This window comes from Gopherus flavomarginatus, chromosome 2 (genome assembly GCF_025201925.1).
Source record: "Gopherus flavomarginatus isolate rGopFla2 chromosome 2, rGopFla2.mat.asm, whole genome shotgun sequence".
Taxonomy (NCBI): Eukaryota; Metazoa; Chordata; order Testudines; family Testudinidae; genus Gopherus; species Gopherus flavomarginatus.
In genome coordinates, this window is record NC_066618.1 from 268606360 (window position 1) to 268750538 (window position 144179).

Sequence of the window (144179 nt, forward strand, 5' to 3'; positions counted from 1 at the left end):
ATACAGAGTAAAATTGATTTATTTGGGGTTTGGATCCCATTGGGAACTGGGTGTCTGAATGCTATAGACAGGAGCACTTCTTAAGCTGTTTTCAGTTAAGTCTGCAGCTTGTGGGGGATGTGGTTCAGACCTGGGTCTGTGTTTGCAGCAGGCTAGCGTGTCTGACTCAACAAGGCAGGGTTCTGAAATTCTAAGCTGGCAAGGAAAACAGGCTCAGAGGTAGTTTCAGCACATGAGGTGACAGTCCCAAGGGGGTCTCTGTGACCCAACCCATCACAGTTCTCCTGGCTAAAGTAATCGCTATCAGGAAGACCATTTTCATTCAGAGGTAAGTGACCAAACAGATGGCCATGGGTTGAAAGGGAGGCCTAGCCAGGCCCTTCCGTACGAGGTCTAAGTCCCATGTGAGAGGAGATAGCCAAGGTTGTGGGAAGAGGGTTACAATACCCTTAAGAACATAACAACAGTGATACTGGGTCAGACCAAAGGTCCATCCAGCCCAGTATCCTGTCTTCCAACAGTGGCCAATGCCAGGTGCCCCAGAGGGAATGAACAGAACAGGTAATCATCAAGTGATCCATCCCATCACCGATTCCCAGCTTCTGGCAAAAAGAGACTAGGACACCATCTCAGTACATCCTGGCTAATAGCTATGATGGACCTATCCTCCATGAACTTTAGTTCTTTTTTGAAGCCTGTTATAGTCTTGACCTTCACAACATGCTCTGGCAAGGAGTTCCACAGGTTGACTGTGCATTGTGTGAAAAATTTCCTTTTGTTTGTTTTAAACCTGCTGCCTATTAATTTCATAAGGTGGGCCCTAGTTCTTGTGTTATGAGAAGGTGTAAATAACACTTCCTTATTTACTTTGTCCACACCAGTCATGATTTTATAGACCTCAATCATATCCCTCCTTAGTTGTCTCTTTTCCAAGCTGAAGAGTCCTAGTCTTATTAATCTTTCTTCATACGGAAGCTGTTCCACATCTCTAATAATTTTTTTGCCCTTTTCTGAACCTTTTCCAATTCCAATATATCTTTTTTCATAGAATCATAGAATATCAGGGCTGGAAGGGACCTCAGGAGGTCATCTAGTCCAACCCCCTGCTCAAAGCAGGACCAATTCCCAACTAAATCATTCCAGCCAGGGCTTTGTCAAGCCTGACCTTAAAAACCTCTAAGGAAGGAGATCCCACCACCTCTCTAGGTAACCCATTCCAGTGCTTCACCACACTCTGAGTGAAGAAGTTTTTCCTAATATCCAACCTAAACCTCCCTCACTGCAACTTGAGACCATTACTCCTTGTTCTCTCATCTGCCACCACTGAGAACAGTCTAAATCAATCCTCTTTGGAACCCGCTTTCAGGTAGTTGAAAGCAGCTATCAAATCCCCCCTCATTCTTCTCTTCTGCAGACTAAACAATCCCAGTTCCCTCAGACTCTCCTCATAAGTCATGTGGTCCAGCCCCCTAATCATTTTTGTTGCCCTCGCTGGACTCTTTCCAATTTTTCCACATCCTTCTTGTAGTGTGAGGCCCAAAACTAGACACACTACTCCAGATGAGGCCTCACCAATGTCGAATAGAGGGGAATGATCACGTCCCTCGATCTGCTGGCAATGCCCCTACTTATACAGCCCAAAATGCCATTAGCCTTCTTGGCAACAAGGGCACGCTGTTGACTCATATCCAGCTTCTCATCCACTGTAACCCCAGGTTCTTTTCTGCAGAATTGTTTCCTAGCCATTCAGTTACTAGTCTGTAACAGTGAATGGGATTCTTCCATCCTAAGTGCAGGACTCTGCACTTGTCCTTTGAACCTCATCAGGTTTCTTTTGACTCAGTCCTCTAATTTGTCTAGGTCCCTCTGTATCCTATCCCTACCCTCCAGCGTATCTACCACTCCTCTCAGTTTAGTGTCATCTGCAAACTTGCTGAGAGTGCAGTCCACGCAATCCTCCAATTCACTGAGATGGGGCAACCACATCTGCACACAGTATTCCAGATATGGGCGTAACATGGATTTATATAAGGGCTATATGATATTTTTTGTCTTATATATCCCTTTCTTAATGATTCTCAACATTCTGTTCGCTTTTTTGACTGCTGCTGCACATTGAGTCAATTTTTTCAGAGAACTATCCATAGTGACTCCAAGATCTCTTTGTTGAGTGGTATCAGCTAATTCAGACCCCATCATTTTATATGTATAGTTGGGATTATGTTTTCCAATATGCATTACTTTGCATTTATCAACACTGAATTTCATCTGCTGTTTTGTTGCCCAGTCACCTAGTTTTGAGAGATCCTTTTGTAGCTCTTTGTAGTCTGCCTGGGACTTAATTATCTTGAGTAGTTTTGTATCATCTAAAAATGTTACCACCTGTTTACTCCCTTTTCCAAATCATTTATGAATATGTTGAACAGGACTGGTCCCAGTACAGACCCCTGGGGGACAATATTTACATCTCTCCATTCTGAAAACTGACCATTTATTCCTACTCTTTGTTTCCTATCTTTTAAACAGTTACCAATCCATGAGAAGACCCTTCCTCTATCCCATGACAGCTTACTTTGATTAAGAGCCTTTGGTGAGGGACCTTGTCAAAGGCTTTCTGAAAATTTAAGTACCCTATATTAACTGGATGCGTCTTGCCCATATGCTTGTTGAGCCCCTCAAAGAATTCTAGTAGATTGGTGAGGCATGATTTCCCTTTACAAAAACCATTTTGACTCTTCCCCAACAAATTATTTTCATCTATGTGTCTCATAATTTTGGTTCCATGAGGAACTTTTTGCTGATGGGGTGTGACAGCACTAAGTACCATTCCATTGGATGGTGAAAGGCTGTTATAGCCACTAGGTGGACTCTAGGAGAACTTATGGACAACCCTGATCATTTTAGTGTCAATGTATAGTGTAGGATGTGTGGAAGAGTCACAGATGTTGGGGAGATTTGTTAGGACTTACACCAAATCCAAAATCTGGACCATTTTTGCAGGTAAGTATGCCAGGTTGAGGAATTTCTGCTGTAGAATAATACCTCTTGCACCTCCGTTGAACAGGAGCTCTCTAGATGTTGGAACCAAGAAGGTACCATGCCTTAAGGCAGAGAATCACCAGACTGGGATGTAAGGTATGTCCTCTGTTCTGTGAGAGAAGATGAGGAGTGACCAGGAGAGAGCTCGGTGGGCACATGGTAAGTTGCGATAGGTAAGGGTACCAGGTCTGTCTTGGCCATGTTGGAGCGATCAGAATGATGTGTGCCATCTCTTTTTGTCTTCAGTAGGACCTTCAATAGGAGGGGGAAAGGAGAGGTATAAAAGAGGTCCCCATCCCCGCGGGGGAGGAGAGCATTTCTTAGGGAGTGATGTCCTATCTCCACTCCAGAGCAGCAGTGTGGATATTTCTTGTTCAGGTATGTGGCCAACAAGTCTGTGGTTGGTGTTCCCCACTGCCTGAATAGATTGTGAAGTACTACTGGATCTAGCTCCCATTCATGGTCATGCAGGAATTTGCAACTGAGACTGTCTGTGATCTAGTTGTGTATTCAGGAAGTAGGCTGCTGAGAGTCTGATATTGTGGGAGATACACCAGTTCCACAGTCTCATCGCTTTCACAGAGGCGGGAAGGCTGTTTATTTATGTAGCAGATACAGGCAACATTTTCTGTTAGGATTTTCATGTGTCCCCCTCTGATCAGTGGGAGGAAATAGGCACAGGCATTCTTGACCACCCTTAGCTCATTTTTACATAAACATTTTTGTAGTTTTCCAAAACTTTTTTCCTTTAAACTTGACGCATGAAAGAAAACTTTAAGGTCTCAAAGTAGTTCACACAGCTGATGTCGCACTCAATACTAGAGACAACGGATAAAGAATTTGACAAGCAGCATTGCAGCCTCAGTTCTTGTGCTGATATGCACCTCGTTAAAGATCATGGGATAAAGAAAGGGAACTATTTACAGGAGAATGACTGCATCACACTTTTAAGTGGGGAGGGAGAGGGAGCACTGTTCAGCTTAATGGGGAAGACTGAACAGTGTAGGGGAGTAAGAAGTCAGAAGCTGTTGCAAAAGGGGAAATGTAAAAGCAGCAAAGAATCCTGTGGTATCTTATAGACTAACAGAAGTTTTGGAGCATGAGCTTTCGTGGGTGAATACCCACTTCGTCAGATGCATGTAGTGGAAATTTCCAGGGGCAGGTATATATATGCAGGCAAGCTTGTTCCAGCAGTTGAGGTGTGAAAACCAAGGGAAGAGAAACTGGTTCTGTAGTTGGCAAGCCATTCACAGTCTTTGTTTAATCCTGAGCTGATGGTGTCAAATTTGCAGATGAATTGAAGCTCAGCAGTTTCTCTTTAAAGTCTGGTCCTGAAGTTTTTTTTGCTGCAGGAGGGCCACCTTAAGGTCTGCTATAGTGTGGCCAGGGAGGTTGAAGTGTTCTCCTACAGGTTTTTTGTATATTGCCATTCCTAATATCTGATTTGTGTCCATTTATCCTTTTCCATAGAGACTGTCCAGTTTGGCCGATGTACATAGAGGGGCATTGCTGGCATATATTACATTGGTGGACGTGCAGGTGAATGAACCGGTGATGGTGTGGCTGATCTGGTTAGGGCCTGTGATGGTGTCGCTGGTGTAGATATGTGGGCAGAGTTGCCATCGAGGTTTGGTTCCTGAGCTAGAGTTTCTATGGTGCAGTGTGCAGTTACTGGTGAGAATATGTTTCAGGTTGGCAGGTTGTCTGTGAGCAAGGACTGGCCTGCCACCCAAGGCCTGTGAAAGTGTGGGGTCATTGTCCAGGATGGGTTGTAGATCCCTGATGATGCGTTGGAGGGGTTTTTAGCTGGGGACTGTATGTGATGGCCAGTGGAGTCCTGTTGGTTTCTTTCTTGGGTTTGTCTTGCAGTAGGAGGCTTCTGGGTACACATCTGGCTCTGTTGATCTGTTTCCTTATTTCCTCGTGCGGGTATTGTAGTTTTGAGAATGCTTGGTGGAGATTTTGTAGGTGTTGGTCTCTGTCTGAGGGGTTAGAGCAGATGCGGTTGTACCTCAATGCTTGGCTGTAGACAATGGATCATGTGATGTACCCGGGATGGAAGCTGGAGGCATGAAGGTAGGTATAGCAGTTGGTAGGTTTTCGGTATAGGGTGGTGTTAATGTGACCATCACTTATTTGCACCTTGGTGTCTAGGAAGTGGACCTCCCGTGTAGATTGGTCCAGGCTGAGGTTGATGGTGGGGTGGAAGCTGTTGAAATCGTGGTGGAATTTTTCCAGTCTCCTTCCCATGGGTCCAGATGATGAAGATGTCATCAATGTAGCGTAGGTAGAGCAGGGGCGTGAGTGGACGAGAGCTGAGGAAGCTTTGTTCCAGGTTGGCCATAAAAATATTGGCATATTGTGGGGCCATGTGGGTGCCCATAGCGGTGCCACTGATTTGGAGATATATATTGTCATCAAATTTGAAATAGTTGTGTGTGAGGATAACGGCACAGAGCTCAGCAGCCAGTTGTGCTGTGGAATCATCAGGGATACTGTTCCTGACCGCTTGTATTCCATCTGTGTGTGGGATGTTTGTGTAAAGAGCCTCTACATCCATGGTGGCTAGGATGGTGTTTTCTGGAAGGTCACCAATGCATTGTAGTTTCCTCAGGAAATCAGTGGTGTCACGGAGATAGCTGGGAATGCTAGTGGCATACGGTCTGAGTAGAGAAAAATTCCACCACGATTTCAACAGCTTTCACCCCACCATCAAACTCAGCCTGGACTAATCTACACAGGAGGTCCACTTCCTAGACACCACGGTGCAATAAGTGATGGTCACATTAACACCACCCTATACTGAAGACCTACCGACCGCTGTGCCTACCTTCATGCCTCCAGCTTCCATCCCAGGTAGATCACACAATCCATTGTCTATAGCGAAGCATTGAGGTACAACCGCATCTGCTCTAACCCCTCAGACAGAGACCAACACCTACAAAATCTCCACTAAGCATTCTCAAAACAACAATACCCGCATGAGGAAATAAGGAAACAGATCAACGGAGCCAGACGTGTACCCAGAAGCCTCCTACTGCAAGAAAAACCCAAGAAAGAAACCAACAGGTCTCCACTGGCCATCACATACAGTCCCCAGCTAAAAACCCCTCCAACGCATCATCAGGGATCTACAACCTATCCTGGACAATGACCCCACACTTTCACAGGCCTTGGGTGGCAGGCCAGTCCTCTCCCACAGACAACCTGCCAACCTGAAACATATTCTCACCAGTAACTGCACACTGCACCATAGCAACTCTAGCTCAGGAACCAAACCTCAATGGCAACTCTGCCCACATATCTACACCAGCGACACCATCACAGGACCTAACCAGATCAGCCACACCATCACCGGTTCATTCACCTGCACATCCACCAATGTAATATATGTCATCATATGCCAGCAATGCCCCTCTGCTATGTACATCGGCCAAACTGGACAGTCTCTATGGAAAAGGATAAATGGACACAAATCAGATATTAGGAATGGCAATATACAAAAACCTGTAGGAGAACACATCAACCTCCCTGGCCACACTATAGCAGACCTTAAGGTGGCCATCCTGCAGCAAAAAACTTCAGGACCAGACTTCAAAGAGAAACTGCTGAGCTTCAATTCATCTGCAAATTTGACACCATCAGCTCAGGATTGAACAAAGACTGCGAATGGCTTGCCAGCTACAGAACCAGTTTCTCCTTCCTTGGGTTTCACACCTCAACTGCTAGAACAGGGCCTCATCCTCCCTGATTGAACTAACCTCATTATCTCTAGCTTGCTTGCATATATATATACCTGCCCCTGGAAATTTCCACTACATGCATCTGATGAAGTGGGTATTTACCCACGGAAGCTCATGCTCCAAAACTTCTGTTAGTCTATAAGGTGCCACAGGATTATCTGCTGCTTTTACAGATCCAGACTAACATGGCTAACCCCTCTGATACTTGACACCAAAAGGGGAAATGATTCAGTTGGGCAATGCTGACTCATCCCCTGGGACAGGAAGATTGAAAAGTGGCAAGCTTGGGCAGCAGAAGCCCTTTTTCCATGAAGCGGGGGAGGCAGCACCGACCCCCTGAGCTTTAGATAGCAAAATACCAAGTTTGGTCAAGGCCAGCTGTGGGCATTGCACTAGCCACCCCCTTTTAGGGGAGCTGGGAAGGAATATTTCCCTCACCATCAGATTGGCCTTGGGGGCGTGTGTGTGTGTGAGAAATTTTTTTTCACCTTCCCCACAGTGGCGGGGGGAGGCTTTGTTAGCATGAGACGTGAAGGGAAGTAGATTCTACCTCGCAAATCATTACATAAACATGGAGCGGATGTCCACTGCAGGTACTCCATAAGGAAGGGATACAGTGACCAGATAAATGGCTTGGTAAGGGTCTTAAAAAGAAGGTACTGGTTAAAGGAACAAAAAAGGGGCTGCGGGTTTCAGAGCTCTTATGAATAGTACAGCAGGGAGCCCACGCCACTCTCTTATAACCCACTGTAACCCTTGTATGAGGGGGGTGGAGGGATGGTAAGGTCCCAGCAATGGGTTGGCAGGAGGTCCTGGATGGAAAAAAGAGGAGCTGGTGGAAGCCCCCCAAGTAGCTATTGAAGGAACATAGGGTTATCTGCACTGTACTCTTATCAGGCGAGTAGTCCCAGACATCTAATAATAATGTTGTGGCCTGATTAAAACCACATCGTCTCCTGTCCTCTAAATATAGCCAGACAATATCTCCAACACAAGATTTTTTTTATGAGATGGAACAACAAAACTGTTCACAAAGGTCATCATAATAGGGAGAATATTTTTAGAGATGAGCAGTTTTCTTCTGCTAGGAAGAAAAATGTTGGCCATTTCCCTGATGCTTACAAAAAAATCCAAATTAATCTCTAGTTTAAAAATGCATTAATTATACAATCACGAATGAAGCAGTGGCTTAGTTTTAATTTTTCGAGGGAAAACTTAAAACCACAAGAAACAATGGGATACAGGAAAAAATAAGAATGGAGAACCCAATCCTGCAAAGCCTTACTCCACTCATAAGCCCTGGTCTACACTACGGGGTTAGGTTGAATTTAGCTGCATTAGGTCAATTTAAAAATGAATGCGTCCACTCAACCAACCCCATTCTGTTGACCTAAAGGGCTCTTAAAATCGACTTCTGTACTCCTCCCCGGTGAAGGGAGTGGCGCTAAAATCAACTTTGCTGGGTCAAATTTGGGGTAGTGCATACGCAAATCAATGGTATTGGCCTCCAGGAGCTATCCTATACTGACCGCTCTAGACAGCACTGTGAACACCGATGCATTAGCCAGGTACACAGTAAAAGCCCCAGGAACTTTTGAATTTCATTTCCTGTTTGGTCAGAGTGGCGAACTCAGCAGCACAGGTGACAATGCAGTCCCCCAACTCTCCCGCTACCATCTCCGTCCCTGAGGTTATTAGATTAGAAGGTGAAAAAAAACCACACTTGTGATAACATGTTTTCTGAGATCATGCAGTCCTCCCACACTGATAGGGCACAACTGAATGCATGGAGGCACTCAGTGGCAGAGGTCAAGAAAGAATTGAGTGCAAAGAGCGGAGGCAGGATGCAATGCTGAGGCTAATGGGGGAGCAAACGGACATGATGAAGCGTCTGTTGGAGCTGCAGAAAAGCCAGCAAGAGCACAGCCCCTTGCTGCATCCACTGTATAACCGCCTACCCTTCTCCCCATGTTCCATAGCCTCCTCCCGAGGCACCCAAGAACGCGTGTGTGTGTGTATGTGGGGAGGGGGGGCAGCGGTCCGGGCACCCAGCCACTCCACTCCAGAGGATGGCTCAAGTAATAGAAGGCTGTCATTCAAAGAGTTTGATATTTAGTGTGGCTACAATAAGCAATGTGACCTTGTTCTTCCCTCCTCCCCCACCCAGACTGCTCTGTCATCTCATTTTTTTAATTAATAAAGAATGAATGCATGGTTTCAAAACAATAGTTACTTTATTTCAAAGGTTGGTTTACAGGGAATTAAAATCAACAAGGGGGCGGGTTTGCATCAAGGAGAAACAGACACAACTGTCACACCATAGCCTGGCCAGTCATGAAACTGGTTTTCAAAGCCTCTCTGATGTGCAGTGTGCCTTTCTGTGCTCTTCTAATCACCCTGGCGTCTGGCACAAAATGATTGTCTGCCACTGCTTTCACGGAGGGAGGGACAACTGACCACATGTACCCAAAACCACCCACGACAATGTTTTTGCCCTATCAGGCATTGGGAGCTTAACCCAGAATTCCAATGGGCAGCGAAGACAGTGAGAACTGCGGAATAGCTACCCACAATGCACCGCTCCATATGTCAATGCTAGCCACAGTAGTGAGGATGCACTCTGCCGAATTAATGCACTTAGAGTTGACATACGCAATTGACTGTATAAAATCGTTTTCTAAAAATCAATTTCTATAAAATCAACTTAATTTTGGAGTGTAGACATACCCTAAGACGTGTGGGATCAGGCTCTGATTTTATCATAGGCCTGAATTTTATAAGCAGTTCTGCATAGGTGAACTTTTGTGCCTGTGAGAAACTGCTTGCATGATTAGGTGCCCTATTGAATAGTCTTTGTCAGCAATTGGCAACCTTTCAGAAGTGGTGTGCAGAGTCTTCCTTTATCCACTCCAATTTAAGGTTTCGTGTGCTGGTAATACATTTTAATGTTTTTAGAAGGTCTCTTTCTATAAGTCTATAATATATAACTAAACTATTGTTGTATGTAAAGTAAATAATGTTTTAAAAATGTTTAAGAAACTTAATTTAAAATTAAATTAAAATGCAGAACCCCCCAGACCGATGGTCAGGACCCAGGCAGTGTGAGTGCCACTGAAAATCAGCTTGCGTGCTGCCTTTGGCACTCGTGCCATAGGCTGCCTACCCCTGGTCTTTGTTCTGTACCAAGGTCATTGACACAAGCTTATTACTAGTAGGAGTAACAAGGCCTGAAGAAATCACCTCTCCTCCCACTCATACATGCTCACTCACACAAATTCCAAACTACACACACCACAGCTTTAAAATTGTCATATGTAAATTGAGAACTTTTCTTACAAAAACCACCTACTAGATATTGATTTATTTCTTTTTTTATCTACTAAGATCGGAATGATTTTTCCCTCTGCATCTTTGGTATCGTCTGTGAGCACCAGATACAAGTTTGCCAATTTTCTCTCTAGGCGCAGGTGTACTAGCAGTTCAGTGGAGGTTTGTATCCCAGCCCTATCAACTTAGCAACTACGGACGTGCTCTAAACAAGAGCAAGAATTACTCAAGAATCAGCATCTCTAGTATGGTATTGATATCATGTGACCAGAACAACTTTTCTAGCTCAGCATGTGAATATACTTAGGTTGGCATAAATTCACCCTTTCCTGTTACATGGGCTGCTTCTGTAAGGCCACATCAGTAATCAGTTTAATAAGGTGTCTATTCACCTATACAGTTATTTTAATACTGTATTACTGCAATAAAAGTATGTATACATATATTGTCTCCTCTTCTGCAGAACAATATGATCTGACAAGAATATGACTAGCAACATGTGCTTTGAGATTCTTATATATAAGGTGTTTTCATAGTGAAATACTATATGGGACTTCAAGACCCTGTCTTTATCCCACTCCTCCAGGGTCCATGGCTTCTAAAACTCTGCGATAGACTCTGTAGAAGATACCTCTCCCAGATCACATTCTTATTCCTCTATCTTCCTGTTTTCACTCGTGCCTCCTCTTGTGTCTCAGTAAAGCAGATTACTTTGGTTCATCAAGAAGATATTTTTAAATGTTCCAAATGATGTGATCACAAAGGCAGGGGAGAAGGCTGTATACTAATATAACCCAGGTAGTATGGCTCTCTATCCCTTCTTTTAGTTGACAGTCCACCTAAAGCGACTTGTGTCTGTGGTAACCCTGAGCTACTGAACCTATTTTTTTAGCTCAGGAACTATAAGCTCATACTTTTACTTCCAGAAGTCCTGATTAAATGTCTGCTGCAGCCAACCCTCCCAGGGCATATAGGTCCCACTTGTAACCATCATTCCTGGATCACATAGTGGCAGCAGGGATTGAAACCATGCATGACATCTAGATTGAAAAGCAGGTGACTCTGCTGCCTGAGCTAAAGCTCAACAGTTGCAGCAGACAAGCTTCTTTATGTGATCTAGTCACCAGAAGGTGACAGAACCACACTATTTGCTTGGATTACATTAAGCACATTTTAGTTAAATTTGTAGAGATCTCCATGTCTTTCACTTCCTCAGGCATCATCAGAAAAGGGACAACCCCGTGTCCATTACTGAAGAAAAAATCAGGAATAGGCCCCAGAGAAAAATGTTTACATCTCATCAAAAAACAATAAAGAACAGAAATTATGCACACAAACACTGGTTTCAACTACCAATATTTGATTCCTAATGAAGACAGGATGTTCAACTGTTTACTCTTCAGCCATCTGAAATTTCCACTAAGCTTACAGGTAGAATACGGCAGCAATGGATTTGGGTAGAAGAGGTGTCTCCTGAAAAGGTCTGCTTTAGGCAGATGTACATATGACTAGCAAGAAAGGGATCAGAAGCAAAGAACAGCCTTATTATACAAGCAGGAGGTAAGACTGGCAATTGGGGAAAGAGCAGGAACTAAGTAGATCAGTGGTGGGCAACCTGCAGACAGTGGGCCACATGCAGCTGATCAGGGTAATCTGATTGCAAGCTGCGAGACATTTTACTGATGTTGACCGTCCGCAGGCACGGCCCCCCCGCAGCTCCCAGTGGCCACGGTTCACCGTTCCCAGCCAACACGGGCTGTGAGAAGCAGCAGCCAGCATGTCCTTGCAGCCCACAGCTTCCATTGGCCGGGAATGGCAAACCGCAGCCACTGGGAGCTATGGAGGAAGCGTGCCTGCAGTCAATATCAGCAAAATGTCTCGCAGTCTGCAATCAGATTACCCTGATGAGCTGCAGGTTGCCCACCACTGAAGTAGAGGGTCCATGCAGCAAGCATAGGCTAATGAGATGGCTCAAAGTCTTTCACAGAGGTCACAGATTCCGTGACCTCTGGTGCAGCTGACCACACTGTCGCTTGAGCAGCACCAATAGGGACCCAGGTGGCGACCCTTGCCCCTCACCGCCGAGGAACTAAGATTTAGTCAGGGATATTTATAGTACAAGTCATGGACAGGTCACAGGCCATTAATTTTTGTTTATTACCCGTGACTTTTAATAAAAATACCCATGACTAAATTGCAGCCTTACTAATGAGTATATCACTTTGCTTTGCTCACTAGCTACTCTCTGAATGAGTCAATTTATGATTTTGATATTTGATGCTCTCAATGGGCAGGTCCCAGACTTTCCCTTCTATGGTCATGACCTCCAGAGACAATTCCAAGGGATAAATGAGTTCAAAAACATGGATGAGATTAGCAACACATCAAAAATTCTGGAAATTGAGGTAGAGGAGCGTAAAAACATATCTGGCAATACTAAAATGTTTTATGAATATAAGTTTTGCCAAATTGTTTTGCCCCAAAACTAGAAATTTTCAGAAAACATCCAAATACTTTGGCATATTTGAAATGAAATATATTTATTTCAAAACAAATTGTTTGAGAAATTGCCTTCAGTTTTAACAATTCAAAAATATTTGAAAAAATGCTTGAAACCAAAATGAAATGTTTTGTTTTGAAATTTCTGTTCAATCTGAAATAATTTTTTTAATTCATCAAAATTAAAAAAAATTCAATTTGACCCAAAACATTTTTTTTCATTTTTTTAGAATGGCCAATGAACTTATCTATATTTGCACAGCTCTAACATAGATCATTTTGCATTTACATGATCTAAGACTGATACTATTCACAAGCATATAAAGAAATCTAGATAGTCAAGCCATGCATATGGAAAGCTGAAAGTATGAAAATCATATCCAACGCAGAGAAGAAGGGTAGAGCAGAAGAAAACAGAAGATGACTCTAAGCTGAGGCAGCTATAAAAGCATTCCAAGAGATAATAGCTCCCTTCCCCTCACACACACCAAGAGGCCAAACTGGTATTGCTATGAAGAGGGACAATAGGTGAGGAGACAGAAAACGTATTATTTGCTTCAAGTGGTGCTTACTCTCCCTCTTCAGAGCTGAAAGATTCTGTTCTTTCTTCATAGTAGAAGCTACAGCAAATGTACAGGATTCAGCACATCACATACTCAGGAAGTAAGACGACAGAGCAAAGTGGGTAGAGTTTTATGTTTACATTGGGAAGTATGATAGTAGTCTTCCCTCCTCCTTCCAGGTAGGTAGAATTATAGAACAATGCTGCTTTTATTCTAGAAGGCAGAAGAGGGCTGATATTCTAGCTTTTAATTACTCTTAGAAGTATTACTAAATTTAACTCAAATCCAGTTCCATAATCCTCCGTAAGTTTCACTGTACCTTCCTATATAATACTAAACCTCAGTTGACATTCTACCGAAAGGTGTCATGGCAGGTATGGAATATAGGCAACATACTCTAGAGTTGTCCAACAGTTTGTACCATTCAGGAACGTGCTTTTAACATTCTCTTGTCTTGGACTCATAATCCATAGTTCTATCTGCTGATGTGACCATTTGCAATATACAAAGAAATAAATAACTAGAAATAGAATTCCCATGTTTCCAAACAAAGATGGATGCAAAAATATATTTGATCTTATACCAAGTGGAACTTGAAGCCTAAGGTAGTCAACATTTAAATTTTAATTTAAAAATCTAGAGAACTGAACTATATTGTAGCAAATTTGATCTTGCAGCAATTTTTTTAAATATGTAACTACTCAAATTATAAAGCTACAAAGACAGTCAAAAGTACTCAATTTTATTCAACTCATTATGTATTGCAAATTCCCAGAATTAGCTCTTTGAGAAAAGGTACATAATATATTTATCTTCTCCACTCAAATGAAAATTTCATATCCCCCCTCAGAACTGTTTCAGTAGAAGCCAGAGTCTTGAGTAGCCCAGTTAGGTGCCTAAAAATATATAAAAAAAAAATTAAGAATCAGCAGGGAAAGAGAAAGCCGTTTGTTTACATGAGCCACTGAAATGTGAACAACATATACTATGTTGTTATTTGTAATAACTTTTAAAAATAACCTATTCATAAAGTTAGATGGCTGCTTCTGTAAATACCACCGAACAGGAATCAGTTTAATAATTAGTCGTCAAGTCATAATACATGGATAAATGAACTGCTTAAACATTTATCAGCATCACAGTATTTAATAGTGATTCACTTCTCCATACAATATTTTAAGAGTTGAAGTAAACCTGTTGTGACATTCTTGTTCTATTAACAAAGTTACATTGCCAAAGATTTTTCCTTGGCTCAGAAAGGCAGGAAATGGAAAGTGTTTTTGAACAGTCCTGAAGTGTCTTAAAATACCAAATAATTTGGCACTATTTACAAAATTGTGTTACTTTACCTTTACACGATTTTCTACATTATTAAACAAATGTACCTTAGTTTGTCAGAATGGTCCCTTCAGTATACTTTCAGCCTTAGTGACAAATGCCAATTAAAATTTAAATATTTTGTATTTTTTTTAGTTTTAGTAGGAATTTTACAAAAATCTGTTTATCTATGGGTTTTCTCCAGAACATAACCATATCATGTAGGAACATCCTAAGTAAACTAAAATCAATATAGCATGATCCCTGGTGGACCTCATCGAGTCTTCTGCTTTTCTCTCTTCCATCAACATAAGAGGCTTGGGAGCACAGACACTGGCTTCCTCCTTTCCCCAGGGATGCTCAAGGAAGTTTTTGGAAAACGTAGGGGACAATTTCCTGGTGCAAGTGCTGGAGGAACCAACTAGGGGCAGAACTCTTCTTGACCTGCTGCTTACAAACCGGGAAGAATTAGTAGTGGAAGCAAAAGTGGATGGGAACCTGGTGGGCAGTGACCATGAGATGGTCAAGGATCCTGACACAAGGAAGATAGGAGAGCAGCAGAATATGGACCCTGGACTTCAGAAAAGCAGACTGACTCCCTCAGGAAATTGATGGGCAGGATCCTTTGGTAGAATAACATGAGGGGAAAGGTAGCAGATGAAAGAACAAGGAGTATTGGTCTCAAGCTGCAGTGGGGAGAAGGAGGGATAGGTTGGATATTAGGAAAAACTTTTTCACTAGGAGAGTGGTGAAGCACTGGAATGGGTTACCTAGGGAGGTAGTAAAATCTCCTTCCTTAGAGGCTTTTGAAGTCAGGCTTGACAAAGCCTTGGCTAGGATGATTTGGTTGGGGATTGGTCCTGCTTTGAGCAGAGCACTGGACTAGATGACCTGTTGAGGTCCTTTCCAACCCTGATATTCTATGATTGTAACCCCCCACTCAGTCCCAGGCCTCACCTTTACACCACCCCTTCCTCCAAGGCCTCACACCTGCCAACTGACTGCAGTGGCTGGGAGGTGCTGGAAGGGAGGAGGAGTTGATCGGCGGAGCCACTGGCAGGAGGCAGGGAGGGGAGAATGGGAAGAAAGCTGGCTGCCGGTGGATGTTAGGCACCCGCTACAATTTCCACGTTTTAACGTCAGTCTCATTTTTTCTTCAGGTGCATGGTTGCCCACAGATTAAGCGAGATTTGTATTCCAACCATATCAATTTAGGGTATGTCTATAAACTGCAGTCTGACACCTGTGGCTGGCCTTCAACAGCTGACTTTCCCTCCCACCTTGTAAGATCCTAGAGCACAGGCTCCAACCCGAGTCTGGACTTCTATACCGCAAATAAGCAGATCCCTAGCCTGAGCCCGAGTCAGCTAGCATGGGCCAGCCGTGGATTTTTAATTGTAGTGTAGACATACCTTGAGTGACTAAAGTGTCCACCAAGCAAAAGCAGGAGTTACTAAAGAATTGGCATCTCCAGTATGGTAGCAAATAGTATCACACAACCAGGATGACCTTGCTATTTAAGTTAGCATAAATGCACCCATGTTAGATAGATGCTTCTGTAATGCCACTTCAGGAATCAATTTAATGAATTGCCTATTCCCCTATAAAGTACAAGAGGGCGCTGTTAAATGAGGACGAGAACCAAAACAGAGAATGGAAAGAGGGATATGGAATTATGTGAGGGGTGAAAGGAAGAGCTAGAAGAATAAAGTAGGGATAGAAGAGATGAAAGAAAGCAGGAACTATTGCCCACTTGTAAACTCATGGCAACAAAATAAATTCTTTTGAATTTAATTCCAGTGCCACAGAGCAGTTAAAAATGTCCCGGAGGGAGTGAGAAGCAAAGATTATACAGTGTGTGTTTAGTAGCAATAACAAAAGTCTGTAGTCTTCTCTCCAAGTTAAATGAGGGTATGGAAATACAGACACATGCAACTGATACTTACCTCAGCCCTACTGCTTTGGTTCAATTTTTTCTCAGTGTTCATAGCCAGCATCTGACTCCGGAAAGACAGGCTTTTGGTCTTTTCTATCACTTGTTGGTAGGGTGAGACCGCATTGTTACCCATAACTACATGGCCCTAGAAATTAAATGGAAAAAAACAGCTCATGAGGGATCATACTTTAATTTACCAAATATGCAAAAACATTTAACCACTCCAAAGTGATAAGAAATGCCAAAATTAAGGTTGTACACAACTAACTCTGCCCCAACGCATAAATGTTCAAGTGGAAAGTATTCCTCAGATCCAAAGCAGTCTTCATACAATTGTCTAAATCATTTTTTTGTTCTCGTATACTTACACTAGAGAGTTGTACAATTCACTGCTTATGTAGGCCAAGTTCATTGCACACATCAGATACTACTTACACCATTCCATTCTACCCACAAGCTCTTTTGTCCCACTCTCACCCATCCCCCTCTATTTCAGAGCTGCTGGCATGGGAGTAGATGTATGTAGGGAGGGAGAAATGGAGAGTGCGTCCCTTCCATGGAGAGAAGGGTTTGCAAGGAGTCGCCAAAATAGAAGGAAATAAGGAGGTAGACAAAAAGAGCTCTGGGCCAGCTTTTCAAATCCTCAGCACCCATCATAATTGTGACCGGATTATCAAAAGACCTCAGCTCCCACTTAGGCACCCAAAGAATGGCCAGATTTTCAAAATCACTCAGCATCCAGAAGCTTCTTAGTGGGATTGTGACATCAAAGACAAATGAGTCTATCAGACTGACTTGAGCGGAAATCAGCTTTTCCTGTTTTTACCAAAAAATCAAAAGGGCTTGATACCCATTGATATCAAATTCTGGAACTGATCAGATATGTTTTACACAAATTATCACATTACAACAGATAAACAGAGAAACATCATTAAGTGCAGGACCTCACTTCACTTAATAACTATTTTAAAATTTCACTCATAGTCCAATTAACTGTAAAGGATTAAACAATATTATACCCACAGAGGCTTGTATCTAAGATTACCAAAAAAAGTATGATTTACAACTGAAACTATGTAACTTTAACCATACCATGACAGACAGGCTTAACTTCTGCTGTCAAAATAGTATTAATGACCTTTATACCTATTACAACAACAGCTATCTGTGCAGTGCCAAAATGGGGTAAAGGAAGAACACTATACTTCAGAATCAACAGAATAAAAAATATGTGAAGATATATTAGTATTACAAATACTGCTAGTAACTAGTAAGGAAGAAAATTAGGATTAAACAAACCAAGCTGGACTCTTCTACACAATGAAGTACAAAACTTACCAATTTTGAATCTAACTTGGCATCCAGTCTTGCATTTCGAATTAGATTGACAATCCATCGTTCAGCTTCTTCAGGGGTCATATTTAGTTTATCTGCCAGCATACTGATGAAAGGGAAAAAAAAAACTGCTCTCAAAAGACAGAAAAAATTATCACCTCTCATGTTACAGTGTAATACTTGTCATGTCAAGCACCGTGAGTCACTTAATAGTGATCAGGTAAGCTGATAATTTCAGTAACAACAAGAAGGTGCAAATTAGCTAAAACGTTTATCATGTGCTAAAGTGTGTGTTTTGGGAAGCACGTTTTCATTTGACTTTGAAATAATTTCATATACCACAGGTTTTGAAATAGGATTGTAGTCATAACTTTCTACAGCATGCACAAGAAATTACACAAAATCTAAGCAGGCATATACTCAACCAGACGCAAGCACAGTCCTATGGATTAAACTATACTATTTTACATGTCTGTCTCTAGATAATTAATTTTCAGCATACTGGCATGCTATCTAAGATTTTTTATTTTTACGCGGACACCAACTGGATCCAATTTATGAAATAGTGTGGAATATATTATTGTGTAGAACTAAGAAATGCTAGAACAGATTTTTTTTTTAAAAAACTTTTAGCCATGCATCTTCTTCTCAATGGCACAAAAGTTAGAACAGATCAAAGGCTGAATTTGCACCAGCTGCCTATGGCCCCAAAGAGCCTTCTTAGCAGCTGGGGACTGCTATAGACTAGGGATGTTCTGGCCTTATTGTTATGCCAGTTGCAGGGGAGGGGTAGTGTAGGAGCTACAGCAAGTCTATGGCATATAAGCAACCTGCTACCAGTTAAATCAGTTTTGCGGCAACTCTGTCCCATAGAATGATCCAAACACACCTAAGAAGATGGTTCATAGTATGTAAAACTAATCACCAAATTATAGCCATGTTCTTAATGAAAAGAGCCTCTTCTTCAGGAGCCGATCAGCACACAGTAGCCAAGAGTGTGAACCTGAACAATCTGAAAACCTTGATTGGCTTGTGAGGTTTCTGGTTGACAGCAATCAAATACTGCATATGACAGAGTGTGCACGATGCAAAAATAATCTAAACAGTAAGTTCAATAAAAATACAGAAATGCCTACCACCAACCCTGCCTTCTCAAAGACATAAAATAATGATTTTTAACCGATTAAGATATATGCAAGGCTAAGCCTTCTTGTTTTATGGTTCCCTCACTCATACCATTCAGGACACAGTCAGTTGCACTCAGTTGCAGGACTAGAAATAGATACACAGGAAAAATTTATAGCAGACTGCCCCATACAACCAACTCAACACTTACTGAAATGCTACAATTACTGCTATCACATTCACTGTAAGTTGAAAGCCCCTAAGTTTGATGCTTTAGAACCCGAGAATGATACGTGCTATATTAAATAATTTAATATACTATTCAAAATCTAATTTTACATTTCACACGCTTAGTCATCCAAATGTCATTTCATAAATGGAAAAGGTTCAATGTTGATGAACAGTTACAAAATTTTATTATATCATGACTATATATTCCAGAAACCAAAGGTATTAAATAAGATTAGGCGCCTAAGCAATCTCACCACAACATAAAACGGCAACTAACACTATAAAGAGACCATCTGAGCTGCTTTTCCTTTTCTTGAAGGCTGCCTGGATTTAAATACAGTTTAGATAATTGGTTCAGGGAAGTGTTTCACATTAACTCAATTAGCAATAAAGCACCACACAGCTGGCAGTTCACTTTGATGTGCTGTGTCATGACACTTGTTCCTGAACTTCAGAGGGTTTCTGATATAGAAGATTTGTGACAATTACATCACCCTCATGAGGATGATACACTTTATGCCCAGATTTCTTGCAATTTCTCATTCTTCAAGGAAAAACACCAGTGGGGATGTGTGTCATTTTATTTAATGGAACAGGCGCTGTTTTGACCAGCCATAATTCCTACAGCTGGTGTTTCCTGTGGCTTTCCAATAAACCCCCTGCATTTCCTGCTGGAGCTTGACTCATTTTGAAGGTTTATAAATCTCATGCTTCTATCAGTTTCCAGACTTGGCTAATGTCTGTTGCTTTTACCTGATGCTTCTGACCTAAAAGCGAATGGTAACAAAGTTATGGAACAGGGACCCTCCTTGTTGTTTTATCACTTCCTGTTGCAAGCAATTCATCTTTTAATTGCCAAAAGAGTAATCAGTAACTTTTTATGCAAGACAGTTAATAGAACTCACACTAAACATATTAATTTAAGCACAAAAGAAAGACAAACATGATGGCATTCACTTTTGACATGCAGTGTTTACAAAACTTAAGAGAGTAAAATATGCAGTGTATTAAGTAACTTACTTTGGGCCTCTGTAATATAATCCATTATTTAAAAAAAAGCTTCTGCTGTGGAACAGATCATCAATTCACACTGACTAGGTATCTGCAATGCAGATTACCAAATAGTTCAAGTCAGCAAATAACTAAAATAAAATGTCACGGATAATGCATCACAAATAACTTTTTCTTTTTTGTAAGTACTTGGATGGACATACTGTAGCATAGTTTAACAGTTAGTGACATTTAGCAATGAAACCTCACTATAGCTCCTATTCTGCAGACTGGAAATAACTATTAAAAATGGTACCACCACTCTAACCGCTTTTTAGCAAAGATCTAATAACAAATAGAATTTAAAAGATTGTACTGCATAAGGCCCTGATTCAGGAAAGCACTTAACTTTAAGCACATGCTGAAGTCTTTTCCTGAATCATGATTTATATGGCAAGCAAACTGTGTGTACTTATTGTAATACAAGTTTCCTTATAAGGTCTCTTCTAGTCTTGGAATGACTATTTCTTTGGAATCTCAGTTACTGTCCTAATAGAGCAAGCAAACAACCACACTTCAATGAAATCAGGATATCTGTGCTTAAAAATAAAAAACAAAACACACTTCAGACCTTATCTACTACAATTTGACACTGTTCTTTTAAGGGACCAGTGCTCTTAACATGTGCTAGCTATCTCAGGTTTTTCTATAGCTCCCATATGCATAGTATTTAAGCTATAATTTGCATTTTGCAATTCATACAATAGGTGGATTTTGCAAAAATACTGAAACAAAAACCTTTTTAAATTTGTCACTATCCAGCCTTACCCTGCTCTTAAGTGCTGGTGTCAATAGTAGTCAAAGGAAGTGGTTTAAGGCACATAATATTGTACATTTTCCAATTTTTAAACATAACACACCAAATAGTCAAAAAATATTTTAAGACAAGCTCTGAGAGATTTTCCAGTATCTTAATGACACCTTAATATTTACATTCTTCAGGTAAGGTCCAGGCTTTTCAATGGAGTCTCCTGATTGATGATACATTCTGTCTGTAGATGGTTTTACTCAGAGCAGGTGTTGTCTATCTAAAGTAGGCTTACCTGCCAAAGGTCCAAAACAAGATTTTTTTTTGACTTAATGGCTCAATGCTGTTCTTACACTTTTTATTTGAGACATTTACAAAATATATCTGATATTGTCTTTTTGTTGTTTAAATATATTTGAAGGTCACATTTGAAAATTAAAGGTCAAAATGATATGTTCTTTTGAAGCCTGCTCCTAAATGCAAAAAGTTCTCTTTAAAACACTAGCTTCAAAGTGTGCGTTAATGAGGAACATGCAGAAAAAGTTTCCTTCAAAAAATGAAATGTATATGATTACAAATCAACATTTATATTTGATTTTCCATTAACTGCGTTATGATAATAGAAAATGCATCTGACTGCAGAACGGCTGCCAAAAACATCTAATTAGTCCAAGTCATTTTTAAGCTTTATATCACATTGCACTTCTAACCTTGTCCACAGGCATTTTACATTGAGTATTTTCAAATGTGATGTAAATTTGTAGTTAATATTCTAGTTTACAGCTTTGCTGGCATCTGGCTCAGCAGCCTCTAAGAGAAAACGATTTACAAGTTGCTCCTAAATAAATGTCTCAAGAAATCATAGTAAGTTAAACTCAGTGTTCTTAAAACATGCATACAATTCAAGCAAACAAGAAAATTTGCTAACAAAACCATAAGTTCAAACTGAATTTTTATTTAATAATTTCTTAAGCCAAAAGCACAGAATTCCTGCACAGTGGGCACACCTCAGCAGCAGTTGCAAATGCTCATTGTAAAAGGAGTGATTACTGTGAAAGATTAAGCATATTTTTAAACGTAAACTTGAAAATTAAGATTAGCAAAAGAGGTCGGTTTTATGGCTTTCCTGAATGCATGGCAAGAGCAAATAATTTAAATGGTAACTGCAGAGAATAAAGGTGAAATGAAACTAAACTATGACAGCAATACACCTTGCTCAATAGAAGTGCCTAGAGATTCAAAGGGGGTATTTTTCCTGATGTGATCAACTGAATTAATTCACGATTATACAGCTCTCTCTGCTCTAATAAAGAGCAGAACTGGACTGAAGGTGGGTTCTAGGTTACCATTTTTACAAGTGCCCACTAGTTGAAAGTGCTAATAAAGTTATTATAGTAAGTAACCTAATATTTAGGAAACAAATTTATATTCTCTGTATCTTTTGCATTTCACACAAAAAAAATTTTAAACTTGTGCATCTCTCTAGCTAAAACAGCTTCAAGATCATTTTGGCTAATTCAAGCATCTTACAACCTCACCTCCATTTTGTTCATTTTACACTGAAGGCTTTCCCCCTATTTAAACAGTTTACAGAATTCCAGATATAGAATGAAGGATTCAAGATATTTAAAATACACAGATCAATTGAAACAGGTTTCTTTGCATGAAGTTTATAGTGGGGAGTGGGGCCTGAAGAGAAAATGGGGGACTAAATCACTAGTATTCAGCTCCTCTGCTAAATAAAGACAGACGTTTTAAACTAACTCACTCACATTCTGAATTAATTTAATCCATTGTTCACCATTAGGCACCATGACTGCAGGATGATTTAGGAAGTAAAATTTAAGTTACAACTAACAAAGTAATTGCATCCTTTGGAATTATCAGCTGCCCAACAGATGTAAATAATAGTTAATTTTTTAAGCAAGGCATCTATTTGTGTCTAACATATGGAAAAAACAGATTTTCCACTAATTGTTTTCAAATTTGTTCTGTATAATTAAGCAATACTATCAGCAATGTGGTGCGGGTAAGCAGTTCTCATGTCCAGGAACAGCACTGGGATTCACTTGGAGTCATCGTCCTTGGACTATAAAATAAAGCAGTCAGCCTTTCAATAAAATAACTCTTAGCTGACCAATCTACGGAACTAGAGTGTCTGCCATACATGAAACACTTACATATTTCTGTAAGAAGCCCACATCCAGTTTTATTATGCTGTATGCAGAGTTGAGATTTGGGCTTCAACTAACAAATGATCACCTACCGAACAAAGTAGTGACTACCTGGGTTAATGCGTGACAAGGACAGCCATGTCCAGACTCCAAAATAAAAAAATGAGTAGACCCAATTAGTCCATCTCCACCAGCCAATAAAGGCTGCCTGCCACCATAACAAAAATGATCTTTCCTAGTTGAATTCTGGAAGTTTCTCACTCTTAAAAATATACTTGAAGACTAGTATTTTGCTATCTTAAGAATGAGAAACTTTCATATATATATTTATTACAGATATACATCACAACCAATATAAAAAACTTAAGACTCATCTACTCACATCAAGCAGAGTCAACCACTAGCTTGTTAACTACAAGCTCAGTTTTGGTAGTATTCTACTCAATATAGGTTTTTATACAAAGCTCATCACAGTATTTGAACAACTTCCAATAGTGCATTAACAACGTGACAACATGTCACGTTTGTTCCTTCATCCCCTTCTTGAGGGGGAGAAGTATGCGCAGTGGAGCATCATGTTTTGGTAGAGATTTAGGAAGTTATTTTTTAAATACATCTATTGCTGTGTATTTGTTAGAGAAGACAGTCAAAGAAACGTGTCTTGCACTTGGAGTGGAAAGTGGTGAGGTTTGTGATGGTCCTCAGTTTTCGGGTGAGTTCATTTTACAGTCTCAAAGCAGCCAAAGAAAGTTCTGTCTCCTGCAAAGATGAGCTTTACTCTTCTAGAGCGCTCCACTGTGTTACAGAAACCATGGCTTTCATCCCAGAGTTTATGGTGACCTTTTGGATATCCTGGGCCTGAGCCATGAGGCATTTTTAAGACCTTGAACTTGATTTCCTAAATGCTGAAGACTTCGTGCCCAGGAAATCCAGCCAAGAGATGACATAGGCATGAATGATTAAAGACAGGTCTGCCAGGATAGGAAGGAGTCTCTTGGCCAACTGAGAATGACTGAAAGCATTACTCATGGATGCTGCCATGTAAGAGCTTAATGTCAGCAAGAGATCCAAGAGTACATCTGAACTACAAACCAAACTGACTAATGTATGTGTACCTTTAACCAAAGGAGACCAATTATCCATCTAAATTCTTCTGCCCACCATAACCTCTATCTTGCCTGGATTCAGCTTCAACCAGCTGTTCTTCACCAATGAGCTGATCTTGTCCAAGCTCTGATCCATCTTGGTGGCAGAGGCATGGTCATATATGTAGGCTTGGAAGGATTAGATTTTTATCGATACAGGTCAGTAAACTTCAATTTCATTGCCATACACAAAGCGATGAAAAAAATATTTCCATCCATAATTGAAATTTAGACAGGCAAAGAAAGTAAAGTGCTACTTGAGAACTTACTAGTTTGATTTAAGGATGTTTACACTCTGATACGTGATGCTGACGATGATTATTGCTTTATTGTTATAAAGCTTTAACTTTCTAAATCTCAAAAATCCAGTTCTGTCAAGTTCATTACTATGTGGAAAAGGACTGGTAAAGCTGTTCTCAGCTGTATGTTGTGGCACTTGAGTCTATGTCAGTAGTTGTCAAACTTTTGTACTGGTGGCCCCTTTCACAGAAAACCTCTGAGAGAGACCCCTCCTTATCAATTAAAAACACTTTTTAATTTATTTGAACACCATTATAAATGCTGGATGCAAAGCAGGGTTTAGGGAGGAGGCTGACAACTTGCAAACCCCAATGTAATAACCTCGCAACCCCCTGAGGGGTCCCAACCCCCAGTCTGAGAACCCCTGGTCTATGTCATCTGCCAAGTTCATCTAGTGGCTACATGTAGATACTGAAGAGAGAATTGACCCTTGAAAGGTCCAGAGGTAGAGGTGCAATTTCCAGTCACTAGCCATTGGGTACGCCTTCCAGCACTTAAAACACTTTAGCACACTTCCCTGGATCCCTGCCACCTCTCAGGTGAGAAAACAATAGCTCATGATCAGTGTCAAATGCCGCAGAAGGTCCAAGAGGATGAGAACGGATGTTTGCCCTCTTATCTGCTGACAAGAGGCGATCATTCATCAGTGCCTCTAAAACAGTTTCAGTTCCATATCTTGGTCAGAATTCAGATTGTATCAGGTCTAAACTGTTATCTTCAATCAGTTGAACTTGTAGTTAAGACTGGCTATCTTTTCAATACGCTTGCTCAGGTTTGACACTGGGCGGCAATTGGCTAGAATAAACGTATTCAGAGTGGGTTTCTTCAATGTTGGTTGGACTATAGTGTGTTTGAAGGGGAAAGGGAAGATTCCTTAACTCACTGATGCACTGGGTATTTTGGTCAGGAGTGGCACTAGCGTGGTACTACACTTTACAGAAGACATTTCTTTTGCTTTTCCAAATTAAAAAAGTGGCATATGAAGAATGAACCCTTTAAAATGTGAATATATAAGAGAACATAAATGTCAGATTAAATATGACCAGCATATATCGTAAACCGTAAGAACATAGCCTAAGAATGGCCATACTGGGTCAGACCAAAGGTCCATCCAGCCCAGTATCCTGTCTACTGACAGTGGCCAATGCTAGATGCCCCAGAGGGAATGAAGCTAACATTATCTCCATATGACTCATGATCATTATCCCCACATGACTCATGATTTCACAAACCTCTATCATATCCCCCCTTAGTCTCTTTTCCAAGCTGAAAAGTCCTGGCCTCTTTAATCTCTCCTCACATGGGACCCATTCCAAACCTCTAATCATTTTAGTTGTCCTTCTCTGAACTTTTTCTAACATCAGTATACCTGTTTTGAGATGAGGAGAACACATCTGTACGCAGTATTCAAGATGGGGGTGTACTATGGATTTATATAAGAGCAATAAGATATTCTCCATCTTATTCTCTATCGCTTTTTTAATTACTCCTAACATCCTGTTTGCTTTTTTGACTGCTGCTGCACACTGTGTGGATGTCTTCAGAGAACTATCCACAATGACTCCAAGATCTCTTTCCTGATTAGTTGTAGCTAAATTAGCCCCCATCATATTGTATGTATAGTTGGGGTTATTTTTTCCAGCGTGCATTACTTTACATTTATCCACATTAAATTTCATTTGCCATTTTGTTGCCTAACCACTTAGTTCTGCGCGATCTTTTTGAAGTTCTTCACAGTCTGATTTGGTCTTAACTACCTTGAGCAGTTTGGTATCATCTGCAAACTTTGCCACCTCACTGTTTACCCCTTTCTCCAGATCATTTATGAATAAATTGAATAGGATTGGTCCTAGGACTGACTCTTGGGGAACACCCCTAGTTAACCCTCTCCATTCTGAAAATTTACCATTATTCTTATCCTTTGGTTCCCTGTCTTTTAATCAGTCCTCAATCCATGAAAGGATCTCCCCTCTTATTCCATGACAACTTAATTTACATAAGAGCCTTTGGTGAGAGACCTTTTCAAAGGCTTTCTGGAAATCTAAGTACACTATGTCCACTGGATCCCCCTTATCCACGTTTGTTGACACCTTCAAAGAACTCTAACAGATTAGTAAGACACAATTTCCCTTTAGAGAAACCATGTTGACTTTTGCTCAACAATTTATGTTCCTCTATGTGCTTGCATTTCGTCCTGAGGTGACATGTACCCAGTCAATATGAGTTCTTTATTTTGATAGCCTTTAGCATTTCCCTTAGCATTTCATCGTCACTATCTCTGTCCTGGTCAGGTGGTTGATAATAGATCCCTACTGTTATACTCTTATTAAAGCATGGAATTACTATCTATAGAGATTCTATGGAACATGTGGATTCATTTAAGATTTTTACCTCATTTGATTCTACATTTTCTCCTCTCTCGGTTTTCACACCTCAACTGCTAGAACAGGGCCCCATCCTCCCTGATTAAACTAACCTTGTTATCTCTAGCTTGCTTGCATATATATACCTGCCCCTGGAAATTTCCACTACTCGCATCTGACAAAGTGGGTATTCACCCACGAAAGCTCATGCTCCAAAACGTCTGTTAGTCTGTAAGGTGCCACAGGATTCTTTGCTGCTTTTACATTTTCTTTCATATACAGTGCCACTTCCCGCTCACCCCCTACACACACAACCTGTTCTGTCCTTCCAATATATTTTGTACCACCGAATGATTGTGTCCCATTGATTGTTCCCACTCCACCCGGTTTCTGTGATGCCTATTATATCAATATTCTCCTTTAACAGGAGGCACTCTAGTTCACTCATCTTATTATTTAGACTTCTAGCATTTGTGTACAAACACTTTAAAAACTTGTCACTGTTTATTTGTCTGCCCTTTTCTGATGTGTCAGATTCTTTTTTATGTGACTGTTTCTCGTCTGATCTGGCCCACACTTTATCCTCTTCCATCCTCTCCTCCTGACTAAAACCTAGAGAATCTCTATCAATAGACTCTCCTCTAAGAGAAGTCTCTGTCCAATCCACATGCTCCTCTGCAGCAATCGGCTTTCCCTCCATCTCTTAGTTTAAAAACTGCTCTGCAACCTTTTTAATGTTAAGTGCCAGCAGTCTACATCCACTTTGGTTTAGGTGGAGCCCATCCTTCTTGTATAGGCTCCCTCTATCCCAAAAGTTTCCCCAGTTCCTAATAAATCTAATCCTCTCCTCTCTACACCATCGTCTCATCCATGCCTTGAGACTCTGAAGCTCTGCCTGCCTCCCTGGCCCTGCACGTGGAGCTGGAAGCATTTCTGAGAATGCTACCATAGAGGTCCTGGATTTCAGTCTCTTTCCTAGCAGCCTAAATTTGGCTTCCAGGATGTCTCTCCTACCCTTCTCTATGTCGTTGGTACCTACATGTACCATGGCCACCTGCTCTTCCCCAGCATTACACATAAGTCTATCTAGATGCCTCGAGAGATCTGCAACCTTCGCACCAGGCAGGCAAGTCACCATACAGTTCTCCCGGTCATCATAAACCCAGCTATCTATGTTTCTAATGATCGCATCTCCCATTACTAACATTTGCCTTTTCCTAATGACTGGAGTTCCCTCCCCCGGAGAGGTAACGTCAGTACGAGAAGATACCTCAGCATCATCTGGAAGGAGGGTCCAAAGTAATGGAAGGTTTCCCTCTGCTCCCATTGACTGCTCTGTTTCCCTGAGTCCTTCATCCTCCTTAACAGTGCAAGGGCTGTTTGACTGGAGGTGGGACAAATCTACAGTGTCCCGGAAAGCCTCATCAACACACCTCTCTGCCTCCGTTAGCTCCTCCAGTTCCGCCACCCTGGCCTCCAAAGCCCGTACGTGGTCTCTGAGGGCCAGGAGCTCCTTGCACCGAATGCACATATACGCCACCTGCCCACAGGGCAGATAATCATTCATGTTACACTGAGAGCAATAAACAGGATAGCCCCCACTCTGCTGCTGGGCTTCTGCCTGCATTCTCTCCTACAGCTAACTGATTCATCAAGTGAAATCTTCAGCTTCTTTTACACACGATTGACCAACAGTTAAATCCTTTTTATAAACATAAATATTAAAATATTATGCTAAATAAAATGTCCAAAAGAGTATCTTTAATAAGAAGAGACTCTTTAGTCCCTGAACTTTGAGCTAACTTGATCCTACTAATAATCATTAATATTTAGATATAACTAGCCTCTCTAAAGTCATCAAGAGAACTCAACCTCTCTTGATGACTTTGTATTTCTTAAAATCCGGAACTTTTACACTACTGAAAATTTGTAGGAAGTAGCAGAGCCCCATAAATTATCCTGTATTTCCTAGGAGCTAACCCTGTACTTTACAAGCAGCTATTTTATTTATTTTTTCACGAGGGAATTTTGAGCACTCATTAAAAACTTTTATACTACTACATTATCCATTACTGATGTAAAAACACTGAAACAAGTAAAACAAAAATCGTAACTTGATACATAGCATCTAGTGCTGTTTGACAGCATTACAACTTTGCAATTAATATGCAACATTAAGTAGGGCTGAATAATGTGTGTTTTATATGGATACCTTAGTCAGATTGAATAAAGTCTTTAACAGAGTGTGATGAAAGTTTAAAATTAAGAATGACAAGATTAGTGAGGATGCTATTATTTTCATTTGTCGATAAATTAGGCATAAGAATTTTAAAGGCAACAATTATTTGGTAAATATGAATTCCAGACATTTAAAAACACTTTCAAAATCAGTTTATGAAGACAAATTATGTTGAATAATGAATAATAGGTCATGAAAAGCATTTAGGGAGAGACTGCTGGAATAAAAGTTACTTTTTGTCTGGGTATCTACTATAACTACAAGAACAGGAAAATCAACTTTTTGCTGACTTCATAACATACTAAAGAGTCTTTTGCCAATTCTATCTCTGTTGAAGTTAAACATCTTAATTGTTTCTTTAACAAAGTGACGCAAAGGGATGCAGAAGCATATTTTCAGATAAGTGCTTAAATACCACTTTCATATTCTGACTTATCTACAGTTGAGAATTCTTCCAAGTTTCATTTTAGAGCTGCTTTTACATTTCAGAAACACATGATAGATCTCAAAGTAGTCAGCTTCACTAGCATTGTACCACTACATTAATAGTTTCTGGCAAATATTTCTCTAATAAACTGATTTTTAATTTAATCCTGAAAATATGCTACATAAAAAATACTTGCTAGAATATATTTTGATGAAAATCTGAATCTTATCTAAACTCCATCAGTCTATGGATGTTTGTCCACTAGTATATATAGTTCCAATTTCCATCACTGGTGATGGGAATTACATGATATTCAAAGATAGAGACTACTGGTAACATCAAACAGAACTCAATGTTTCTTTTTAAATCTCCGCCCACCACCCCTTCCCCAAAACACCACCACTACCACAACTGTTCAAAAGCCTTAGACTACAGAGGATTTTAAAATGGTTATGAGGTACATGGTTAAGTTCCAACTACACAACAACTTAACCATACTGGCCATGACCTGGTTACAACTATGTCTAACCGCAGCCTTCTACCTCAACAGTAGTTGGATAGTAAACCAGGACCTGAAATTAGACTCAAACCAGCAAGTGTGTGCTAGAGATACTAGTATCACTTGAGACCCTCAAGGGAGGTTATACAATTGATATATGTAATGCTGCTGATAGTGGCAAGAGGATTTAGTGATTGTGTTCATAAACTCCAGCAGCTCAGTGCTACAATCTACTTGGCAATATACTACTCAAAACAGAACTGTGCTGGAATAAACAGAAGTTACCTTGGTTATAACAGAGTATAGGAAATATAGTTCTCAGGTATTACTGCCTCAAAGCCAATTACTACTCAAAACAGAACTGTGCTGGAATAAACAGAAGTTACCTTGGTTATAACAGAGTATAGGAAATATAGTTCTCAGGTATTACTACCTCAAAGCCAAAAACAGCGATTCCATTAGATGAACTAATAAAAAGCTAGGCACAGTGTGTATGTAGATAGGGAAGTGAAGACAGTCATCAGTAGGTCAAATAGTGTGTGTATTTCTCCAAGACTTCTATGGCGATGCTAAGAAGCAAAGCTTCATTAGGATCTGGCAAATTAGAAGTTGCCTACTGGGCATGCTCAGCAGTTCCCCTCACCCTCCAACATCAATCCCTGCCCCTCCCAGAATAAACTGAGTAAAAAGGCTACTCCACATGTAGCTAGAACTCTAAGTTTTAAAAACTTTATCTAAAAAAAAATACAAAGAACGTGCAGCTTTCATATAGTGACTTTCATATCAAATTTGTTCCAGTAACGAGTAAAAGTTGGTTTCAGCTGCCAGCCCTACCAGTTCAACATGGGCTCTGAAAGCTTCAATACTTCCCCAAAAAATTATTTACCTTTAGGTAGAGACCAGCTTTATAGAAGAGTTTTTCAAAAAAAGATAAATGCATGTAAAAACAGGGAATTATAAATATTTAAACAAACGCAAAACCTATTACAAACTACAAGTGAATCTTTCCATTTGTATTTATGTTAGACAATGCTTTTCCTTTTCTCTGACAATGGTGGACTCTTATTGGAGCACAAACAACCCTCAATTGCCTAAAACATAAATTAAAGGGTTAAATTTTAAAAAAGTTCATTATTGCATGTGTTTATGGTTTTCTTACCTAATGCTGATACATTGATGAATACGACAGAAAGTCTCAAATATAAAAAGACGAGCATTCTCAATGAAGTCTTCAAGACACGCCACCAAGAAAAAGTCATTCACAAGCACCTGTAAAAACAGGTGAAAGAGAATAATGATAGAAACAATATCTAAAGTAAACATACTCATGCAGACAATAAGTAAAACCAGTGATTAGTGTCTTCTGAAGTAGTTTCTGGAATATCTTCAAACATACCCAGAGCTTTACAGATTAACACAAATTTTCAGAACATAATCTGCTAAAACCCAATTATCCTATCTGTTGTATATATGCAATTTTTATCCAAGTTTCATCCAATAAGAGGATGATTAGTCCTCCAATTCTCAATATTTTATTAAAAGCTCTCTACAGCACTAAAACCAATACATTTATTTTCTCTTCCTCACTCCAAGATTTCCCACTTCCACTTTTGCAATTCTGGGAAAGTATTAAGTGGACAGTGACCTCAACAATTCTGCTAATGTGCATGCCAAAACAGACTATAGCTCATTCTACCACAGCTATATTGACTCTAGTGCCATCAAGAGGAAGTTCACAATTGCATGAATACAATATTCCCTTCTCTACTAACCCACAACCCCAGTAATTACATGAGCCTTAGATTTTTCATCAGATAATTATGGTAATGGGTTAAATTTGTAACCAAAGGAATTTTCATCCCACCCATGTAGCAACACTGAAATTAAAGTACATTGTTTCAGGAGTTATAACCTCTACTCACAAATCAGATTACTCTGTAGAGCAAATGAAGTTATTCTGTAGCTAAATATTAAAATTACTAATACCAACTTTGGAGGAAACAAGGTAAAATAAGAACATATCGTTACAGAATCTGTATCCATTTCTCTTAACTTAAAATATTTAGAACTATGCTGTTCTACAGCAGCCAAGGTTTCAGAACTGTGGACTCAATCACAGATGATTCATTACAATGATCTCTCTAATCTATGAATCATCTGCTTCATTTATTTCTACAGACAAAATATAAAATTTATGTTTGTGCAATAACCTTAGCAGATACATATGTGAAAATATGCCACATACTACGTAGCACAAAAATTACACACACATAACGTGCTAAATACTAATATCTACACATTAAACAAGTGGAAAAGCAAAGCAAATCACCTATCAATAGTGAAGATCTATTTCACAGTTCAATTTTAGCAAATAGCTACAAATCCCAAAAGAATACAAAATTTAATTACCATGCGTGACAGGGTGCTGAGCAGCAAGGCTGCAGAATCAGCCCGCTGCCACACTAGTGAGATTTTTTTGGCTCCTGAGGACCGCGTTATATCAGGGTAGAGGTGTAAAAAACATCAATGGTTTCAGAACCCAAGGTCTCTGGCTGACTTTATCTGAGCCTAGAAGACACAGGAGCCAGGAGGGCCAGCTGTTGTCTGTTACATCTGGTATACTTGAGTCATATGACTCAGAGCTTTACAGCATGGACATTGCAAATTTATGAACTTTGCTTATCCCTTAGGTAAAAATGACAGTCTTTACCGGTGAAAAAAGCCCACAACCTCCTCTCTCTGCAGTCACCACAGATTTCTGATCATGCTCAGTAATACACTTCTTCCTGAAAATCCCACCTGAGAATGCATTACTTGTGTGGTTGACATCATCTAAGACCTTTCTCCTATCAGAGATGCTGTTTATAAATTGCAAAATGCACTGGGCTAGAAAATGCATTATCAATATTTTAACGAGCATTACACATGAGTCTTCCTTTATTGTTTGCAAGGTCAGCTGTATTTAAAAATGTTAGTTAGCTGTAGTTAATTACACAATTATCTCTGTCCAAACTCAAGGTTAAAAAAAAAAAAATCACATTTTCTAATACAAAGCATGTTCCATATATAGACAAGGCTTGAGTGGAATCTTTGTTCTATTCGTATGTTCTCTTCCCTTCACATGTCAAGGTCAGTGCTGTTTTGCTCCTGTCATAAACAGATAGCTAAGGGTTAATGTCTCTTTCACCTGAAGCACCTGACCAGAGGACCAATCAGGAAACCGGATTTTTTCAACTTTGGGTGGAGGGAATTTTGTGTCTGAGTCTTTGTTGTCTGTCTGCCTGCTTTCTCTGAGCTTTGGAGAAGTAGTTTCTAAGTGTATGGACAAAGAGATCAGATAGTAAGTTATATGGTTTCTTTTCTTTGGTATTTGCATGAATATAAGTGCTGGAGTGTTTTGATTTGTATTCTTTTTGAATAAGGCTGTTTATTCAATATTCTTTTAAGCAATCGACCCTGTATTTTGTCACCTTAATACAGAGAGACCATTTGTATGTATTTTTTCTTTCTTTTTATATAAAGCTTTCTTTTTAAAACCTGTTGGAGGTTTTCTTTACTTCAGGGAAATTGAGTCTGTACTCACCAGGGAATTGGTGGGAGGAAGAAATCAGGGGGAGATCTGTGTGTGTTGGATTTGCTAGCCTGATTTTGCATTCCCTCTGGGTGAAGAGGAAAGTGCTTTTGTTTCCAGGACTGGGAACGGAGAGGGGGAGTCACTCTGTTTGGATTCACAGAGCTTGTGTCTGTGTATCTCTCCAGGAGTACCTGGAGGGGGGAAGGGAAAAAGGATTATTTCCCTTTGTTGTGAGACTCAAGGGATTTGGGTCTTGGGGTCCCCAGGGAAGGTTTTTCAGGGGGACCAGAGTGCCCCAAAACACTCTAATTTTTTGGGTGGTGGCAGCAAGTACCAGGTCCAAGCTGGTAACTAAGCTTGGAGGTTTTCATGCTAACCCCCATATTTTGGATGCTAAGGTTCAAATCTGGGATAAGGTTTATGATAGCTCCATCAACTGCTCTCAGCCTCCTCTGATGTCCGTGATGGTGGTCAGGAAATTTGTCAATAATTCGATCAGATTGTACTTCATGTTCTGAGCAAAAGGATTTTTTCCCAGCCTGATCAATTTGGCAAAACTTACTACCTTTCAGTATTTTTCTTCTTTCCTATTAATTTTGGAAGGTTTTATATGATCTACAGAGAGTGAGAAGCTAAGAGACATTTTTGCTGCTGATAACCAGCTTTAAAACACCTGCATAGTGCAAAACACAAAAGCAGAGACATTGATGTAGAAGTATATATTTTGCATAATTTAAATATTTTAAATACTTCAGAAAGAAAATCATTCCACAATTATGGAAAGCAGACATTCACATCAGAGTGCCAAAAACTGCATGAGGTAGTGGCTCTATGGGGAGGGGGACAGGCCCATGTTTCTCTCAACCTGTACTATCTAGCAGACCTGGATGGACTGTCACCCCATGACAAAATAGCTATATCTGCAATAGCTGCTTCAAAAAGTGTCGAAAAATGGGTCCAAATCAGTCACAGGACTTTTCATTTAAGAAAGGTGAAAGATTATTTAGCGCCAGATTCACTGAAAGAATTTTTATACGACAATGTTTAGTATATTTATGTTGTCAACATCTGAAACTTACAAAATTGCCAAGTTTACATAAGCTAAAAGTCTTACCGCTTCACACTCTCTCAGTTTTTTCTGGGCACCATCGAAGTCAAAATTAACATACAAACATTCTACAAATTCTGTAATGGGGTCCTTGTATGTGTAGGATTCCTGTCAAAGTCATTCAAGAATATTAGTTATTTCAAGATTTTTCAAGAAACAACACTTCATAATATTCACAAAATCAATTAAGAGTATATTTTACATTTCTTAAATGAACCAGCACTGAAAATTTCCAATTTATTTCCAATTAAGATAAATATTTAAATATCTTATTTAAAAGAATACTTGTCAATTTAAAATCATTGTTTAAAATTTAAACACTTATTTAACTTAGTAACTAATTCCACCTAAGATTATTAGAAATGGAAGAAGTGTTACTACTGAGGCTTTGTTTATTTTTTTGCAACTATCACACCTTGGACAATGAAAACGAATCAATTTTACTACCAGTGCTGCAATATTTGGGTTAGTAATATTTCAGTTGAAATGTTCATTTAAAAAACACATTGTATTTTGTTTCATTTCAAAATACCTTGCTTCTTCAAAATCTACGTTTGGGGACAAATCTGAATTTGCTTTATTTTCATTTCATACCATAGTTTGACACAGGATATTTTATTAGGAATGATCTCCCATTTTACAAATGAGATGCGGTGTGTAAATGTTGATCAAAATAATTTTGTATTTTTAATAAACTAAATATTTAGCATTACTTTTCATATTGAAACATTACAAAAATAATTTCCCTAATTACAAGGAAACAACCTGACACTAGATCTGAAATTAAATCCATGATGTTCATAATTCAATTATGAAACACTTTCAAATCCTTCTCAAATAAGAAGTGTAACTTTTAACACAGAAAGGCACCATGCAACTTGTTTACTTGAAAAATGATACTTCAAGTATTACAGACAACTGGCAGTTTAAGTGAGCAGTAATCAAGACGTACAACCTGTAATACTATATTAACTTTTTCCTTCTTTGAAAGCAAGCTCCTTACATCATCAATACTGGATGTAACAAAGTATAAATCTGCTCATTTATAATCCAGTTTTGCAACTATTACATTTTGTGAAGTACTACATTTGTTAATCAATTTATTGAGGTCCATCATGTAATTTGCAAAGCCTAGAGTCCTGCGGTATTGCAATCTAAGGAAGTATAACAGTTGGAGGTCAATATATCAGTTTCTGATAATTCTATAATCTTCAAGTGTAGTCCACCAGTTAGAGTTCTTCCTCACCTGTCAAAGCAGGATAACTGCTTTGAAATCTACATATGAAAAGTATTACTTCAGAGCTAATATTATAAATACAGAAGTGACTTAACAGCATAAAAAGTGTTGGGTATTGGGAAGTTTCATTATGTATCCTACATGTTTTGGTTTGGTAACATCAAAATATGTTCTACTAACGTATTTTGCTTCAATCAATCTTTATTTGGTTTGAATAAGAAATATGGATACAAAATTTCTATGTATAACAAATTGTTTCAAACAATGGCAGAATTCTTAATGTTTTTAAAATTCAATGCTGATCCTATTCCTTAATTTCTTTATGTTACCTTACATTACTACATCAAGATTTCAAATGTACTGGAACCCAAGGTAGAAGTTGGTTATTAATTAATATCAATTTGAAACGTTAATACTATACATTAAGTTCTGTACACACTAATATCAAATGTTTTGAAAACCTGTAATATTTAAATTTTTACATTTTGCATAGTTAACTAAACTTGTTTTAGATTTAGAAAAATCAGTTATATGCCTCTATTGATTTCATTAGCATGTGTAGCACAACTATCAGACATATTAACGTTACTTTCAAACTTGTCTAAAAGACAAAGATTTGTTTAACAATTAGTCATGTGGATGTGAGGTGGCATGTTTCCTATGAAAGACACAAAGGACTCCAACAATGGATCAAAACATTCCTTCAGCATCCTGATTCTTTCATTAGAAAGATAGACTAAAAATATATTGAAATGGCCACTCTGGTGCAAGTGTTGTCAGGGAAGAAGCTTGAAATAAGGGATATAATGCTTTTTAGGTCAGTGTATATTGGCTCAGGGCTTGTCTACTCTTGAAAAGCTATAGTTGTACTGCTTTAGCGTAGATACTTCTTATGCCAAGAGAGGTTCGCCCATCAGCATAGGTAATTCACCTCCCTGAGAGGCAGTGGCTAGGTCGACAGAAGAATACGTCTAACACCAGAGATTAATTTAGCTCAACCACGTTGGCTATGGGTGAGGGTTTTTTATTTTTTTACACCCCTAACTGACATAGCTGGGTTGATCTAACTTCTTAGTGTAGACCAGGTCTCAATGGTTTACAAATTCCCTAAACTTGTTGGGCAAGCAAGGTTTCCTGTTCACTTTAATGGAAGTTGTAGTACAGGATATGTGGGACGGAGCAACAGAGTTAGGTCCAAAATGTTTTCATGTTTATTTTTTGTCCCCTAATCTCTCAGTAAAGCTTTTCATCTTTATTTGGGAAATGGGAGAATGAGAGAAAATATAATTCTTTCTTCTTAAAATTCATTCCACTTGATTTTTAAAGAGAAAATAAAACCCAAAAGAGAAGAGGTGCACTGGAAGGAGAAAAAGTAAAAGCACAGCATTCAAGTTTATTTTAAGAAAAATTCACACACCACAAAAAACTTGAAATGGAAAAATATTTTCTAGTAAGATCAAATATATAAAAAGGTGTTTTATTTCTTACCTGCTGGATAACCTTGACTAAATCTTTCAGCACTTGCCTACGTTTTCGAACATCCTTGTTTGTTATGACTGCTGTAGTCAGATATCGAAGGATATGGGGGCACATAGTCTGTATTGCGTTAAGATACCTGAAGAAAATATTCCACTTTAATTTTTATATATTTAATGGTGCAGTTTTGCATCTAAGTGACATCAGAAGGTAAAAACAGTTGACAACTTTATATAATGTTGTATTATTTTCCAAGTGTCTATAAATATACCAATAATGTAGACTTATTTAGATTAACCAAAGTTGTCAGTTATAAAATATTTTCAGAGAATTATGCTAAATTGGACTTCATTTCATATTATGATCACACAAGGTTGCAATTTTTCTCAAGTCAAACACTCAGTGACTAAAGCCATAGAAGGGATTCATAAAATGGAAAGCATCCAACATACCATGTGATAGTCTTACAAAAACTTAATTTATTCCAAAAACAACTGTAAGTAAAACAAACACACACACACATCTGACAAGAGAAATCCCAGTCTACTAATCCATTAAGCCTACTGCTCAGCTACTCTTTCACACCAATACACCTTTACCAGTTTATTTTTTCTGAACCTTATTACGAAGTTTTGGCCAAGCCAATCTTAATAAAGGCAGAATATGCTCTGTTGATACTGAACGGGACGGACTGAAAAGCAGGTGTTAACAATCCAAAAATCCAACCACTTTGTCTTCTGATTCTTCCTCTATTTTTCACCATTAGGATGCATCAAACTGACACAACCTTCTTCACATATAGGTTTGCACTTGAAATGCAGCTCTTCAATTTTAAATGACAGGAAAGAGTAAAAAACCTAACTTTATGATCCATCAGGCATTTTCCAGCCTCATATTCCTTTTCTAGGCTCAACCTATTCTGTTAGATAACTGAGATAATTTATGTGGGCCAGTATCTGAAAACATCCATAGCTTCTTGATTTTCAACGTTCTTGTGTAGTTCCAGTTTTATTATCAGATCAAGCTAGAGTTCCAATAAGACAAGAGTAGCATCATCACACCTCTAATCTGTAGCTCCTCCAAAGCTTTCTTTATATTATTTTGGTAAATTTAGAGCCCATCTGCAGAGTTCCTTGTACAAACAGCACACTATTTTTTCATCAAAAGTACTCCTTGTGTTTAGTGCAAACTTCAACATATAGCTGGTAGTCGCATGTAAATGTAGAGAACATCTTCCTCTCAGTGCTACTGAGTCTTCAGGAAGCTGGAACATCAATCCTTTTTCAAAGGAGGAACTCTTAAGGATGATTGCAAAAGTTGCTGGGTTTTTTTGTTTTTTTAAACTTTAGCAGTCCTACAATACACTGTGGTGTTTACTGCTAGTGTTTACTACCACTTCAAAAAGCTTTAGCATGTTGAAAACCTATATAACAGACATTTAGGGTGACTGCACCTAGCAGCATTTTCATTTTATGTTGGTTGTCTGATCAAATAGCAACGATGATCAAATTCCATGAGACACAAAAACCTAAAAGGAATACTTTCTCTGAACTCTTGGAATGCACTTTCAGCAACCTGGACATAATATTCTGAAATCTTCTTTTCAGATTTAGAATGGAAGGCACTAAATTAAGATCACACTTTTCCCTGCATAAATACTAAATTAAGATCACACACTTCCCTGCATAAATGTCTGTAGCCATTATTGGGTCATTTTGCATCACCGTTAACAGTGACTTTCAGTTTCTCCTTTAATGTTTCCTGTATTTCTTTATTTGCAGTACCTAGAGGTAGAGCTTAAATCTTTCAGGACAAATACATCCAGGCCAAAGTACTTCTGCAATTTCTTTAAATTGCTTATTTTGTACTACAATGAAGGTAAAGATGTAAACAAAGTTGAATGCTGATCAAGTTCAAGCCTGTGCTATTTTCACAATACCATTATCAGTTATCTGATTCTTTGGGGTTGACAAATGCATACTTGAATCAAGTGACTTAAGAGCTGTAAGAGACCTGGAATAGCAAATCATTATCATGGCTACACTTTTTACACATGTAGTGAAAACGTCTCACTTGCAGGATTAATCCAGATGCTCTGCTCTTCCATTCCAATAAAGTTTCATTCAATGGTACATTTGATTTTGAAGCTGAACAAGCTTTCCGCACTTTTAGAGATGGCTATGTATCTATGCTACCTTTCTATTTTTCACCTCTTGACAACATTATAAACAATTCTGAAGTGTGTAAATGTCAGTCAATTCAACTGCTGGTTTCCTACCACTTTTTTCAATTGTAGGCATGCTAAGACAGACACATGCTCACCAAACATTAGCCTATGAATTTAACACCCATTCATCAGTAGCTTTTACATTTACAACGGTCAGAATAAGAGCCTGTCTACACTTAAAATGCTATAGTGGCTCAGCTGTAGCACTTCAGAGCAGATATTACCTATGGCGACAGGAGGAATTTTCCCATTGACATAACCAGCTCACCACTCCAAGAAATGGTAGCTGTGCTGATGGCAGGATTCTTCTGTCAACCCAGCACTGTCTTCACAGGGACTTAGGTCGGCTTAACTATGCAGCTTAGGGCCCTCAACAACGTTGTTGTACTGAACTAATTTTCTAGTGCAGACCAGGCCTAAGAAACTACCTGAAGAAAATTCAGCCCTTAGAACAGAGGTAGGCAACCTATGGCACGGGTGCCAAAGGCGGCACGCAAGCTGATGTTCAGTGGCACTCACATTGCCTGGGTCCTGGCCACTGGTCGGGGGGGGGGAGGGGGGGCTCTGCATTTTAATTTAATTTTAAATGAAGCTTCTTAAACATTTTAAAAATATCTACTTTACATACAACAACAGTTTAGTTATATATTATAGACTTAGAGAAAGAGACCTTCTAAAAACATTAACATTTATTACTGGCACGCAAAACCTTAAATTAGAGTGAATAAATGAAAACTCGGCACACCACTTCTGAAAGGTTGCTGACCCCTGTCGTAGAAGAACAAAATACAGGGTGATAGTTACATAGCTTTACACAGAATCACTTTATAAATGATCTGCGTGCCTTCCAGAAGTTTCTAAAATTCAGCAAACCAAGACCCCTGAACAGTTACAACTCTTCCTCCCTTAGGGAGGGAGGCATAGCTCAGGGGTTTGAGCATTGGCCTACTAAACCCAGGGTTGTGAGTTCAATCCCTGAGGGGGCCATTAAAGGAACGGGGGTAAAAATCTGGGGATTGGTCCTGCTTGGAGCAGGGGGTTGGACTAGATGACCTCCTGAGGTCCCTTCCAACCCTAATAGTCTATGATTCTATGATTCCAATTTTCCTTCAATTTCAGGGTTCAAGACTGTTCTGTAACTTTTGTTTCCTAATAGGAATAAAACGAGCTCTGATACTTTCATTTACCTTTTAAGAATTGGTAATATTTTTCTTTCAGACTAACTTTTTGAGCCTCAAAAAGCCTTTCAAATGTATTTTAATATTTATATTTCAGTTACAAGCTCAAAATATGTAAATCCATTAAGCTCTCGCTCCAAAAACTGTCCTTCCCCCCCCTCCCCGCTTCCCCCCCAACCCTCACATATTGACTAGTTCTGCCAGGAAGATGTACTCGTGTATGCAGTCAAGTAGTACATTCATTGCTGGAACTCAAACAAGTAAAACTTCTCTATAACTAAAACCAAAACATTTAATGCAATTTAAAACAATCCAGTCAGATCTGAACATCCAGGGAAAACCATGAAGTGATTACGCTCCACGCTCTACCAAATAAAAAAATTGAAAAAAATATTAAATTTCTCTAGTTTTTCAGTTATAGTAATCTTAGATATTACTTGTAATAATAGAGCAAATGAGTTTTTAAGAAACTGATGAATGCATCACATCAGACAGGGAGGCTGGTCAATCAAAATGTTTAAGGTTGTGACTAGATTCCCCAAAACAGAAGTTTTTAAATGATGTTCTGAAATGCCCAGTTTCATTTTGTTATTAAAGAAAATGAATAAACATTAGCAAAGACATAGTAATTTCTTGTTTTAACTTTTTCAGGTCGCCTATGTGTCAATAAAATTAGATAAATAAGATCAAAACTCCTCTAAATATTTAAAGCTTTGAAAATGACATCATTCTCATTAACCACTGATGTGTAAGACACCCACCCAAAGTCAGGCGAATTAACATAATGTGTTTAATGTTTTCAGTGTGAGAATTTGAGAGTGTCTTGTTATTTTTTGTTTGAGATGAAAATGTGGCTTGCAAACAGATGTTCAGAAACTGGAGGCTCCAAGACAGAAACTATTTATTATAAAAAAAAGCTTTTGATGTGCAGCTGTCATTTCTAAGCAGCATTTTAATTATACTTTATTGGTCCTTCATCAGGTAGAAGAAAATTAAAGATTTAAAACATTAATTAATTCAAGACTACCTTCTTTTACTATTTAACAAACTAAAAAGCTTTAAATTCTCCGGTAACCCAAAGAACTCCATGTGAAAAGAGTTAATGTAAAACTTTCTAGAAAACTAAGTTCGTTTCTTATAATGCTGTTACAAGGAAAGAGGATTAAAAATCCAATTGCTAAATAAAAAAATGTGATTGCATTGCTATGACTCAGAAAAGTAATATACAAAGTATTATGTTACAAATGCATTCTTTCAATAGCACCTGTATCTTAAGTCACTGAGACAAAGTTTCATCTCTAATTGCATCTATTTACTTGATATCCTACATATTGTTTTACATCTTAATGAGATTCAAAAGCACAAGCTCTCTCAATTTTTAAATTCAGAGTGAAATCGGGCAATGTTATCAGCACATATGATGTAACCAGTTTAAAAATGCACTGTCATTCTACATTTATATTACAGGATCAAATATGATACTGATTAGTTGTATTTGTTATCTACAGAAAAGGAATTCTTCCTAAATTAACTATCCCTTTGTTGCTTAATGCTCATTTACAGTAATATTAGATTAATAAGTAACTAAGTGCGTGAAACTAGTAAACTTCAAATTGTGGAAATCTTGCGTGTTTCCTTACATTCTTCTCATCTCTTTACATTATTTCCTTTCATGGTTGTACAACACAATGAAACATTTTTACTAATTTACACATTTTAGCCAAACATTGAGTACTATGGTAATACAAATATTAAAATAGAAACAGAAGATAAAAACCACAAAACTACTCTAACATCAACAATTACACCAATGATAAAATAATGTAATTGTATCTGAAAGCATCAATTCAAGTCCTCCTGATTGGTAGTGATTGAAAAATGTTACCATATGATGGCTATTTCATGGCTATACGAGAAGCTAGTTGGAGGTCTGCAGTTCATAGTGGACAGCTGTCAACATCATAAAGCCCGAACACAATTAACACAGGACACAAATCTCTTTTCATGGTATATTTTCTACAATTTTAATTTCTTGTTGTAATTGTTTGAGATGGAAACCAACACACTTATATTGGGAGTGAAACAGTTAATTTAATAGTCACTGATTAGATTAGGGAAAAAGGGGTTTTGGATGAGTCACCTGGAGTTAAATTAGTTGACAACACCATCTTTAATTATCCCAGCCGGATTACTCCAAGACATTAAATCTGCAGTCTACATGCAAGAATGAAAACTAATAAAAGACATCTCTAAAGCCTCCTCCACAGAGCTGGTGGCAGTAGGTCTATACTTGTCCTCCCACCATTGCTACCACTGCTGGTACACCAGTGATGGGAAATTTTAAGAAAAATGCTAATTGGATGTAGCCAAAGAGCAACAGTTTGGAGGGCCTCCTGGATAATCAATACTCCCAGTACTTGGAGAGCCAGATATTTAAGTTAATAGATGAAAGATTTTTCACCAACCTATTAGACTGGCTGACAAAATGCAGCCTCGTTTTTTTCTCAGGTCTGGTCTACATTACGCATTTAAACCAAATTTAGCAGCATTAAACCGATTTCACCCTGCACTCGTCCTCACAAGGCCCTTTATATTGATATAAAGGGCTCTTTAAACCGATTTCTGTACTTCTCCTCAACGAGAGTAGCAGCGCTGAAATTGGTATTGCCATGTCGGATTAAGGTTATTGTGGCCACAAATCGACCGTATTGGCTTCCAGGCGGTATCCCACAGTGCACCATTGTGACCGCTCTGGAAAGCAATCTGAACTTGGATGGACTGGCCAGGTAGACAGAAAAAGCCCCGCGAACTTTTGAATTTCATTTCCTGTTTGCCCAGTGTGGAGCTCTGATCAGTACGGGTGGCCATGCAGTCCCAAATCCAAAAAGAGCTCCAGCATGGACTGTAGGGGAGATACTGGATCTGATCGCTGTATGGGGAGACAAATCTGTTCTATCAGAGTTCCGTTACAGAAGACTAAATGATGAAGCATTTGAAAAAATCTCCAGGCTATGATAGACAGAGGCCACAGCAGGAACTCAGCACAGTGCTGTGTGACAAGCGTAATGGAAAGCCAAAGAATCAAATGGACGCTCATGGAGGGAGGGAGGGGGGACTGAGGACTCCAGCTATCCCACAGTCCTCGCAGTCTCCGAAAAGTATTTGCATTCTTGGCTGAGCTCCCAATGCCTGTAGAGTCAAAAACATTGTCCGGGGTGGTTCAGGGTCTCTCTCATCAATTTACGCCTCCCCCTCACCCCTCGTGAAAGAAAAGGGGAAAAAATCGTTTCTTCCCATTTTTCAATTTCACCATAGGTCTACTGCATGCTGCTGGTAGACGCGGTGCTGTGGCGCTGAACAGCAGCATCCCCTCCCCTTCCTTTCCTGATGGCAGAAGGTACAAAATGTTGGAAAACCGTCATCCCGTGAGTGCTCCTGGCTGGCCTCGGTGAAGTCGGCTGGAGGCGCCTGGGTAAAAATGAGAATGACTCCCTGTCATTCCTGGCAGATGGTGGAAAATGCTTGGTAACCATCCTCATCACAGCAGCTGAATCCTGAGCTCCATCAGCCCCCCAACCCCCCTTTCATTTCTAAAGAAAAGATTCCGTACTCCCTGGACTATCATAGCAGCAGGAGGCTGCACTCCTCTCCCTCCCACCCTTTAATGTCCTGCCTGGACTATCATAGCAGCTGGAGGCTGCCTCCCTCTCATTTTATCTCGCTAAAAAGTCAATGTTTCTTATTCCTGCATTCTTTATTACTTCATCACACAAATGGGAGGACATTGCAACGGTAGCCCAGGAGGGTTGGGGGAGGAGGGAAGCAACGGGTGAGGTTGTTGCAGAGGCACCCTCTAGAATGGCATGCAGCTCATCATTTCTGCGGGATCTCTGGGGCTTTGACCCAGAGCGGCTGTGCTCTCTGGCTCTATAGTAGACTTGCCCCATATTCTAGGCAGGACTGACTGTTTTTAGACAAAAACACAAAGAAGGGAATGACCCGGGGAGTCATTCCCATTTTTGTCTATGCGCTCCCGGCCGACCTCAAGGAGGCCAGCCAGGAGCACCCATGACAGCAGCAGATGGTACAAAATGATTGATAACTGTCATCTCATCGCCAGTTTACAATGGCAGACGGTGCAATAGGGATGGTAACCATCTCTGCCACTTTGCAAAGGCAAATGAATGCTGCTCTGTAGCACTGCAGTACCGCCTCTGTCAGCAGCATCCAGTACACATACGGTGACAGTGACAAAAGGCAAAACAGGCTCCTTGGTTGCCATGTTATGGTGTCTGCCAGGGCAATCCAGAGGGACAAGGGCGTGAAATGATTGTCTGCCGTTGCTTTCAAGGAGGAAGGAACGAGTGACGACATTTACTCAGAATCACCCGCGACACTGTTTTTGCACCATCATGCATTGGGATCTCAACCCAGAATTCCAATGGGCGGGGGAGACTGTGGTAACTATGGGATAGCTACGGGATAGCTACCCACAGTGTAACACTCCAGACATTGACGCTAGCCTCAGTACATGGACGCACACCACCGAATTAATGTGCTTAGTGTGGCCGCATGCACTCGACTTTATATAATCTGTTTTACAAAACCGGTTTATGTAAAATCGGAATAATCCCGTAGTGCAGACATACCCTCAGAGAGGAATAAGAGTTCTACATAAGGGACAGCAGAATCCATTGGTCCATGTGCTTAGAAAAGCAGGCCCGTGTGAGCTCATTATGCCTGTGCTCAATTCACTTCAATGGGATCCCATCAGTTCCTGAGTGCAATTAAAGATCCTGGATTTAATCTGTAAGTGATACACACTTTGAAAATTGGCTATACCTACCTTGCTCTACTAGACATTCATGACATCCAAGATTACCAGAGCCCTTTCCCAGAAATATACCAAAATAAGTCCACACCTAAAACCAGCAATCCTAGCAGTTTTTGCTTGTACTGGTAACAGTTGTATCAGTTTCATTATATAACCAAGATTTCATTTTATTATTTTTTAAATTGTTTTTATTGTACCAAATATGGTTACAATCTGGCAGACGGTACTAATGCTAACAGCAAAATAAAACAGCATTTATTGATTCACACTGCCGCTTAGGGGACCAAAGTCCAGTGGTCCCCAACCTTTTTGTGGCCAGTAGCACATTCATGTTTTCAGAAGAGTGTGGCGGGCACCAACAATTTTTCAAGGCTTATTTTGTATTTGTACATTAAATAATACGAAAATCATATTTAATATAACATAACATATGAATCCAGAGAGAAGAGAGAAGCTGGAGAGAAACTGCGAGGACAGAGAACACCGGCACCTGCAGCTCTGTCCCCAGCAGGCACAGGGCCACAGCTTTTCTCCGGCTTAAGCCGTGGCTTCGCGCCTGCCTGTGACCGAGAACACCAGCACCCTCAGCATGCACCCCTGGAGTTCTCTGTCCCCAGCAGGCGCTGCGCTACGGCTTCTCTCCGGCTGAAGCCACGGCCCTGCGCTTGCCAGGGACTGAGAACGCTGGTGCCCATAGCCTGCAGCCCTGGAGTTCTCTGTCCCCGTCAGGCATAGGGCAGCAGCTTGTCTCCCCTGCTGGGCACTAGGTGGGGGCACATAAATTCCCCAGTGGGCGCCATGGTGCCCATGGGCACCACGTTGGGGACCATTGGACCAAACCAATTCTCTCCAATATTTTATGAGCCATTAATACTATTGACCATGAAAGTGATGTCGACTCTCACGTTCTCTCAGAGATCCCAGATGGTTTTAGACAACTGATTTACCAAGAGAGCTTTCATTTGGACTTCCTTGGGTAAGTCTACATTGCAATAAAAGACCCATGGGTTGGGTGGGTCAGCTGACACGGGCTCATGGGGCTTGGACTGCACAGCTATAAGATTGCAGTGCACATGTCCAGACACAGACTGAAGTCCGGGCTCTGAGACCCCGCAAGCAAGCAGGGAAGGTTCCAGTCCAAACATCTACACTGCAATTTTATAGTCCCACAGCCCAAGACCTGAGAGCCTCAGACAGATAACCCAAGCCAGCTATGGGTCTTTTACTGCAGTGCTGACCACAGATCTAAGGGCTATATGTTCTTTTCACCGATTTTTTTTTTTAAACCTATACAGAGCTGCAGAGGGACTTAGTGAGACTACTTGGTTTGTGATGCTTTTTACTGTGCAGAAGAGAGTTATCCAACCCAGGGAGTTGGGGTGGGAGGGCGGGTATAGATTCTGCCTTCCCTGTGCCTAGCTGAAGAAATAATGTGTCGGAGGATCAGCTGGCCTGCCACAGCAATTCCCTACATCCCCCCGTCTATAGTCTTCCCTGCTATGGGCTCTCCCAGCTCATTTGAAGCTCTCGGGCAACAAGTCTCAGAAGAGGTGCAGAGTGGCTACAGTGGCTAACTACCCCCCAAACTGACCAGCGAGCTTTACAGGAACTGTTGGAGTGATATGAAGGCATTCTCCAAATCCACAATTAGCCTTCCAGCTCTACCACAATGATGTGGAATGTGCACCAAGACTCAGCAGCACTCAGTGCTACCTATTACCCCTTTCCCCTGTGGCTCAGAGCAAATGGAAGGACATCACATTGGTCATATGCCTCTCCGACGGCAAACCAGAGAAAGCTTGCCAGGAGGAGAAGCTGCCCCACATCAGAGGCCTGTAACTTTAAAATAAATAACTAAACTCATTCAGGAGGCTTTACATCCAAGTTAAAACTAATATTCCTCTACAAAACTAAGCACACAAGTACATGTTTAAAAATTACATCTAGTAACAATAGTGTATATATTAAATATTGCATTCTTCGGCTCATACACACATTGTAATTCTAAAGCAACTGTATCCATCTTGTGGCTCAGAGGCAACTGCGGCCCTTGAAAAAGACCAACAAGAAAATGTGTACATAATTATGAACTGAAAGTGAGCCATATCATGAAATTGTTAATCAGGCCTATAGTTACAACGGGGAGGGAAGGAAGCAGATGATACTACCTCTTCAGCAGCCCCAGCAGAAGGTTCGGAGTAAAATGGCAGTGCTATGAATGGCTGCTGTCCCTTCCCTACTGGCAACCTGTGCACCTAAGGAGAGGGAAAAGGGAAGGAAGCAGCATAGTTTTCTTGCTACTCCATTACTAACTTCCCTGTTGGGCTGCCAGAGTTAAGGAAAAGAAGTGAGGCATTCAAAAAGCTCTGATGGAACGTAGGCAAATAAAGTGTTTAACGCAGCCTCTGAATCTTTTTGAAATATATTCAGCCCATAGACTGAAAAGACTGGACATATCATTGTTAAATATTTTTGTCCTACACCCACTTTCTGCCTCATTACAAGGTTAATGTCTACACTACAAGCAACTTACTGTGGTTGATAGAGAAAGAGATCAATGATGTTATCTCTGCCTTTTGGGTGGTTGAAGAACACAAACAAAGACCAGTGGATGAGCCATGTTCTCTGCTGAAGAGACTGGAGTGGGGAGCTGACTGACTGAAAACAAGACAAAATAAAATTTTAAACTGGTGCAGATAATATGCAATGAAAACATGACTATACTATGGAAGTTCTCCTTGGATCATCATAGTAATGTCTATAACGCTCCATCTCTCCTCTAACATTCTGAATTTGGTTCATGGCTCTCATGAATTTATAGGAGGTGACAGTGCAGAACAAGTTGTTTCCCACACAGCGTTAGCCTTTCTCCCCCCTACGCCCAGCGATAAGCTGCCAGAATGTTAATAACTGGTTCCCTACTGGGTCTTCGGCGGCACTTTGGCAGCACGTCCTTCTCTCGCCCCAGGTTTTCAGTGGAACTTCGGCGGCGGGTCATTCAGTGCTGCTGAAGACCCAGAGTGAGTGAATGACCTGCTGCTGAAGTGCCGGCAACAACCCGGCAGGGAACCAGTTATTAAGTGCCATCTGGTGAGTACAAGCCCAAGACCCCTCGACCCTAACTGCACCCTAGGGCCCCCCCCACCAATCCCCTCCCATTCCCTGTCCCCTGACCGCCCTCCCAGAACCTCTGCTGCCTCCAGCTGCTCCCTGCCCCTTATCCAACCCCTCCTCCCAGCCCCGGTCCAGCCCCCTTACCATACTGCTCGGGGCAGCATGTATGGATGCCACGCAGCCCGCTGGAGCTTGCGGCCCCACCCCCTTATGTCGCTCAAAGCGGCAGGAGCTGCAGAACTGCTCAGGAGCAGTCCAGAGTGCTGGCGCTGGACTCTGCGAGGGGGGGGAAGGTGGGGGAGGGGCCAGGGGAGCCTCCCCAGCCAGGAGCTCAGGCGGGCCAGATCGGACGGTCTCGCAGGCTGGAGTTTGTCCACTCCTTTTACAACCAGTTCTAAACTTGCTTCTAAATATAACAACCGGTTCACGTGAACAGGTGCAAACCAGCTCCAGCTCATCACTGCCTACACCCTTACATACTGCTTTCAGCACTGCAATACTCTTAGAGGGTGATAATACATTATCATCACCCCACCCCAGGATTAAAATAAAGATTGTAAAACTTAAGTAACAGAAGTGCTAAAGGAAGGGATTCAACTCCCCCACCTGCAAAAAAAAAAAATTAGTTTCAGCTCCCACCATCAGCACCAACCACTTCATTGGCAGGTTAACTCAGCAACCTCCACAGACTGGCAAACAATGAAAGCTGCAAGGTAATGACCGTGCACAGTAGATCAGTGATCCTAGCATTAAAAACTGCGATCATAGTACTAGCACAGATATTCTTCCTTATGAAATTTCCCCTAGCCACCAAAGTCTGGCACAATCTGCTGTAACCATATAGATTCAGAAACTTTAAAAAGGGGAGTTAGAAGATGAAGAGGAACTTGTCTGGCATCACGGACCACTCAGCCAGACAATGCAAAACACATTTGAAAATGTACTAAAATCTTCAAGATTTCCATTTAGAGAGACAACCACTTAAAAATAGACCGCTCTGAAATAGTTTCTCTCTCGAAATCACACAAAGGACACCATAAATCAACCCACTCTTCTCAGGTCATTTTTTGGCAATCAGTGCCACTGTCAGAAATTTAAGTAGATATCTGACAAACATTCCAGTAGCTAGATTTTCCCTCATACTAACAAGGGTAGTCATGAGTGAATACTGCTCACTTCAAGAGTGAATGTTGTGGTGGAATAGTTGCACAAACATAGCAAACTTTGTGTAGCGTCATTTCTCCATCTACATACTTACACATATACACACACATACCATTTATGACCACCCCACATTACTAAGAGCTTGTCTACACTGGTACTTTTCAGCACTGCAACTCTCTCACTCCCGAGTGTGAAAAAAAACACCCTGAGCGCAAGTTTCAGCACTGTAAAGCACCAGTGTAGACAGTGCACCAGCGCTGGGAGTCACACCCCTCGTGGAGAGAACATTCTCCCAGCGCTCTGCCGCGACTCCCCAAGCCACGTTAAAGCGCTGCCGGCCAGTGTAGACTAGCCCTAAGATACTACAGAGGAAACTATAATTTTTTCCATATTTTTCCCAACAAATTGTATTGTTACAATTTTCATATGTTTTTAATCATCACTGTTAAATAATTCTTAAAGGAATGTGTTACCAAAGTGTTAACTTTGTTGTCAAATTATACCATAAGAATAGTAGAGCTATTCTTCCATGCTGACACATCTAGATGCAACTCTGACTTAAGGAAAAATCCAAGCCTTCTTGAAGTTGCCCAATCAATCCTATCTCTTAAGACAAGATGGACGGCATTTTCCTCACAGCAATTCAAATATAACAGATATCCTGGTGACAATTCAAACATAATAGTGATGGATACCCACAAACTACAGATAACATTGGGAAATCTGGCATACTTAAGTTTACCTATCTGCCAAACTACACTATATTTGTGTCATCATTTGCAGAAATAGCACTTCCAGATAGCTCTTGAAATATTAGTGTTAGAACTATTGATTGACTGCCTTAAAGCCCAGTCTCTGAGGGAGATTACAACAGCTACTTTGAGGCTAATGCCAGGATCCCCTTTCTTCAAAAGACAGAAGAAACTAACTAAACAAAGTTATGACAAATACTGAACACAAAAATAAAGAAATCTTCTCAAATCTTTATCAGTTAATGCACACAGATTAGTTTATACTGTTTTCAGACAGATGTTATTTTTGTGTCAAATGTGGCCTTGAAAATTGTAATGCATCTTCATGCCTTATAGGGACAGTGAATAGTAATACTATTCGGTACTCAACCAGAAAACAACTTCCACATACTGTGATGCCCCAGCATGCATTCTTCTGATGATACCCCACCCTTAATTTAATCCTTCTGCAGGCTGCAGACATGCCTGTATGATAGGGATTTATCTAAATTTTAGTTTAACGGAAGCATCTTTCAAATTCACAAACATTTTCAAATCGGATGAAAGGGAATCATGAACAATTTTAAGGAGCAAGAGATTTTTAGCTATATGACATTTCAAATAAAATATTTTATTGCACTAATTTCAATAAATCAGTGTTTTTACAAACATTCTACTGACATTCATTTATTTCCTCTTCCTGGCTTAGATTTTGTAATGGAATTCCATGTATGTTTGAGTCTCTTCACTCTCTTTTCAAAGAGTCTTCCAGGACCCTCTTTTACCGTTTTTGCTCTTTTTCCTTTTTTCACTGCCCCCAAAAAGCCACACTTGGGGTCTTCTGTCCAACAAATGAGGACTGGGAATGGCTCCTTTGCAAATATTTCTTGGCAAGAAGAGACTGCAAAAGAGCAATGTAAACCATAGCTCCTCAGAGCAAAGTGAGAGATAGCTCCAAAAAAAGATAGTGTTTTTAAACTGGCAAGATTTCTTCATGTTTCTCTTAGCCTGCCCACCCTTCAGCTTAAATATATGAATGTGATCAAACTTTCACTTACATTATTATCTACAGTCTCTTTCAATCTTGTAAGATCTTCCATGGCTGCATCCCAGTTCTGCATTAAAATTTCAGATGCCAATTTTCCCCAAAGTGAGCTCAAAGCATTTCTGTCTGTTGATGGAACCTGTTCAAATTAGTAAACACAGTTACAATAAGTACAATAATTTAACACTTTTACTTGGTCAAATGTATTAGATACCTGCTGCTACTATTTTTAAAATATAAAATTCCATACAATCACTTGGCCTAAGCTTTTCTAAGTAAAAAAATTGGTAAATAAAAAATAGCACGCTCCCTAGGGGGGCACAGCAAAACACTCATGTGGGAGCAGCTGGGGGCAGGGCCAGCCCCCGTGAGGGACGGAGAGCGAGCACCACCGAACTCCACTCCTGGCCTTGCACCCAGGGCCCCGGCCACAGCTCCACTCCTGGTCCAAGCCCCGCTTACCCTTGTCCACTTCCGGTTCTCCTGGAATCATGGCCCCATTCCCGGCCCTGGCTTCAGGGGAGGGAGGGAGGGCCGCAAGGTAAAAGGTTTGGGGATGACTGATCTAAAACCATTTCAGGACTAGTAAAACTATTAACTATATTAAATCTGCTCCTTTTAAAACAGAAAAGTCTGGTTAAACACACACACACACACACACTGATGGTACTCAAACTGATAACACTGAAATGGTTGATGACCACTTGGCATTTTAATAATTTTAGCTCCAAATGTTTGGTGCCATACAGAGCTGCTCGCGCAGCCTTAACAAGCAATGCTTTTAGAAGAGGTTCCCAAAACTCAATGGCCCCTAGAGAACCACATCCCACAAGTGAGTATATGCAAAGACCACCTCAAAGAGGTAGAAAATCCTTTCATATAAAAGCATGTGGCAAAAGAAACACGTCCTACTAAATTAGATAGTATGTCCCTGAACATGGCCAAACCCCCTAAAAGCTATTTTTCCTCAGAGCAGTTCACCAAGTCTGTTTCAAGTAAGGGTAGTTCTGGGGTCAATCAGGTTTAGTTTATACAACACTGAACTACACTAGGTCATTCACAGCGTCAAATTCTAATCTCAGATCACAGTTACAATGGTTCTTTCATAGCTTATGTTTCACTAACCACTACTTTAAATGAATCTTCTCCCACCAAAAAAAGTAACATAAGTATCTGCTCAAGGTACTAACATACCAGAACCATACATTATTTTTACTAAAACTGCTTTCAAGAGTAATTTTTAAGAACCACTGTACAGCTTTTTTTATTTTATTTTTTTTTTAATGCTCAAATTCTGAAACACAAAGGAGAGGATTTAGGACAACTGCCCATGATGCCCATAGCATCTCTATCCAAAACAAAACACAAAAAAATAGTTCTTCACAAACACATAAAACGTACACCTCATTGAATACGTTACTGTATAAAAAGGTTTGATGAGTAATGGGTCACATAAGATTCCTCTTGTCAAAAGCTACCCTGATACTGAAATACGTTCTCCCCACTCTTTCAGCCTTATTTTGGTAAAAAAACCAAAACATTGTATTATTGTTGTGAAAATCTATTAGTTATTCGCTTTGGAACCCACTTACCATCTAATTGTAGCAAATTAACAGAATAAGCAGAACCACTGAATTTTATCCAAAAGATTAAATAAAATATAGAAAGTAGTAAAAAGAAATATAGATTAACGGCAAGCAACAAAATACAGTAAATATACACAATTACTAGGAATTACTTTGCAAATACCACTCATACATTCTAGAAAGGAACATAACGTTATTAGAACTACACATGTTCCAAGTGCCAATGTGAAAAGCTTTTTGCTGCACTTCAGCAGGAACTTTTTGCTGCTAAGGTTCATGTGCACTATTTGGCTCAACTCCATGTCATTACAGTTGACTCTTCATAGAGAACTGCTTTCAGTGATGGATATGCTAGAACAGTTTCAATATCTGGATTTTCCAGCAGTTACCTTATATTTCCATTTGCTAGCACAACAGCACAGTCACTCACTGACCAGTAACAATAAATTTACTGTGCTGGGACACTAAATCTTCATTCTCAGAATTCACTCCCAGCATTAACAAATGATATGAATAACCAACTCTTTTCATGTAGTTGTAATGAAACCATGGCTCTAGTTCTACAATCCTTGTTTAAGCTGTTAACATTTCTAAAGTACAATTTTTACTCTTCTAAATCCTCCATAATATTCAAGGGAAGACAGATAGAATTCTTTATAGGAAGCTGTAAGTTCAGCATTACCACAGATTACCTTCAATTTACCTGTAAACTTTTCACCATCACTTTTTGTACACAGGAATTAGATTGCAAATGCTTATTCTTAGCTGTTACAGTTTATAATATTCTTCCAGTTTAGATTTACAGGAAAAAACAGGAAGTACCTAATACAGTGAGTTACAACTTTTACAAATTTTAAAACTTAAATTAGAACAAAAATTAGCACTTGAAAATTTTGCTAAAAGTGTTCATTTTAACATTGCAATTCTAAAGATCACAGTCAGGTGTGATAAGACTAAACAAACATACAAACTAGGTTTCGGACAATTCATACATATGCTATACTGAGAAACGTTTGTTTCACTTTTCCGTTCTTGAAATTAGGCAGGTGTTTTACATTTACTTCTAGCAGAGAATTCTTGTAAATAGAATTCTCTGTTTGATCTCAAGAACTGACCAAAGTAACAAAATGGCAGGCACACTCATATCAACCTGAATAGACAAAATCCTGGATTTTGTTATTGGAGAGCATTCATAAAAAGACAACTGTAATGCAAATAAGCTTGAACTCTTACAGAAAAATCACATTTTCACAAGTTTAGTGATTGAAAAGTTATTTTTCAACAGTTACTACACAATATCATTATTTATGAATGACTGGCATTGTGCAAGACATAAATGAAAATGTTCCCTGACAAAAGGATCTTGCAATTTAAATAGATTACTGCACACAGGCCAGAGTTTTCCCCTATAATCAGAAACAGAACATGAAACTGTTAGCAAATAACTAATTAAAATCACTAGTTCTGAGCTCGTGTATCTTTTCAGTATTCCTCTTGCATTGAATAATTGTCTCAGGAAGTTTATAAATCAGGATATTTAAGAATTTTTACAGAAAACAAAGTGGCCTAAATACTTAAGTAAAAAACAACTACTTACCAAAACCCTAAAGAAGTAGAGATATTCTGCAGCTCCTGAATAGTTGCCACATTCATACTGGAACTTTGCATACCTATAGAGTGTGTCTAGGTACTCCTGTCTAAACTGAAAAAGAATACAAAATGTTTGTCTTCATTATGAAAGAGATTGTATAACAATGGGTTGTGGAATGACTCAACAGTGGGTAGAGTCGCATTTAATTACAGATATATAAGTAGCCTGTAAAGAGCTTCAGGGTCTTTGGATGATAAGTGCAATGATAGCAGTGACCAGACAAACTAAAACACAGAAACTGAAACAATTACTTCATCCTTTATTAATTCTGCTGAATACAGTAACAACACTAATCTTAGAAGAAAGTACTACAATATTTAAGCATAACCACAAGTTTTTAAGGATGCAGTTAATATCCAGATTTCTTTGCTTTCATAAGTTTGTAACACATTTAGTTCAATTTAAGCTTTTAAATATTTTTCATGCAAGAAGTTTTGCATCAGCTACATTTAAACTAGACAGATAGGCCAGGGTGCCATGTTCTTCATATTGCAAGACTGTTGGATTGAATATAATTTAACCTGTTACTTTTACATATTTTAAAATGTAAAAATAAAATAATACTTACACCATGCTTGTCAGCTAGATAATCAAAGAGCATTCGACCATCCCTGTAACCAAAACAAAGATCTGTAAAACATCAGTTTTAAACTGACCATCACAAGTTACTGTGTAATACTAAATAAAGCTATTAAAAGGAGAACACAATCTTTTTTTAACTTCCCCTGAGTATCCCTATGACTTTTTTAAAAAAATCTGTTGCTGCATGAAAGGCCCACACAAACCAAGAGGACTGAGTATACAGAATAAATTGTGAATCCATACAGCCATGATGAGCTGTCAAATGAACTAAAAGAATTTAGCATTCACTGTGACAACTCTGGATATTCTTGTTCTCCATATAAATTACATCCTATGTCAACTAAGTTCTATCCAATTATGCAGCTGGTGAAAAAATATTTCCCTTTGGTCAGTTTTGAATTTGCCACCTTTCCATTTCATTGAGTGACCCCTGGTTATGCAACAGGGAGAACAGAAGCACCCAAGCTTCATTCTCTACCATTCATGATTTTATAAGCTTTTATCATGTCCCCTTTTAGTAATCTGATTTCTTAGGTAAACCACCCCACTCTTTTCAATTGTTCTACAGAGGAGAGTTTTTCCATGCCCATAGTCTCTCTCTCATATCACCTTTCTAGGAACCCAAGAAGAGACGTAAGGCTTACTGGTCAGCCCCAAATCACCCCTAGAACTATGTTTTTTTATATTTAGGTATATTTGGTACTCTTCCATATGGTAGCTGTTCTTAATGAGATTGTATATTTTTGCTAGCTGGTCACATGTTTCATACTTCAGATTTTTCAGACCTCTTTAATATACACCTTCCGTGTCTGGTAACTTGTTAAATTATCAATTTGGTCCAGCACTTCTTCTGACACCTCAATCTGTGATAGCACTTCATCTTTATTACCGGAAAAGAGCAGGTTCAATGCAGGCACCTTCCTGCAATACCCTCTGCAGTAAAGAGTGATGCAGAGAAACAGCTCAGCTTCTTTGCAAGTTATTATAAGGTGAGAAAAAGGGACTTGCATTTTTTAAGGAGCACTACTGTGCACTGCACTAGTGCTACTGTTAGCTGAAAAAACAACCATGCTGTTAATAAGAAACAATCCACTGCATCCTAAGAACTTGGGTGTGGGGGAGTTTTGCATGCAAATCAATTATCAATAACGATATTATACTGCATTTATGAAATTACAAAAGTATCTTAAAGCACTTTATAGACAAATTAATCTTCACTCAGGACATCTACTAATTTACAAATTTGAGATCATCAGTTTTTCAAGGATCTCCAGGAAACCATAAACAAGCCAAGGACTTTTTACTATTTTTGGTGTTGTACCAGAAATTAGCCATGACTTGTTCAGAGCAAATACAGTTTGGATAACAGCGAAATAGATTTTATTTATTTATTTTAATTTTTAACTCAGACTATATTCAAAGACTTACTTAAAAGGTCAAATATATATTAACATCTTAAAAGCTGAAAAAATAAAGATACGGCATTGATCAAAACTGTGCTGTTATTGATACTTCATTTACAAGAGCAACAGGGATAAGGATAATTGACTTAGCTGTGAATTTTCATTCTAGGGTTCTCCACATCAGACAGTCTTGACAATGGATCCCTGTTCCCACAGCAACTGGAAACAAGCCAGATTTTTGTTCCAAGTCTGATCTTAGTACAGTCCATCAGGGTGAACTCTCCCAAACAACAATATTTTTCAGTTTTGGAAACATACTCTATAAAAATCTAATATTGCTATTCAACTCCAATGATTTGCAGCAGCACACTGACATGAAACGTAGGGATTTCTCAGAGAAACACTCTCCTCCTTTCAAACGCGAGCAACAGCTATAAAAAACCCTAGACATAATGCAGTCCTCTGCGGGAGAGTCGGACTGTGACACGGAAGGTCCTAGAATGAAAATTCCCAGACAAACCAGAATTTTCTTTCAGTTCCCTCCACAAATAGTCTTTACAGTGCACTGTATAAAGTCATAGATAACTCACTGGGAGGGAGAATTCAACTTACCAAGGAGAACTGAAAGGAGCATAAGGGGTAATTGGGGCACCCTGTTCCATTACACCTTTCTCCCAAACATTGCCATGTTTCTAAAGATTGGTATCAACTGTGGCTGGGCCCTAAGTAACATAATGAGAAGACTGGCCTGACAAGGGTAATATCCCTTTCACATGAAGGGAGGGATCACATGGCATTCGTTAATACCCATGCAGAATTTACAAGTCCAAAAGTGATGTACTCTTTTAAAAATGCTTCTTATTGTAGCAGAAGCTGATGTATCCATGTGACTCAACCCAATCATATCCTTAATAGATCTCAGAGGTTTATTTTCATATTCTGAAGTTCGGGGAACAATGCTGTAATGATAGCATTAGATTATTTTCCCTGGAATATCAATCTCCTTGTTGAGAGACCCGAGATACAAAATGGGCTGTATACCATTGTTTCTCTTTGTACCACAAATAATGTTATGCCTTTTTCAAAATCTCTCTCTCCAAATGGAATTGGTTCTAGTTCTCCAAAGTGTAGGACATGGACTACTATACCCTTCCTCTTCTGATACAATGGTGCTTGTTCCTGGGAAAATATATGAGTTTCGTTGAATATCCTTCCCTGATTGTGTCAAGCACCCATTTGCTTGGATAGTTTACTCCCATGAGAATCACCCCTCATGGGGAGGGGAGAGCTTCCCCAACTTTGGAAACTCGAGACAAACTTTAGGGGTTAGATGGTTTTCGAGCAAATCCAAGCCTTGGTATTCCAACTCTGAGAAAAATGACCAATGGCTTCCTCCTAATGGGCAACCTTTATACTGGAACCAGGAAGAAAAATGGCTTCAAAGGAAACAGAGATAAGGTTTCCTGAAGACTCTCTCACTGGAAGGAGGGAGAGACTTAATCCCACGTCTAAAATATCAGTGCTCAATGACTGCTTTGTCTTTACACTCAAAGAGCTCATCAACAAAATATTTGGAAGGATATCAGGTGATATTCTGCAATTATGGTTTCTTATCATGGCACAACAGCTGTTCCCAGGACAAGCCTTTGGAAGTTCGAATGTCAGCACATGCATCAGTCCTGGAAAATTGCAAATGAAATCTCATTAAAGGTAGATTTTATGTAATTTATTTACTTAGGAACATGCTCAACAATGGCCTTCCAGTTGAACAAAGATCTCCACGATAAGAGAATGCAGACAAGAGAATATTCTCAAGGCTCATGTGGATGTATTGAAGTTTAGTCTGAGTGACAATCTTATTTCTCCAGTCTGTGTGTTTGGCAGGAATACTCTGCCAGCTGGTATGATTATGCCCTTTACTAAGGAAGTTGCAGCAGGCAGAGAGTAATGAAGACCTTTAGTCCTTAGGAATTTTCACTTCACCTTACTCATACCCTCAAACCAGGTGAGGAAAAATTGAAGCTCTCCTTCCATTTGCAGCTTAAAAAAACAAAACAAAACAAAAAAAACAGGTCTTTCATTCTCTAAAAACATATGCACCTGTAAAGTTAGACCCTTATTTGTGCTTAATTCTGGGAAGATTAGCCAAGGCTGAGGTACCATGCTCAAAACCCCAGTTTTAGAGATTTCTCCTTTGTTTAACTGATTGTGAGCAACATATTCACCAGTCCCTGGGCCAAACCCCTGAGGCCTTGTCTACACTACAAAGTTGCAGCACTGGTGAGGGGGTTACAGCGCTGCAACTTAGGATGTGTACACACCTGCAGGGCATTACCAGCGCTGCAACTCCCTGTTTGCAGCGCTGGCCGTACACCCGGTCGTGCCTCGGGTGTAGAGGATCCAGCGCTGGTCATCAGGTGTAGACACTCACCAGCGTTTTTGTTGACCTCCGTGGAATAAGCAGGTATCCCCGCGGTGTGCTCTGGCGTTCCCCGACCCCCCCTCCAAGCAGGTCTCCTTCCCCGCGGTGTGCTCTGGCGTTCCCCGACCCCCCCTCCAAGCAGGTCTCCTTCCCCGCGGTTTGCTCTGGCGTTCCCTGACCCCCCCTCCAAGCAGGTCTCCTTCCCCGCGGTGTGCAACAGCGCTGCAGCGTGGCCACATCTAACACCACTTGCAGCGCTGGTTGCTGTAAGTGTGGCCACTCTGCAGCGCTGGCCCTATACAGCTGTACTAATACAGCTGTAACAACCAGCGCTGCAAAATTGTAGATGTAGACATACCCTGAGACAAAGGGTAAGGCGATCCTGTGAGGGGGAGAGTGCTTTACCTGGGAGTCTGAAACAACAGTCTGCAGGCATGTGTCCTGCATGCCTCCCTAAGGAAAACAGCCACTTCATGGCCTCCTGTGGGACCCCTGTAGCCGGGAAGGGGAAACGAGGTAAGGCCATCTTTTAGGGAAGGGAACAGACCACACACACTGAGCAAGCTAGAGCTACTAGAGACAACTGAGTCATTTGTATCAGAGGTCACAGCAACTGGTACCTCTTATGCAGCTGAGCCCTCACAAGTAAAACAGCTTGTGGGAGAGAGGGTGCACTTTGGGGCCTTCTCAACTGCCTCAGCACAGATCTTGTCTACACGCTGGCTGGGAGCAGGAATTTCTTCCTTCTGCGAGCTTCAGTAATTAAGGAAAGTTCCAGTGAAATATGTCCAATATGTAGGTGAGAAGCAGGGAGGGGTTTAAAAAAAACATACCCTCATTCAATGCCACTGATTCTAGCCTGTTCTCAGGGAAAGGAGCTTTCAGGTGGCCTGTGTCATAACATTTTTTCCCAGATCTGGACCTTAGCATCCAAAATATGGGTGTTAGCATGAAAACCTCCAAGCTTAGTTACCAGCTTGGACCTGGTAAAGCTGCCACCAGCCAGGAATTATACAGTGCCTAGTTCACTGTGGTCTCCCCAAAACCTTCCCTGGGGGACCCCCAGACTCAGATGCCTTGAGTCTTACAACAAAGGGAAATAACCCCCTCCCCTTGTTTCCTTGGTACTTCCTCCCAGGCTCCCCAATACCGAGAGATCTAATCTCTCCCCATCACCCAGAGGGTATGCAAAGTCAGGCTTAGTAAATCTAACACAAAGAGATTTTCCCCTTGACTTCTTCCTCCCACCAATTCCCTGGTGAGCTGCAGACTCAATTCCCTGGAGTCCCAACTAAAGAAAAACTCCAACAGGTCTTAAAAAGAAAGCTTTATATAAAAAAAAAGGAAGAAAGACATTAAAAATAGTCTCTGTAATAAGATAACAATATACAGGGTCAATTGCTTAAGAAAAAAAAGTGAATAAACAGCCTTATCCAAAAAGAATACAATTCAAAACACTCCAGCAACTACACACACGTAAATACAAAAGAAAATATAAACCTTTTGTCTTACTATCCTTGTACTTACAACTTGGAAACAGAAGAGTAGAAAGCCAGGAGATAGAAAAATCACTCTCAGAGCCGAGAGGGTCAGACCCAAGACAAAGAACTCACACCCCAAAACTTCCCTCCAACCAGATCTGAAAAAGTCTTGTTTCCTGATTGGTCCTCTGGTCAGGTGTTTCAGGTTACTCCTTTCCAGGTGAAAGAGACATTAACCCTTAGCTATCTGTTTATGACAGCCTGCTCAACCATCTCAGCATAGACCTCACCCACAAGGTAGCTGAAGGTTGAGTTTGTGTGGCCTACTGCCTGTCTAGGAGAAGTGTTCTTCAAATCCTCCTCAGAAAGCCGGAAGAAAATTTTTTTTTAAGTTTAGCAGATTTTGAAGGGAAAAACATCAAAATTGATGAAGAAACAGACATTGTTAAAAAACCTCTGGAAGCTCTCCTACAAAGAGACTTGGAATCTGCCATATGTGCTGCTTGGAGAAAAAATTCTGGAGTTCCTCCTGAAATGTGGTCCTAAACCCAGGCTCAAAGCAAATATCTGGTCGGCCTACAGATCTCACAGAAGAAACTGAGAATAATTAAAAAGTTTAAGTCGATAAAGAGAGTGTTAAAAACCTCAATACAGAGGGAAAACATTAACAATTTCCCTTATGAGTTTTCACTCAAAAATGGGGATCAGATTTTTAATAAAAATTAAGTCCTAATCCAGTCTCACTGTGTACTCCCCAGATGCTGAACTAAGCAGTTTTACATATTAAAAATTCATTCTCACCTACTAAGTAAACACAGTTTGCCATCTACTATAAGTAGATATTTATCTGGGAAGAATAAAGCTGTCAGATTCAGTCTACAAGTTACTTCCTTATGGGAAAAAGCTTTTTTATGCATCTCCTATGCTAACCTGGGCACTCAAGGTCCTGGAAGGCTACTCCAATCCCATATACCCATTCTAATATATACACTGGACCCCGCTAGAATGCGTGTCTATATAGCGCAAATTTGCATATAACGTGGTCATGGCCATGGATCCCAAATTTAATTATTTTAACTGCAATTCATTTTAAAGTGGTCCCCGCGTTAATGCGGTACCACGCATGGATCCCAAATCCTGTGTTCTAGTGAGGTTCCAGTGTACTTCAAAATTGAGACTTGGAGTAATTAAATAGCCCTGATCACTTTAGCATCCATAAGGTAACAAGGACAGACACCTTGAGCTCCCTCAAAGATATCTCCCTTGTTTGGCCAAACTTTCAGATTTACAAAAACTCAACACCCTCCCCATGTTGAGTACTCATAACATTATAATTCTTCTTTACATGAGAACTTCCACCAGTTCAAAGTACAGCAGTGAGTGTCAACACGTGCCATATACAATAAGAAAAAGACCTATCTAGTGGGTGGGCTGTATCCCCGTATGAAACAAGAAAACTCCCTTTAGTTGCTGCTGACAATTTTTAAGCCTAAACTACAAGAGCAGACCCTTCACAATGATGTGTGAAACACAACAGTATATTTTTACATCATATTAATGAAATACCAATGTAAAAAATAATAAAATCTGATATATGCACCACTTCAGTACACTGTACTGAATTCCACAAAAGTAAGGACGACAATATTACATTTTAGCATGCAGTTTGTAAGACCACTAGCCAAGTAGAACATGCACGGAAGCTTCAACAATTTATGTCACAGTACACTGAGATTTTTAGGTAGGTAAAATGAGCCTTCAGGCACTGGCAACTATCCCTTGTGTTGCTTTTCAGGATACATAGGGTTTGATTCTCAACCATGCCTAAAGCCAGCAGGAAATTAGACATAGCAGACCTTTGATCCACCACATTCCCTTGCCTTCCTGCACACAGGCGGTGGTAGAGTTCTCACACAGATTCCTTCTAGACAAGGGAAGTTTTCCAGCATAAATATCTGGCTGCTTTCAATTCACTTTGTGCCGACCTTAAACATCTAGGCAACAGACCTTGAAAAACAAAAGTCATTCTGAATCCCCAACTTGTTGAGTGCTAACTGATCTCAGTAAGGCATTTTGTATAACTGACTAAATCAATCTACAAGTCAGAAGAGTTTGCAAAGCTCCAAGAAGCAAGCATCTGCATGCTGTTCTAAAGATCTCACTTTACAACTAGTAGGAAAAGTTGCCCTATTATATGTGGCATGAACGGTTCTTTCTAGATCAAAAACAAGGATATTAAGTGTCGTGAGATAAATTAAAAAGTTCTGTTCCTATTGTGCACCTTGCCACAAAATCTCAGGGAGGAGGCTGCCTGAACCTGTGCCTCTCAAGGCCACACGTGTATGTACTCTTGTAAGCATTTTCTAACAGGATCTTGTTCTTGCACCAATATTTAATCATAGATATCTGTCTGAACAACAGCATCCTTAAAATATTTGTACTGTCATAAGATATGCAAGAATGCATGTGTGAACTGAAAAGATAGCAAAAAGTATCCATAGATTCTCATGATGGGAATACATCACAAAGGAACATTTAAGTGGTCAGATCACCTTCCAACATCTGAGGTATGCAGGAAATCCCTCAAAACAGCTCTGAAGCAATGAGGGACTACAGGTAATGAATTACTAGAAACAGGATTCCCTTCAAGGCAGCGCAGATGTGGTGTGCAGCAACTCACAGCTTATCAAGTGCAAACGTATCACAATGTGCAAGTAGAGAAAAAAAGATACAGTAGCAATTTGGTCCCTAGTCTGTTGCAGTGCATGGGATTCTTAGTTCCTAAGTGCAGGACTTTGCACTTGTCCTTGTTGAACCCCCATCGAGTTTCTTTTGGCCCAATCCTCCTAATTTGTTTAGAACGCTCTATATCCTATCCCTACCCTCCAGCATATCTACCATTCCTCCCAGTTTAGTGTCATCTGCAAACTTGCTGAGATTGCAGTCCATGCCATCCTCCAGGATAAGGGTTTGATACAGGAGTCGGTGGGTGAGATTCTGTGGCCTGCATTGTGCAGGAGGTCAGACTAGATGATCATAATGGTTCCTTTTGACCTTATAGTCTATGATTCTCCATTATAACCTCTAGTCAGCAGATTTATCAAGAAAGGAGGGTATTCCTTATACAACTTTGGAGATGTGAACTCCCTAAAGATGTGATGACAGTTCTTGGGAGAGTCCTAGCCAGATATACCATAGGGAACTTATCCCTATGGCTTAGTGGCAAGTCACACATGAAGCAGATTCAAACTGAACAGCAGATGTCTTAGCTGACAAATGGAAAGAAAAAAGAATGCACAAGAGAACAGTTAAACAAAATAGCTATAACTGCCTGAAGTACTAATCAGCACAAAGCTATCTCCTACTATTTGTTAAACTACAAACTGAAGCAAGAAGATAGGTTTAGTTAATTTATGTCCCGAGGAAAACCTCAGGACATTTCTATTTTAACTGTTTTGAGTTGATTTTATGACTGGCGCAGCAGGCAGAGAATTATACCATCAGCAACAAAACAAAAACAAAAAAAATGACAAGACCACAGAAGACAAAGAACATACCCCTTTGCTGTGGTTTTTTTTCCGGAAAAGAGGTGAACTGCTGTCCTCAAAACTCATATTACATGGGGTCCTGGTCAGCTGGGCAGCACCGACCCAAGACTGGTGAGCAATACAATTACTATGGAGTAAGGTCAATTTACTGTAAGTTCTCACCTGTGAATATGGAAATGTGTACGTCCTACGGTAATTTATAGTTATAAAAAATCCCAAATAGTAAAATTTATGTATACATAAATACATTTTAATCATTTTAGTCTGCCATTTCCCAAAATACAGCCTGCCCCAGTATCATGTGAGAACAAAGGCAGACTCAAAAAGCAAAATTCTACTCCTTTTGGAATATAGCAGACACCACAAAATTTCACTTCCAGTAAACTGTTATTAACTATACTTTTTACTGCCTAATTTTTCCTAGAATTCTTAGAGTGACTCAGCTTGAGCATTACTTATTAAGGTTGTAAGAAAATTGAGATTTTTTTTTTTGGTTCAGAAGTTGGCAACAATTGTTAAGGTTGTGTTTTTGGTGTCTTTAGTTCAAACACCACAAACAAACCACAAGCACACACAAAAAAAGAAGAGATGTGGCAGGGTTTGCAGGTTACAGCGGCCTTCAGGACAAAGGTGGGGACGTCCCTCAGGGCAGAGGTGTGGAGGGTGTAGGGGAAGCTCGAGGAATGCAGGACCTAGACTCTTTCTTTATTACTGACTAGATGTCTAGTTGGCAGCAGGGTCCTTTATCAGGAGCTGGATTTCCCCCACCCATTCCTCCAATTCGGAGAGGGGCTGGGGGCGATGGGCACACCCAAACCCCTGCATCCTAGAGCTGGCCTGAGTGCAGAGATCCCTGGAGGCTCCCCATCCCAGCTTCACATCCTGTGGAAGGCACAAGACCCAACACCCACCTAGCCCCACTTACCAGGAGCCATGAGAGGCAAAGTTCTTTAAGTCATGCAGGAGTCGCTGAGGCTCAGCAGGCCTGACCCGTGCCACTTTGCCGAGGCAGAACCATACCTGGGCAAAGTGTGAGCCCTCCAGGGAACACAACCCCAACTCCACCTCTTTCACCTCTGACCCCATGTTCACTAAGTCACACCACCACTCACTGAAATTTGTCTCTGCCACCCCTGCGGCATGACCAGGTTTCAGTGAGTGATATTGTGAAAAAGTTGTGGTGAGAACTGTTAGTTGCAGCAAGTGTTGAAAGTTGCAGTTTCTACAACAGAAATCACAGCCCACAATTTTCTTGTAGCCTTATTTATTATAAATATTTGCCAAGGTCCTGCAAGCAGATCCATGAAAGAATACATGTTCATATCGAGCTTCACTGAGGTTAATGGGATTCCATATGGGTCAAGGTTACTCCCACATGGATTCAACTGCAGGAGGAAGATATTAGTAATTAGCTGCATCAATATATTTTCTTTTCATTGTGGTGTATTTGCAGGACATAATCTAAGATATTTAAGAAATAAGTCCTTTTCACATGGGCTAAGGGGAATACTTGTGCTTTTTTTTGAAACTGGTGATTATATTAATTACATTTTATGTCCAGAAATATTTCAACAACTCAAATTAATCAGAATTCTGAAATGTTATCTTGCCATTCTGTCCATGCCATTTATCATGAGTACTACAAATATTAAGGAGTTGCAATGACATGCTGCATTAAAAAAATATTTTTCGGGGGGGGAGGGGGGAAAGGGTGAAATTCAGGTATTGACATTTTCTGAAACTCCCTAATAAAAGGTATTGAACAACTTGGTTCAGGTGTTGCACATAATATAACATTCTTCACTAAGGAGAAAATAGTCTGCAATTCTCAGGGCTGGTCTTTACTACAGGGAGATCAACACTGCACAGCGGGTCCAGTGAAGACCTGCTAAATCAACAGCAGGGTACTCTCAGGTTGACCCCAGTGCTTCAGCTCTCAGAGAAGAGTAAGGGAAGTTGATCGGAGAGAGTCTCCCAGCAACGGAGCACAGCAAAGACACTGAGGTAAGCTGACCTAAGCTACATAGCTGGAGTAGCATAACTTAGGTTGACTTTACCCTTGTAGTGAAGACAAGCCCTCAGATTCACTTCTTGAACTGGCAGGCCTATGAAGTGCCTCAGGTTGCTCATGCTTCTAGCTGTTTAAGAAGTTATTTTCATCACCTCTGAAGGTGATTACAACAGCCAATTATGTGCCTGGAAGGATGATACTTCAACATTCTACTTTGAAGGTGTTATGGAAAAAGAATAGCAGAAAATTAACATATCACTTGGGCTTTTCAGGGATGACTTCAAAGGCCTTTCTATCTATTTCATCACCTAAACACAAACAATATTTAAATTATGATAAAACATTTCTTACAAGATGATTTATTTTTATTTCTGTATTTAACCACTTTGGTGGACAACATCCTGAAGTATAAGTTCTCCCTCACAGAGACATTATTAATGGAAAGCAGAATATCATCATATGGAGGTCCAAGACATCACAGCATAAATATCAACATCCGGTACAGGCAAAGGGAGCAAAGATTTTCAGCTTCAAACTGACAACTGTTAATTAGAAAGCCTCTTTGCACTGGTCCAACAAGGCATCTTGGAAGATGAATTCCTACAATGTGTAGAGTATTAAAGAAAATATTACCTAGTAGATTGCATTTGTCTTGTAGTTTCTGGGTCTTCAAACATCTTGACAATTGGCTCAGTTTCTAACTGAAGCTGTTTCAGCTGTGCAACAACAGCAGTCCTCTTTTCACGCAAAGCTAGATAAAGAAAGAGTACGATATAAAGTTAACACCTTAGCAAGCAGCATGTAGTTATCTGATGTAGAATCAGCTAGAGTGCTGAGTACCCTGGCATCCAAAAAACTCAGCTCATTTGTCCCCTCAGTCAAATCACATTAACTGTCACAATATTAATAAAGAATTAAACGAGTGTGATATAATTAATGCCCCACACAACATGGCTTTATGGAAAATAGATCCTACCAAACTAACAGTATTTTTTGATGAATTACAAGCTGAGTTGATAAAGGTAATAGCGCTGAGCTAACACATTTCTGTACAGCATCTGACTTGGTACCACATGACATTTTGATTTAAAAACAGAATGATATAAAATTAACATGGCAAAAATGAATTCAATTCAAAGCTAGCTAACTGATACATCTCAAAATAATTGTAAAAGGGGAGTCATCATTGAATGAGTGTTTCTAGAGGGGGCCCACAGGGATCAGTTCTTGGCCCTATGCTATTTAACGTTTTTTATCAATAACCTGGAAGAAAACAAAATCATCAAGGATAGTTTGCAGGTGACAAAAATTTAGGGAATGTTAAATAATGAAGTGAACAGGTCGCTGATACAGAGCGATCTGGACTGCTTCATAAATGGGCCACAAGCACACAATATGCATTTTTAAGACGGCTAAATATATACATATACATCTAGGAATAAAGAACACAAGGCATGCTTATAGGATGGGCGTTTCTATCTAATTACCTGAGCATGAGCTCCCAGTGAGATGCTGTGGTCAAAAGGGCTAATGCAACCCTGGGATGCATGAACAGGGGAATCTTGAGTAAGAATAAAGGCTATTTTACCACTGTATTTTGCTCTGACCACTCCTGGAATGCTTTGCCCAGTTCTGGTGCTCACAAATCAAGAAGAATGTTTATAGATTGGAAAGAGTTCAGAAAAGAGCCATGAAAATGATTAAAGGATTAAAAAAACATGTCTTTTAGTGACAGAGCTCCTTTAGTCTATTTAGCTTAACAAAGAGAAGGCTAAGGGGTGACTTGATTACAGTCTGTAAGTAGCTACGTGGGGAACAAATATTTAATATTGGGCTCTTCAATTTAGCAGATAAATGTATATGATCCAATGGCTGCAAGTTGAAGTTAGACAAATTCAAACTGGAACTACAGCGTACCTCCACTCAAAACAGTTAGAGTAATTATTCATTGGAACAACTTACCAAAGGCCCTGCTGAACTCTCCATCATAGTCAATTTTTAATCAAGATTGATTTTTTTAAGATGTTTTTTCAAGATGTTTTTTCTAAAATAATATGTTTTGGGACTTAATGGGGAAGTGTATGTTCTCTATTATACAGAAAGTCAGACTAGATGATAACACTGGTCCCTTTTGGCTTGGAATCTATGACTCATTTTACAAGTGAGTAGCTTACTAAAAAGCCTCTCTCTCTTTGGAAGAGTTTTACACCCCAGTCATGAACAACTTAAAAGATTTCTCATCCACAATGAAGGAAGTCACAGTGTTTTGGATACATTTGTTTGCTTCTGACAAAGCTGCACAGATGAAAAGAAATACAAGGGAAGATGCTACATATATTTAAGAGGAATGGAATAATTATCTGCTGAACTGAAACAGTACGAAAAAATCTTCTACAAATCAAGGCTAGATTTTTGTTCTGCGAGCACTCAAACTCTGACAGAAAACTTATTTAAAAAGTAAGAAGAAAGATGCTTATAAGAACCCTAATCTGCAAAATAACTTTCAGGCTGGTAGAAATAGTTAGGAACACTATAGTTTTACATCCAGTGCTACCACGTGTGACAGAGGAAGCATTTAAATATCAATGTGAAGAAACCATAATTTGGAACAAAACTGCCAAAGTTTGAGAAAAAATCAGCTATTTGAGTGTTCCGCCACCCAATCCAGCAACGAGACAAAGATAACGAAAAGAACGAAGTTGTCCCAACCACCACTGCAGTCAACCACAGTATTGTATCCACAGAAGAATGATCCTGGGCATAACCACACCACAAATCTGAGAATGAATTCTAGTATGCAAACTGGTAATGATGAGTAATTCACAACCCAGTCTAAACCTGAGAAACACTTGCCTGATAAGTGGTACTTCAATATGACGGAACTATCCACAAATTCAGTTGACTCTTATGATTACGAAAATGAAGGTGGTGGGGAAGAGGGCAAAAGAAGAAACCATTCAGTTACCTTACTGATTACATGAAAGCATGTTTATTCCGTGACTCCTGCAGTTGAATAAGTTAAAGATAAGGAAGGCAGAAGAAAGTATAATTATTAAATGTGTGCAAATGCATTTGTTTAATGTATTTGCACTAAATTTCTAGCTTTAACTAATTAATACCGTAAAGTTTCTTAAGACTGCAACTCAGCTATAACCTTGGCAAGTTATTCAGCTGACAGAAAGACAGAGCTGCCCATACATAACCCTTCAAAGAAATAGTTATGAACACTATAGTTCATGGTAAATTTGGGTAAAAAGAACATAATCTACACTTATTATAATTACGTATATAAAAGTACCCTGTACAGAGAGAAAATTAAATGTACAGAGGTGCAGCACTTGGTGCACCACGGGTCAGATTTCTTCCACAGAGCACTAGGCAAACAAATAGTCCTGAACAGTACTTGACTGAATGAAAATGTTACCTACAGTAAACTTTATTTTATACTGTTAGATGAAGTTCATGATGGTTAATATTTGAATCATCACGTACAGAAGAAATTTTGTACTGAAGTTATTGTAAGAAATATAGAATAGCAGTATCACTGAATAGGTATCAAATTGTCAATAATATAGAAGTTTAATTTCAAGAATCAATTACATGCTCTAGAACAGGGGTTCTCAAATTGGGGGTCAGGATTCATCAAGGGGTCGCGAGGTTATTACATGGGGAGGTCACGAGCTGTCAACCTCCACTCCAAACCCTGCTTTGTCTCCAGAATGTATAATGGTGTTAAATAGATAAAAAAGTGTTTTTAATTTATAAGGGGGGGGGAAGAGTGTCGCACTCAGAGGCTTGCTATGTGAAAGGGGTTACCAGTAAAAAAGTTTGAGAGCCACTGCTCTAGAAAATGCAACCAAAAGGATAATTTGGGAGGAATGTAGCTGGATTGTGTGTGGAATGCAGGCAGAGGTTTCCCAGTAACCAGACTTATTCCCTCAGCTTTCTTCCAGATATGAACTCAAACTTCAAGGAATCGTTCCTACATATATGCAAGCTATTAAAGTGAAACATTATCCAACTAGAAAACTGCACATCAGCTGAAATGGTGTACTGTAAGACTGAATCAAAATGTTAAGATTGCCAAATCAGGTGCTCAAAGGTTAGGAAATGCCAGAATTGAATGCTTGTATATTAATTTTCTCCCCAGGCATGTTTGTGTAATGACATTCTTGCCTAGTATCAAAAGGAAAGTTTGTGGAAGAGCCAGGAATAGAACTCAGATTTCTTTGGCCCCAGCCCATTGCTTTAAACACAAGAGAACTTTCTGCTACTCACTGCCTCATCTGCTGTTCATCTTGCACGATCAATGAAGCAGAGGTCTTGTAGAACAAGCTATATGTGATCCTGAAAAGACTAATGAAGTTATTCCTAACTTCTGAGTACCCAACTTTGGAATCTTAATGATCTCTAAACAGTTTTTGTAAGTAACATTTATTAAATGCAAAGTTATACTAATTTACCTGTAGCCCCAGTGCCTAGACTCTGAATGAAAGGATAATTTACTCCTTGTCACAGAACGTTTGACCCCTCTGCTGTTTTATGTTTTAATACATGACATAGGAACCGTAACTTTGAACTTCCACATGTGTGATTAAACCTTGATCACAACTGACCTAAAAATCATATGCAGTACTATAATGGAAATAACTTATCTCTATAGTTTCCAAGATTTAATGCTTTAAAGGAAAGCTTGAACACAGCTTCCCCACCACCACCCACAAACACATCTAACTATGCAATATCATATTTTCACAGGCAAAGAATGGCTATGTAACCAATTATATGGCATCAGGGGAGTTATGGTAATTCCAGAGTCTTTGTTATTGGTCATGAAGTACTCTTACATACCACTTTGAAACTCTAAATTTTTAAATAAAAGAAAATCTTTCATAAGATTAATGACAATGACCCTTTTTAAACAAGGCACCTGCTTTCATTAATCTTTCCTTAAATTTGATACTGATATGTCTATTCCATAGGTACCAAGTACTGCATACAAGTTATTACCAACTATCAATGTATTCTTCAGAACCATGACAGAATACGGTGCCAAGTGAACAGTGGTCAAAAGGAAAGAACAAAATGACAAATGTTTTAAACAAAAAACTACTACCAGGGACAGTTTTGAGATAGTAAAGTTGGTAGTTGTTGAAAAGGATTGTTACAAATTTCATTCACTCAAGCATCTACTTTAAAACTGACCGCAAAGATCCACAGATACACTTATGACCAAGCTTACCATGAGGGATCTCATCTGAATAAAGGTTTTTGTACACATCCATAGCGAAATCCACCATGTTGGTATCACTGAGAAGCTCCAATTTTCCTTGAAGTAATTCTTTTTCATTGTATATCTGAAACAATAAGTTAAAAAGATTTCATATAACATATTGAAACACTCTTTAAATAAAGTATCTGATTACTTTTTAAAGATCGTAATGGTGGCAATAACAGGACCTTAAATTTGACATTAAGTAGTTTTCCAAAACTCCCCACTTAAAGTAGCATTTTTCAGAAACATAACTTCAGCGTTAAGTGAGGAGTTACTGTAGTTGGGATTATGTTTTCCAGTGTGCATTACTGTGCATTTATCAACACTGAATTTCATCTGCCATTTTGTTGCCCAGTCACCCAATTTTGTGAGATCCCTTTATAGCTCTTTGCAGTCTGCTTTAGACTTAACTACCTTGAGTAGTCAACAGACTCACAGAAGATGAGCATTGGAAGATATCTCAGGAGGTCATCTACTTCAAACCCCTGCTCAACGCAGGACCAACCGTAACTAAATCATCCCAGCCAGGGATTTGTCAAGCCACTACTTCCCTAGGTAACCCATTCCAGTGCTTCAGCACCCTCCTAGTGAAATAGATTTTCCTAATATCCAGCCTAGACCTCCCCCATTGCTTCTTGTCCTGTCATCTGCCACCACTGAGAACAGCCTAGCTCCACCATCTTTGGAACCCCACTACAGGTAGTTGAAGGCTGCTATCAAATCCCCCCTCACTCTTCTCTTCTGCGGACTAAATAATCCCAGTTCCCTCAGCCTCTCCTAAGTCATGCCTCAGCCCCTTAAATCATTTTTTTTGCTCTCAGCTGGACTCTCTCCAATTTGTCCACATCTTTTCTGGTGGTGCTCCATGTCTAGTTGGCAGCCGGTTTCAAGTGGAGTGCCCCAAGGGTCGGTCCTGGGGCCAGTTTTGTTCAATATCTTCATTAATGATCTGGAGAATGGCGTGGACTGCACTCTCAGCAAGTCTGCAGATGACACTAAACTGAGAGGAGTGGTAGATACGCTGGAGGGTAGGGATAGGATACAGAGGGACCTAGACAAATTAGAGGACTGGGTCAAAAGAAACCTGATGAGGTTCAACAAGGACAAGTGCAGAGTCCTGCACTTAGGATGGAAGAATCCCATTCACTGTTACAGACTAGTAACTGAATGGCTAGGAAACAGTCCTGCAGAAAAGGACCTGGGGGTTACAGTGGACGAGAAGCTGGATATGAGTCAACAGTGTGCCCTTGTTGCCAAGAAGGCTAATGGCATTTTGGGCTGTATAAGTAGGGGCATTGCCAGCAGATCAAGGGATGTGATCATTCCCCTCTGTTCGACATTGGTGAGGCCTCATCTGGAGTAGTGTGTCCAGTTTTGGGCCCCACACTACAAGAAGGATGTGAAAAAATTGGAAAGAGTCCAGCGGAGGGCAACAAAAATTATTAGGAGGCTGGAGCACATGACTTATGAGGACAGGCTGAGGGAACTGAGATTGTTCAGTCTGCAGAAGAGAAGAATGAGGGGGGATTTGATAGCTGCTTTCAACTACCTGAAAGGGGGTTCCAAAGAGGATGGATCTAGACTGTTCTCAGTGGTAGCAGATAAGAGAACAAGGAGTAATGGTCTCAAGTTGCAGTGGGGGAGGTTTAGGTTGGATTTTAGGAAAAATCTTTTCACTGAGAGAGTAGTGAAAAACTGGAACAGGTTACCTAGGGAGTGGTGGAATCTCCTTCCTTAGAGGTTTTTAAGGTCAGGCTTGACAAAGCCCTGGCTGGGATGATTTAGTTGGGAATTGGTCCTGCTTTGAGCAGGGGGTTGGACTAGATGACCTCCTGAGGTCCCTTCCAACCCTGATATTCTATGATTCTAAGTAGTGGGGAGCCAAAAACTGGACACAATACTCCAGATGTGGTCTCATCAGTGCTGAATAGAGGGAAATAATCACTTCCCTCGATCTGCCAACAATGATCCTACTAATGCAGCCCAATATGCTGTTAGCCTTCTTGGTAACAAGGGCACACTGTTGACTCATATCCAGCTTCTCATCCACTGTAACCCCTAGGTCCTTCTCTGCAGAACTGCTGCTTAGCCAGTCGGTCCCCAGCCTGTAGCAGCGCATGGGATTTTTTCGTCTTAAGTGCAGGACTCTGCACTTGTCCTTGCTAAACCTCATTAGATTTCTTTTAGCTCAATCCTCCAATTTGTCTAGGTCACTCTGGACCCTATCCCTACCTTCCAGTGTATCTACCTCTCTCCCTCCAACATCTGCAAACTTGCTGAGGGTGAAATTTATCCCATCATCCAGATTATTAATGAAGATATTGAACTAAACAGGTCCCAGGACAGACCCATGGGGCAGCCCACTTGATACCAGGCGGCCAAATAGACATCAAGCCGTTGATCACTACCCGTTGAGCTCGACGATGTAGCCAGCTTTCCATCAACCTTATAGTCCACTCACCCAATCCATACTTTTTTAACTTGCTGGCAAGAATATTGCGAGAGACCGTATCAAAAGCTTTGCTAAAGTCAAGATACATGATCTGCAAATTTTGCTACCTCACTGTTATCCCTTTTTTCACATCATTATGAATATGTTGCATTGTAGTGATCCAAGTACAGAACCCTGGGAGACAGCACTATATACCTCTCTCCATTCTGAAAACTGAACATTTATTCCTAGTTTGTTTCCCATCTTTTAGCCAGTTACTAATCCATGAAAGCACTTTCCTTCTTATCCCATGGCATCTTACTCTGTTTAAGTGCCTTTGATGAAGGACCCTGTCACAGGCTTTCTGAAAATCAAAGTACACTATATCCACTTGAACACCCTTGTCCACATGCTTGCTGACCCCCTCAAAGAATTCTAATAGGCTGTAAGGCATGATTTCCCTTTACAGAAACCATGTGAATGGTTCCCCAACAAATTATGTTCACCTATGTGCAGATACATCAGTACAGGAGAATCAGGGTTTAAATCCTAATGCAGACAAGGCCTTGGAGTTACACAGTTCCTCAATAGTACTAGAAGCTTTAGGAGACACAAGGCATAATAAGAAAAAAAAAGTCTCCCCAACCCAGGGTGTGATGGGAAGGAGGAGGCATGCCCGCACAGGTGCAGGTCCAGGAGGATCTGGGGGAGGTTCCCTCACCCCACCTTGGGGGAGGGGGGATATGCCCACCAGCAGTTGGGAGAAGGATTCCCCCACCGAACCTTAGGAGGGAACAAGCCCCAACCCCGTGGAGAGATGGAGAGGGAGTTCCTTCACCCTACCACGTGAGGGGCCGGGGGCCATGATCGCAGACACTTGGGGAAGGATCCCCCCCCACTCTGGTAGGGAACGGGACCCAAGCCCGTGGGGGTTTGGGGGGGAAGGATTCCCCACACCCCACCTTGTGAGGGGACGTAGGGCGCAGGCCCGAGGGCAGCTGGAGGAGGATGCCCTGCCCCCCGCGCCGGGAGAGAACGGGAAGAGGAGCAGGTAGCCCCGAGCCTGCCCTCCAGCCGTCCCCCGCTTCCCGCAGTCGCTCCAGAGCGCGCCGACCGGCAATTGGACTCCAGGCAGCTCTTCCCGATCTCCATGCGCATGGCCGCGGCCTGTGGGGAGGCCCATAGCAGTCCGGCGGCCCCGAGCCGGGCCTCATTGCCGCCCTCCCGCGAGAGCGAGCAGGCCCAAGGGCTGGTTTCCGCCTCCCACGTGTCGGCTGCGGCCCCGCGCGGGGCGGGGGAGCGGCCCGGTCTCCACGTACCTCCTTGACGGACAGGAACTCGAGCAGCGGGAAGACCAGATGCCGGTCCAAGAAGTGCGCGATGCGAGTGGTCAGGTCGTACTCCGCCATCTTGGGAAAAGGGGGCGGCGCCGCACCCGCGCCGCTTCACCAACGCGCACGGACACGCACAGAGACGCGGCCGCCACGCCGTCTTGGGGGAGGGGCGTGGTCTGAGTGAAGGTGGTGCGCGCGCTCGCGCGTGTAACCTGGCAGGCGGAGGGAGATGAACTGCGCGCATGCGTGCGGGGATGGCCTGGGCTGCGCGCGTCCTGGGCGTGCTCGTGCTGAGGGCTTGCTGAGGGCCGGTCGGGCTAGCAGAGGGAGGCTGGCAGCGTGTTTACCGCGCCGCGAGTCCTTCAGTACGCACGTGTGCTGCTGCTGCTGCGCGTGGCGGGCCCGCACCGAACGCTGGATCCGAGCACGAGGGGCCGCGGCTGCGTGCGCGGTGGACAGCTCGCATTGCTGCCAAAGCGAGGAGTTTAAAGAGCTTCATTTGTTAATTGCATCTTGCCCTGTGCAAACCGTTTCCCAGGCCTGCCTGCAATTTACTAAACACAAACAGCTCTGCCTACAGCAGGAGGGAAGTAGGGTGGTACCCTCCAGGGCATAGTACCGGCAAGAAATGTTTAACCAGTACGGGGTACCGCAAAGCCGTGGAGCTAGCCCCCCCCCCTCACCGGAGGGGGTGGATAGGGCAGAGCAGAACATGGCTAGGGAGGACATTCAGTCTTTATATGGCTTTAACAGGACAATATATATGCTAATAAATTTAAACGTAGGCTCTGCTTAAGTTTGTTAAGGTAGATATTGTGGTGTTATGTTGGTCAGGAGTCCTCAAGAGGGGAAGGGGTGAAGGAATGGAAGGTGTTTAAACAGTGTTTTTATTCTGTTTCTCCTCATTGGTCTGAAGAATTCATGACATCCATACTCCCATCACATCAAGTCCAAATCATTAGAGGGATGCCTGTGCTTGGACTGGCAGAGGATGTTTGGATTCTGATGTCAGCCCAGTTCTGCAGCCTGATGGGAATCAGGTATTGTCCTCAGTGTACACAGACTTCGTTTTTGCAGCCAAACCAGTCTAACATGCTTTTTGTTAACTGAAACTGGAGTGGCAAAACAAAGAAAACAAACACCTCATTTTCCAGCTTTGTGGTTAAGAGAACTTTAAGTGAAGATTATAATGTCGGACACAGACAGCCTTAAACCAGCTGCCTCAGAGATCTGCCAAGAACTTTGCTGAAAATATGTTCCTCATGTTAGCAAGGGAGCTTTAAGATTTATTACTCATCTGCCCACCTTTACTGGAATGAAAGCTCCTGATCTGACAGCTCAGGCATTGTCAATTTCACCCACAACAATTTACAAACTTGGAACCTAATCTGTAAACCCTTTGATCAATCCCACTGAAGACAATGGGACCATCTACAGGACTATAGACCATTTTTGTGGTCTGGTAACAGTTACAGGAGCCTGTTCCTATAAAGGAAATTGAATCTCCCATTTCAATGCAAATGTTTGGGTACAATACCAAAAAGCAACTTAGGATACAGTTCTACTTAATGGCACCTCACTCAAATCCCATAATCCATATAAACAGACTGAATACTACATATTGGGGGGGTATAATGGGCTATAATGTATCTCTTTGAGGTTTTGCTGAGTCATTCCCCACTGGAAGTGGAATTTACCATTATATTAAAATATTAATTTTAAATGAATGTTATACCAAGTTTTTGTGTTTGTTTTTAATTTTAAATTACAAATTGAATTTGTTAAAAGGGGGGTTGGATGATATTAAAGGCAGGGACATGAGAGTTTCTCAAAAATTAAAAAGGGGGTGTGATGTCAAAAATGTCAGGAGCCAATGCTTTAAGTCCACCTTGCCTCGGTGGCTACTGCCAGTCATCATCCAGCCCCTTTCCCTGGAGCAAACTGCAGTCTGTAGTGGCCACTCATCATTGGTAAGGGGGTTGGACCAGCTGCCTCTGCCTATCACGGGGCTGCACCCAGGACCGGCGCTAGGGTTTTGAGTGCCCTAGGCGGATGGCAATTTCGCCGCCCCGCGCGCTGGTCCTGTGGCTCCGGTGGAGCTGCCGCAGTGGTGCCTGTGGGAGGTCCACCGGAGCCGCGCGAGCAGCCAACCGTCTGCACGCATGACTGCGGCAGCTCCACGGGAACTGCCTGCTGCCCCCTCCGGACACCCTGGGCTGCCAGCTGCCGCGGCGGCGCCCTGACCCAGGGGACACCCTGGACTGCCAGCTGCCACGGCGGCGCCCTGACTCAGGGTCAGTGTGCCTCTGCAGCAGCCGGCAGCCTGGGGTTTCCCTGGGCCAGGGGACCCCCGCCCCTGGGCTGCCGGCTGCCAGGGCGGCTCCCTGACCCAGGGGACCCCCTGGGCTGCAGGCTGCCGCAGCGGCGCTCTGACCCAGGGGACCCCCTGGGCTGCCAGCTGCCGCCGGCAGCTCAGACTCCCTCTCTGTCCCAGCAGCAGCGGCTGCTCAACCATTTAAAAAAAATTTTGGGGGTGCTTTTTGGCACCCTCAAATCTGGGCACTCTAGGCAACCACCTAGTCCGCCTAAGTGGTTGCACTGGCCCTGGCTGCACCTCCACAGCCCCAGTACCTTCTTGGGCCTTTAACAAGGCCTAAGCCTGGGGAATTCCCAGGCTGGAGCTCCCCAGCACCTCTTGCCTTTCCTCAGCCCTGCTCTGCTTCAGGTACCATTTTCTCCCACACAACTAGATCCTTCTCCCTCCAAGGCTGGAAAGAAACTCTCCCAACTCCTGGCTCACAGCCCTTTTTTAGGGCCATCTGTGGCCTGATTGAGCATGGCCCCAGCTGTTCAGCTGTTGCTGCTTCCCCAATCAGCCAAGCCTTCCTCCACCGGAGCAGGTTAACTGCCCTGCTACATATGGTAATCAGGATTGATCGTTAAATGTCCTTGCCCTTGAAAAGCATATGTAACAGAGCACTTATGAGCATCATAATATGTAGACATTTTCTATCTTTTTGATTTTGCCCTATAGCTTTTATGAGCCCCATGATGATTGTTGTTGCTCTAGACTTCTTAATTTTTTTAATTGTAAAAGCACACCCTTGAATACTATTGACAGCAGTCATTGTATTGGGTCTGATCCATTGTATCATTGTTTCTATATCCGCGAAAAGTGCTTGGTGATTTACTATTCTCTCTGGATTTATTAAAAGATTAGATGAGCATGCAATTATTTTTAATCCTTCCATTAATGCACACTGCCATTGTCCAACCCTGACTACTTTACCACGTATTGTGCCTTTCCCTTCCTGAGATTTCCATGTAAATTCTGAGGGTTGTGGTGATTTTTCCTTGAGCATCAAATAAAATATGATATTTATGGGCATCATCAGTAATAAGTGTTCTACCCATATGATATTGTGCAATGAATTCTATAATTTGTACAGGTCCCATTACTACGTGTACCGCCCTTGGTTTATTCTCTATTTTTGGAATTGTAAAGACACATTCGTCAATATTATTGACAACAGCTTCATTATTGGTATAGGATTTGGCCCATCATAATCTGAGTGTTTTCTCCAAATTCGCACCACCATAGCAGAATCCTGTAGACACAAATACCCAGAAGAGCCAAGATGAATGGAACAGCCTCTTTTACAATCTGGCTTTGCTTGATCGGAAAATAGAAATAACAAAGGACCCTTTTTCTTTTATAACACAAAATCATAGTTTGATTTTAACAAACTGTAAAAACCTTTTAATTGTAATTAAAACATAAAGCTTTCTTTTCCACAAACTGTGTATTATTCAGCATATTTCTACTATTATACTTATCTGAATATCCTAACAATTTTTATTTCTAACTTATGCCTCTTATCTATATTATCTTTATTCTAAAAGTTAACCATTATCTTAATATTAACTGTCCATTTTCCCAAATTAAAATTTAATACATATTAAAAAACTTCTTTAATTACTACTATCCTTACACTCTTATAATTCTAATTAACACTTACCCCTATTATTACTAATTATTATATTAAATATTGTTCTTAATATTGACAGTCTTTTTTCTAACTATAAGAAACAATAAACAAATTATTCTGTATTCAATAATGCCCAATTTAAATCAATAAAAAAATGTAATGCCCCAAGTACATCCATCCCTATGATTCCATATCAATCAATCTCTGGTGCATAAGGCTGAATCAAGAGATTATGGATCGTTGGCCTATACTGATGGACATTATAGGGACTGGGAACTGTCCTCCCACCTCATTAGCCATACACATATCCCTTGTTTGATATGACATCAAATCATTATTTTTATTTATATCCACATTTAGCATAGATAGAGTGGATCCGGTATCTAGGTGACATAACAGTCCTACCTTTATGTCCTAGTTATTTAGTATGATTGGGACCAAGGATCTCCTGTTACGATACAGGAACAATGGTGACAAGATCATTGGGATGGCCTCTTCTTCTTCATCTGATCCCTCATCTATCCTCACTCTCTTCCTCTTCTATCTCATTTTCAGGTTTTCTAACTCCTCCTCAGGCATCTGTACCAAGTCCATCGTTTTTTCTTCATCCAGCTTGGGAAGGTTGTTGAACCACTCTCTGCCATTTTATCTTTCTCATTTTCTTTTTCCTTTTTCTTTCTACCTCTCTCTCTCTCTGTCTCTCTTAATTGCTACTTTTCTTTTTCCCTATTTATTTAAAACAAAATATGATTATTCTTATTTTTAACTTATGTAATTATGCTATCTCTTATTTTCACTTTTAGTACTGTTGTTGAACTTATCTATCTTATTGGCTACATCATCTTTATTTATTTCTATAATTACTGCGATCATTAAACTTATTCTATAACTATAGTTACTATTATTACTAAACTTAACACTTATTTACTACCTAATTAAACTTTATTAATTTTTTCCTACTTGAATCACATTCCAGAATATCTCTGTATTCATATCAATCAAAAAATTCCAATTTTTTCTAATATCTATTCCAGTAAGTCCTCTATAGTTGACTCCCATGTTTGCCAAACCAAATCTTACATTATCTATCCATCTAATACAGTGCTGGGCAACCTGTGGCTCATGGGCTGCATGCAGCCCATCAGGGTAATCTGACCGTGGTCCACAAGACGTTTTGCTGACTTTGACGTCCACAGGCATGGCCCCCTGCAGCTCTCACTGGCTGCGGTTCACTCTTCCCAGCCAATCAGAGCTGCGGGAAGCGGCAGCCAGCACATCCCCGTGGCCCGCACCACTTCCTACAGCTTCAATTTGGAGTATGATGATCCTGTAGCTATGGAGCATAATTGACAAATTTTTCCACCATTTATGTTAATCTGAACTATTGGTCTTCCACTGTGATCTTTTAATCAAGAAACTATAACTTGTGGTGATTGTTCCTTCAATTGGTAAACTGGTGCTACAGTTTGGGATGCTTGGTCTACCCTCAAATTTTGATCAATTGGTTCCACTATAGGCAAACTTTCCAAGAATTCATCTAAATCTTGCTCTGTCCAATTTGGAGGTGAATACCAAGTCTCCTCATCCCATATTTCATTCTGCATTTCTTCCTTCTGCATCTCTCTGTATTTTTCCTTATTTTATCCTTTTCCTGTCCCTATGAAAAGAGAAATATCATTATTACTATTTTAGTTCCTCCTGCCATCTTTTCAACTGTGATGAATTAAACCATTTTCACACTTTTCTCTTATCGGTTGTCTAATTGATATACTGTGAGACTTGCTTTATTAACTATTCTAACTGGTCCTATCCATATAAGGCTAATCACACGGTCTTTTTCTTTTATTTGTCTGTACATAACTATATCGCCTATCTGCCATTCCCGTGGGTGCAGGATTGGATCCATCTTCTTATCCATTTGCTGAACATTAACCTTAAGTGCAATTACTACCTGTTTATGTGTTTCAGCAATGGATTTTAGGAATTATTGCATCCATTGGCCTGTTAATATCTTAGGTTTTAGTTCATCTGGGGGTGTTCCAATTACCCACCATTGCTCAGGTAGTCTCATCTCTCTCCCAGTCATAGCTTTAAACAGAGTTACACCACATGATGCTATCATTCCCTTGATAGCCATTAATATTAGAGGCAGTTTCTGATCCCAGTCTTTACCCTGTTGATTTACTACCTTTCTTAGAGCTGTTTTTAATGTCCTATTAGTTCTTTCTGCTTGCCCTGAACTTTGGGGATGTCCAGCTATACGCAGTCTCTGCTAAATGCCAAAAGTTTGGCATAATCCCTTTGTAATTTCTCCTATAAAATGTGGTCCCTGTTCTGAATCCATTTCTTTAGGGATACCCCATCTTGTAATAACGTGATCCACCAAAACCTTAGCTGTGGTTAATGCAGTATTATTTCTTATAGGAATTGCCTCTGCCCACTTAGTAAAAGGATCCACTATCACCAAACAATATTGATTTCCCCTTGCAGTTTTTGCCAGTGGGCCAATAAAATCAATTTGGACCTAGCCAATGAACCCTCTATTCTCTGGTGTCCTAATAGTCCTTTTATTATTATATTATCTGCATTATTCGCTGCACAGAGTAAACAATTGTTCACAAATTTTGCTCTATATCTGTCCTCATATTTGGCCACCATCCTGCCATTTGAAGCATACTGAGAGTCTTATCTATTCCTAAATGCCCATTATCATGAACTAGAGAGATCATTTCAGATCTAATTTCTGCTGGAACCACCCACACAGACATATTATCTGTTTTAGTGGCCAGGGGCGGCTCTAGGCATTTTGCTGCCCCAAGCACTGCTACAGTTATAACTTCAGCAGCTTGTGCTGAATGCGGTAAGCACTGTCCCTTAAACCTTTTCATCAGATATTCTTACTGCCCATGTTTGCCTTGCTTTCCTCATAAAAGCTAGAACCATCCACAAACTAAATTACGTCTATTGTATCTATAATCTCACTCACATTGCTCCACCTTGGAATAATATACATCCTTCAGGAGGAATTTCTGGTAAGGGATATTCATAGACTCATAGACTCTAGGACTGGAAGGGACCTTGAGAGGTCATCGAGTCCAGTCCCCTGCCCTCATGGCAGGACCAAATACTGTCTAGACCATCCCTAATAGACATTTATCTAACCTACTCTTAAATATCTCCAGAGAAGGAGATTCCACAACTTCCCTAGGCAATCTATTCCAGCGTTTAACTACCCTAACAGTTAGGAACTTTTTCCTAATGTCCAACCTAAATCTCCTTTGCTGCAGTTTAAGCCCATTGCTTCTTGTTCTATCATTGCAGGCTAAGGTGAACAAGTTTTCTCCCTCCTCCTGATGACACCCTTTTAGATACCTGAAAACTGCTATCATGTCCCCTCTCAGTCTTCTCTTTTCCAAACTAAACAAACCCAATTCTTTCAGCCTTCCTTATAGGTCATGTTCTCAAGACCTTTAATCATTCTTGTTGCTCTTCTCTGGACCCTCTCCAATTTCTCCACATCTTTCTTGAAATGCGGTGCCCAGAACTGGACACAAAACTCCAGTTGAGGCCTAACCAGCGCAGAGTAAAGCGGAAGAATGACTTCTCGTGTCTTGTTTACAACACACCTGTTAATGCACCCAGAATCACATTTGCTTTTTTTGCAACAGTATCACACTGTTGACTCATATTAAGCTTGTGGTCCACTATGACCCCTAGATCTCTTTCTGCCATACTCCTTCCTAGACAGTCTCTTCCCATTCTGTATGTGTGAAACTGATTGTTCCTTCCTAAGTGGAGCACTTTGCATTTATCTTTATTGAACTTCATCCTGTTTACCTCAGACCATTTCTCCAATTTGTCCAGATCATTTTGAATTTTGACCCTGTCCTCCAAAGCAGTTGTAATCCCTCCCAGTTTGGTATCGTCTGCAAACTTAATAAGCGTACTTTCTATGCCAACATCTAAATCGTTGATGAAGATATTGAACAGAGCCGGTCCCAAAACAGACGCCAGCAGAGTGACTCCGGATTTACCTTGATGTAACTGAGGTCAGGATCTTGTTGTGAGGTAGATACATTCTGTCACTCTTTGGGGCGGAGTGTTAGTTGTAAATAGATTCATGCTGTTCCACTTCAATTATAAGACCATACTTTATACTTTTGTGAAATTTCCAATACTTCTGCTGGTCAATCAGGCCATTTTATTTCCTCAATGGCTTTTATAGCAGCTCACCTATATCCTGCTTCAATAATGATTGGTTGATCTAAAACATTTATTTTATTAGATGGCATTTCCCATAATACCTTATTTACCAAATCTATTATTAACCTAAGATTCTTCAGTACATCGATTCCTATTATTCCATCACCATTAATAGCCACTAAGCAGAACTGTTATTTTCCTTGCTTTGTTCCTAACTGAAAACAAACTGGAATACTAAATGATACCGTACTCTTTGCTTCATTAAAACCTTGCAATTTCCTTGTAATTACAGAGGGTCGAAATAAATTCTTCTTCGTTGTGCTTATTAAAGAAAATATGGCAACTGTATCTATTAACATATTTTGTTCAAATGCTCCTCTATTAAATTCCACATATACAGTGCATCTTCCCCAGTCACCCATTTTAAATGTACCACCAAATCAGCATGATCTTCTGCTGATATTGGGGAGATATGGGGCACTTTGCCTCCCTATACTTGATCTTTAAGACTGGGTGGAGCTGTAGGCATACTTCTGTCATGATTAGCTAATTTTTGAAGCAATTCCTCTGTAGGTAACGCATTCATTTGGTCTTTAGGTTCATACTGTAGTCATTTTTTCCATAGCCAATTCCTTCCTGGATCACTGCCCTTTGTTCATATGGAATAATTCGCCTATTTTTATTTTCTCCTCTATTTACTTCTCCTTTATTCTGCTTATTTTGCTGATTTCCTTGTCCCCTTGGACTATTATTGGAGAAAGTTATCACTGATACTCTCTGATTTCCCTTTTGGGGGTGGCATTGTTTCTCTTTGTGTTTCATACAATCTTTTTGCTTTTGTCGCAGCCCTAAAGCATATGCTCAAACACGGCGTCTGTTTGGCCAATTGTCGGTCAAGAGGTCACACTGGTACCGTGTGCAACACCGTAGTGCAGTGCGCTACATTATAGTGCCGTGTGCATTCTCCCGCTCTTTTTGCCTGGTCACCTAGGGGTCAGGCTAGTGCCTTGTGCAAAAATACCAGCGTGCTGTGTGCATAAGGGTAGTGTGCCGTGTGCAGATCCTGTTTACGTGGAGGGCTCCAGCTCAGCACCTGGAAGGTGAAGGAGCTAGGGACCAGTCAGATGCTGACACGAGTAAGAGCCTTCGAATAAAACCATGTCTCGCTCCAAAATCTGCAGGATCATCCGCATATTAGCTGGAAGACCTGATCACCCTTTCAGCCAGAAGGGTCTCCTGCAGATTTAGCCGGCTTGGGTCGTGTCGTTACGGATTATTTCCCGCCAATTCATCCCTTGGTGTCTGTACTGCTGGTCAGCTGTGCCTGAAGTGTGGTATATGCATTCTAATTGCTGTAAATACTCTGTCTGCTTAGCTTCTTCCTTTTTCCCTCCCTTACTTGGTACCAAGTTATGTATATAGTATATGAAAGCTAAATTGTTGTATTGATTGCTATTGTGGTTAATTGTTGTGCTTTACAATATTTGGTTAATGTATATAGTTTACTCAGTTTGGTGTATTTGCTCTAATTTCTGGTGAGCAGTTAACCACAGATCGTTTGGTTTCCTGTTGTTGGTTGTAAATAGATTGTTTCAAGTTGTGTGTAGATTCTTGTTCTGATAGTATTGCTAGTTGGTAAAAGTGCTCCTCCCCAGCCCAAGTTGTAACTTATTCCCCATCAATAAACGGCCACGTGGTTTTGAACTTTCAATTTGTTACATTTTGATTTTCCTCACTCGATCAAAAACTTACTCGAACCTGTATTGGTCTCGGACAGCTTTCTCTTCTATATAGTGTAAAGGAGTTTGAGCGAGATCATGAGAAATCATTGCCATTCTAATTGTTGGATGAAATCCCAGCATTAATCCCCCTTTAAAATGTGGAGAATCATATATTATTTGATATCGTAGCGGGATGATTCCAGAATGTCTATATAATAACCTTTTCCTAGTTATATATGGTTCTGGCCTTTCCTTGAATTGTTGTTTCTTTCTGTGGAACCATATAACTCAATCTTCACTGGGGAAGAAAAACATCAAAGTTTCTCTTTCTATTATACCTGTATTGCGCTCTCCTCCTCCCTGGATATCATAAGGAAGTCCAGCAAACTCATCCGAATTGATACATTCCTTTATTAAGGACGAGAGATCATTCCCCATCAGCCCAGGTATTCCTGTCTTGGCTAACCATCCAACCACTGTGTTCCTATTTAAAGGACCCATTGATTTCCCCAAATCCCTAATCTGTTCAGGGTTATATTTTCCTCTAGACCGCCTTGATTTCCTTGTGCCGTGGTTTTAGTTTCTGTAGTGGTAATAGTTGGAGATAAGGGAAGTGGCCTCTGCAGTTCTTCCAATTCTTCTCTTAATGGGTTGTACAATCCTGGGAAAGGCTCCTCACAAAGGTCATCTTAACTAGGAGGGCCTAGGTCCTCCTCAACAGTTTTTGTCCCTTCACCACTTTCTGATCTTATTGCAGCTATCACTCCTTTACTTGCTTTTAATTCCTTCTTTAACGCATATATTTGGGGATTTTTTTCAGGCTGCATGGTTTATTTCTTTCTTTTCACCTGCATCTGAGAGTACTACTTTCATTGCAGCTTGCCTATCCACTCCTTTCTGTTTCCATTCCTCAACTTCTTTCATTAACTTTTCCTGTTATCCCTTTATGTTATTTAGCTCATTTTGTGACTCAACAATTTGCACTGTTTGAACCAACAAAGTTGCTCTCAGTGTATCAGCTTCTTCTTTTAAATTAGCTAACGCTTTATTCTTAAGTTCTTTTTCTTTTCTTAATTCTTGTAATTCTTTTAATAACTTATCTATATCTGCATCTAGAGTTCAAGCTGGAGTCGTTGCAAGACAGCTTGCCTTTTCTCCTTATTTGGTTCACCTGAGAAAAAGCCTTTTTTCTTAGGTTGAATGCATTGGTCCCATTGCCTGCACAGTTGCTGAGAAGCACCAGGCCAAATGAAAGCATTTTCTTTCCATGGACCACATCCTACCTTTTTAATAAAATCTTCCAAATTGTTTCCCAACATTATTTCTAAAATGCTATCATGCCTCAGTTTCCCTTTTGCTATCATTTTGATATTATTTATTTGGCCAGGTAATGGTCCCCAGGTACGATTACAACCCCAGCCACACCTGGGTTTGTAAGTTTTCTTAAAACACACAAACTGCTACCAGCTCTTCCAAAATCTTATGATTACAATCCCAGCCACACCTGAGTGGTAAGTTCTTTAATGAACTTATGTACGGCTACCAGTACTTCCAGAAACTGGGCCAGGTACTGTTGCAAGAACTAGACCAGGTAGTGGTCTCGGGCACAGAACAATCCCAGCCACACCTGAGTCACAAGCTCTTTGACGAACTCACATACTGCTGCAAGCGCTTAGTCAAATAATGACCCTAGTTCCTGACTTCTTACTAGTTTCTATGGGATAAAGTCTGCCTCCCGAGGCCTTCCTATCCTCGGTGCCTGACCCCAGGATTTGCCTTCCTTAGGTCATAGGTGCCCAATTCTGTTTCCCTTGGGCCTGATTGCCCTTCTTCTGGTCTTTTTACCTGATGATCACCCTGTCCCCTCTGGGGTGGAGATCACCTAAATACCCTTTTACTTTAAAACTTTTATCATTAATTCTTAATCTCTAACAATAATTCCCAACAGGTACCTTTTAAAAAAAATTCCCAGACTTATCTCATACATGTATTCACTTACCTTTAGTTATTTACCCTCAGCATGCTTTATGAAAAACCGGTTGTTCTTAAAACAGTTACAAAAATAAACAACAGAGAAAAGAAAACAGAAAGAAAGGACAGAAAGAAGAGAAAAGGAAAAAAAATTCTGCATGGTGTTGAGCATCCTCCTATCCAACAGAGGGCACTATAGCCTCTTTTTAGGCCTTGAAATAACACTTTCAAGCCTTAGGGTTTTAAATAGCCCCTCAAGCCCACCAAACCATGGATGCCAATTTCTTATCTCTCAAATTGGTGTGGAGCATTATACCTTGCTCTAGGCTTCAAATATTGCTTTGAGCCCATCCAGGGATGCCAATTTGTTACCCCAAGATTTGGACTTCTGGCCTCCCAATACTGGACTGCCTATAACCATGCATACATTGGTCGTCAATTTATTCTGCCCAAATGGAATTCCACCCTAGAGGAATTGCCAGGGTATTACCAGGGGGTTTGTCTCTGACCCGCAGAGGGTTCCCCAGAGCAGGTTAATCCTACTAACCCTTGGGAGGTCATGGATACAGCCCTCTGCTCAAAGGATTGACAGGCAAGAAGTAGTTCTTAGAAAACAAAGCCCTGGTCTACACTACAAGGTTAGGTCGAATTTAGCTGTGTTAGATCAATTTTATAAGCAATGCGTCTACACAACCAACCCCGTTCCATTGACCTAAAGGGCTCTTAAAATTGACTGCTGTGCTCCTCCCTGGTGAGGGGAGTAGTGCTAAAATCGACTCTGCTGGGTCAAATTTGGGGTAGTGCAGATGCAATTTGACAGTATTAGCCTCCAGGATCTATCCCAGAGTGCTCCAATGTTACTGCTCTGGATGGTATTTTGAACTCTTATGCACTAGCCAGGTACACAAGAAAAGCTCCAGGAAATTTTGAATTTCATTTCCTGTTTGGTCAGTGTGGCGAGCTCGGCAGCACAGGTGACCATGCAGTCTCAGAACTGCAAATGAGCTCCAGCATGGACTAAATGGGAGACATTGAATCTGATTGCTGTCTGAGGAGAAGAATCTGTGCAGTCCGAACTCCAGTCAAAAAGAATAAATGCTAATATATATGCCAAAATTGCACAGGGCATGGTAGAGAGAGGCTACAACAGGGACATACAGCAGTGCCATGTGAAAGTTAAGGAGCTCAGGCAAGCCCACCAAAACACAAAGGAGGTAAACTGTTGCTCTGAATCAGAGCCCCATACTTGTTGCTTCTATGATCAGCTGCATGGCATTCTGCGGGGGACCCCACCACTATCCCACCACTGTCCGTGGACATATGCAAGGGAGGAGTCTCATGCAATAGGGAGGAAGATTTTGTGGATGAGGAAGAGGAGGAGGAGGAGAATGCACAGCAGACAAGTGGAGAATCCGTTCTCCCTGGCAGCCAGGACCTTTTCATCACCCTGGAGCCAATACCCTCCCAAGGTGGGTTCCTGGACCCTGAAGCCAGAGAAGGCACCTCTGGTGAAAGCACATTTGTAACTACACTACAGGGGTTAAAAGCAATTGTGTTTAATATTTGATTTGCCCTGAAGAATTGGGATGCATTCGCGGCCAGTACAGCTACTGGAAAAACCTGTTAACCTGTCTAGGTATGGAGTGGGAATCCTCTAGGGACATCTCCATGAAGCTCTCCTGGAGGTACTCTGAAAAGCTTTGCAGAAGGTTTCTGGGGAGGGCATCCTTTTTTCATCCTCCACAGGAGGACAGTTTACCACGCCAAGGCAGCAGCAAGTAGTCTGGAATCATTGCAGCACAAAGCAAGGCAGCGAATGATCCTGGGTTTTGGTCACATTCAAGCAACATTCAGTCTATATCTTTCTATGTTAGCCTCAGGAGAGTGATATCATTCATGGTCACCTAGTTAAAATAGGGGAATTTTTTTAAGAGAACAGTAAAAGGACCCCATTCATGCTGGACTGTTTGAGCTTGGCTAAAATGGATCATCCCTGAGAATAGCCACACGGTGGCGAGGAAGGTGAAGGGATAATCCCAAAGAATAGCCACGCAGTGAGGGGAGAGGTGTGCTACACATCTACCTGAAAACTGCAGCGCCTCCTTTTAAATGTAAAACCCAACTCATTGCTTGTTGTGGGAAAGGAGGGCGCTGCAGTTTGAAACCATTCCCACATGTTATGAAGGCCGAAGAAGCCAACCCCGTGTACCCTTTGGCTTACCATGGGTGCCTGGAAACTGAATTCTGTTGCCCAGCCATGTCTGATGTGTCACCATACTGGCAGGTGCTCAATATAAAAGGCAAAATGTGACCTTGTACCTAAAGCACATGTGCTGTCTGCTGTGAATTGCTTGATTCACTGTGAAAGAGTCTCCTCTCTGTTCTCAGAAATGTATCTTAAATTCTACTCTCTCTTTTTATCCCCCCACAGGTGCAAATATTTCTACACTCTCCCTATCATCTCCGTCCCAGAGGTTATCACAGATTAGAAGGTGAAAAAAATACACTTGCGATGACATGTTTTCCAAGCTCATTCAGTCCTCCCACACTGGTAGGGCACAGCTGAATGTATGGAGGCATTCAGTGACAGAGGGCAGGAAAGCATTAACTGAGAGCAATGAGAAGAGGCAGGAGGTGATGTTGAGGCTAATGGGTGAGCAAACGGACATGCTCAGGCATCTGGTGGAGCTGCAGAAAAGGCAACAAGAGGACAAACTGCCACTGCATCCACTGTATAACAGCCTGCCCTCCTCTCCAAGTTCCATATCTTCCTCACTCAGACACCCAAGAATGCGGTAGAGGGATACTCCGGGCACCCAGCCACTCCACTCCAGAGGATGGCCCACGCAACAGAAGGCTGTCATTCAAACAGTTTTGATTTGTAGTGTGACTACAATAAGCAATGTGGCCTTATCCTTCCCTCCTCCCCTTCTCCTCCATCCCACCCGGGCTACCTTGTAAGTTATCTCCCTTTTTTTTTCAATTAATACAGAAAGAATGCATGATTTCAAAACAATAGTGACTTTATTTCCTTTGCCAGTTGTGATCAAAGGGGGGAGGGTGTTTGGCTTACAGGGAATTAAAATCAGCAAAGGAGGCAGGTTTGCGTCAGGGAGAAACACACACAACTGTCATACTGTAGCCTGACCATGATTTTCAAACTGGTTTTCAAAGCCTCTCTGATACACAGCACAGCTAGCTGTGCTCTTCTAATCGCTCTGGTGTCTGGCTGCTCAAAATTGGCTGTTAGGAGATTTGCCTCAACCTCCGACCCAATCATAAGCATCTTCCCCTTACTGTCACAGATATTATGGAGTACACAGCAAGCAGCAATTCCCAAGCAATGGGAATATTGGTTGTGCTGAGGTTTAACCTAGTCAGCAAACAGTGCCAGTGAGCTTTTAAACATCCAAAGGCACATTCTACCACCATTCTGCACTTGCTCAGCCTATAGTTGAACTGCTCCTTACTACTGTCCAGGCTGCCTGTGTACAGCTTCATGAGCTATGGGAACAAAGGGTAGGCTGTGTCCCTAAGGATAACTATTGGCATTTGAAAATCCTCAACAGTAATTTTCTGATCTGGGAAGTAAGTCCCTTCTTGCAGCTCCTCAAACAGTCCGAAGTTCCTAAAGATGCGAGCGTCATGCACCTTTCCCAGTCATTCCACGTTGATGTTGGTGAAATGTCCCTTGTGATCCACCAGTGTTTGCAGCACCATTGGGAAGTACCCCTTGCGGTTTATGTACTGGTTGGCAAGTTAGTCCAGTGCCAAGATAGGGATATGCATTCCGTCTATCGCACCACCACAGTTAAGGAACCCCATTGCAGCAAAGCCATCCACTATGATCTGTACATTTCCCAAAGTCACTACCCTTGTTAACAGAAGGTCAGTGATTGCATTGGCTATTGGATCACAGCAGCCCCCACAGTAGATTTGTCCATTCCAAATTGATTCCCAACTTACCAGTAACAGGCATTGCAGGCTTCCACAGGGCTATCACCACTTGCTTCTCAACTGTCAGGGCTGCTCTCATCTTGATATTCCTGGGCTTCAGGGTGAGAGAAAGCAACCCACAAAGTTTCAGGAAAGTGGACTTACACATGCGAAAGTTTCGCAGCTGCTGGGAATCATCCCATACCTGCAACACTATGCAGTCCCACTAGTCTGTTCTTGTTTGCCGGGTCCAGAATCGGCGTTCCACTGTATCAACCTGCCCCACTGCCATCATGATATCCCGATTGCCGTATCCCATGTTTTCAGGGACGTCTGTGGGCATGTCCCCCTCACAATCGTCCTCGTGCTGGCGGCTCCTAGCCAGGTTCTGCACATACTGCAGAATAATGTGTGAGGTGTTTACAATGCTCACAACAGCAGCAGTGAGCTGAGCGGGCTCCATGCTTGCTGAGCTATGGCATCTGCACGTGTAACCTAGGAAAAAAGTGCAAAACGCTTGTCTGCCATTGTTTTCATGGAGGGAGGGAGGGAGGGGAGACTGATGATATGTATCCAAAACCACCCGTGACAATGTTTTTGCCCCATCAGGCATTGGGAGCTTAACCCAGAATTCTAATAGGCAGTGGAGACTATGGGATAGCTACCCACAGTGCACCGCTCTATGACTCGATGCTAGCCATGGTATTGAGGACGCACTCCACCAACTTAATGCACTTAGTGGGGATACACACAATCGACTGTATAAAATCACTTTCTAAAGATCGACTTCTGTAAAATCAATCTAATTTCATAGTGTAGACATACCCAAAATCTTATTTATTGAGAGAAAATTAGGTAATTTGAAGTAAATTTCAATAAAGCAAGAAAAAGCATTACAGTATATAATAGGTAGCAAGGCACAGCTGTATTGAACTTAAATTTCATTCATTCACATGGCCAAGAGACTACACAGACTGTATGAAAAATACCATATTGCAGTATTGGTACACCCTGTCCCCCCACAGAACAGATTCCTATTGCCCTACCTGTGTTTATCATAAGTTTCCTTTAGTTCTCTCATTTATCTGTTTTTGCAAGGTGAAAGGGGGCCTGCCCTAGATAAATTGCCAGGGTTTTTCAGGAAAAGACTTTTAGGAAAAACTTCCCAGTACAGCTTAGACCTGCTACCCTTGGGAGGACATGGATATGGCTTTCCAATAAAATTTATGAAAATCCAGGCATTCTTCTTCCAAAACAAAGTATTTTCTTTCTTTAGTGTCATAGAATATCAGGGTTGGAAGGGACCTCAGGAGGTCATCTAGTCCAACTCCCTGCTCAAAGTAGGACCAATCCCCAACTAAATCATCCCAACCAGGGCTTCGTCAAGCCTGACCTTAAAAACCTCTAAGGAAGGAGATGCCACCACCTCTCTAGGTAACCCATTCCAATGCTTCACTACCCTCTCAGTGAAAAAGTTTCTCCTAATATCCAACCTAAACCTCCCTCACTGCAACTTGAGACCATTACTCCTTGCTCTCTCATCTGCTACCACTGAGAACAATCTAGATCAATCCTCTTTGGAACCCCCTTTCAGGTAGTTGAAAGCAGCTATCAAATCCCCCCTCATTCTTCTCTTCTGAAGAATAAAAAATCCCAGTTCTCTCAGCCTTTCCTCATAAGTCATGTGCTCCAGCCCCCTGATTATTTTTGTTGCCCTCCGCTGGACTCTTTCCAATTTTTCCACATCCTTCTTTTAGTGTGAGGCCCAAAACTGGACACAGTACTCCAGATGAGGCCTCACCAATGTTGAATAATGAGGAATGATCATGTCCTTCGATCTGCTGGCAATGCCCCTACTTATACAGCCCAAAATGCCTTAGCAACAAGGGCACACTGTTGACTTGTATCCAGCTTCTCATCCACTGTAAACCCTAGGTTCTTTTCTGCAGAACTGCTGCCTAGCCATTCGGTCCCTAGTCTGTAGTCTGTAGCAGTCACCAGTATCCCCTGTTACAATAAGTCTAAACATAAGTCAAAACATAAATCCCTTAGCACAATCCTCAGGGGTCTGCACCACCATGTTGCATGATGGACACTTGACAAAATTACCATACTTAGTAATGGACATTGGAGGGGTTATGTCATTCAGTCAATCAACCCATAAAATAGTGCACAATTTTCCACACTGAAAAAAACCAATAACTTAGCTAGCTAGCTAGCTAATATTAATAAAAATTACTATCATTAATAAATTTAACTCACTTCAGTGTTTTTGAATGTACCTTGCAGCCTCAGCTACACTGAAGTTCTTTGTGCTCGTTGCTGAAGTTCAAATACCTAGAAAGGCATCGACCTGACAGTTCTCAAGGCGATTCCTTGTAGATGTTTTGATTGAGCTCATGCGGCTGAAGCCTCCTTCACAGCAACATGTGTCAGGGCTCAGTGTCAATAAAAGAAGTGAAAGCCTTGCCAGGTCACTGTATTCACTCTCACTTGACTTAAACAAAAGACACCATAATTTGATAACATTACTGCCACAGTGGTCTGAGTTGAAAAGTGTCTTGATCGTGTCATCCTCACAGTACAATGTATACTGCATTTCAACCTTGCTGGAGTCAATGTGCTTTGTAAATTTTGCTGAAAGCTTTTGAATATTTAAGAGTAGTGGCTTTTGGTTGCAGGGGTCCAAGTAAAGCATGCACTTCACCAAGTCTTTTTCAGGAAACCTGGCCTTGAATGCCTGTTCAAATTTCTTTGCATATTCGATGAACATTGCTTTTACCTGAGCAATCTCCTTTTTTGGCAAGTGCTGCTCTTCACACTCCCTGAGCATCTCTGTGACCTTGGCACTAGGGATAGACAGGTTGCTTGGAGATATGAAAGATTCCAGCATAAAATCCTAGTTTGAAGACTGCTACAGAGAGCAATATGCATTGTACAGATCAGAGTTCTCTTTCTGCAGCGCCAAATTCACTGCTGCAAATAGTTGCAAAACTCAATTCAGGAAAGTGAGATACAAAATGAATTTAGGAGACTGTACCATGTCATAGATATTCTGACAACTTGTTCTATAATTTAGCCACTCATTCCCAAATGACTGTCTCAAAGTATTGCACTAGATAATCTGGCAGTAGCTCGAATCAGCAAATTTTTTTGTAGCCAACCAGATTTGAATATTCCTCTTCATTCAGCTCACAGATCTGTCTAAACATCTTTTTTCTTGCAGTCCCACTGAAATGTATAGGTGTTGCTTTGATAGTATCTTCCACAAAGTGAGGTATGACTGATTCAGCATCTCTAGCCATTAAGTGAGCTATCTCTTAACTGGGTTGAATTATTTCACTTCAGTGACTTGTAACTAGTGGGTTCACATCTTACTGTTTTTTCCTGGCAGAGCTATTGTTGAGACAGAATATGAAGTAGGGAGTTAGTACTGCTAAATTCTTTTCCTAGCTCTGCCAGTGACATGCTATGTAAATTTGGACAAATCACTCTACTTCTCCAGGCCTTAGTTTATTCTTCTGTAATAATAAAACTTACCTCAGCACCGGTATTAATGTTTATAGAATGCTTTGACATCTTGATATAAAGGCATTGTCTTGTTTATTGCTATTGTGTAACTAATGGTGTTGCATTCCTTTTTCTTGGTAAAGTTGTCTTCTTTTCCTTCTCTCACTTTCAGACAAACTTCCTGACATCAGTGTTCTAACGAATCCTAAAATAGACATTTGATACAGACTCAAAATCTTCATTGAAAAAATGAATTCAAATGAGCCACACTGTTATGAATTGAAAATACAATCCACATGCACACACAACTGTAGAGGAAGGCTAATGACAAATGTCAGTGCATTTATTTCTGGAGATGGCATTGGTGTTTTGGGGTATTGCATGGATTAGTATTAGAATCATAGGCACCAACTTCTCCTGGTGCTGGTGAGTGCTCAACCCCTGTCCCCAGGCCCGCCCCGACTCCACCCCTGACCTGCCCCCATTCCAACTCCTTCCCCAAAGTTCCTGCCCCAACTCCATCCCCTCCCTGCCCCTATTGGACTTCTTCCCCAAATCCCCACCCTGGCCCTGCCTTTTCCCCGCCTCCTCCCCGAAGCACCCCAAGTTCCCACTCCTCCCCCTCCCTCCCAGAGCTTGTTATGCAGCAAAACAGCTGTTTTGCAGCAGCAAGCACTGGGAGGAGAAGCCAGGAAGCAGGGGAGGAGGTGGAGGTGGAGGTGACCTGGGACAAGGGGGCAGGGTGGGGAGCTTGCCTACTAGTGGGTGCAAAGCACCCCGCAATTTTTCCCCGTGGGTACTCCAGCCCCAGAGCACCCACAGAGTCAGCACCTATGGTTAGAATCTCTCTTAATTTAGCATTTATTTAAAGGCCACATTGCTGACATTTGCAGATGATACTAAATTGGAGGTGCTAAAAAAACTAGTCACAATAGAGGAAAAGACATTAGAAATGTGGGCAGAAAATAAAAAGAGTTTCAATGTAGGTGAGGGAAGGGAAGCGATGTGAGGGAATGCAAACTAATACATCAGGGGGTAGGCAGGGAGCGGGAGATCTGAAACAGATATACCATAGGAAGTAGAAATCTGGGCAGCAATAAAGCCAAAAGAGATCCAGGAATGAAAATGAACAAATTAAGCAGGACTTTATAGCGTGGTTGAACTGGACGAACCGAGGCAGTTTTTTGCACCATATGATACATTTATGGAAGGGATGGTATGATGATGAGACTCTCTACATGGCATATAGCCCATCTCCAACTACTAGTGGCAAATATCCTCAACGTCTAGAGTTGGGACACTAGATGGGGAGGGCTCTGAGTTACTGCAGAGAATCTTTTTCCAGGTGTCTGGCTGACATGCTCAGGGTCCACCTGATCACCACATTTGGGGGTCAGGAAAGAATTTTCCTCTGGTCAGATTGGCAGAGACCCTGGGAGTTTTTCACCTTCTTCTGCAGTATGGGTCACTTGCAGGTTTAAACTAGAATAAATGGTGGATTCTCTGTAACTTGATGTCATTAAAACAACGATTTGAGGACTTTGGTAACTCAACCAGAGGTTATGGGTCTATTATAGGAGTTGTTTACCATAACTGGCATTTAAAATTTAGGGTCTTACAGCTTTTGTATAAATTTTAATTAAAGGGTAAACAAGGGTGTGGTCCGGCCTAAAGGAATTACCAGAGTATTACCAGGGGGCTTGTCTCTGATCTGTAAAGGGCTCTCCAGAGCAAGCTAGTCTCGCTAACCCCTGAAAGGACACGGATACAGCCTTCTGCTCAAGGATAGACACACCAGCAGCTGTTCTTTGAAAACAATTGTTTATTTAAAGAAGTAAAGCAAAGAAGAGATACAATACAGAATAAAGCAAAGAAGAGATACAATAGAATTACATTTAAAATAGCACAACAGAATAAAAGACGCAAAAGACAGACTAAATATGATAACTATCACATCTAAGAAATACAGTAGTTTCAATGTAACATTGAAACAATGTAGCATACACAAAGGCTTTTAATCTTAGTTACATTTGAATCCCGTACTTAATACAATGTAGTATGCATGACCTTTATATACACATAAGACAAGCCAGTATAACTACCCCAGATTTAAAGGAGACATTTACTTAGCACTAACATTCACATCTGACATTTAACACCTAACATTAATGTTTACATTAACATCCTGTGAGGGCTGATGAGGCTTGTCACAGAATGGGTAGAGGAGATCTCATTCAAACAGAGACATTCAGCTTTATTGGCAGGCAAGACCCACACATTGTTAAATAATAGGTAGGAAGAAGATCAAATTTACATGGGTACTAAAATCCCTGTGACTCATTAGAATGGGCCTTCTGCTCTGTCACAACAAGCTGACGTGAAAATCTTGTCTGGAGATTGTGGCTTCTGTGACTGCTTCCCATCAGTTCTTGAGGTGGTTAACTAGGAGTTTGTTGGTGAAGAGAAGGTAGCTTCCTTGAAGGCAGTTGCTCATTACTGCGGCAACCATTAGAATTCTGTGGCTGCTGCTTCTTTTCCACGTAGCTACTTTTTCTTGCAGATAGTTGCATTTCAGGTAGTTCAATTTTTCTTCTCAGATAACTTATGCTTACTCACTGGAAGCATCCTACCCTTTCAGCCTGCTTGCTGAATCCACTACACTCTTAGCCTGTTGGCCCTAGCCTTTATATTCTGTTTGCTCTCTGAAAGTCAGCCAATCACCTTCCAGCTTTTCAGCCCCTCCTAATGATGTCATGTGGTCTCAGCCAATCAGCTTCCTAGAATTTAGCCTCAAGCTTATGATGACACACGGTCACATGTACCTACATGTGCTTTGTTTGTTGCTCTCATATGTCATCTTTAAATCCCTCCTTGTCACAGGTACCTACAAGTGACTGTTGCTCTCTTATAATGTCACCTTTAAGCCCCTCCTCATAAAGCCACTTTGTTTGCTAGAATCTTACACTTAGTACACCATCCCCATCTCCGCCATTTTGGTCAGCCATGTTGGACTTTCTAAATTTAAACTAATATTAATTTTTACTTAATTAGAGACTTTATCTTAAAACTAATTACTATTTTATGCAAACTAAAGTGTCCTGACACTGTCACCAACTTAATTATGTCCAATTCAGAGAAATGTAATGTTACAATATTTAAACTGCTTCTGAGATTTTTCTGCAAGTCTTCATTAAAGGTGCTATAAAGTACTTCGAAACAGCTAAGGCAAAATCTTTTGGTATAGAGTGAGTGGCTGAGGTTCTCTGGCTTGCAGCATGCAGGAGTCAGGCTGGATGATCATGATGATCCTTTCTGCCCTTAAAGTCTATGAGTCAAGGCATCATCTCACTGAGTAGTGAGTCACTCTCACTAAATCTTTGATACAGCTGCATGTGGATGCCATTTTGAAGGCAGGTCAGAGAAGAGCAGCAAAAATTATTTTTATAGCCATGGTCTTGCAGGATCTTGGACACAAAGAAATTTAATAAATTATAGTGGGCATGAAAGTGCCAATCTCCTCATGAAAAGCACACTTCACCCCCTAGCTATTTGGTTTAGATGTAGTGGGGCAACTGTCCATTCTTCCTTTGTGAATCAGTCCACAGAATAAAACATTTGGAGAAATGATCGTGTACACATTTTTTTCCTCCCATGCCTGTCTTCTAATTTCCTCCTAGTTTCTCTCTCCCTCTGTTCTCTTCTCTTCCCCTTCTCAGTTTTATAACTTTTTTCATGCTGTTCCCTATGCTTGGAACAGCTTCTTAAAAACACACACATCTGTTGTAAAATCTCCTTGACAGTGTCTACACCATACCTTCTGTGAACTGTTATAGTGTGTATGTTATTTGCCTGTGTGAATTACTGAAAGAGCTTCAAGGCAGGGACCACGTCTTTTGTGTGATTGAAAAGGGAAATGTATTGTACTTTTATGACACTCCAAAAATAATATTGGGTTCTGGTGCATCAAGATTAACATTTTTTGTAGGAAAATAATTAAAATAATTTCTCTATCCTAGAGCAGCTCTCCCCATGGGATAGATCTCAGAACTTTTCCAAGACTCAACCAAACTTTTTTCTGAATGGACTGGATGTGTTTAGATGCCAAATCCATGACTTTAATTGGCTTCCACAGAACAGAAGCCAGCATACAGTGTCTGAATAAGGCCCTTCCTGCATATTATTACAGACTGTTTTCATTACACAGATTGCCAATAAAGTCTTTAATTTCCATGAGAAAAAAGATCCTAGTCTCTCTTTTTTGCATGGCAGCAAAATTCTGATCGAAAGACAGTTAACTAAGCCATTCACAATTCAGCCTTTAGATTTATATTTACTTCGAGAAAGCAGGGCTTTGGAGCTGTGCTCCAGCTCCGCTCCAGCTCCAGGCAAAAACCTGCAGCTCCACTGCTCTGGAGCTGCTCCACGCTACAGCTCCAGGCTCCGCTCCAAAGCCCTGGAGAAAGGGTGTGAATGAATTAAGGAGAATATTCTGATATCCGCAGTTTGCAGATTCTGAACTTTGGTCAGTGACCAAAGTTAACATGGATTTTTCCAAAGAAAGGACAGCACCCATTATTAAGCAGAATAAATGCTCCCATAGAAAGTGACTTACGATACCCATGACTAGAACGTAGTCTTATTCATAATTACATAAAATCTCTCTCCCCCAGTCCATATTTATTTATACACAGTGGAACAGCTTCAACAGGAAAGACTGAGAGTGGCCCACTTCAGAATATCTCAGAGCCCCATTGTTAGGGCACTCTCGAGAGGTGAGAATAACTCATTTTTAAATCAGACACTGGGAAGAATTGAGCCATGGTTTCCCAAACAATGAAGGAGTGCCCTAACCTCTGGGCTAGAGGTTATATTGAAAGATGTAGCTACTGCTGTTTTCTCCTCAGCCATTTTGGGTGGGATTAGATGTGCTTTGAGACCACTTACCATTTTGAGGCCCACAGATTTGAGGATCATGCTGGAGATTAGGCATGAGATAGATGCCCAAGTGCCTAACCAAAGTGCTGTGCACATGCCTCAGGAACAGAAACTTAGGCACCTTGGGGACTTTTTTGGTGAAAATTTAGGCGTTGAGGATTTAAGCACCTCCAGAGTTAGGTGGCAACTGAGCTGAGGGGTTGAGAATTTCAGTGGTGCCTAGATTTTGGACTTAGGCATGTAAGTCTTTGTATGGATTTGGGCTTTCATATAGTTTTAACTTCTTTAATTGAAATTTAGCAGCTAGAAATAGAAGGGGAGCTAGCACACTGGAACCAGACCACCAGCACTTACTTCATGGAGCACAGTTTGGAACCCAGTGCCTTAACAAGTTAACATAAACACCACTATAGAATTTAGAATACTATAGGTTTATTTCATTTTTTAAAAAAGACAATTGTTTGAAGCTGCTCTGAGGTTTGAATGACAGAACTAGTTCTGCCACAGATCAATTCATTGGAAGAGTCTGTGTGAGAAGAGAAAGGTGCATGACTGCAGTTTCTCTCTTCTTTATACAGGAAGTAGCATGTTTATATATATATATATATATATATATATATATATATATATTTTCCATAGGTATAATTTTCAGACAGTAATAAACAGTGAAATCTATTCCTTCTGTATCTACAAGAGTACCCTAAATTTTGCACAGTGACCATACCATTTTTGGATCTCAGTAGGTTTTTTAAATTTTTTCATAATTTGATTTGTGAAGAAGAATATAGAATGGGACCTTTAGCCATTGAATTTAATTTCTTTTAATGCCTGTGACAATTTGACATTTCCAAAAAGCTTTTTCAAAGCAAAGACACTTTGTGTAAAAGCCCACAATAGACTGAAGTCATGTTCACAGAAGAATTCTATAATTTTACCAGCTGTTAAAATTTCAATATAATATCACCGAATCAAGGATCCAGACACAGCTCTGTCAAAGTATTTCAATCATGACCCATATAACTTCTGCTCTTACCATTCCTGGTGCCGTTTAGTGAAGAAATTGCCCATTGTCTGGAACTGCATGGTGGCTTTTATGATGTGGATTAATGTTTCTTGGAGGACTAGGCCATATGAAGAAATATAAAGAATCTGGCTGAGTGTGGGCATGCTGGCAGAGAGACGGTAACAGCCACTTACAACAGTCTATGTTGGGCTTTAAAACATGTTTGAAAACCATTTGAATTTGACTTAAACATAGAAAGATCACAGCAGCATACCCTAAGTGCAGAAATTGTCAGGGCATCAGGGTTTGGCCAGCTTTGGTGAATTAAGTAGTCCCCAAGCACATTTTATTATGAGAGGCCTGTGCTCTGAGGAGGCAAAGGCCTGGCTGACATTAGGTGCTAGCTCCTCCTTTGTCGAAAATGTTAGTTGGAAAAATCCTCTTTTGGAACAGATTTAAACGTTGGTTACACAACCATGTTTTTCAGATAAATTAATTTAGAAACCAGACTCACTGAAACCATTTTGAACTCTTAATGTAAACACCTGACTAGGGAATTTTGTTAGGCATTAGGGCTTGTAGATCAATGAGTGGACCCTACCCTATTGTGAGGCACCTCACCAGTTAAAGATCAAATTTATTGTCCTTTCTGTCATCAGACAAGATTTGAATCCAGATATCCAGAAAGAAAAAGCCAGTGCATTTACCCATGTCCCTCCTCACTTCTAGAGTGAAGTTTTTCAGTAGTTGCATATTTAGCACCTGTTAGTTTCATCCACCAACTCTGTCATTTAATTAGAACCTGTCATAAGAAAAAAAAAATCTTCAAACTGAAGAAAACCAACAAATATACATCTTGCCCTGGGTGGTTATTTTTGATTTGTTGCTTTCCTCCCAATTCATCTCAAGAAGTTGGGGACCAGTTTTTTCTGTTTTAAACATTGGTTTCCACTGACATGATCTGTTTATCATTTATCTTACTGCTAACAGTGTTAAAATTAAACCTTTTGTGATTAAGCAGCACCCGGTTATTATCATCATCACACAATCAAATTAGGGACTATCATCTCCAACTCATAGTAAAATATTGTTCCTGCTTGTTATGTTGAAGCACAAGTAGAACCTATTAACTTCTTTCTTCTCACATCCCCTTATTAAAACAGGAGAAGACTAATATAATGCACATTTCCTACAACTAACTCTTGTCTAATATTTTCCACTTTGGGATTTCAAACTCAGATTTCTGTGGATGAGGCATCTGGATGACTAGGCTAAGACCCAAAGATCTGCATATAATGCAGCTCTAATGGGGGGTGGGGGTGCATAGCATCAACTACTGTACTCCCAAGCTGCAGCAATAGTCCTGGGGCATGGTGGGTTGTGAGTTCTCTTCCCCTTCATAGCCCCCATTTTGTTCACATGCATCTTGACCATATTTTCAAACTTTCAAGTGGGTCACTGTCTCTGCCCACTGCTAATTTCCCCCCTCCCTCCTACATTATTTCCCCCATGTTTTGTGTAATACTGGATCCTATTTCCTGTAGGGGACTCCTTTACTTATCTGCCTTTGCCTTGGTTAGTTCCAATACTTCTTGGTCCTTGGTCCAATACTTCTTGGTCCTCTCTTATCTGCATTCTCCCTCTTTTTCTTTCTTACCTCTTTTGGTCTCTTGTGCCTATCCCTCATATTGTTTCTCACTCAGATTCTCCTCACCTCTTCCCTCTTAGTCATCTTCATAAGACTAATTTCACATTTGTGTATGACCATTAGGCAATATTGTGAGACAATGCTGCCTGTGATTCCAAGAATACGCTGACAACATACAGCTCTACGTATTTCCTTCCAGCATAAACTGTCTCCCAGCTATCTCAGTGCACGTAGGAAAATGCTGCCAAGATAAAGAACAGCTGCTTCAAAATGAACTCTGAAACAAGTGAAATGATGCTAGTTAAAAGAGAGAAATGCTCCAAGAAACTGACAAACTCTACCACTCAACTCTGCCTTCCAGTTGTTAAAATCATGGGCTGTTTTGACCCTGTTCCCTGAAATAAACAGAAGTCACTAAATCCAGGGCACTAGATTGGAGTCAGGAGACCTTGGTTTCTATTTCTGCTGTGTTATTCTGAGCAAGTTAAATCAACTTTCTGCCTCAGTTTCCACCTCCATAAAATGGGACTAATGATACTATCCTTAGGCAAGTCATTTGAGATCTACAGACAAAAAGTTATATAAGAATGGAGTTGTTATTGCTTTAATTTGCATGATGACTCACTCTATTCCTGATGGACAATGACTTGGCAACAGTACTGTGCATTCAGCGCCTCCAGCTTGAATTAGTTGGTGCTCTGCAACCTGCAATGGCTCCCCCATCCTTGCTGAATTAACTTCATGTTTGTGGTACTGACCTAAAAGGCCCTTGATATACTAAACCCACACTATTCCAAGGATTGCAAGGCAGTTATGATCATTCATCTTGCTATGACTAATAGAGCCCATATGTATGAACTAGAGGTATGCTTTTCTCAACAGCAGGTACAAAGACCTGAACATCCTCCCAAACAACAACAGGAAGAGTCCTACTATTGCCATCCTCAGGTCCATGCTTCTTTTGTCATAATAGTCCCTAAGAAGCCAGAGCAAAAACCCTAGCACTCTACTCAAATGTAGAAGTAAATCATTAAAAGGAAAAGTAGCATGGAGAGTCATATATAGTTTTAATTAAGAGCACATAGATTGTTGGTGTCAAGTTGTTAATAAACATAAATCACGTTACAAAGGGACTGTTAGAAAGGAAAATGGGAAACTGAATGTCCCTTCTCAATTACTGAGACAAGTTGGTTGAGGTAATATCTTTTTTTGCCCCAGCTTCTGATGGTGTGAGAGACAAGCTTTTGAGCTACACAGAGCTCTTCCTCAGATCTGGGAAATGTACTCAAAGTGTCACAGCTAAATACAAGGTCAACACTAGATGGGACACTGATAGATGCTTCTTGTTTGCTTTTTCACCCACTTGAATAAAATAGAACTCCAATTTCAATGAGACGAAGTAGGACACCAATTTTGTCCTTCAAACCCAGATAGCCCTGTCATAGCAGAATGCTGGTTCTTATTCTTGTAGGTAAAACTCTTTATTCAAGGTTTGCTCATGGAGAGCTTGAGCCAAAGCCTACTGAAGTCAATGGAAAGACTCCCACTGACTTCAGTAGCTTTTGGATCACATCCAGAATGAGGATTTGGGCCTGACCATTAACTCAACTGATTGCATTATGGTCTGTGCTATCACTGCAGTTCCTGCAAAAGAGAACTAAATCATCACGCTAAAAGTCCTTATGCATTTTTCATCAAAAATCACTCTCCCATTTTCTTTCTCCCCCAGTCAAAATATTTTAAAATTTAATTAATTAATGTTAAAAATATGAAAAACAACGTTAAACTAATCATTTAAATGATGCATTCATGAAATAGAAGTTGTGAGAGTTACATCGAGGCATCAAATCATTGTAAACGAGCATGCTTCTATTTTATAAAATCACTGAAGTCACCCTGGGTCTGAGATGTTGCATGTCAAGTTTTAGCCTGCAGTGCATTTTTTTTACAGCTGAGTTATAGAACTCTGAAAAATAGAAGTGTTGACATAATCTGAACTAGTGTTTCCTGAAGGGTGATGCTATAATAATATTCTAGGAGTCAAATAATTCCCATTGTGAGAGTAATTTATCATTCTAACTTTACTGGCAAATTTGTAAAGGTCATTGAAAACTATTTGTCAAAGTTAAATATATCAGCTGTTTAAACTTTTATTTACAAGATCTGAATAATTAGATCATATTCAGAGCTCTGTGTTCCATTTTTAAAGTAAAAAGAAGTTTTGAATTGAACAGATGGAGAAGAGTGCCCAAACAGTCTGAAATTGTTTATAAATTTGTCTAATTTATGCTGAACTTATGCAAAGTTTCAGTCAAGAGAATTAGTGTGGCCTCTTATAAAACACGTTGAACAAAGGTCTAATATAAAAAACACTGCAGAAACCTTAACGATACTCAGCTTAACATGGGCATCACTCCATTAGTGGTAAATATGTGTATCCCACTCTTTTCATTTGTTCTTCTTTGAAATGAAATTAACTGCTTGTTGTTACACACACAAACATAGGTTTGCCCATTTCAAATTGTCTTACATATAGGTGAAAGCCAAGGGCCCAGTCTAGCAAGTTCCTCCTGCCTGGAACTCTTGTTCAATTTAATAGATCTTCCACACACAGTTTGTTTACAAGATTGGGACATAAGGCTAATGTGGGAACTTTACATGAGAATGCTCTGTTCTGCCTTTGTATTAACAAAGAGTGTTGGGGGTTTTGTTTTTTAAACAGATAGTTCTGTTATAATCTCTTTTAAAAGTAATCGTTTATAAAAATATTTCCTGATGCAAAACTTAATTCACTTAACTGCTGTTGTCAGACGCTATCGGTGTGGTGCTATGCTCTGTTCAATGTTGATATCAATCGGCTGCGTGCATGTGTTCCCTCTGTGTGCTGCCCCAGCTCTGTGCAGATAGCTGACACAGCAGATCCCGAGAGAACTCCCAATGACCACAGACTCTAGTCAGGTACGAAGGCACATAGGCCAGGTTTATTGTCGAAGAGACACACAGTCTCCAGCTTCCTGGCAAACAAAGTCCAAGGTGCTGCTAAGGTGCAGCTAGCCAGTATTTATGTGCTCCCTGGCAATGGACTCAGCTCAGTCAGTGGTGGGACTTTCCACTGCCTCCTAGGCTGGACAAAGACACCATCCCAGGGATGCATTCTTATACACAGGTACAAACAAGTATCAGAGGGGTAGCTGTGTTAGTCTGGATCTGTCAAAGCATCAAAGAATCCTGTGGCACCTTATAGACTAACAGACGTTTTGGAGCATGAGCTTTCGTGGGTGAATACCCACTTCGTCAGATGCATGTAGTGGAAATTTCCAGGGGCAGGTGTATATATGCAAGCAAGCTAGAGATAATGAGGTTAGTTCAATCAGGGAGGATGAGGCCCTGTTCTAGCAGTTGAGGTGTGAAAACCAAGGGAGGAGAAACTGGTTTTGTAGTTGGCAAGCCATTCACAGTCTTTGTTTAATCCTGAGCTGATGGTGTCAAATTTGCAGATGAATTGAAGCTCAGCAGTTTCTCTTTGAAGTCTGGTCCTGAAGTTTTTTTGCTGCAGGATGGCCACCTTAAGGTCTGCTATAGTGTGGCCAGGGAGGTTGAAGTGTTCTCCTACAGGTTTTTGTATATTGCCATTCCTAATATCTGATTTGTGTCCATTTATCCTTTTCCATAGAGACTGTCCAGTTTGGCCGATGTACATAGCAGAGGGGCATTGCTGGCATATGATGGTGTATATTACATTGGTGGATGTGCAGGTAAATGAGCCGGTGATGGTGTGGCTGATCTGGTTAGGTCCTGTGATGGTGTCGCTGGTGTAGATATGTGGGCAGACTTGGCATCAAGGTTTGTTGCATGGATTGGTTCCTGAGCTAGAGTTACTATGGTGCGGTGTGCAGTTACTGATGAGAATACGTTTCAGGTTGGCAGGTTGTCAACCTCCCTGGCCACACTATAGCAGACCTTAAGGTGGCCATCCTGCAGCAAAAAAACTTCAGGACCAGACTTCAAAGAGAAACTGCTGAGCTTCAGTTCATCTGCAAATTTGACACCATCAGCTCAGGATTAAACAAAGACTGTGAATGGCTTGCCAACTACAAAACCAGTTTCTCCTCCCTTGGTTTTCACACCTCAACTGCTAGAACAGGGCCTCATCCTCCTCCCTGATTGAACTAACCTCATTATCTCTAGCTTGCTTGCATATATATACCTGCCACTGGAAATGTCCACTACATGCATCTGACGAAGTGGGTATTCACCCATGAAAGCTCATGCTCCAAAACATCTGTTAGTCTATAAGGTGCCACAGGATTCTTTGCTGCAGGTACAAACAAGTTACACATCACTCCTGACGTACTGAGGTGCAACCCCTCTACGCAGCAAGGTACAACCCCTCTATGCAGTAAGATGACGCCTCTCACCTTGTACATGTTGGTTGGAACAGAACAACTCTATCCATCATATTATCCTTTTGGCCCTGTCATTGGGATGGGTCAGCTTGTTCCTTGTTATCTGTGTGGAGCGTACAAGTATGCAAATGTTTTGATATCTGGTGTCCAGTACCTTTTAGGTATGTCTCTTTTTGCAGCATCAGCCCTTTTCTTGCTGGCTTCTGTGAGCAGGGCCTGCCTCTGGCTCACAGCTTAACTTTGCTTTATGTTAGCAAAGTCCTGACCATTACATTAGTTCAGGTCTTAGGCCTCGTACCAGGCCTCTGATACCAAGGTTTATATCTCAGGGCCTCCTCTTACTACAACTGCAATATCAGAATTTAGGATTTTGCAGAGAGTTGTACAAGGCCCTTCCTTCATTTAAATTATATGAACTCGGGCTCCCGTCATTCCCCTCACCCCCCAAAAAATCAACAATGGTTTTTTTAAGAGTCTCTGACCAGCAAAGGGAGAAGGTCTAGCTAGCCAGCCAGAGGCTGAGTTCACAAGAAGTTTTTTTGCAGATTCATGAGTTCTGGTTTAACCAAAGTAACACTCAGATGGCAGAAATCCTTCCGTTCAGCTTTATAGTCAGTAAATGACAACACACAAAACAAATATACAAGCAATAGAATAGTTATGTCTTCCCAAAGCTTCCTGACTATTGATCAGAAAAAAAGCATCCACAAGTTGAAATTAATCTCCTCTTTAAAGTCCAGAGCATAACTAAATTCATCTGAAATCTAATGATCTCACAGCTAGGAGAATCTCTGTGTGCTGACTCTGAATCTTTGCTGGAGATTAACCCACCCCCCAGATGCGGAAAAAAAAAAAAAAAAAAGTAAAACCCACCAGACCTGCCTGCTTCAGAGTAGTCTGCCTTCAGGATACCACTAGTTCATGACGTAGAAGGGATGTAGGTTCACTCCTCTGAAGTGATCTATTAATTCATTACCTCATCAACTGTGTGGTATTAATTATATTCCCTGAGAAGGGTGTTCTGAGATTAATTAGTGAATTGAAATTAGTAGAGTGCATTGGAGTGCCTCCCATGGGAGGCATAGTAGAAGTATTATTATTTATTTCTATGAGCCATACTGAAACCTGTCCTGCACCTAAAGCAAGAATCCAGTCAATTACAGATGTCAAAACTATATCCTGCTTCCTTTCTATTGAAAGAAAAAGTCCTTGTGAAGCAGCTTGCTTATTAATGAGTTAATAATGTAATACTATGCAGTTGAGACTAAACCTATCCATACGTGTATAAACATAAGTAAATAGTACAATAAACGTAGTATTAGCATGTTACATATGAAAAGCTTAGAATAAGGTTTTAAATACTAAATGTTTTTACAAGATTGCTAACCTATTTGTTCTAAAGAAATCATATTTTTATGACCAGATAATAACCAAAAGGTGGCAGTATTCTATTCAGTATTCATTTGAAAAACAATTTGAAGAGATGCATTTATTTATTGACATTTTATCTGCTTCTTCCACCATAAGCAGTGAAATGAAAGCATATGTAAAAATATATAGCTTTCTTAGAAGGAATTTATTTATAATAGAACACATGCAAAATAATAATAGGAATTTACAATAATTTGTAACGTTTATTATATATCAAATAGTAAGAGTCTAGTGTATCCTTGATGTGTCTATTGCGAGGTAAAGATGGATTTATATGTAGCTGAGGCCTGACCTGACCTGAGTAATTAAAACAGAGAGGGAGGCCTCATCTCTTGGAGGATAGAATTAGTGAGGTAAACAGATCATTAGGCTGAAAACAGAACTTTTGTGTTAAATCAGATAAGTAAATAGATAAGTAGGCTAAAAAGACAGAATGTCTGAGCCAGCTAAGATAAAAAGAAGAAGACTCAGGGAACCATGTATTTTACTGACAATGGACAATATAAATTAGTAATGTAGAGATGAGGTGAACTGTAGGTTGAGCATGGACAAGCATGGATAAAGCATTCTGCACAGGGACTGGTTCCTGCAAAAAAATCAAACCAATCCAAAAACATGTGATGCAATGTGTAGTAAATGGAATGGAATGTGTAAATGTATATAAAGGAAGAGGTTTGTGGGATGCTCTATACCCACCCTTTGTTCTTGAATCTGATCAACTCAGCTCTGCTGAATGCCAAATAAAGGAACATGAGTAATGAAATCTGGAATCAAACTGAGTTTTTTGGATCCCAGAGAACTGGATGGAGTGTTTATCCAGAACTGGACAAGGTGTTCTGGATAAACCAATGGAAAATGTCTTGGAGGGAATCCCAACATTGTGGTCTAAGTATCATTATGGAACATCTAAGATCATTAGAGCTACTGATTCAAGTGCTGGTAGGGTTGACTCATCTTACTCTCTGAAGGAGATAAATTGAGCTCCATGCATTCTTAATGTGAACAGGGTCTACTGGATGAAGGACTGTTTGCTCTGCATTGACCTAAAGATGCTATGTCACTTTTCATAAAGAAAGGATGTACCCCTGGGTCTTTGGCTAAAATTTTCCCATTGTCACAATATGCTGAAGAACTGTGGAGGCAGCTGGTTACCTGACTATCACCCCAGAGGTAGTTCAGCTGTATTTCAGAGATGGAGTTTGTAAAATGCTTTGGGGTCCTTTGAAATGAAAGTTTTGGTAGCAATGTAAAGTATTACTAAGGGGAGAATGCTTGCAAGTGCAATGGATGTTGTTTAAACAAATGATTCTATATCATTGCTGCTTTTGTGTTATAATAGTTCTATATTTACTTGTGCATTTTACTTTGTCAAGCCCAACACAATGGTTACATGGTTTTAATTTAATACAACTTTTAAAAAATCCCCTGATGTTTCAAAGAAAACAAAAATGTTTACGAGTCAAAGACATCTTTCCAAACTGCTTGTCTATGGGGCATCTTTCCAGTGGTGAAAAGTGGTGAAATACATTCTACATGGGATGGAAGAAAATTTGATTCAAAGAGCAGGAGCAGGGAAATATGATTGCAATGAGAGTGACATTTAATATAATTCCATATTCAGGCCCCAATATAGATCTATATCCATATATCCTCCTTTCAAGTCATGCAAGACAGTAAAACTCAGCTGATGTGATTCCTCAAAGAGCTGGAATTATTAGGATTTGAAGCTCCATACTTCTCTCCTCTCTTTCAGCACTTAATTCTCTGGAGAGATTGGCATGTCATAATGACTGAGTCTACGGAAGTTGTTTTTTCAGTAAAAGAAGACATCTTGAGATATTGAAACAATTCATTCTTGGAGAAAAAAGTTCATACTCTTGGTCCTCAGTTTAATATGATTGAGGAGAAGCTTGTTCCTTGATGCCTACCAGTGTTAATCCACCAATAAAGAAGTGCTGTTGTACTTCGTTATTTATTTTAGCAAAGAAATTGCACTGCTTTGTAATTAAACCCATTAAAACATTCTGGCACCCCATCTTGTCTTTATTATATTATTTGTTTATCTAGAATGGTGGGCAAGCTAGGGACGTTGTGGAGTTCATGAGCTGTGCAATGCACTGGGCCTGGGGGAGTAATAATAAATAATTACACAAGGTGCAGAGGCAGTGGAGAATCAGGCTCATGGTTTATATCTGGAGGAAGAGGAGGAGGAGGAAGTCTCTGACACACTGGTATAGGGTTGTTAGGTCAAGTGGAATATCCATATAGAGACAGTAGACTGATGTACAATGAATAGATTTTGTTTCTGAATTGTATGTGTGTGTGTGTGTGTGTACCGAAGTGTGCAGAATCAGATCTGCTGTTTTGTGATCATTTGACCACAGTGAATGTGTGCGACGGGAGAGGGTTGATGTTCTGGTCGGTATATTATTTATATAAATCTTTATATGCAGAGTGTTCATCCCATACACTAAAAGACAGTGTTAAATACAGTGTAAAGGACTGTTCATACTTAAATATGACAAACAGCGAATCAATGTATGTGCAAATAACTGGTGGTTGGTGAAATGGAGAACAGTCTGTGGGCCACATGGTGGGTGGGGATTTGCCAGGGTTTGTAGCTCATATTGGAAATGCATATGATGTAGGGTGGGGTGGTTATAAGGAGATTTCTGATCTGATGTTTAGCTAAGGAAGTTTCTTTGTAATGTGCAATGTAATATTTCACATATGTATACTTATTTCAGAAAATGCATCAAATGTTGGAATGGTTTTCAACCTTCTCTGAGCTGCTCATTTCCATACCTTTAAATATTTAGATTCTTAACTAACACTTCATGGTAATAATTATTCATAGTTATAATCTTAACATAAATTACTAAGGTTTTTATCTGTTAAGAGTAACACAAGTTTTTTGACTTGGATTAAATTCAGCATTTTTTATAATCTACTCAATCCAACGGGAGGATGCAGAGACATTTGCTGTCCCTGGGTTGGTATGTAGGATACAACCAATGTGCACCCCCAATGCAGGGGTTTGCTCATAGGCATAGTTTGACTTCTATATTTCTGGGAGGTGGCAGCTCCAGTCAGGCCACAGGACCATGTATAGGGGGCAAATGACATGCCTGTCTGAGGCAAGCTGTTAGGGCAGGGGGCAATGCCCCTTCCCAACTATGTACATGGGTTTGCTTCCCATGTACTCATGGGGCTAAAAGTACAGATTTGCCCCTCCTGTGGTTTACCTTAAAATACTTAGTTCTTGGGAGCTACTGCAAAGTCTAGCTCTCCTATGCACAGGGGATGTGGAGTCCATCATGAGTCTGTTCCACAGCCACCCCCTCTTGTATGTATCATAGTGCCTCTGCTTTTGGGCCTTCTATGGTATATAGACTGCTTGGTGAATTTCACCATTTGCACTTCTGAGAAAAATGAATACTTTGCAATTAATCAGAATGGAATTCCTTTTATGTTACAAGATCTGTTTTGGCCTATCAACTAAATATTGAAACTAATACATAGTTTTGGTGTCTATGATCCCTACCAGTTGATATGGATTTGTTTTGTTGGTTTTATAGTAGACCTTTTTGTGGAAAAAATGTTCTTTACTCTTTTATATTTGTATTCTTATTAGCTATTTTCTCAAGTTTAATTTTTCATTGAGAAATGATAGGCAGATGTTTATTATTCTTTTTTGAAAAGTTGGAAACGCATGTTAAATAGTTAAAAGGCAAAAAATGTCAATAAAATGTTAATAATCATTGGATGCCTTTATTTAAGATTAATATCAAGGTATAAAATGAAGAGAAATAGACTCTAGTAAATTTCGTAGTGGTTAGGGATTTTGGTACTGTTTAACTCTGGCACAAAACCCGAGTCTACAGAAGATATATTATAGCTGCATTCATATAGGTTCTTATCCAACGTCCACTGAAGGCAACAGGAATCTTTTCAATGACTGAAATGGGGCTGGACTGGCTCCACAGTTCCTTTGAAAATATTGTGAATTGCTTTTGACATTACTAAATAGCATAAAATAAATGGGATCCATCCTGCACTGCTTGCATAGCTAGAGCTCCTGTTGAAGGGATATAACACAGCAGTTTTTGATTTCCTAGCTTTTTAGTTGTAGGTGATTATCATACCCTTTTCCTACATGGCATACATACAGTAGCGCAGGCTAGATTTCACAAGAAGTTGCACTTTCCAGTGCGGCTAGAGAAATTATATTAGAGATTCTTGAATTCTGAATTTTTCCATTCCCACTTTTTGACATTCACAAACCCACAGAACCTGCAGTATGAAATCTGGTTGATGTCATATTTTTTAAACAAACCCAAAACACACAGAGCCTCCTTTCGCTGGAGTTTTTTTAATGGCTGCTTACCATTTCCTGTTGAGTGGGATTGTATTTTTAAATTTGCCTTTTCCCACCCTTACACTCAGAGGCCATTTCAGGCAGATGTCTTTCATTTAAAGCAAAGAATTGTTTTTAAATGATTGGGGCCCTTTATGGGAAATGTTCTAATATAGGGATTTCAATAACTCCCTACAGGGTTTTTTTAAAATGTATTTATCCCTTTCCATCCTACAGACATGGACTGTTAGCAATTGTAGAAAGGTTCTCAAATACATGGTTGTTACCCACTACTCAGGCCCCAATCCTATAATTTGATTGTGCATGTGGACCCCCTGTGCAGTCTCATTTTTCCATGAGGGTGTAGAACTGTGGGATTGGACACAGCCTAGGTAAATTATCAAAAAATAGAACCACTATTGTTGACAGTGTTACCTCCAAAGAGTTTGATCTGGCAAAAACTTAGGCATACAAGTAACTTTACTCATATGAGTGGTTCCACTTATGTCAATGAGATTACTTACATGAGTAAAGTTACTTGTATGCTTAAATCTTCGCAATATTGGGCCCTAAAATAGTATGTCTCAGAAAGGGAGACGCTTACAAGAAGACCAGGTCACCACATACAGTGTGTTCAAGATCCCCAATAGAGTTCTTTAACAAAAATGGACATTTCTTCCTCTTCACATGAACATGGACATATACAGAGAGTCAAAGGCTCTGGAGTGGGTCCTGAGCATACAGTTTTTTAAGATCTCCATCACAGTATTGCAGTATATTTTCTGGTTCTAGAGGTAATAGTTGAATTAGCTAGTGAAATGTACAAAATATATTCCTAAACATATGCTATGGGTACTGACAGCTGATATTTAGACTCCCTAAAATCTAATCTCTTTCCATAGGCTACAAATATTTGATATATGTGCACTTGGAAATCTTTCTATATCTTGCTACTGTTTACATGAACCTCTGTGCTGAAATTCCAAACACTTGCTATTTTGTCTGGAATTATTGCAAATGCTTATTTAACTTAACAGGTTTTTGTAGTGAAAAATGATAAAATGAAAGCACTTCTGTTAACAAGAAAAAGTCACTCTCCATGTGATTAATAAATATTTTGATCTTACTAGCAGCTACCCTACTATCACTCTCTGAAGTATATTTTTGCTAATCCATGTCTGACTTCAGGAATTGCTGAACTATGAACAACATGGGAAATCATAAGGATGGAAGTGGACCAGTTCATTTAGGTTTTTACATAGTGTTGAAATCCACTCAGTTAACTGTTATATTGGATCAGCCATATAGCTTAGTGGAGAGATATATGCGCAGTGCACTGCTATCTGAGAGTGACACTTTGAGATCCTGATCCCTTGAGCTGGAGTTGAGAGCATAGCAAAAATGTGACTCTTCACTTTCTTAGGAAGGAGGATGCATGCCTCTTGCTTTCATACCTCTCTGGGGGATAGTTACAGTCTCAGAGGAAACGGCTTGTCCTCCCATTGGCAAAATATGTCCAGTGATCACAGCTGTTGCTATAAAAACTGAGGAAAAAAATCGGTGACTCCATCTCCTGAGCAGAAATAAAATCAGGCTGACTTAATCTACCTTGTGCTATTATAGAATTTAATATAAACTACACTGTACACAATGCTTCACACTACCTTGAGATAGTGGTATGTAAAGTTTGAATCCCATGCAAACCTCTACATATATACACAAAGTTTGATGATAACCTTTAATACAAATTTTATGCAAACTGATTTACATAATGTTTACATAAATAGAAGTAATGTGATACAGGAGGGCCAGGGAGCAGAGGGAAAGTGGTAGAGAGGAAATATATAAACCCTAGGCTAATTAAGGCGTGGTTCCCTGTAGACTAGGGAGGGTTGCTACAAGTTAATTGAAGCACCTCTAGTCAACTAAGGCCCTGTCAGGAACCTAATAAAACTTCCTGCTTCAGGCAGTCAGGGGAGGAGGAGGAGGAAGGACTGGAGCTTGGAGGTGTGCTGTGAGATTTGAAAGAGCAGAGGACCAAAGTAAGGGAGACCCTACCCCAGCAGGAAAGGGAGATTCCCTCCCCCAGAAGGACTGAAGGTACCGCACCCAAGGGGGAAGAGGGTAAGAACCCACAGGGATTGAGAGGGGCTGGGGCTCAGAGTGAGTAGCAAACCCAAACCCTTCCCCTGCTTTCCTCCTCTACCACATTCCTGGGCCACTAATGGGGACGTTGGTGCCTCAAGATCAGGGGTAAGGGGTAGCGTCTTAGCCCCCGCACCATAAGAACATAAAAATGGCTGTACTGGGTCTGACCAAAGGTCCACCTAGCCCAGTAACCTGTCTACCGACAGTAGCCAATGCCATGTGCCCCAGAGGGAGTGAACCCAACAGGAAATGATCAAGTGATCTCTCTCCTATCATCCATCTCCACCCTCTGACAGAGGCTAGGGACACCATTCCTTACTCATCTGGCTAATATCCATTAACGGACTTAACCTCTATGAATTTATCCAGTTCTCTTTTAAATCCTGTTATAGTCCTAGCCTTCACAACCTCCTCAGGTAAGGAGTTCCACAAGTTGACTGTGCGCTGCGTGAAGAACTTCCTTTTATTTGTTTTAAACCTACTGCCCATTAATTTCATTTGGTGGCCCCTAGTTCTTGTATTATGGGAACAAGTAAACAACTTTTCCTTATTCACTTTCTCTACATCACTCATGATTTTATATACTTCTATCATATCCCCTCTTAGTTTCCTCTTTTCCAAGCTGAAAAGTCCTAGCCTCTTTATCTCTCCTCATATGGGATCCGTTCCAAACTCCTAATCATTTTAATTGCCCTTCTCTGAACCTTTTCTAATGACAGTATATCTTTTTTGAGACGAGGAGATCACATCTGTACTCAGTATTCAAGATGTGAATGTACTATGGATTTATATAAGGGGAATAAGATACTCCCCGTCTTATTTTCTATCCCCTTTTAAATGATTCCTAACATCCTGTTTGCTTTTCTGATGGCCACTGCACACTGCGTGGATGTCTTCAGTGAACTATCCATGATGACTCCAAGATCTTTTTCCTATTTCGTTGTAGCTAAATTAGCCCCCATCATATTGTATGTATAGTTAAGGTTATTTTTTCCAATGTGCATTACTTTACATTTATCCACATTAAATTTCATTTGCCATTTTGTTGCCCAGTCACTTAGTTTTGTGAGATCTTTTTGAAGTTCTTCACAGTCTGCTTTGGTCTTAACTATCTTGAGCAGTTTAGTATCATCTGCAAATTTTGCCACCTCACTGTTTACCCCTTTCTCCAGATCATTTATGAAGAACTTGAATAGGATTAGTCCTAGGACTGACCCTTGGGGGACACCACTAGTAACCCCTTTCCATTCTGAGAATTTACCATTAATTTCTACCCTTTGTTCCCTGTTTTTTAACCAGTTCTCAATCCAGGAAAGGATCTTCCCTCCTATCCCTTGACACCTTAATTTACATAAGAGCCTTTGGTGAGGGACCTTGTCAAAGCTTTCTGGAAAACTAAGTACACTATGTCTACTGGATCCCCCTTGTCCACATGTTTGACCTCTTCAAAGAACTCTAATAGATTAGTAATACACGACTTCCCATTACAGAAGCATGTTGACTTTTGCTCAACAATTTATGTTCTTCTATATGTCTGAAAATTTTATTCTTTACTATTGTTTCAACTAATTTGCCCAGTACTGATGTTAGACTTACCAGTCTGTAATTGCCAGGATCACCTCTAGAGCCCTTTTTAAATATTGGCATTACATTAGCTATCTTCCAGTCATTGGGTACAGAAGACGATTTAAAGGACAGATTACAAACCATAGTTAATATTTCTGCAACTTCATATTTGAGTTCTTTCAGAACTTGGATGAATGCCATCTGATCCTGGTGACTTGTTACTGTTAAGTTTACCAATTAATTCCAAAATCTCCTCTAATGAGACCTCAATCTGTGACAATTCCTCCGATTTGTCATCTACAAAAGCCAGCTCAGGTTTAGGAATCTCCCTAATATCGTCAGCCGTAAAGACTGAAGCAAATAATCCATTTAGTTTCTCTGCAATGACTTTATCATCTTTAAGGGCTCCTTTTGTATCTCAATCGACCAGAGGCATCACTGGTTGTTTAGCAGGCTTCCTGCTTCTGATGTACTTAAAAAACATTTTGTTATTACCTTTAGAGTTTTTGGCTAGCCATTCTTCAAACTCCTCTTTGGCTTTTTCTTATTACATTTTTACACTTAATTAGGCAGTGTTTATGTTCCTTTCTATGTACTTCACTAGGATTTGACTTCCACTTTTTAAAAGATGCCTTTTTATCTCTCACTGCTTCTTTTACATGGTTGTTAAGCCACGGTGGCTCTTTTTCAGTTCTTTTACTGTGTTTTTTAATTTGGGGTATACATTTAAGTTGGGCCTCTGTTAAGCTGTCTTTGAAAAGCGTCTCTGCAACTTGCAGGGAGTCCACTTTAGTCACCATACCTTTTAATTTCTGTTTAACTAACCCCCTCATTTTTGCATAGTACCTCTTTCTGAAACTGGAACTTCCCCCACCAAGAAAAGCGCAGGACCCACCATAGTAACATAAGCCATCTTGCCACAGTCTGCTTTTTTGTATACAAGACAATAAAATGATTGTTCAACCTGGTAACATAAATACATATGAAACAGACCCAAATATTTTACAGATATTAAGCTCACAAAGTTTACATTTAGATTTAGATTTAGTTTGCAAACTTCCCATGTACCGTATGATACCTTATAAGTTACGTGTAAATTTGAATGTAAAATGGCTTTCAAAGTTCTTCTCCCTTAAAAGTTAATGAACTTCTTTGGTTTACTAATATAATCATATTTAATGCATTGGTTTGTTGACACTGTTCTTTTTTAAGACTGATTATGCTTAAAGGCTTATATAGAGTCTGACGTAGCATCCATAGATTAAATTGATACTGCACACTGGCTAATAAACAGCCTTGTTCAAAGCTCCACAAGGTAAGCTTTGTCTGTTCTGTTTTCAATCAAATACAGTTTGAACAGCTGTAGAATGACTTTGACCACAACTTTGTATCTCAGTTTTGCATAACCAATTTTAGATATTTATGTCCTCTGCTCAGTAATTTTCATTGTTTTAAATACATTTTATTCAGATTTTTAAAAAAGAAATATCACTGCCGATTATAGAAAAAGAAATATTATAACTTAGTTCAAGATTAAACATAAATAATTTCACTGATGTGGTGCCCCAAGGAATGAACAGGAAGAATTCTGTGAAGAGGGAGCAAATCTACGTCAGAAAAAGAATCAGCAAGGCACCAAGGTATCCAAACGCATGTACAGCATTTCTGTGGCTTGTGCAAGAACTTGTGATAAAGAGCCAGGTTGAAGTTTGCACAATTGAATCAGAAGTATTGTGTACATGACCTCAATGTGTGGTGGAACTGGAAGCTGAAATAGTTCTGCAAATACATCCTCAACTATGTGGTAGTTCAAACGGATCTTGTTATTCCCTGGATAGCTCAGTAGCTGTGCAGCACACGTTTTTCTCTCTTTCCAGTGGGATTTGATGATGCAGTGAAGATTCTCTTCTATTACAAATCTCTCAACAGAATGACTGCCAGGCATAACAGGACCCTCAGGATCATCTGTGTAGTCAAACATTCTAAAGATGACTCTTGGCATAGGGTAAACTGAATCTTCAGTGTGAGATGGTGGAGTAAAAGAAGGTAGATTGTGCTGCAGTGCTTCACAGAGGGTACTGTTAAATGGGGGAGGGATGGCTTGGTGGTTTGAGCATTGGCTTGTTAAACCAAGGGTTGTGAGTTCAATCCTTGAGAGGGTCATTTAGAGATCTGGGGCAAAAATCTGACCTGGATAGTACTTAGTTCTGCTGTGAAGGCACAGGATTGGACTTGATTCAATTAGATGACCTTCCAAGGTCATTTCCAGTTCTGAATTTTATGTTTCTAAGGTATGTCAGTTGGCTAAGGACAAGGGTGATGTGACAGTGGGTGCAGAAACATCAGGTGACCAAGAATTGGAATGTGGAACAAGAAGGAAACAGAAAAGCCCTTAATGACCAGAGGGCTGTAAAATACTGTGCAAAGACCTAATTGGGCACAATGGAGGTGATGGAATCTACCCCAAAGAAAAAGGAAGATAAGAGTATCCCCACTGTACTGAACATCATTTACCAACTACTATGAATACAAGGAACAAAATGAGTAGCTGAGTGAGCTACTAAGAGCTGTAGACAATACTACACAATAATTAGTCTTTGAACATAGATAAAAATGTTCTCAGTTCAGAGGTGCATGTGTGTAGGCATACCAGGGGGACTCCTCTCAAAAAGATCAGAGGTAGTCTTAATACAGACTAAGCAGCACAAAGTGCCAATTTTGAGGACATTAGAAATGGTTGTAGGATTAGACAGTCTGGAGGCCCTGCATATTGTAAATTATTATATGCCAAGGACTACAGGGGACTATGTTCACCAGATGAGGTACCTGCAGCAAAGAGGAATCCAGGCCTGGTTTTCTTACTTTGGTGATGAAGACAAGGGCATTGCTAAGGAGCAAATGGATTTCTTGTAGCAGCCAGGCAGGAAGTACCCCTCCTGGCTGGAGGTTATGACCAGGTCTTAGCTTTGGTCAAGCCCATCTTTTGGGGTATAAATTCATTCTGGGGAGGGGGAAGAGGGGCAAGATTGTGACCAGGTAGTCTGCTTCCTTAAGGGTAGTAATGTCTAGTGGACAGGCAGCCCCATCATGTGGCATGGCCCTTTAATATTTTGGGCCATGCCACATGATGGGGTGGCCTGTCTACTAGGCATTACTACCCTTAAGGAAGCAGACTACCCTGTCACAATCTTATATATATGTACACACACAAGGACCTAGGAGATAATGATAGAGAGGAAACAGTCCCAGGAATAGGTGGTGCTTGGGAGACAATCCCATCACCGTGTACTTAAGGGATTGTGGCCAAGACCTTGCAGAGTGGTGGGGAAGCAAAGCTCCCCTCTCACCAAACGAATTGGGGATGAGCTGGGAGAAGGGAAGATGCTGCCTACTCCCTCATAGCAAGGAAGACAGTGGAAGGAGAAGGCTTGCTTGGCCTGTTGAACCCTTTGAGCCTGATAATTAACAGGGGAGGAAAGGGGGCCAGCTGAGGGGAAAGCTGGTGAAGGTCCTATGGCTGGCCTAAATTATAACCCAGCTCCAAGGAAGAGAGCTGGGGACTCCCATTTGAGAAAGTGACCATCTGAAGTACAACCCCAGCTCCAGGAAGGGAGCTGAGGGGTCTCCTAAATGAGGGAGAGAGATGACCAGGACTTATATAAGAGCCTCAGAGGGAGGGTGACCTACGGCAACTAATGAAGTAAGTTACTTTGTAGAAAGACTTAACAAATTAGACCCCAGGAAGTGGGTACTTGTTTTGAACTGACCTCAGTGTGGATAATTGATTGAAAGAACCAAAGGTGATGCTGAATATAATGCACTTGCAGGGCCACTAGGGGCTGCATGAGGGCATGTTGGAGGGCAGTGCCCTATGAAATGGTTCTTCAATCTAACAGACAAAATTATAGCAATATCCAATGGCTGGAAGTTGAAGCCAGACAAATTCAGAAAGGAAATAAGGTGCACCTTTTTAATGTGTGGGTAATTAAGTATTGGAACATGGGTCATGGAGGATTCTCCATCTTTGGCAATCTTTAAATCACAGTTGGATGTTTTTCTGAAAGATACAATCTATTCAAATAGGAATTAATTGAGGGAAGTCCTATGCCCTCTGAAAGTCAATGGGAGCTGGTCATCCAAGCGTGCCATACATGCTTTTGAAGATCTTTCCCTTCATGTGCAGGTGGTTAGGAAAATCTAGACTAGTCTGAACTAGCAATAAAACATACCTCTTAAATAATAGTATCATTTTCTTGTAGCTATTGCACATATATTTAAGGAACTCCTTTGTGGTCAAATTCTACAAGCCCTGTATGACCAGACTCTCTCACTGTTGTGTAGCTGTGTTGGTCCCAAGATAGCAAAAACACAAGGTGGGTGAGATAATATCTTTTATTGGACCAACCTCTGTTGGTGAAAGACCCAAAGAAGAGCTCTGTGTAGCTCAAAAGCTTCTTATGTTAGACCCAGAACAGAAGTCTTTCTACAGGATGGGGAGCAGGCAGATATCGGACACAGTGTTGGTATATAATACTCTAAATGCTCTTTATTGATTACAAAACAAACTTTACTCACTCCACATTCACACCCCAAACATACTATACCAGAGTCCAAAGGTCAGAATGGTCCCAATGGCCAGTCAAGATTCCTTCTGATCATAAGATTCAGGGAGCCAGCGAAAACCTCATCTATATCCACTCAGGACTCTGGATCAATAAATAACTCCGATTTGCCCACACTATAAGCAACCATTTATAGTCCATTCCATAGCATCATCAGTTCTTTGCCTTTGTTTATTAGGCCTTCTACCCACACAATTACAAAGAGACAATCCTGGGAGGGCCGCCATGATCCAAGGCGTGCCATTTTCTCCAATTCTTACATAATTGTATATCAGTCCAGCTGGTATTGTTTCCTTTTCTGCTGATTTTCCATATTTTTCTTGGAACATAAGATTGTTTTTGCTCAAATAGTTCTAATAGTCCTTGACCTTAAGTCCTTGCTTGGTTGATAACTTGCAACACACATATTCATGTCAAGCACGCATCATTCATACCAGGCCTCAATGACCTATAACATATTATATGGATATATGAATCACAATGTATATTGATATATATCCCAACACTTTCGCTAACAGAAGCTAGTCCAGTAAAATATATTACCTCACCCACCTTGTCTCTCAAACTCTCTGAGGTTTTTTGACCTTTAACTTGGTTTTCTATATTTATTAAATTTGATCTAAATGTCAAAGCAGTGTAAGGGAACATGAAGGCAAGAGATTTGATTTAAACAATCATTCTGAGAAACCCAAGGTTTTTTTTAATAGAAAAAATAAATATTTGCATATTAAATACTTTTGAATAATTAATGCAGCATATAGCGGTTTGCTTCAGAAGGATTTTGGATAGCTCTAGTAATCAGCAAAGCATTACAGTGATGAAGTGATGAGCATTTCACTTCCAAGAAAATATCAACCCTATATTTTTCTACCCACTAGTGCAAAATCCATCCAAAGTGGGGTGGTAGGAGGAAATGTCTTGCACATTTTACTTCTCTCTAATCCTTGATGCCCCTCTTCTATCAACCTCCACAGGTCTAGAGGTGGCATGTTTCCCTCCTCATATTACAGACTTGAAGCATATATCCTGGCAGAGGTTAATACTGCTCCAAAAGGCATTCTCTCTTACTCTGCATTTGCCCTCCTTTTGAAGAGAAAAGTGGGTTTTTGCAGTTGGGCGAGCCAATGTGAACATGCTTCTAATGGGGCTACATTGACATGGGGATGGGGCATGCAGCTTTGTTGAGGGATACTCTTAGCTGAGTTATTGCTTCCACTCCCTGCAGCTCCTTGGGATTCACTGAACATGGAGACTGCACCTTCTGTGTCCTCCTCCAGCCCTTTCCCTTTGAGTCTCTAAAAAATGAACTTCACGAAGAGTATCCTTGGCCCTTTATCTCCCTCCTGCAGGTTCTTCCCTATGTAACCCTAAGGATTAATCTGCTGGTTTGTATATAAATCTTTCTTATACATTTAAGTATTTAATGTTATAGGCTTATAGATTTATATTAAAAATATAAAACCTACAGGTCAAACATCCTGTATGTGACGCTAAGGCTAAAACTTTAGCACATTTTGGGACCCTTACTCAAAAAAGTAATAATAGACAAAATACCTACGCAGATGTCTAGAGACCTTTAACTGAACCAATAACAGTAAAGGGTGGAAAAAGAGGATTTTTGCCCACAAATCTAACAAGTACATCACAAGTGTGTACATACCTGTCATTCATACGCACATACATACTAGCCTATGGGGCAAGTGTACCCTAACATTTCTGATGAAATTTGGGCATAGGAGGAAGGATTTCCGACTAATGCCCTATAAAAAGGTGAGGCAGCTCAGCATTAGGCAGGCAATCTACCCCTCTATCTGCTCCCATCTACCCTTCATTGCCTCCACCTTCAACTACGTATCGATGCTACCCATCTACGACGGCTATTAACTATTCATAGGCCATATTATTATTTCTTTTCAAACTGTAAGTCTCTATTTCATTTTATATAAAGCATACATAGTGAAAATAAAGAGCAAATAGCTCTGCAATAGTTTCCTCTGCCAGATAAGTGAAAAAGGAAATTGCCACAGGCGTGGCCCCTATCTTCCAGCCCCAGGTTATTAATAACAGTTATTAACCACGTTTGCAGCTTACAATATTGTATTACCATAGATATATCTCTTAAAGAACTGTGATACTTGTAACTCTGTAATCCTAACTATTTTACCATTTGCTTACCATTTCATTGATTTTAATAAAAAGGTCTTTATGACTATATCTGCTCAGTGTAAGCCCCTGTCATGGCCCTGAAGTTCCTTTTATAAACTCTGTGAAGCCTGATTCAGAACGAACTTTATCTTCTGATCAAACATATTGGCAAGCCAAACCCATACTAATTAATATCCAATAATTATTATTAATATTATTAAATAATTAAAAATTAATTAATTAAGTAAAATAAAATTAAGTGGATAAATTAAATCAACACTACTAACACATCCCAAATCAGGCTACGCCTAAGAGTGTATCTTAGGGCTCTATATTTTAATATTTATTTTAGCAGAAATCCTTCCTGTGTAACAAAGTCTAGATACATGAATGAAAATTTCCTCTACCTGCTTATTCCAACATGAGGGGTGGGTAGAAATTATTTGCCTTTGGTGGGTTATTTATCTAATTACACACAAATATTTGTTACCCAAGCTAATTATCAAGTGTAGATCCTTATGTTAGCATTGGCACTTAGAATTAGGCATTTCCCCCTGAAATTTAATTCTGGTTACAGGGAGATGCTCCACATTTCTGGGACAGAGATAGTTTGCTCAATGGATCATTATAGCCCACTTATCCCAATGAATATTTTGAGTAAGACCATTAACTCCAGACTAGCTACAGAGGAATTATTCTAATTGACACCAACATCAGTGAAAATAGAGTTTCACCCACTGTCTCCAGCTGCATCTGAGATGTGCTAAGAAGAAACTGTATGGTGGGCAAATTCACATATTTAACAGCAATATTTGTCAAAATTAGCCACAACTGCCATTTTACTTTTCTTATCATTTAAAGCATCTTCTTATGATCACAAATGGGCTCCAACGTGATGGATAATAATAAATAACAATATAATATGTGGCCCAATCCAGCTATCCTTATTCATTAGACCTTTAAATCTGCCTTGAAGTCACTGGGAGTTTTGCCTGAATAAGACTAAAGAATCTAGACTACAATAACTTACATTTAGATAGGATTCTCTGGGATGAAATATCCTAAATACTTTACAAAATATATAGAAATTATTTCATGTACCACTGAAATGCAGTTACCTCAGGTGAAGCAGTAGTTTTAACCATTCCATAACAGTTTAGGTCAATAAAATATTAGTGTGGCAATCTGAAACGGCAGCTTCCTGTGTGCTCCATTAAACAGTTTGCAAAGTCTGTGTAGTATTATGACACCTGAAAACTTGGATGAAATTTGAAAAGCTGAAGTGAGACAGTCTCAAGGGTTTTATTTTAAAGGCCCTATAAGCATTATAGAATGGCAAATTCATGACAATATATTGCAACTAACTCTTAGTTTCCTAACTATTAGGATTGTCAAGCAATTAAAAAAAATAATTGCAATTAATCACAAGATTAAAAAAAATAATCATGGCTAACCACAGTTTTAATTGCACTGTTAAACAATATTAGAATACCATTTATTTAAATATTTTGTGGGTTTTCTATATTTTCAAATATAGGCTGGGGTCTCTGGGCTTCAGCCCCCCTCAGGGTGTGGGGTGTGGAGCTCTAGCCCAGCTCCAGACACAGCTGCCTCCACAGCTCCGGGCTGAAGCTTCATCCTCCTCCCTGCCCACCACCAATGCCTCCCTCCCCGCCCAAAGGTATGCAATTAACACATTAAAAAATTAATGAGTTCATTTTGTTTTCAGTTAATCGCAAGTGTTAACTGTGATTAATTGATAGCACTACTAACTGTCCATACTTTTTTTCTTTCCTTTATGTAGGTAGTTAAAAATTATCACAAGAAGCCAGGTTGGGTTAATAAGCAAGACTTTTCTGTCATCTACCTATCAACTACCAACTCTTTTGAGGTCTTACAGGGAAAAAAGGGAATTACTGCTTGTCTGTACAAATGCATGTTAGCACCTGAGTTGCCTGGCCCAGGTGAGGAAGAAGGTTTTTAAAGTAGAGGAGTGAAATAATTGTTTGCGAAAGAGCTCCTCAGTTGTCTTCTGAATAGAAGTTCTGAGAGGCCTCTTGAGGGTTGGGGTGGTCTAACCAACAGAGCAGTCGAATCAAAACTACTCTTGGTTCTCCTGAGCACTCAAACCCAGCTAAACTAGTGATTTGCTATGTGTCCTAGATAAGTCACTCTGGGTAGATCTACACTGCAAAGAAAAGCCCATGATCCCAATCCTCAGAGCCTGTGTCAATTAACCTGGGCTCGCAGGTCTCAGGCTTCAGGGCTAGGAATAGCAGTGTAGATGTTCCTGCACGAGCTGGAGCCTGGGCTTTGAGACCTGGTGACGGGGAAGGTTCTCGGTTTTTATCTGAAGTGTGGATGTATCCTTAGGACAAAGTTTTAAAACTTGTGAGTTAAATCTTGGTTCTACTGAAGTCAATGGGAATTCTGAAGGCAATGGTGTCAATGTCACCCTGAGTGCCTGGAGTTAGGCTCATGAAAACATCAGGCCACTTTTATTTAAAGGTGCTGAACACATAGAGTGCATCTTGACTTTAGTGGAACCAGTCTTGGTGTTTCCACCTTACAAAGCCAAGAACCTTGGATGCTGTATTATATGTGACATCTCTGAGCTTCTGCCAGGTTGCCTTAGTGTCTGTGGAATTCTCTGGGATCTCAGCTAATGCAGTCTCCAGTGTCTGTTCTGACTTTGCTTGTTTGCTGGAGTCTTTCATGGCAGTCACACTGATTTTCTTTTGGGGGGTTGAGGCATCTTCTGGAGTGCTTTGGCAAGAAGTGTAGTGACATGAGCTTCTTACAAACTGAATATCTGACCAGCATTTGGCACCTCTCAAAGAGCGGGTAATGTACACATCTTTGATATCTTTAGACCATACAATGACATAGTCCAGCCTGTGCCACTGTTTTGACCTGGGATGCATCCGCGTTATCCTATATTTGTTGGCCTGTTGGAAGACTGTGTTGGTAACATTGAGATTGAATGGCACGCTTGGAGAAAAGTACTTGGCAGTTGGAGTTTCACCTTCCAATGGTGTGATGGCTTAGAACCTTGCTTCATGTGTCAGAGTCAGCTCCCACATCACCACTGAAGTCTCAAGACAATGAATATGTCCTAGTGTGGCACCCTTCTGAGATCTTCATAAAACCCTTCCTTCTGGCTGTTAGATAGGAGGCTCTAAATACTCTGAACAGTACTCTAATATTCTAAATACTGAAGATGGACAGATAGTGAGATTACATCTCCCATTCACTGTCCAAACAAAGTACAGTTATTAACTATTAAGTTTAATTCAGCCTAAGGTGCTTTGTCAGTTGTTAATTTCCACCAAAAAACTCTGGGAAAACATTATAAGAATATAAATGCAGACTTTTGCTAGTGATGTCATTGAGCTAGTCAGTTTGCGTTTATCTTGTGGTGGTTCCCTATGCTCACTGCCTTCTCCTCTGGCTGCCTGATACCTTTAGATGAGTGGCTCTCAAACTTTCCAGACTATTGTACCCCTTTCAGGAGTCTGATTTGTCTGGTGTACCCCAAAGTTTCACCTCACTTAAAAACTACTTACTTTTGAAATCGGACATAAAAATACAAAAGTGTCACAGCTCATTATTACTGAGAAATTGCTTAATTTCCCATTTTTACCATATAATTATAAAATAAATCAAGTGGAATATAAATCTTGTACTTACAAGCCAGTGTATAGTATATAGAGCAATACAAACAAGTAATTGTCTGTATGAAATTTTAGTTTGTACTGACTTTGCTAGTGCTTTTTATGTAGACTCTTGTAAAACTAGGCAAATATCTAGATGAGTTGATGTACACCCTGGAAGACTTCTGAAATATCCCCAGGGATACACATACTCTTGGTTGAGAACCACTGCTTTAGATGAAAGATGGACATAAAATTAAAGTCTTGTGATAGGAAGGTTTCATGTATATACACAGCATTCAAAAGCTAAAAAAAGGAGCCATAATATGCTCTCTTTGGCCTGGTCTACACTAGAAAATTAAGCCGGATTTACTGTGTCAGCCGTGGATGTGAAAAATGCACACCCCTGAGCAGCATAGTTAAGCCAACCTAACTCCCCACGTAAACAGGGCTAGGTCAGTGAAAGAATTCTTCTGTTGACCTAGCTACCAGCTCTCAGGGAGGTGGATTACCTACACAGATAGGAGAACGCCTTCCTTCAGCATAGATAGTGTCTAAGCTGCAGCAGTGCAACTGTGCCATTGTAGCATTTTAAGTGTAGAGTAGCCCTTGGTGTGACCTACACTTACAGTGTCACTCTCTGGCCCTCTCTAGTGGCTGGATCACAGAGATTGCAGTCTTTTACCACAAGTGAGACAGGTTCATGCTTTTAGATTCAGAGATCCAATGTTAATTCCTGGCTGCTGACAACCCACCCAGAACTGTTGCATTACATTAGCAATCCTAACCACAATACATATGTGCACTCATGTGCACACACAGAAACACAAGGAAGCCAAGTACAAAGTGCTAGTGAACCAAAAAAACCCACCTCAAAAACTTACTTAAAGCAAAACAAGATGTCTAGCAACCAGGGATTGCACTGAAAAGGAACTAATGGGAACTGAATTCCTCTTATTGACATAAATTAGACATGGCTAGAAGGAGAGGGTAAGGGATATTCTCCTTGTTAAATATTCATTGTTAGTGTTCTATTGGCAGCCAATAATTGTGTCGGCAGTAAGATTTGTTAATGGAGTAGCAAACTAGCACATCCTATTTCGTAAAGCTATTCCTATGAGCTCAGAAAACATATGTATCGAAGATTGACTTTCCCCTGAATTAGTAACAGAGGCCATGTAAAAATTCAAGCAGATTTTTCATAAGATCTATTTTGAAAATGTTTTAGTCAAGATCAGCTGTTCTAATTTTACATCTTCAAAATTTCAGTTTGATGTACATTTCCACAGTCATGTACAGATTTGAAAACTAAACGCATCCAGGTGACTTCCCTTTATAAACAGTAGAATCCATTCTTAATGAGCCCTTTGTTGAAGCCTTCTGACATACTGATCAGTTTTCTTCATGCCTTAAGAAGGTCCATTGCTGGACATTTTTCTTTATCTGTTCCACTGCTTTATAAATCTACAAACATGTCTATTGTAATGCTCAGCACAGACAGCACCTTTACCAGTAGGTGGTGTTCTGTCATTATCTTGGATGGGGAAGAGGGACTATGAGGAAGTTAAGACCTGCCTGTATGTATTGGAGTTAACTGAAGTGTTCCAATATTTCCTTGGAGTACTATAAGCTACTTGTGATGGGTTACCCCCGCCTCCAGGTGCCACCTAATGTACTGAGGTACCACTGAGCCCGCCTGTTCCACCAACTTGGGCTCCTGTCAACTGTCCTGCTGGGCCAAACCCCCAAGCCTCCTCCAGCACACACACAAGTAGGGACACAACCAGCTGCAGAAAGACACAGACACTGAAATCAGCTCTGCTTGGGAAGACTCAGCTAGGGAACTGCCCAGCAGTTAAGAGCACATCCCCTCTAGAGTGTAAACCCAAAATTGTATTGTCTTGCACTGCACAGAGAACTGTACAGCATAAGCTCATAAAAATCCCTCCCTCCCTCAATGTGGAGGAAGATATGCACAGCTTTTTGCCCCCCAACAAAACAGAGAAAACAATAACAAGTTTATTAACTACAAAAGACAGATTTGAAGTGATTACAAGGGTTAGTAAACAGATCAAAGCAGATTATCCAGCAAATGAAACAAACATGTAAGCTAAGCTTAATGCTAAATGGTTACAAACGATAATTTCTCACCCTAAATGTTGTGTTAGGCAAATTGCAGAGGTTCTTGAAGGCAAGCTACTCTTGCTTGCAGCTTAAAACTCCAGGTATTTCTTTCATAGGCCAGACACCTTTCTACTCTGGGCTCAGTCATTCTCCCCATTTTATCTTTGTTTCTTAGATGTTTCCAGCAGTCATCCTGGGTGGGGATTCAGAGAAGAATGAACCCCAATCATCTCACTCTCCCATCTTAAATAGGTTTTACCTATGGATGGAAATCCTTTGTTTTCCAGTGTGGTTCCTCCCTCCCTACGTGGAAAAATACTGGTATTCTATCATGGAGTCCAGTACTAGGTGACATGATCACATGATCCTGCAGTGTGAAAGCAGCCATGAGTCAAAGATTTGTAACTTTTCAAAGATTTGTAAATGAGTCAAAGGTTTGTAACATCTTCAAATATCTATTGTTCTCCCTAATGGTTTATTGATTTGTCCCCAGCTAACCAGCCAGACTGATTGCATTTTTTCTGATAGACATTCACCAGGCATAAACACTTTTGTAGTACTCATAGACTCATAGATTTTAAGGTCAGAAGGGACCATTATGATCATCTAGTCTGACCTCTTGTACAATGCAAGTCACAGAATCTCACCCATCCACTCCTGTAACAAACCCCTAACCTATGTCTGAGTTATTGAAGTCCTCAAAATGTGGTTTGAAGACCTCAAGCTGCAGACCCCCATGCCCCATGCTGCAGAGGAAGGCAAAAAAACCCCAGGGGCTCTGCCAATCTGCCCTGGAGGAAAATTCTTTCCCGTCCCCAAATATGGCAATCAGTTAAACCCTGAGCATGTGGGCAAGACTCACCAGCCAGCACCCAGGAAAGAATTCTCTGTAGTAACTCAGATCCCACCCCATCTAACATCCCATCACAGACTACTGGGCATACTTACCTGCTGATAATAAAAGATCAGTTGCCAAATTGATTGCCAAAATTAGGCTATGCCATCATACCATCCCCTCCATAAATTTATCAAGCTTAGTCTTAAAGCCAGATATGTCTTTTCCCCCCACTACTCCTCTTGGAAGGCTGTTCCAGAACTTCATTCCTCTAATGGTTAGAAACCTTGGTCTAATTTCAAGTCTAAACTTCCTAGTGTCCAGTTTATATCCATTTGTTCTTATGTCCACATTGGTACTAAGCATAAATAATTCCTCTCCCTCCCTAATATTTATCCCTCTGATATATTTATAAAGAGCAATCATATCTCCCCTCAACCTTCTTTTGGCTAGGCAAAACAAGCCAAGCTCTTTGAGTCTCATTTCATAAGACAGGTTTTTCCATTCCTCGGATCATCCTAGCAGCTCTTCTTTGTACCTGTTCCAGTCTGAATTCAGCCTTCTTAAACATCGGAGACTAGAACTGCACACAGTATTCCAGATGAGGTCTCACCAGTGCCTTGTATAACAGTACTAACACCTCCTTATCTTTGCTGGAAATACCTCGCCTAATGCATCCTAAAACTGCATTAGCTTTTTTAACGGCTATATCACATTGGCGGCTCATAGTCATTCTGTGATCAACCAATATTCTGAGGTCCTTTTCCTCCTCTGTTACTTCCAACTGATGTGTCCTCAATTTATAACTAAAATTCTCGTTATTAATCCCTAAATGCATGACCTTGTACTTTTCGCTATTAAATTTCATCCTATTACTATTACTCCAGTTTACAAGGTCATCCAGATCTTCCTGTATGATATACCGGTCCTTCTCTGTGTTAGCAATACCTCCCAGCTTTTTGTTATCCCTATAATATCCAATTTCACTTCCTGCACCAGTAGCTCTAGTTCCTCCATTTTGTTACCTAGGCTCCTCGCATTAGTGTACAAACATCTTAATTTTTGCTGTTTGGCTTCACTGACATTCTTTACCTGGTTAGGCACAGAGATTTTACCACCAGTATCACCAATTAGACTAGCATCTACACTACCCTTCCTCCTTATGTCCTTTCTTCTGCCCACTTTGTTTTGTTTCCTCTCAATGTTTAATTCTGACGTGGAGATTACACATTACATATGTCAAGTCAATATTTCTAACTTTAGATACAAAAATGATACATGCATACAAATAGGATAATCATATTTAATAAATCATAACCTTTCCGATGATACCTCACGACCCATCTTGCATAAAATATATCTTAGATATGCTATATCAGGCCTGCACAACTCGTAAAGCAGTAAGGGCCATATTACTTCAAAGAAAACAGCTGAGGGCCGAAACCCCCCTGGCCCTGCCGATCCCCCTCCCCAGCGCCGCTGGAACCCCCCCTCAGTGACACCCAGCACCCTTGAAACACAACCTCCCTGGTGCCACCCGGCCCATGGAAACACCTCCCCCAGCACCACCCAGCGCCCCTGAAACACCTCCCCCACAATGCCACCTGCCCCGTGGAAACAAACTCTCATTCCCCAGCGCTGCCCCACCGAAACAGTGGTATTGAACCTTCGTAATATGTTATAGTGGGCCCCAAGGTAGTATAATTAAGGTAAAAGAAAACTATCTTTTCGCTGGAAGTAGAATAAGATCTTTCCCCAACTTTGTAGTCAATTGCCCTGTTGAATGAATGAGGTGTGAATGAGGAAGGTGTGGAAGGCAGGCACCTCCAGACAGCTGCAACCCTTGGAGAGGGCCTGGGAGCCAGACCAGATCAGTAGAACAGGTCAGCCACTGACTCGTAAATCGCCTCCTCAGTCCCCCTCCCCCGCCACCGGCTCACCTGCCTCCCCTGCCACTGCCCCCCTGCTCGCCTCCTCAGCTTCCCTCCCCTGGCTCGCCTCCTCAACTGCCTCCTCCCTCACCGCCATCTCACCTATCCCCCGCCCCTGCCTGCCCGCTCACCTCCTCAGCTGCTGGCTCACCTGCCCCCTCGCCACTGCCTGCCCACTCACCTGCTCAGCCACTGGCTCACCGGCCCCCCTGCCACTGCCTACCCACTCACCTCCTCAGCCTGCCCCCCACTCGCCTACTCACCCCCAGCCACTGCCCGCCCGCTCGCCTCCTCAGCCCCTCTCCCTCACCCGCTGCTTGCCTACTCACCCCCCGAGGGCTGCACAGTGAGCCCACGCGGGCCGCATGCGGCCCCCGGGCCACATGTTGTGCAGTCCCGTGATATATTCATATTATAACAACATTTCTATGAAGAATATGGGGCATAGTGTCACACTAGTATTACAGTACACACACACAAGTGATATGTAGCCAAGTAGTAAAAGAGATGACAAGGAGACTTCTATCTCCAAAGTCTATAATTGTATGGTGAATACCTACACTTAATCGAAACCACAGGCTTTCAAACTGTGGGGCACTGCCATGAGGTCACTAGAGGACATGAGGATCTGACATTAAGTAGATCATTTCCACATGCTTGCTACTTTCTGGGGAGCAGGAGCTGGTGAAGGCGGCACCTCTTAGCAGGCAGGCACAGCAATAGCTGATGCACAAGGGGTTGCTTGGAGGAGGGGATGGAGAGTGTGCCCAGTCCTGCAATGCTTGTTATTGGCCTGGTGTGGAGGGGAAGCCCCAGTGGGAGAAGTTGAAAAGCAAGCTGCCTCTTCACTGCCAGTTCCCTCAATCTTACACCCTGCCCCATACGGTGCCTCAGATGCTGGGCTGGTGGTAGCAGCATGGAGAGCAGGGTCTGGGCAACAGCAACATGGGGAAAGTGGCTGGAGCCAGCAGGCACAGCCTGGTAGGGATTGCAGCCCAATCATGGGGAGAAAACAGCTGGTTTGGGCTACAGGCTGGGAGAGTAAGATACCCCTGTATTCACATCCTACACACTGTTACAAAGATATTTGTACAAAATATGCCTTATGAGGTATCAGTTAAAAACTAACTGTAGTAAGTAGAGGCCCTAAGATATAAATCTTGGTATTAGAGGCCCGGTATGAGGCCTGAGGCCTGAACTAAAGTAATGGTCAAGACTTTGCTAACATAAAGCAAAGTTAAGCTGTGAGCCAGAGGCAGGCCCTGCTCACAGAAGCCAGCAAGAAAAGGGCTGATGCTGCAGAAAAAGACATACCTAAAAGGTACTGGACACTAGATATCAGAACATTCGCATACTTGTACACTCCACACAGATAACAAGGAACAGACTAACCCATCCCAATGACAGGGGCAAAAGGCTAATATGATGGATAGAGTTGTTTTGTTCCAACCAACATGTACAAGGTGAGAGGCGGCACCTTACTACGTAGGGGGTTGTACCTTGCTACGTAGAGGGGTTGCACCTCATACGTCAGGAGTGATGTGTAACTTGTTTGTACCTGTGTATAAGAATGCATCCCTGGGGCGGTGTCTTTGTCCAGCCGAGGGAGCAGTGGAAAGTCCCGCCACTGACTGAGCCGAGTCCATTGACTGGGGGCACATACTCGTAGTATGTCCTGTAGAGTAAAAATCTAGAGGGAACTATTATTGTGCTCAATACAGCAATAGACCTGGCCGAAGTGCCTTCGTACCTTACTAGACTCTGTGGTCATTGGGGGTTCTCTTCGGGTCTGCTGTGTCAGCTATCTTCGAAGAGCTGGGACAGCACACAGAGGGAACACATGCATGCAGCCAAGTGATATCAACATTGAACAGAGCAGAGTACCACACCGGTAACATCTGACAACACTAACAACATGCTGGTCAATAATATCATTGTGAAGTGTATGTGAGAACCCTGTATGTGGAGTTATGGATGTCCTCTGATATTATGTTTTAAAGTCTGTATTTGAACAAAATAGAAAATAGGTCTGCCCGTGTCTTGAATACAAGTGAAGCAGGGTTGACCAGCAACAATGGGACTGCAATTTACACGTGCTGGGAACAGAACCATCAACACCCACAATGTGGTTGGGGAGTCAGCAGATATGGATCACAGAGGAAAGACAACTCCTAATCAGTTGGGATCGGGAATGGCTACAGTGACATTTATATTGTAAAATTGCAGCAGGTAGCATCACACTGGAACACACCAGGGAACACCTTAATCAAGATGGAGTTGCCCCCCGCTCCAGAGGAGGAAGAAGATTGAACCCCAGGGGATCAATTTGACCCTTGAAAGAAAGTCAGATTTTGCGATCAGGACATGCAGAAAGACTAAGTTATTCCTTCACCTGAGGAGACAAGGAAAGCCAGTGTCTTGGATGCTATGGAGATCCCGCCTGAGAGCTAGTCAGCCATTGCTGGAAAAGGAAGATTGGTAAGGAAACTACTTTTAACAAAGACTGTAGTTTGTTACTTTAGGTCTTAGCCATTAGAAAGCATACTTTTACTTTTGCTGGTTTGTAACCCTTTCTATTGTTACTCCTTATACCTGGTATCACTTAAACCTATGACATATTAATAAACTTTTTACTTTACTATAACCCAAATCAGTGCTGTGATTGAAACAAGGGTGTTTGTCAAACATCAGTTAAATTAATCAAATGCAGTGTATTGACTCTTTAAATGAGCAAACTTAATACCCTCTGTGAATGTACAGGAGTAGGTGCTGTCCACTGCACCATAAGGAGATCAGGGGTTCGAGTTCACCAGTTGCTACCTGCTATGCAAGTTAAGACTGGTAGATTCTTGAGGAGTTTGCTGGTGAAGACAACAGACTGCTGTGGCAGGGAGTTGACACAGTCTGATCTCCACCAAAGTTCACTCTTGCTGAGACAGGGAGGTAACACAGTGGCTTACAGTTCGAGCAGCATATTACAGAGATTGAGAGCAAGAGGGCTAGGGAAGCCCAGGAGAGGGCTTGAGGGTAGGGCCAGGGAGGGGAGTGTGCATGGGGCATGAATCTCTGAAGAGGGCTCAGCAAAAATAAGACTGGGGACCTGTGTTCTAAACAATCCTCTGCCAGTACTGAATAGCTGAATACAGTACAGGATGGCTTAATACCATATATTCTCAAGTGCTTTCTCCAGTCTAATTTTAAATGGCTCAAATGATGAGATTTCCACCACTTCCCTTAGACGATTGTTCATAGTTTAATACATCTCACCACTAGGGAGTTTTCCCAAATACCCACCCTAATTTTATGGTGGAGGGACCAATCCTCCAAGCACATTGTATTACAGCAGTGCCTGGGGGCCCCAACTCCATTGTGTTAGGCCCCGTACAGACTTATAGCCAAAGATAGTCTTCACCATCATGCACACATGCGTAAGTATTTGTAAGTTCACACGAGTAAAGTTAAACTCATGAAAATATTTGCTTTCAGAATAAGGGCTTAAGTTTGTAATGAACAAGAATGCCCCTTTCTGTTGAAGTTACTGCAGACATATTTCTCTTTTTCTCATTGCTTTTGGCCTGCCTTCAACTTTTTCTTTTTGGCATCTGACCCCAAACTTTGGGGGTTTTAAAGCTGCAACCCCTATAATAAGTGATCTCTGATTAGCAATCTTATTCGAAGTAGCAAACAAATACGTTAAATTTACATTTCAAAGGTAACTAGCAGATCACATTATGTGGCTATTTCTGAGAAGTCTGCAGAAGGACTTGGATCATCTCTATTTCAAATTGCTCATTAAAACTTTTATTAGGTCAGCAAAATGTTTTGTTTCAGTGAGAGTTACTGAAATCCTTCTGGTAATGTGATAGAATAATTAAGGATTTTTATTAATATAATTTGTGTTGCTTTAAATATTTTCATCATGGTTTAATTTTGTTTCTTGCCAAAGAACACTCTTATTTTTACCGCAGCTGCTGTTTTTTCTGCATATGTGTGAGAGATAGAGTACATGGGAACCAAATCCTTCAGTCTCCACACAGGCAACATTCCCAGTAATTTCAGGATCAGGCCTGTGCAATTAATAATAGTTTATTGAACATCAGGGGGAATGCAGGGGTAAATATTTGAATAAATGCTTCAATGGAATCATTTGTTCTCTCAGAATTAAAAATCTAGAAGAGTGACATCAAAAATGGTGCCAGTGAAATTGATTTATACACATTTCCCACCTGGTGCCAGGAAAGCAGCATTCATAATACTGCGGTCACTGGCATTTAACCTGGTATTCTGCTGCCAGATAAAATTATTTATAGCTACCTGGCACCAGAATCACAGCCCTACATTGTAGGTTTGCTAACTAGTATTTAGAATGACACCATAGTTACGGTTGATATATTAACGTCTGTGAGGTCTAAAGCTCCCCTCCACCGTTGTTGTTAGAGAAGGCAAAGCAGGAGGAGTTGGAGCAGTGAGCACCAAAGGGGCTTGCGGCGGGGGGACGGGGACAAAAGCAGTGGTCTTTGCACACTTTCTTTACCTCCTTTCTGTGGTTCATAGAAGCGCTTCCACCCTCATTCTGTGGGATTGAGGATCTAAGAACCAGCTGCTTCCTGTCGTACATTTTCCTCAGTATCTCCCAGCTACCCAGAAGGCTTTCTTTTCCTGTGCAGAAATTACTAATGGGCTTAATAGCATTAAGTCCCATTCCTTGTATATTTTCCCCATCACCATCCTTTTGAGGATGTATGGAACTGCATGTCATGGGCAGAACAGTCAGTTCTTCAGGCAGCCTCTCTGGGGGATTAATGCTTCCTTTTGTTCCTTTCCCTGTGAATCACCAGGTTTTACGAAATTTGAAGTTATATCTGCTGACATCTCCAAGTTCTCAGTCCTGAACAGCTTCCTACCCAGATGGAAGCTGTAGAAGGCCCAGGAGAGCACAGCAGAAGGAGTACGTGTCACATACCCGTATTTTAAAGAAACATTTGCCCAGTTTGACACAGGTATTTATTTTCTTTAAAAAAACCTCTTTATTCATAGTCACCAATTCAGGCTCTATTCCTGCTGCTATTCCTTTGATACTGACAGACTTACCTTCACTACTGGTCAAGCACCCTTCACTGAAGGTACATCTGCCTTTACTCTCTCCCTTGCGGAATGGAAAAAAATGGTTACCTATCTTCTCGTAACTTGTTCTTTGAGATGTGTTGCTCATGTTCATTCCAAGTAGGCGTGCGTGTGATGCATGCACAGTCGTCGGAAGATTTTTCCCCTAGTGGTACCCATCGGGTTGTCCTGGGTGCCTCCTGGAGTTGTGCCTTCATGGTGGTGTATATAGGCCCCTATCAACCCTCTGCTCGGCCGAGCGCCCCTGCCCCAGCCTTGCGGCTATGGCCCTGGATCTGGGCCTGGCCGAGCCCCACGGCTCTGGCCCTGGCTCCAGCTCCAGCCCTGCGGATCCAGCCCCAGCCCCATGGCTCCGGCCTGGGCCCAGCCGAGTGCCGCGGTTCCGGTCCCAGCCCTGGCCCTGGCTCTGGGCCTGGCCGAGCACCATGGCTCTGGTCCCAGCCCTGGCTCCAGGCCCAGCCGAGCGCCGCGGCTCAGGGCCCGGCCGAGCACCATGGCTCTGGCCCCGGCCCTGGCTCCAGGCCCGGCCGAGCGCCCCGGCTCTGGCCCTGCGGCTCTGGCCAAGCGGCACCGGCCCCAGCCGAGATGCTCTGGCCCTGGGGCCAGAGCCACTCGGCCGGGGCCGGAGCTGCTCAGCCAGGCCCGGGCCAAGTCAGGCTCGGAGCACTCGGCCGGAGCAGGACTGGGCTGGGCTGCGCCGCGCCTCCCTGGAGCCCTCCTCGCTCCCCCGCCCCAGCTTACCTTGCCAAGCCTGGCTCCGGCCAAGCGGCTCCCTCCGGACCTGGTCCCTGCAAAACGGCTCTGGCTCAGCCCCGGCCTATTCCAGCGCCCCTGGCCTGGCCTCCAGCATGGTAAGGGATAGGGAGAAGGAAGGGGGTGTTGGAAGAGGGTAGGGGAGTTCGGGGGGGGATAGGGGTCAGGGCGGTCAGAGGGCAGGGAACAGGGGGTTTGAATGAGGGCAAGGGTCCCGGGGGGCAGTCAGGAAGGATCAGAGTTTGGATGGAGTGGTGGGGGCCAGTCAGGGGCAGGGGTTCCACTTCCAGGAGCAGTTGGGGACAGAGAGAAGGGGTGGTTGGATGGGGCAAGGGTCCTGGGGGGCCATCAGGAATGAGAGGAGGGGTTGGATGGGGAGGCAGGGGGCAGTCAGGGGACAGGGAAGGGCGGTGGATGGGGTAGGGATCTGGGGGGGCGTCAAAGAATGTGGGGGGTTGGATGGGACAGGACCTCCGGGGGTGGGCACAACCCCCTTGTGGAGTGAGGAGGAGGGAACTGGTTGTTAATTTTTTGGCATCTCATCACTGGTGGGAATGCATACATCAGGTGATCCTTCCAAGGAAGGAGTAAGGTCATTCACAAGCAATCATAGGAAGGGCTGTGATTCAGGAAGAAACTGAACTACTGAGCTTTCTGTTGTGCCTCATAGCAAACAAGTCTATATGGGGAAATACCCACCGTTGGAAGATGTTGATCATAACATCTGGGCGGAGGGACCATTTATGATCGTGAAAGGACCTGCTGAGATGATCAGCCAGCTCATTCTGAGAGCCCAGAAGGGATGATGCCTCTATATGTATCGAGTGCACAACGCAGAAGACCCACAGTTTGAGGGCTTCCTGGCATAGGGGAGAGAAGTGAGCACCACCCTGTGTGTTTATATAGAACATTGTTGTATTGTTGGTCAATACCGACATACATCTGCCCTCCAGATGGGTTTGGAATGTCTGCCAAGCAAGACAAAACACACACAGCTCCCTGATGTTGATGTGCAGTGAAAGTTCTGCCTGAGACCAGAGACCTTGAGTCCTGAGTCTACCAAGGTGCGTGCATCCCCCACTCCATCCCATTGTGCATGCATCCATGACTAGAGACAGTGAAGATTAGGTCCTGGAGAAGGGTACTCCTGCACACACCTTGTTGAGATACCACAGAAGAGACTCAATAACTGGAGGATGAAGAGTGACTATCTTGTCTAGAACAGGAGTACTTGTGGCACCTTAGAGACTAACAAATTTCTTTCAGCATAAGCTTTCGTGAGCTACAGCTCACTTCTTCGGATGCATAGAATGGAACATACATCTATGCATCTGAAGAAGTGAGCTGTAGCTCACGAAAGCTTATGCTGAAAGAAATTTGTTAGTCTCTAAGGTGCCACAAGTACTCCTGTTCTTTCTGCGGATACAGACTAACACAGCTGCTACTCTGAAACCTATCTTGTCTAGGCGGTCTTGGTTTAGCCTCTATACTGAGGCCAGCCAGGCCTGAAGAGGTCGGAACCACAGTCTCATATGCTGAACTACATTCGTACAAGTGGCCATATGACCGAGTAGCTTCAGGCAATTTTGCGCTGTAGTAGAGGGGTTTCATTGTAAGCCCTCTATGATGGCACCCGTGGTCAGAAAATGCGATTCTGGAAGGAATGCTTTGGCTTTACCTGAGTCTAGGAGAGGTCCGATAAACTCTATCCTCTGAGTGGGAGTTTGAGTTGACTTTACCACATTCAGTATCAGTCTGAGGCTGTCAAAAGTTGATCTTACCAGGTTCACATGCTCCTCCAGCTAAGCTCTGGTGCGATCCTTGATTAGTCAGTCATCTAGGTACGGGAATACTTGTACCTGTTGCCTCCTCAGGAAGGTCGCTACTACCAGCATACACTTGGTGAACACCCGAGTGGCCAATGATAGCCTGAAGGGGAGAACTATAAACTGAAAATGGGTGTTGTTGACCATGAAGAGGAGGAACTGCCTGTGGGATGGGACTATCAACACATGACAGTATGTGTCCTTCAAATCAAGGGTGGTGTACCAGTCCCCCAGATCCAGGGAGACTATGCAGAACTTCAGCTTTTTCATAAATCTGTTCAGGTTTTGCAGGTCTAGAATAGGCCTGAATCCACCCTTGGGCTTTGGGATTAGGAAATATTGTGAATAAAACCCCTTGCCCCTTAACTCCTGAGGGACCTCCTCTAGCGCTCCGGCTTCTAAGAGCATTTGCACTTCCTGTATGAGAAGTTGCTCATGAGACGGGTCCCTGAAGAGGAGTGGGGAAGAGGGGTGTGAGGGAAGGAGGGAACAGAATTGCAGAGAATATCACAATTCTACCATGCATAAGGCCTATTGGTCTGAGGTGATTTGGGCCCAGGCATGGTAGAAATGGGATATACAGTTCACAAAATGGGGGAAAGGATCTGGGATTATGCTTGGTGCGTTGCCCCGGGTGCTCCTTCAAAAGCTTTTCTTGGGGCCCAAAGACTGCCTCGCCAAGCCCTGGCTCTAGCTGGAAGAGGGCTGAGATAGCCTTCTCCTATTATTCCTGCCCCGCTTCCTGTTGTAATCCTATCTAGGATAATTAGGGTAGAAGTGTCGAGGAGGCTGAAGTTTGCAATGCTTGCTTTGTGCAGCTGGGGTATGGAACCCCAGAGATTTTAACCTCACTCGTGAGTCTTAGAGACAGTGCAGCTTGGAGTCCATTTGCTCCGAGAATAGCCCTGATCCATCAAAGGGCAAGTCCTGAGTTGTTTTTTGGACCTTGTGCAGGAGGCCCGAAGCCTGCAGCCATGAGCTCCTTCACATGGCTATAGCGGTCGAGGCAAGAGTGGCTTGCAAGGAGGTCCTTGCTATAACCTTGCACCCTCTTTGATGATGGCCCCAAACTCTGACCAGGACTCAGTAGGAAGCAACTCCTTAAACTTATTCAGAGTTTTCCAAGAATTGAAATTGTAGTGGCTGAGGACCACTTGCTGGTTGTCAGCCTGAAGCTGGAGCCCTTCAGTAGAGCAGACTTTTTGGTCGAAGAGGTCCAGCTTCTTTGCCTCCTTAGATTTGGGCATTGGTCCGGGCTGCCTTTGCCTCTCTCTCTCTCTCTTTCTCTCTCTCTCATTTGCAGCCACCATGACTAATGTGCCTGGCTGATGGTAGGTAAATAGGTATTCGTACCCTTTTGAGGGAACAAAGTACTTCTTTCCACCTCCCTGGCTGTGCGGGGGGAGAGGCAGGAATCTGCCACAGGTGATGTTTGGGATGGTTTTAATCAGGGGAAAGGCCACTCTTGAAGGACCCTTGGGTGTCAGAATATCCATCATTGGGTCAGTCTCCTCTGACACCTCCTCTGCCTGGAGGCCCAAGTTCTGTGCCACCCCATGCATCTCCTGATGGGCTCCGTTGTCTACAGCTAGTAACATGGAAGACGAGCCCGCTACTGCCCCATCCGGGAAGGATGAGGATGGTGCCCTCAGCGGCACCGGGCCCTCTTGACCCTCCAATTCGTGGGGGTCCCCCTGTGCTGATGTCTCTTTCGTGGTACTGGGGGTGGTACCGGGCCTGGTCTAGGTGCTGGCTTAGGCATGAGCCTCAGTAACAGCCTTGGTGCTGGCCTGGGTGCCAGTCTTGGAACCTCACGGTGGTTGACGGGCCATAGAGGATGTCAGAGGAGCCTGCCTTTCTGAGGTCACCAACAGAGATCTGGAGCCTAGCCCCTAGGCTTGGTAGTATGGCCATGGAGTTTGGAAGGGCCACTGTGCCAACACCTGCCATTGTGGTGGCCAAGGCATCACAAGAAACTGCTGTCCCCTGTCTCGAATGGTGCCATCTCCTTTTTGAGACATACGACTTTGGCTCTGAGTCCAAAGATGACTCCGATCTCGGAGACCATGGTAGCGCTGAATGGGAGCGGTGTCAATGGAAGAGCAACTGGTGCTGCATCATGGCCAATTTGCCCTTGGAAGGTACAGTGCTTTTCTGTGGTGCTGGTGCCTGTGGAGCTGTTATAGCTTTGAAGTGCCTGGCCACCTCAATTGTGTCCAGGGTGGACAAAATATCCAGGTCCTCTACCAGACATTCCCGCACAGAGAAGTCCACCAGTACCAGACTCGACAGAGCTCTCTGTGAGGCCGGAGTCGATTGTGCCAGTTTAGCCAGAGCAGGGGCTGTGTCCCAGTGCAGAATGCATTCTGCTAGCATTTTCATACTGTCCTGTTCTAACTGTGGGTGATTGCTCCCTCTCGGCAGTCTTCTGCTTCTTGCGTGGCACTGGTGAGTGCAAGAGGTGCCAGGTAGCCACAGTGGAGGTCTTTGGTGCCGAGGAGTGGCGGTCCCGGGGGTCTCTGGACCCAGAGTCCTTTTTTGGCACTGCAGTCTCTCTCGCCAAGGCCGGTGTGCTCTGCACCAAAGTGCTGGGCTTCGGGACCAACATAGGCTGTGCCGGCTGGGGACGGAGAGCTGACACCATGAGGAGTAGCTTTAACCTAAAGTCTCTCTTATTTCTGGTTCTTGGGCAGAAGCTATTGCAGATCTTGCACCTGTCAGTCTGGTGGGCCTCTCCCAAACACTTTAAGCAAGAATTGTGGGAGTGGCCCCTGGGCATAGGCTTCTGGCAGGACTCACACGGTTTGGACCCTTGAGATTGAGGCATGCCTTGGTTCCTGGGAGAGGATGATGCAGTGGAACCCCAACAGAAATTTATCCAGCAGTATAAACTACTTGAAACACTAACTAACACTAAGTAAACTGTTTACAAGTACAAAGAGAAAAGGTACTAGGGGATTGCTTGCCGCAGCAAGAGAGAAAAAGCAGCTCCACTGACCATCACGGGTGGTGAGAAGGAACTGAAGAGGCAGCAGGTTGGCAGGTACCTATATACACTGCCATGAAGGCATGATTCCAAGGGGCTCTACATCGGACCTGAGGAGTACCACTAGGGGAAAAACCTCCTGACGACTATGCACACAGCATGTATACACCTACTTGGAATCGACATGAGCAAAAACTCAAAGAAGAACTGTTTACAGACCTAGATGGTAGAAATGATAGGGTGATGATGAGTTGATTTATAAATTGGAAGCCCAGACAATTCCCCTCAGACGCTCTCTGGAGGGGAGGACTCGTGTCTAACCACTCTATAGGAGTTTAATTCCTAGGAACCTACAAGACTTAGCTCAGATCTGGATTGGGGTATACCCTCCTTGAGAGCAATGCCCCAGCAATAGCCTCCTTGTCGTATTTACTGGTTCAATGTTTTGCCCGCTGGTAGTGAGATGGGAGTGGGTTGCTTTTTTCTGAGAGAGTTATTCTCTTATACCCTGAAGAGCCAGTACTACTCATGGGAGCATAAGTCAAAACTGCAGTATCATCTTTCCCCTCCCTATGGATTTCACAAGAGGAGGGTTTTCTATGGTCTTATAGACCTTTGAAGAAGAAAGTTTTTGTGATGCCCCCCCATGGGGTGTCACCTGGAACTAGGGTATCACTGAGCTCTCTGTCTCACCAAACTGGGCTCCCTCTCACATTGTGACTTTTGTGACAAGTTCCAAAGCCCTCCAAACTTGCCCTCACACAAACATCCACAGGCAGGGCCACAACCAGCTGTGTTCATGAATGCTTTGCCAACCATTCCATGAACCAACAATAGAGAGGCGCCAGTCAAAATACCCCCAGCTCCCCAGCCTAGGATCCCCAGAGCTGTACCGTCCTGCCCTGGTCAAAAGCTGGAGCAGTATGAATTTAATACACAGTCTGTCTTTCCCTTGATGTGGAGAGAAATATGCACAACACTTTTGTTAACTGAGCTGAGATTTTTCCCAAGCACTTCACTCAAACCACACTGGTTTAGGTACAAAATATAAAACAGATTTATTAACTACAGAAAGATAGATTATAAGTGACAGCAAACGGAACAAAGTAGATTACCTAGCAAATAAACAAAAACAGAATCTAAGCCTAATATACTACACAGGATTTGAATCAAGGTCTTACCCTGCTAGATTGTATAAGCAGTTTGTAGAAGTGTTATATACAGACAGGGTTTTCCTTTTTCCTGCCTAGGACCAGCACTTCCCCAGTTCAAAGTCTTTGTCCTAAGGTGTTTCCAGGTGTTGAGTTGTAGAGAGAGTGAGGCCCTTGATGATGTCACTTCCCCTTTTATAGTTTCTTCCATATGGCAGGAATCCCTTTATTCCAAGCCAAGTTCCCAGCCCAGTTTTGTGGAAAAATACAGGTATCAGAATGGAGTTCAGTATCACATGGTCTAACCATATGCCCTTGCATGTTTGATAAGTCATGGCAGCCATTATCCATAGGACAAGCCTTTTCCATGGCCAGTTGTTTTCACTGATGGGCCATTAGCACAGTCTAGCCTTTTCACTGTTGTATCTGAAAGGCTAGTTGTGGGTGTTACCCAGGACAAGCACATTTGAAATACAGATGCATAGTCAATATTAATAACTTTAGATACAAAAATGATTCATGCATACAAATAGGATAATCATATTCAGCAAATCATAAGTTTTCCATTGACACCTCACATGGCATCTTGTGCAAGATGCATTATACCATAATCGTACCATAAGCATATGGTATGCAGACTGTCACAGTATTATTTATCTATAACAACCAAACTCCGTTCACCCACCCTGCTTCTCCAGGAAATTGCTAGTTAGCTTCCTGGTCTCACTATGCC

General features: G+C 41.3%; 1 protein-coding gene and 1 long non-coding RNA gene across 2 annotated transcripts; both read right to left on the minus strand.

Annotated features, from left to right (window-relative positions):
- Window positions 1-13892: 13892 nt before the first annotated feature.
- Window positions 13893-75573, minus strand: EIF3E (eukaryotic translation initiation factor 3 subunit E). The gene is made up of 13 exons (XM_050941050.1): window positions 75458-75573; window positions 71675-71789; window positions 67066-67183; window positions 55554-55596; window positions 54932-55036; window positions 51762-51887; window positions 48228-48352; window positions 37468-37594; window positions 34749-34850; window positions 31220-31329; window positions 17763-17865; window positions 16435-16569; window positions 13893-14067 (listed from the first exon to the last, which is right to left on the minus strand). The coding sequence occupies exons 1-13, from the start codon at window positions 75545-75547 to the stop codon at window positions 14029-14031; spliced, it is 1338 nt and encodes a 445-aa protein (XP_050797007.1). The 5' UTR covers window positions 75548-75573; the 3' UTR covers window positions 13893-14028.
- LOC127045470 (uncharacterized) lies at window positions 41745-45898 on the minus strand. The gene is made up of 2 exons (XR_007772744.1): window positions 45510-45898; window positions 41745-44328 (listed from the first exon to the last, which is right to left on the minus strand). It is a non-coding gene; the product is annotated as an uncharacterized LOC127045470 (long non-coding RNA).
- Window positions 75574-144179: the final 68606 nt, after the last annotated feature.

Bases quoted from the DNA above. Each gene is read 5' to 3' on its own strand.
- EIF3E (XM_050941050.1), bottom strand. From the start codon at position 75,547: ATGGCGGAGTACGACCTGACCACTCGCATCGCGCACTTCTTGGACCGG. The intron at 31,330-34,748 runs GTAAGACTTTTA...CTGTTTTTACAG, and splicing joins AACTGAGAGAGTGTGAAGCG to GTGCTTGTGAATGACTTTTT. The intron at 16,570-17,762 runs GTAAGTTTTGTA...TTTAATTTCTAG, and splicing joins CCAAGTTAGATTCAAAATTG to GGCCATGTAGTTATGGGTAA.